The sequence below is a fragment of the Taudactylus pleione genome, unplaced genomic scaffold, assembly GCF_031769625.1.
Source record: "Taudactylus pleione unplaced genomic scaffold, aTauple2 ptg000451l, whole genome shotgun sequence".
Taxonomy (NCBI): domain Eukaryota; kingdom Metazoa; phylum Chordata; class Amphibia; order Anura; family Myobatrachidae; genus Taudactylus; species Taudactylus pleione.
The window spans coordinates 309673-453851 of NW_028284853.1; the positions used below are offsets into that span (position 1 = coordinate 309673).

General features: G+C 44.9%; 1 protein-coding gene across 1 annotated transcript; it reads left to right on the forward strand.

Annotated features, from left to right (window-relative positions):
- The first annotated feature begins 50639 nt into the window (after window positions 1-50639).
- On the forward strand, window positions 50640-112174 carry LOC148505496 (uncharacterized). Its single transcript, XM_088448109.1, has 32 exons — window positions 50640-50765; window positions 51032-51234; window positions 52558-52652; window positions 52950-53062; window positions 56073-56252; window positions 57333-57535; window positions 59187-59293; window positions 59566-59681; window positions 61017-61184; window positions 63946-64145; window positions 65430-65536; window positions 69022-69140; window positions 72208-72366; window positions 76443-76642; window positions 82574-82677; window positions 87956-88074; window positions 88184-88345; window positions 88519-88721; window positions 90820-90923; window positions 92324-92439; window positions 93095-93262; window positions 93357-93565; window positions 93706-93809; window positions 93919-94037; window positions 94495-94653; window positions 94893-95095; window positions 95187-95281; window positions 97548-97666; window positions 100335-100499; window positions 100741-100931; window positions 109195-109298; window positions 111990-112174. The coding sequence occupies exons 1-32, from the start codon at window positions 50640-50642 to the stop codon at window positions 112172-112174; spliced, it is 4725 nt and encodes a 1574-aa protein (XP_088304235.1).
- The last annotated feature ends 32005 nt before the right edge of the window (window positions 112175-144179 follow it).

The following is a 144179-nucleotide window of genomic DNA, read 5'->3' on the forward strand; positions in this document are numbered from 1 at the left end:
GGGCTACTACTGGGAGCATTATATAAGGGGAACTGCATGGGGGGGACCACTATATAACGGGCACTACTGGGGGCACTGTATAGGGGACCATTGCATGGGGGGACTACTATTGTGGGCACTATATAAGGGGCACTGCATAGGGGGACTACTACTGGGGGCACTATATAAGGGGCATGACTGGGGGCACTGCATAGGGGGACCACTACAGGAGGAATTGCATAAGGGGCACTACTACAGTGGGCACTGCAAGAGGGGCATTACTACTGGGGGCATTAAGGTGCATATAAAGAAATAAATGTTCCTAGGGTGACAAACGGTGGTATATAGGGGCTCAGGGGCCGCCACAGACCTTAATCTGGCCCTGATTGTGCTTATGGGTCCGATGGGTCTCTCTGTTACCGATGCTTACGCTATCTTGCGTGCTGATCAGGCTGTGAGTAAAGGGAGATGGGCGGCCTAATGTGGGGCTTGGAGTCTGAATCTTGTGCTGCGGTCTCCGTGCGTATGCATTGATTAGCATATTCTCGCAGCGGCCGGGTGCGTGCATCTGCTAGTGTGCGTTCCTTGCTGAATCAGGCCCATTGTCAAGCCGACACTTTCTCTACACCATCCCTGTGCAATTGTGAAGAGTAAGTATTATTATTATTTACTTATACACAGATGTGTCCCAATACAGTGTCGCTGTAGTCGCACCAAACAGCCCCTCCTAGCGCGCCAGGTTCTGTGCATCTCTGGTTGCACCGAGCATCACTCTTGCTTCTTTATTGACCGAAAATATATCTTAGTCGCAACTCGCAATGCGATGCAACTAGGATGCATCAGGAGACTGTACTGATTAATGCGATATGCGACTGTGCCTGAATCTGTATAACAATGCGGCAGCCACTGCTTTTTTCCCACTTCAAGTCTGAGTCGTAAGTGTCGCACGTCACATTAATCAGTGCAGTTACCTGGTGCGTCTTAGTCACATTGCATTGCAACTAAGATACAATTTTGGGTGAAAAACACGCTCGGCACAAGCAGAGTTGCACGCTACCTGGTGGCTCGCTCATGCCAGGCGTCTTGTGCTAAATGAATCAAGGCTAGATGTATGAGGGCACATCTGTAGCGCCACCAATTTATGTTTTTGGTGTGCGGTAAGAAACCAGAGTACCTGTAGGAAACCCCACGTAAACATAGGGAGGACATACAAACTCCACACAGACTGGCCATGACAGGGGCGGATTAAGAGAGGATGGAGCTCCCCTCTTTCACGGTACCATTGTGACTAGACATGTGCAGGTCTCTGGGAATATGGCACCTGTGCCATGATCCCAGTGAATTCATGCATGCACAAGCGCAGGTACCCAGGAAAATGGCGGCTTTGCCATTTTCTTATTGGTTTCAGCAGTGCCAACGGCGGACCCTGAACAGGTGATTATAATGTATGGATGAAGGGTGTAGGATGTGGGCTCCCCTAATCCCAGGGGTCCATGTGAATTTGCACACCCTGCATCCATTATAGATGCGCCATTGGAAGATGACTGGGAATTAAACTTATAACCTCAGTGCTGTCAGGCAGTAATGCTAACCACCATGCCACTGTGCTTCCCAAATATGCACATACATCTGGCGCACATGCTACAGGTTGTGGGCACATATCCATCTGCTTCTGTATAAACACATGGCTCCTAAATAAGCTATTTTTACCATTCTTTTCTAGCTAACACCTGACCTGGCAAATAAAATCCATCAAAAATGTCCAAAAATAAATGAATTGTTAGTGTACTGTAGGTGGCCATCTGAGTGAGACAGCCACAATTTGATGCCATTTGCACTAAGAACGTCATACGTATTCTGGACGTGATATACAGCAATACTACAGAATTCACTGCACAGAGGATTCATATTGACATTAATATGTCTTTAGTTTTTTTTTTTAGTTTTGTTTATTGCAAAATCGGTCAGAACCGTGACGCACTTCTCTGAATGTTTGTCAAATGACGATGCGCGGATCAAATGCTTCTCTTTTGTCTTGTAGGCAGGGGTGCCGAGAGGGGGGGGGGAGCAGGTACAAATTACCCGGGCCCAGGCTTGCTGGAGGGGCCCGGCGGGGGCCCTGGTCTGGCACCGACCCCCACTCCCTCCTACATCACAGCAGCCCAGCACACGCTGCTGTGTGCTGGGCTGCAGTGGGAGACTGCTCGCAGCAGCTGGAGCAGTCTCCTATGCCTATGGTGGGAGAGATCATGCTGATCGTGACCCCCATTGGCTGTGCGCCAGGCTGAGGGGCTCACAGTGCCCCCTCCCAGTGAAGCAGCGCTGCTAAAATGTTTTTTTTACTCTGTGTTTTTTCCTAAGGGGGCGTGGCCACGCCTCCCCTGATTAGGCCACGCCCCCTGTCACCCGGGCCCGCCGCGGCTCTTGGCTGCCCTGCTTGTAGGATATGCCAGTTTCTAAAAAAAAATATTGGAAGACATGTATTTAGCCTACAAGTGGTCAAGTGGAAGCAACCCAATCAGCTTCTAGTTACAGTAGCGTTTATCAAGTGCATTCTATAAAATGATAGGTAGAAGCTGATTGGTTGCTAGCTATGGGCAACTTCTCCATGTTTCCACTTCACACTTGATACATCTCCTCCATTATCTCCTTTACCTGGACAGTGGGAAGAAAACCTGAGCACCCAGACTCTTTTTTTGCAAACCCCTCAGGTCCTGGTCAGGGCTACACACACCTGTGACAAGTGAGTGTCCTCTTATGTGTCTTATGGAAACATCATGCATGGAATGTGGTGACACAGAATAGTCTCTATCTGGGCTGGGTCTCTTGACAGCTGTCCAAAATAGCTACATTGCTCACCTATGATCCTGGGCATGAAGTCAGCCTATAAGTACTGCCCATCATCAGTGTTCTTCACTTGGTTCCAAGGACAGGTGCACAGGACTGACACCTACAGTAAGTCATCTGGAATTCTCATTTGCCCTCATTTATTTAGTGGGGACAATCTTTGCCTTTGGGAGTTGGATCGTTCAGCAAAAAAAGATGAAGGAATGTATTATAGCACAACTGTATATTATATATATGTTTAAAAATAGTCTATTTATTTGCACATATATTTTTGTATACCACCTTTGGTGTACATACATATAAATGACCTGAACTATTTTATAGGAAAAAACAAAGGTCGTCTTTATCATTTATAACGAAACTACTTGAATCCGTTCTTCCAAATATAATGGCCTGTATGCACTTAATCTAATGCTGCACTGTTGCACTGAATCAAGGTCATTGGTAATTATATTCTGCAATTTAATTAATATGTGTGAATTAATTCATACAGTATGATAATCAAGTCTGAACCTGGTATTGTGGTTTATTGTGTATGAGGAATGAAGGAAGTTTGACACTAGTTTAATAGGGTTAGGTTAGGGTAATATATCATTTATATTGATGCAGTGCCCCACGGGGCTCAATTTAGAAACAGAAATACCATATGCTGGCGGGTAAAGGTGTTTTGTATCTACAGCTGAATGTTTTATTGATGAAATTATTCATTTGGTTAAACTGAAATTGTTCGCAATTTCTACACAAACCATGTCATAGGAAGTCTTACTGGCTGTCATTATTATTCATGTCTTGCATGAAGTCCTGTAATAGCAGCATCTGTACACACAGCGAGTGCTGACATCATCAGGTCTAATGTCATCCCTTCAGGGTTCATTATGAAAAATGTGTTAATGATAAGAAATAATGTAGCCCAAGGGACAAATATTATAGATATTACCTGCTTTTAGTCACCTGTTTAAAAAGATTTTAGTCACCTGTTTAAAAAGACTTTGCGCACAGTTTCATATTCTGCCATGTTGTATGATCAGGAAGAAGCCTCGTTAGGTATTGTTACCAATCAGAGGGGTATATTTACTAAAGAGCGGATTTATAATAGTGGAGATGTTGACCATAACAACCAATCAGATTCTACCTACAGTATTATCTTTTAGAGGGTACTAGATAAATGATAAGTAGAATCTCATTGGTTGCTATTGACAACATCTCCACTTCTATAAACCCGCACTTTAGTAAATATACTCCTAAGAGTAAAACAAAAGCAGTGATATAAAAAGCACGTGTATGATATTGCCACTTGATTCTATACATGCTTCCGGCAAGGCCACTATTTTGTGGCAGGACGTAGATTAGATATAAGGAGACCATTGTAGCATTACTCTCCCCACTTAAATGTTACAACCTGTATCTTAATGTACCAGGGGGGTCTATTTATCAAGTAGTGAAAAGTGTGGGGAAGTGGACCAGTGGAGAAGTTGCCCATAGCAACCAATCAGCTCCTACCTATTATTGTATATACTGTACTTGATAAATGCTACTTGAAAGCTGATTGGTTGCTATGGGCAACTTCTCCACTGGTTCACTTCTCCACATTTTTCACTGCTTGATAAATAGACCCCCAGGTCTTACTATGGCTGGTTGGGTGGGTACTCTGGACCTCATTCAGAGTCGGTCGTTGCGGCCGCACGGTCGTAGGGGAAGGGGCCGGATATGCAAATGAAGCTATCGCAAGTTGCGTCGCTAAGATGAGATCATTAGCTGAACGACCGAGGGTAAGAAGCGGTCGTAAGACTAAGTCACGCCCCCTTCTCGATCACAACACACATCATCTCCTGGGATATAAGGATTAATCGCGACCATCAGGACCCATCGGAGCTGATCGCAGAGCTTAAGGCTGACCATACCCTCTCTTAAGCACTACGATCTAGTCCAGTGTTAGCTAACCTTGACACTCCAGCTGTTGTGGAACTATATATCCCAGCATGCCCTGCCACAGTTTTAGCATGCCCTAATAGCAAAACTGTAGCAGTGCATGCTGGGTTATGTAGTTCCATAACAGCTGGAGTGTCAAGGTTAGCCAACACTGATCTAGTCAGTGCAATAACAACCATGTCACGTGTGCCATGACACTACTTTGTTTATTATGCACTCCCATAAAACGCCGTTCGCACAGTCAGGCACGCCTGCGTTCGGATCTCCACTCCCCCGTTTTCAAGAACCTTCCCCTGTTACCACCCACAAACGGTTCATTCTGTCACTCAAACTAACGACCTGGCTGTGTTCAAGGAGAGAGAAATTTCTGATCGTAACAGCTAGTTTGCGCACGCGCATTGCGAATTTTACGCATGCGCAGTTTAGCGAACATCGGCTGCGTACCGACTCTGAATGATGTCCTCTGTCTCTTGCCCCTTCAATTACGTCTGAAATTAAACCCCAAAACTGTTTGAACCTCTGAATTAAGCAATGCACTACATCAGAGGTTCCCAAACTTGATCCTCAAGGCACCAACGGTCCAGGTTTTTAGGATATCCATGATTGAGCACAGACTGTTTTACTCAAAAGACTGTGGTACTAATTAAGTCACCTGTGCCCAAGCAAGATTATCCTTAAAACCTGTACCGTTAGGGTGCCTTGAGGACTTAAGCTGGGTACTCACATAAGAAGGTTTTCTGTTCAACCATCCAACTAATTGATTGGTTGGAATGAAAATCTGGTAATGTATGGGAGTAAATGATGATCAGCAATTTGCTCCTAAATGCCAGAAAACAGATGAAAATGGTCGTCAGACAAGTTTGTTAAATGTTTGATGTAAACAATTTGTTCAAACAACAGTTTTTTGTCCATTTTCCGGTGTTTGGGAGCAAATTGCTGATTGTCATTTGCTTTCATACCTTACCAGACTTTAATTCCAACCAATCAGCTAGTTGGATGGTTGGACAAAAAATCTTTACGTGTGTACCCAGCACTTGCTTGGGAACTTCTACACTACACAATTACCTTTAAAAACATCAATAGTAACATGCTCAGCAATGTTTAAAATGGATCATACACTGCTCTATATGCACCAATGAAGGGCTCATATAACATTTTAAACATATCAAGATTAATTTACAGTTAGACACATTTGCAGACTTTCCTGGAAAATATAAACTTTTAAAAGTCATCCGGGATGTGAGAGTACGTTGTGCAGCTGCGCACACCACCGTAGAATACGGTGCCCCAACGCCGCTAAAAGTACTGTACACCTCTATGGGTAATTGGCGATATTGATCATTTGTAAATTGCTGCTGTTCTGTCCATCCCTAATGCTCTTGGCAGCTAATTTTATTGCCCCCTGAAAATCAGCGGAAATGGAAGTACCTCCAACACATCCTGTTCATCCAGGGCAAATGGCTTATTATCTCTTCAAGGTTTGTTTTAAAAAGTGCCCTATAGTGTAACGTGACCAATTCCAAACTAAACCAGAGGATTTCTCCGAAATGTATTCACTACCTTTGTTTTTACCAACTGTCTCGGAGAAATACAAAAGGAGTTATTAGACTCAGTCATTCCTTATGCATTTAGCCAAAGATACCTGTTTAGTGCTTGTTGTCATAGGTCCAAAATTAGTGACTCAGTTAAATATTTTCTGTATCGTTTCACTCATAGTTTCTGAATTCCATTTAGACTATTTAAGGATTTGGTTCATGCCTGTATAAACAATAGGGTATAATTATGTTTGATCGACAGAGCCAAAGGAACCAAGAGTCACTGTAACCAGACAGTTGGGTGTCTGGAATAATGGGGACCAAGGTGGCGTTACCTGTCCTTGTATTTATAGCAGGGGTCCTCTTTTCAGGTATGTTGTTTTCACAGTTTTGTCATCATTTATGTAACATTTTCATGGTAAAACAGGGTCTTATTTTCAACTTGTGTTGCCCTATTGAGAGGGTATTTGTGACATATTCTCATGCTCATCCAGAGTGGCAGACTAGGGCATAAAGAGCCCGCCGGGGGATTGCAGTGGTAAGTGTCCATGCTAAGGGGGTGTGGCCAGCCATCACAGATTTACTAACCTTTAGGCAAGTCTTGGTGTAGTTTTGATAGAAGGGAACCCAGGCCCCATGTTGATCAGTGGTCCTGCTCCACCAGGTAACTGACCATCTAATACTGTAGAGTAACAATCTATGGGCCCCATTGATAAACGTCTGAAAATACCAGCAGAAATTTTTGTTTAGTATCACTGTGGCACAAACGAAAATGCCGCTAGTATTTATTAATACTCACCCCTCCGGCGAGAGCGATGCTTGACAAACAGCGGTAATCTTAGATTACCGCTGTTTGTTAAATGCAAAAAGGTGGCATAACCCCATTAGCGAGCGCTAAAGGGGTTATGTTTCATTAGTAAATGGAGCCCTATAATTGGAACCCGATACCTAGAAGAGGAGGTTATTTGTAAATAAGGGAGCAAAATATAAAATGAAGAAATGTCTGGCTGTACTGTACATACAGGATGGACCACAGTGATGTGCCCTGCAAAGAGGAAACTGGGCTGAGATATATGGCTCCAGGTAAATTCTGAGCAGAGTTGGAAGGCAACACGAGGGCAAAATAATGTAATAAAATCAACATGGTCCTCTCCTGTACAGTAATTACACTGACAAGCGCCTTGTGCTGCAATTATATGATTCTTTGTAAAAGCATTCAGCACATACGGAAAGATTGTGGGATACATTTTACTGTGAACGGTACATGTAAACTTCATACCATGGGAGATTAAAAAGAACATTCTACTAGAGCAGTGGTTCTCAAACTCGGTCCTCGGGACCCCACACAGTTCACTTTTTGCAGGTCACCCAGCAGGTGCACAGGTGTAATCATTACTCACTGACACATTTTAAAAGATCTACAGGTGCAGCTAACTATTTCACTAGTAATTATGTGAGGAGACCTGAAAAACATTCACTGTTTGGGGTCCTGAGGAGCGAGTTTGAGAACCAGTGTACTAGAGACTACACTGTCACAACAAAGAGTGACTATACAAGGACAACTTAAGATACAGCACCACCTACTGTCCTGCCAGTATAGCTTCTCAAGGAATATATGTACCTAATGTTATACTGTTCACTGTAAAAGGCAATTCATGCACCTCCCATGAATTAATTACATAATTACAGTATATTCAGTTGTGGTTGGGACATGGGATATGTGGAAGATTATCTAATTTCAGATAGCTTCTTCTGTGCATCCTATATTGTAAAATAAAAATGACGCATACATTACGATACAATAGTTCTTTGGGGGGCTTTTCTGAAAGAGTAATTTGTTTACGATGAACACTCATTGACTTAAACATTTTTCTTAACTAGATCACAATGTAAACGGACAAACACGATTAAGTATAGTAAGTATTAAGAAAACCATGTTTCTTCCTGTTCCTATATAGAGCACCTATTATGTGTAACGAATCCTGACCATCCAACATGACGCGTTCCACCATGTACACAGTGCTCTGCTTCTGGACTTCCCACCTAATGTATGATTGCAGCCACCTGTGGTGAAACACCTGTCTCATCCATAAACTAGTTCAGCACAGGTGGCTGCAATCAAACATTAGGTATGAAGTCTAGGAGCATAGCATTGTGTACCTGGTGGAAGGGGTCATGTTGGAGGGTAGGTGAATCTGTCTGTTCATACACATATGACCAGCTACATCCTTGCCGTGTTTGGAGATGCGCATTTGCGTCTCCATAGGATTGAACGGAGACTCGCTCCCAATCGGGGATGTGCCATAGCGTATTGTGGCGCATACTGCGATGCACGAGCATGTTTGAGGTGCGATCAGCAACAATGAACCTGGACACATGTGCATGTACTCAATTAATAGGCCCATCTCAGTTGCTACATGACATTATGCCATACAGTATTATTTATTTACAGTTTCTTATATAGCGCAGCGTATTCCGTTGCGCTTTACAATTGGAAACATTTATAGAACAAAACAGGGTAATAACAGACAGACATAGAGGTCAGAGGGCCCTGCTTGCAAGCTTACAATCTATGAAATGCGTTGTGACTAACCATAAATAAAACTAAATTCCAGATAAAGCACACTTAAGCTGCATACACACGGTATGATCTGCACAACCAACGACATCACTGATAGATATCTTTCGGTGATGTCATCCTGCCACATCTCTGAACAGGCAATTCTTGATGATATCGTCCAAGTTGGCCTGCATGTAAGGACGACCATAATTATCGTTATCGTCCATACGGGAACGCGCGTCGTTGGTTATTCGTTGGTCGTTCGCTGCATAAAAATGAACGATATGCACAATTTATCGTTGAACGATATCGGTATCGTTCATAGATATCATACCATGTGTACGCACCTTTAATTAGATATGCAGTAGTGCACTCAAATGAAAGGGGAGAACGGAAATAAAACCCAGGAACCCCTCCTGCCTGACCTGCTCTGCAAAGCTCTCTATTCAAGGCATACGGGTGGCTCAGTGGGAGCTACTGCACACCCCCAGCTGCTCTGGCCTGTCTCAACTCTCCTCAGGGTATACAATCGGGAAACCGACTGCCTTAATACCGGCAGCTGGCTTCCCGACTGTCATATCCCGGTGAGGGTGAAATGCCGGGCGTCTATATCTAGACGCCTGTCATTTCCCCGACGCCGGGAGACAGGCGCCCGGCATCCCGATCGAAGGGATGCCGGGCGCCAAGAGCAGACAGTCGCGGGGGGGAGGAGGGTTAGGTTTAAGGCACCTGGGGGGGATTTAGGGTTAGGCACCCCCCCCCCGGGAGTGTTAGGGTTAGGCTAGGGGGAGGGAGGGTTAGGGTTAGGCACCCCCGGGGGGGACTTAGGTTTAGGCAGCGGGGAAGGGGGGGTTAGGGTTAGGCACTTGGGGGGAGGTTAGGCACCCCTGAGGGTTAGGGTTAGGGGGTTAGGTTAGTTTATACTTACCTCAGCGACGATCAGGATTTCCAGCGATATCGGGTTTCCGCTGCCGGGGAACTCTGCTTTTGTCGGCCAGGCGCTGCCAGCGGTATTTCATACCGATTCCCTTCTCAGCCCCCTAGGCAACACCTCTGCTGATTATGTGAAAATCTAAGACGGAGATTTATAATCCTCTACCCTGGGTGCCTTTCTACGGGGGCCTGAAAGTTTCAGATGATATTACTTTGGCTACTACATAGATGGAGCTTAGACAAAACAAAAGCTTATGAAAAACTATAATACTAATGGCATAACACTCTCCTTGTTCCCAATTGTAGAACTCTTTGGAATTCGCTTAAATAGTTAAACAGTTTTTCAATGGATTATTTTTCAGCTCTGTGATCCCCATACTGTGTTCTGATTCTAATTTATTAAACTGATTTGTTCTATGACACATAGGGCCTGATTAACAGGAGGATGTACTGTAGAAAAGGCCACAGCTGTCTCTTTTGGGGGGTCGCCCGCCTGAGACTTAATGCAAAGGCTGTTAGAAGTCCTTCCCTGTTGTACATCTGTGCGTATGAGTGTGCAAGGATTGAGAAGTCTACTCTTAGCGTCCGTACAAGCAGTAATACCGCCTAATGCATCATAAGATGCCACCATTGATCGCACTTTCGAAGCTTGCACCAGCCCTGTGGCAGGTGCAGATTTTACATCTGTATACTGTATACCCCAGGGCAACTAAATTATGGGGGCCCCCTTCAAGCCACATGGAGTTCCCCCCCTTTGCCTACCGCCCTCTTACCCCCAAAGCCTAATGCTCCGCAACTAACTTACCAGATGGACGGTGTGCGGGCGTGACCTCCCGGCAGAGCTACTCCCTGGTCCTCTCATCGGCGTCGCAGACGTAATGTGTCATGTGGCGCCGGTGAGAGGACTCGGGAGCCGCTCTGCGCTGTATGCAGCGGCACTGACTGTGCCGCTGCATACAGTAACACCGATTCGCGGCAGTGAGCCTCCAATCCGGGAACTGGTGCCACTGGACACCTGTTCTCGACAGGGTCACACCGACCCTTTGTGGGGGCCCCTCCATGTGTGGGGGTCCAGGGACGACCACCCGTCATCCCCCCCCCCCCCCTAATCCGGCCCTGCGGTCGCCACACTCTAACAACAGGTCCATAAGATGGTTCAACTCTATGCGTTTGTTTAGTCAGCTATCAAGACATATTTGATACTGTGCGTCTCAATCGGAAAAGCACCTTTTCCGGCATTGCGCTGGGCTCTGAATCAGTCCCTATATGTAGATTAGGAATAATAACAATAACATTATATTGTTTAAAAGATCATATGATCTCTCATACACTACAACTCTTTAAAACCCATCATTTACTATGTACTATTGAACTATTATTTCTGCTTTACAGACAACAACAACAGTACCATCAACAGTGCCACTACAGGTAAAAACTAATTTGCTTTTTGAAATAGCAGTAGCAGCTGGCTTTGTACTTGAAAATAAAAATACTTTTAGGACCTCTATTTATAATTTTTGCTTCCTTCATTATTTTTTATATTATTATTTAAATTATTTAAAAAAAAGTACATTGCACCCCACAGAAAAATACACATTGCTCCCCCACAGAAATACAGCACATTGATTCCCCACAGAAAAAAAAGCACATTGCACCCCCACAGAAAAAAATAACATTGCTCCCCCACAGAAAAAAATAACATTGCTCCCCCACAGAAATAAAGCACATTGATTCCCCACAGAAAAAAATAACATTGCTCCCCCACAGAAAAATACACATTGCACCCCACAGAAAAAAAAACACATTGCTCCCCTCAGAAAAAAAGCACATTGCTCCCCCACAGAGGAAATAGCATTGCTCCCCCACAGAAAAAGTACATTGCTCCCCCACAGAAAAATACACATTGCACCCCACAGAAAAAAATAACATTGCTCCCCCACAGAAAAAAATAACATTGCATTGCTCCCCCACAGAAATAAAGCACATTGATTCCCCACAGAAAAAAATAACATTGCTCCCCCACAGAAAACTACACATTGCACCCCACAGAAAAAAAGCACATTGCTCCCCAACAGAAAAAAATAACATTGCTCCCCTCAGAAAAAAAGTACATTGCTCCCCCACAGAAAAAGTACATTGCACCCCAGAGAAAAAAAAATAAAACTACACTTACCTGCTGTTCCTCGTCGCCTGGCCGCTGGGGCTGAGCAGTATGTACACTCAGGCCCATCGCAGAGCTGGAGCAGGCGGGCAGGCAGGTGGACGGACGTCAGAGGGGAATGCCTTGAATAAATTTGTCCTCTGCACAGCTACTCGTCGTGATGTCACGATGCAGCCACGTCATGCAATGGGCGGGGACAGGCGGGACAAACAGGGAGAGGGAAGCGGTGAAGCACAGTGGCAGAATGTCTGCCTCTGTGACTGTCAGTGACAGTAGGGGTCGGAAGCGGAGCGACCCGTGTCATTGCACGGATCACCCCCCCTAGAATACAGCCCTGCTGGATATGAGCTTAATACACTGTAACATACCTGGAATTAAATACTGTAATACATGTAAATACTGACCTAGCAAAATTAATAGTTTTCATTTTTAATGTAAATTTAGTCTATTTTTTCCCCACTTTCTTCCTAATATTTAATAGAAAACAGGTTGATGCCCCCTTCCCAATATATTTCAATTATTATTTTACTTTAAGCTTTCCAATTGTGAGATAACAGGGCCCTCTTACTGCTATGTCTGTCCATTAATACCCAGTCTTGTTTTATTTCTGTGCATTTTCCCAATTGTAAAGTACCATGGATGTATAGTTTAACAGTTTTACCATGGATAAATAATTGAGAATAAAATAAATGTAACTATGTTTCAAATCTGTGACCCCCACCCTGACTTTGTTCCTATTCTAATGTATATAACTGTGTTTTGTATGAAACTATATGTAGATTAAGAATATTAGCAATAAAATTGTTTATATAGGAAGCAGCCGTCTTGTCGACAATCACACTGTTGACAAATGCTATGGGAACACTGGAATGAAGACACTGTTATGTAGACAAGTGTGATGTGCACCAGCTGTACAACTGTAAACATGATTATTTACAGCACCATAATGTTTACAATTGTATTGACCGCACACGTATTGTACATTGCTTTAGGTACCATTTCACACATTTGTTGATATGTCAGTGTCTGTGTCCCAGTGTGACATTGTGATTATCGACAAGGTGTATGTATTATGTTGTTACAAACCCATAATTTACTAATTATTACAATTTATAATTTACAAATTAGTACTATTAAACACTTTTATACTTTACAGACAACAGCCGCAGCAACAGCAACAGCCGAAGCAACAACAACAGCCGCAGCAACAACAACAGCCGCAGCAACAACAACAGCAATGCCAGAGGTACAAACTAATTCACCTTTTCATGTAGCAGCAGCTGGCGTTGTATAAGGGTATAGCAATCCTTTAGAACTTACATGTATCATTTTTTTCTGCTTGTTTATTATTATTATTATTATTGTTATTATTATTATTATTATTATTATTATTATTATTATTATTATGATGTTGTTATTATTTCTACAATTATAAAAATTCCTCATCATTAGCCTTATTTATTATATCCTTTAGAATCATGGGCATTATACAGTATAGTATAGTAAACTGTTTGTAAAATAAAAATCTTGTAATGATATGGGTTTAGGGCCTGATTCACTATGGAACGCAACTGCGAATGCAATAGCGATTATGCACGTAGTTCAACTTGCGAAAGTATGCTAAACCATTGTGATTGCAATGCCGCCGCTGCACTGCAAAAGGACGCCCACTTTACTTTACACACATCCATAATGTTTAGAAAGACTGCAAAAACATCGGTACAATCGAGTACCATCGCAGCCTCACGCACACTTGCACAAGCCCTGACCTTACTCAGAAATCGCTAACTTCCATGCACGCTATGAGGCCTCAGAAAGCGTAGGGCATCGCAGTGGCTAATTTATACACGTCCCTGCAACGGCATTCAAACGCACCGGCATGCCTGCGTTCGGCAGACGACCCCCCCCCCCCCCCGTTTCCACGCATAAATAGAACTTCCTGTCAATCCCTCTGCTATGGGTCTGCGTAGTCACTACAAGAAGGGAGGGTTAGGGTGGGAAGGGGGGGTAAGTATACTTACCCGACCCCTGTCGCGATACCAACCATCGGGATGCTGCTGTTGGCATTCTGGCAGAAGGCATCCTGACAGCCGGCATTGCATACCGATTCCCTATAAAATGTATTATAGTGTTTTACAAATCTCAGGGATAACTTGATGTTTCTTGATCTCCTGCACATAACAACTGTTTAAGCCCATCATTTGCTAAGTTCTATTGAACTCTTTTCTGCTTTACAACCAACAAGAGCTACAACGACACAACAATGCCAATATAGGTACTAACTAATTTGTTTTAGAGCCCCTATTAATATTTATTCTCCCTTTTTTATTTTTATTATGTTATTATCATTACTAATATTATTGTCAATATAATAATACTTACCATTAGCAGCCAGGGCCATCAAGAGCAGTTATAAGTCTGGGTACTCGAAGGGGTTGTAGCCAAATCAAGGAGACGTGGCCACCCTCTTATCAAAAATGTGCTGCACACTCAGAAGGGGGGTAGATTTGTCCCCCTCAGCCAGGGTGAAAGAGGAGACTGCTGCACCCCTGAGGCTGGCGAGAGAGATTGCTGCCACTAAGCAACAGTGGGCCTGATTCAGAGCCGAACGCTCTGACCATAGCGCTCGCTCTGAATCAGGGCCCTCCTCCCTAAAAATGGAGCGGCCTCTTGGACGCTCGCATAGCTGTGGGTTACCACCCACAGCTATGCGACCGTCCATGATGATGGTCGCGATGGTCAAGACCATCGCAACCATCGGGCTTGCGACGAGACCCTGCAGTAGGGTCTCGCTGCCGCAAGCCCTGGAGTGATTTTGGCTCTATCAGAGCCAAAATCACTCCCACTGACATCCCTAGTGATGTCAGTGGGGCCGGACTCAGACGGTAGGCGTTCCCATGGGAACGCCTCCGTCTGGCAGCCACGCCCACCAAAGGGGGCGTGCTGTCAGTCACCATCGACAGCACGCCCCCTTTGGTGCGGGGTCTCGCGCATGCGCACGACGGAGCTCCCTCCGTCATGCGCATGCGCATTCGGGCACCATCGACCCGCTTGCGAGTGTTCTTCGCTCGCGAGCGGGTCTGAATCAGGCCCAGTAGTCTCTTCTCTCTCCGTGTCGATGTTCTAATGACCTAGACCCCCGCCAGGCCCATTTAGCTGGCCTGGGCCCAGGTAAGTAGTATCCACTGCCCCCCTCTTGGAGCACCTGTTACCACTATTAATTATTTTCTTTATTATTATTTGGAATCTTAGCATACTTTCCTGAAATGGGGGTTGCTAGGTCGGCACAGTGGGCGGCACGGTGCGGCATAGGTGGGCAGTACAGAAGAGTTTGGTGTCGCTTTCATGTCATTGTGGTCCCATCCCCGCTATACAATACAGAGATTACCATTTTTGTGAAACGGGGTTTGAGGTTAAACTCGGGAAAGTAGATGATTTCCACTGTCGCAAACCTCGTATTAGTATTTTTCTGTAAACTACACAACTGTAAATACTGCTGTAGGTAAATTAATATTTTATATATATATACATATATATATATATATATATATATTTTAACTTTAATACTGTTTTAAACCGATCACTTCCTATGTACTATTGAACTTTTTTCTGTTTTACAGACAACAACAGCAGCAGTAACAGTAATACCAGCAATACTTGGGGTACAAACCAATTTGCCATTTGATACAACAGTGGGGACCCATATTGTACATTTTTCCTGCCTGTTTTTATTAATTGCATTATTACTATAATTGCTTTTGAAGTTAGTATTATTACTATTATTATTAATAATAATTATTTAATTTAGAATAATAAAAAACAGAAATACCTTATTCTGATATTGACAGCATCCCATGATATTGTATTAGTATTTTTCAGTAAACAACATAGTGTAGCTGTAAAAATCAATAAAGGAAATAGATTTAAATTTATGTACTATATAAAAAATTTAATGTTTTTACCTCCCCAACATATTTTCACGATAGTTTTACTTCAAACTTACTATTTATCAGAGAGAATATATAGCTTACATTTGCCTATTGCTCTTCATTATAGTTATTCACATTTAGTTTGCAGTAAAAATACTGTATGCACTATTGATAGGTTCCTAAGGAAAACAGAAAGGTTTGTTAATGAATATTGTAATCTCTCATCATAAAATAGAAGCAAAATATTGCTCTAATGGAGCGTACACACGGTCAGATTTGTCAGACTTGTCAGATTTGTCAGATGAACGACTGAACGATTGAACGATTTGAACGATTTTTGACTGCATTAAAATGAATGGAATCGTCCAAGTCTGACTGCAAACCCATCAGATGTCAGATATCGTTACCTGACAAACGGGAACGCGCATCGTTGATCGTCCATCGTTCAGGCATGTCAGATATGTCAGATTTTCCTTCAGATATGAACGACTGAACGATTTTTAAATCGTTATCGTTCATATCTGAAGGAAAAATCTGACCGTGTGTATGCACCATTACTCATCTTTTAATAATTCAAATAAAAATTCTAACAAAATTCGAAATAATACAGTCTAAATTATTAAGGCGCCATTATGACAAATAATATTTTCATGAATTATGATAGTTTTTTATTTATTTATTTGATATTTAGGTTTGTTATTGCTATAGGTTAAAGATAACATATTACAAATAATTGCAGGAAAAATAAACTAATATTTAGTCTATTGTTGTCTGCACCTGAGTCATTCTGATCTGTTGTCTTTGTCTTTTGGCTTTAGTGCCCTTCCTATGCTACTGCTGGTAGGTACACCTAGCATTGGTACTGTATAGCACACAGATAGGCTTTCAATAAACCACCCCCTAATTAACTAATTTTCTGTTCAACAGGTCAGGCTCAATGTGCATCAGTGCCCGACGTGTGAGTATCCTATTTAAATGTAATATCTTCAATACCTCATTAGCAATACGCAATCATGAAAACAAACCTCACAACAATATGCAATATTCATAAGTGATTACTAGTATATAGTATGTAGATCCGCTGAATTTTCTGCATTATTGGGCTCTTGCTAGTTCAGGCTTGACTGTTTTTTTAAGGAGCATCATTCCTATATACCCAGGAGGGGGAGCCATTTTGCATGCACAACCCATATTCATTAGAGTTCAGGCTGTGTTCTTTTGTCTTGCCCCTCTTCAATCTATCCTCCCCAGCTCTGCTGCCAGTTTCATTTCCTACCTCATGTCTGCTCTGTCACTCTTTCTCACTATATTTTAGAGGATGAATTTCAAACTCCTCCCACTCACCTACAAAGATCTATACCAACTCATCTCCCCAGATGCTCCCAACCAGCTGCCACTCTACCAACAGCCACCTCTATTGCTCTTCTACTATCACTTCCTCCCTCTCCCACCTTCACGAAGTTTCCTGTGCTGCTTCCGACCTCTGCATTGCCCTCCTGTGCTCAATCAGACTTTTGCTTAGCCTTTAAATTTCCCCTTTTTGCTGTAATCTACCACCCCTCCTACTAAAGCTTCAGCTTCTGCACCCCACAACTCTACACCCCAGGACCTCTTTGTGTCAACACATACCCCTTTAGAATGTGAATATTGCAAGCAGGGTCCTCTCTCCTATTGCTTTCATTATGGTTGTCATTATCTAATTGTGTATTAATGTTACTTTGTGTACAATACCTGTGTGTATCTGTCTAACTTGTTCACTTTGTACCCAAGTATGATCTATCAGCTTTCTACAGCGCAATGGAACTTTTGTTGTGCCATATAAATACATGATAATAATAATAATGATAATAAATTTGAGTCAACAGTAATATCACTGAGATATAGTGGATGCAGCCATTTTGAGAGGTGATCCTATATGCATGACAGTGCCTCGTGCCTCAGCAATGTCACTGGCTCTTGGTGAATGATAGGCTATACAGTAAACTCTTTCATAGTATTTCAGACCACAAAACAGCCTCCCTCTCTGTATGTGATGCTACAGTTTACAATGATTCTTATCAAACACTAATATGTGCAACTAATGTTTTTTCCTCTTTTTTCCCACAGTGAGGAACTAAATGCACATTTGGAAAAAAAGGAAATTTTTCCTGTTTGCTCCTACACTCTGCAACAATATTCCTGTGCATCTGTAAGTTTAGTGACGTTTGGTTTCCTCTATTTTACCCATAACTTTCCATTACAATGAATTGAAGACTTCTCAGGTGCACACCCCCAAATATACCAATTTAAGCAGGACCATAGGCATGCACCAACATACCCCTAAGGCAGCCAACGCCACTGCTGAAAAGCATCTCCTTCCCACATCTCAGCCGGCTCCCAGTGAAGAGACTAAGGGGTCTATGTACTAAGCAGTGATAAGTGACAGAGTGAAAAGTGATAAGTATGTGATAAGGTGCCAGCCAATCAGCTCCCAACTGTCATTTTTCAAACACAGCCTGTGAGATGACAGTTGGAAGCTGATTGGCTGGCACTTATCACAGACTTATCACTTTTCACTCTGTTACTGATCACTGCTTAGTACATAGACCCCTAATTCTTTTTGACTGGCCAATGTGAAACTGCTGTATCCGAATAGAGCAGTTTCACAGCAGCCATCTTGTATTCAGATTGAGGCTCTCTTCCCCTGGGAGTCGGCTGGGATGCGATGAGGGACAACAGCAGTGACCACTGCCCAGGTGAGTAGTTTATGTGCCATGGGGTAGGCAGAGCGGGCACCCTATGTTTCAAGGTGGCGGGTGGTTTGTTGCATGCACATCACTTGCCCTCAGCTTCCTAAATATGGACTGGCTGGTCAAATTTTAGCCTAGAGAGGCAAGAGGACACTGCTGGCCCATGATCTGTGACCCATAATTAAAAGATGTTTAGAACAAAGACTAATTCATGACAGGGCAAGAGAACCTTTTTTTTCCTGGAGAAAGTGTGTGCTTTTACCAGCAAAAAGACTCATTGTTCTTTCACCCGATATATTAGTTGGGTTCCACTTCCTGCCAGTAATAACTCATCTTCACTGACAGAATAGAAGCATTATAAATAAAACACCTTATTCTTGTAATATAGAGTTTCTTCTAATGCAGTTCTGTTTACATTATATTTTATTGATTTATCAAAAGAGGTAATGGGGTATATTTACTAAGGTGCAGGTTTTTAGAAGTGGTTTTGTTGCCCATAGCAACCAATCAGATTCTAGCTATTACCTTCTAGAAGGTGCTAGATAAATGTTAAGTAGAATCTGATTGGTTGCTACGGGCAACAAAACCACTTCTGAAAACCCGCACCTTAGTAAATATACCCCGATGTATCTAATCTTATGGGAGACACTGTAGCCCACAAGCAGAAGATTTGAAAGCTGTGGTTCAAATGCAAGAAGTGGTGCTGATAAGAAGAAAATAAATGTATTAATGAAAATAAATTGAATTTAGATTAAAAAAAACAACACATTTTATATAAGTTATATACTTTTTACATATTCTACATTTGAAATGTTATTTTTTTAACAGCTGGAAAACAAATAACTTATTCAAACACTGAATATGTACCAACCTAGATAAAACGGAATTTCATCACTTTATATCTTTCGCTCTCTGGTTTTCCTCATTCTCTCACTCTTTTATTCTCTCTGTTCTCTCACTCTGGTTGTTCCATTTTTCTGCCTATTTTCTATTTATTCCTTTTTTTTTTATTCCTCTGTTTGTGGTTTTCTCTTTCTCTATCTGTTTTCTCTTTTGACCCCCCGCTCCCCCATTCTGTCCTACTAATGGGAGCCTCCTAGTGAAATTGAGGCTACCATTGAAACACACAAACACATGTACACACAGGGCGTCTGAGACAAACTGCGGTTCCCGGAGAGACAGGGGGTGTGGCCACATTCCATGGGGTGTGACCATGCCCCTTCAGAAAGGGGTCTTCACAATCTAGCAGAGAAGATCTGTGGGACAAATAGCGTGGCAGGCAATTAGAGACACGACCAGTGAGGGACACGCCTGTGCGGCTGAAGTCTTAAAGTCGGCCCCAGTGGATGCATACCTGGCGATAACCTGGCTGGCTGTATGATGGACCTAAACAGTCACTACAGCTCAGGTCCGGGGGTCCCTGCCCCCCTGCCCAATCCGCCCCTGCTTCCTAAGTATGTCGCTATAGCACGTCTTCTGAACACTAAGCTTGTGATGAAATTTAATAGCCATTGTAAATCATGAAATCATGTGAGATGAACATTGGGGTAAAGTTGTTCATTTTCTTCCCTTAGGTTGATAGTGTCTCCTCTGACACCCTTGTTTCAATCCTGAGCTGCTTCCTCACAGGCACTAATACTGTGTTCTCCCAAGAATCGTGTTCCCTGCTCATATCAAAAGTCAGTTTTTCAGTACTTGAGGAATCCCTGACCAAAATCAATCTTATGGTAAGTACGCTTGTTTTCTTAAATAGAATTGTTATATATATATATATATATATATATATATATATATATACAGTATATGTGTGTGTGTGTGTGTGTGTGTGTGTGTGTGTCTAATATGGCAATAATCCAACCCTGCCAGTACTTACAGTGCAAACTTCATCTAGTAGAGCCCACAGGCTGGTGTAACTGCAGGTGGATACCGTTGAAACAGCTCGTTGGACAAGCCACTTTTCCAGCCTCCATCTACACCAGCAGCATTTGCGATTGGCTACTCATCGGTCCAATCACATGCTACGCTAAAACTTTCAACCCCAGGCACAGATCATCCACTATGTTATGCTAGGGCCCGCCATTGGACAGAGTGATCTGCTTTGTAATGATTATTGAAGTTGGTCCTCCTGGCCATTAAGGGTGACAGAGCCACTGGTTCTCTACTTTAAAAATGTAAATGCTTGGGGAGCCCATGCAGATATCTTGCCTCTGGCAATGTAGGGTCCTAATCTGGCTCTGTCCACCTCTCATTTACACTTTTCCTGGGAAGGATAAAATGCTCAGAGTTCGAAGGTGAACGGTAGATTTAAAGTGCAAGTGTCACCTACCAATACCGTATGTATTATGCATATGTAAATTAGTAGGTAGAGGTGGGTCGTTTCACTACTACTAATTGTCCATACAGATTTGTTCCTGGTTCTGTTGCTATTACACAAGGGGTATATTTGCTAAAATGCAGGATTTTAGAAGTGGACACATTGCCCATAGCACTAAAATAAGAAGTGTACGGAAAATAGAAATACAATTCTAATGCTTATAACTTATGGTCGACTGTGTGGCCAGCTGGGCGGCTGGTTATCATATTGCTGTCATGGTGATGGGCCTATTTTTATGCGGAGGCCTGGAGCTGTAGCTTCATCCGCCCTCATTGTTAATCCGGCCCTGTAACAATGAACATCTCTTATGGAACTTCTCATCCATATCAGTTGTATTCCTTGCCATGTGGGCGTCATATATAGAACACGTATCCGTGGCTGCTGTGATGTGACGTCCGTATGTATAGTAGAGTTTACAATCTCACTTATGTTTTTCAGACTCTGTCTATAACAGCTGAAGCCAAAGGTCACATTCTAAATGCAGTGTGGGAAAGATATAGACAAAATGGTAATCTCCTACCAGGACTCTTGGCTAATTTGTTCCAGGATAAGTTGTATTTTGCCATGTCTGCCTTCAACCCTCAGATTCTGGATTGCATGAACAGTCTTCCTATTACATGTGACGGGCTAGCGGCTGTGTAAGTTGAACATGAACCTGCTTTTCACTAGTCTTAAAGATATGTGTGTCCATCACCTAATAAATTACGCACGCACATGCATGCACCCACCTGTGACTCGTCTCAGTGAGGTCTCTATAACCAGATGGGTTGATAGATGACATTCTCATTTGGTCCCAGAAGAGCTGCCTTCTCTGAGTGGCACAGCTAAAGACCCACTAGGCACCAGTCCAAAATGTTAGCTGGAGCCGGGGTCTACGGAAAGTTTTCAGAGCAGTGAAGTCTTTGCATTGTCCTCTGGATTCAAAATGCATTGCATACATGGTGAATAGGCTTTTGGTGCTTGTACAGTGTCAAAGAGTGTGTGTGGGGGTGGGGTGGATGGAGACTACGCAGCCCCAATACCAAGTAGGTTTCTGGTGCAGTTCTGCCGCTACTAATACGTCCCCACCTCTACAGAGTGTGTGGGCTATGGAAATAATTTTCAAAATTCAGACTTTTGTCATATATGTAACGGTTCTTCTTTCTTCTAGTTCTTCTGCACTGGATGTGACATATGCCGTCTACGAAAATGCCTCAAAACAAAAGATTGCACACGGGATTACTCGAATCATGCAGACACAATGTGAGTAATAGCACGATATATCCACTGAGCTTCCAGCCCAGTTTAACCAGGTCACAGAGAATTTCATTTATTTAGTAATTTGCGGGAGCTCAGGGCCCCAGCCAGACCCGTTCGCTAGGCTGCGTTCGCATGCAGCCTGCCGATTTTTGCGATCTGCGCATGCGCGAGCCAGTCATGGCGATCGCGAAACGATCGCCCAGAACACACAGACAGCCCGCTAGTTTGATTGACGGAAAGTGCCGGTGGTGGGTGGTAAACGGGGGAGTGGTGCTGCGAACGCAGGCGTGTCTGAGTGTTTAAATGGCGTTCTTTTGGCGTGTATAATTAAGACAGTGTCATTGTACACGCCACCTGGCTAATGAAATCCCTGAAGCACTCTCAATGCTTGCGGTAGGGTAGGGTCTATCACAAGCACTGTGGATGCCTCCGATGGTTCTCGATGTTACCGATTGTTTAATACGCTTCCTGGAGATGACGTGTGCTGCGAAGGGAAAGGGGGCGTGAATAGACTGGCTTGCGATCGCACTGCCGGCGCACGCTAAGCCAGGGTGGGCGTCCTCTTGTCTTGCCGTGCGATCGCCGCCTATGCATATATTAGCAGCTGAGCGGATGAGTGCGAACGCATCTAGCGAGCGGGTCTGAATCGGGACCTCAGATCCTTATATTCACTGCAAAAGCAGTTCAAAACCTTGGGCCATATACAATAAGTGTACAGTTTACGCAACCCATCTCGCAGGCCACCGCCAAGATCCATCTTCTGGGCCTGGGCTCTCCTGTACAGAGATAAACAGGAAAATCAGGCACTGTATGAAGATAACATCGTAAGATAAACACATTGGGCCAAAGTCATAAAAGTGGTGTTAGAGCAAAATGGTTTTAAAAACATATTAAGTTGTTTTTAAGAGCGAAAAATGACAGATGATATTGTAAAACTGGACGTGGCTGAGTTTAGCACCAGATTTAACTACAAATATGTTAATATGGGGTCTGATGCAAAACTGAATGTAAGCCAGCTTTGCCACAATAGGCCTGTAATCACGCAGAATGGGCACCTTGAGCAGAGACGTCAGAACCACTTATCTGCGTATGGGATCGCAGACACGGGTTGCGTCATGCCCATGAAAACGTCCGGGACACTCCTGCATTTTTTGTTGCCACTCCTCGTTACCTCCCCCAAATGGTCCCTGACTGTCAATCACTTTGCGAAGAAATTGTCACTGCGAGTGGCATTGCAAAGATACCTTCCCGCGATCGTAGTGCATGCGCAATCGACTGCTAATGGCTCAACTGTGTATATATGAATAGCGTACATCTCTGAAACAAGATCTAAGTAGGGTCATGTTGCAAACACGCTGCAAACACGCATGTGTCTCGGTTTTGTACGTACAGAGTGGCCGTACAGCTATGGATACATGGAATCAGAAGGGGGCGTTCCTGGATGGTGACTGGGAGGTAACAGGGGGAGTGGCTAGAATAATTATGCACGGAGATGTTGCAGGCGCCTTGATAAACGCAGTTGTGATCAAAGATGATGAACGGCTCACCTAGGAGGCCATACACAGAGAAACTGCGCCTGCCATAGACGCACCAAGTGGTATTTTAGCTTCTACGGATGCTGGCCGTCGGCGTCTCAGTCCCTGCGCATTCATCTGCACGGATTACACCAGGGAAGGACTTTGTAGCCTCATTAGCATAAAGACGCAGATGTGACTCCGGAAAAAAACGCAGCCCGTCACCACCTCTGCGTCCGACGCAGGATCAACTCTTTAGTTTTACGCAAGCAATGTGGGTGCCGACATGCGTTCAACTCTGTTACTGGTCCTCGAGTGTTGGAAATATAAATATCAAATAATTAACACTATTTCTTTCACCTTGATTTTGAAATGACTCAGGGGGAGATGTACTAAAGCCTTGAAGAGTGATAAGGCGGAGAGTAATGAAGTACCAACCAATCCGTTAGGAGCTGATTGGTTGCACTTTATCACTCTCCACTTTATCACTCACCAAGGCTTAGTACATCTCCCTTAAATGTGCAAAAGTTGGGTACAGTGGGCTTGATTCAGAGACGGACGCTCTGAAAGAGCGCTCGCTCTGAATCAGGGTGTTTTTTTTTTTTTTGGAGCGGCCTCCTGGCCGCTCGCATAGCTGTGGGTGACCACCCACAGCTATAACGAGCGGCCAGGTTGATGGCTGCGATGGTCAAGACCATCGGGCTTGTGACGACACCCTTGTGGTACAGTCTCGTGGCCGCAAGCCCCAGAGAGCTTCTGGCTCTAATAGAGCCGGAAGCTCTCCCACTGACATCACTGGTGATGTCAGTGGGGCAGCCCACAAACGGCAGGCGTTCGCTTGGGAACGCCTCCGATTGTGAAGCCACCCCCGGGCACGCCTACCAAACGGGGCGAGCTGTCAATCACCATCGACAGCTCGCCTCCTTTGGTGCCAGACCCGGAGCGACGGAGCACCCGTCGCTAGCCGGGTCTCGCGCATGCGCACGACGGAGCCGGCTCCGTCGTGCGCATGCCCAGTGGGCAAACATCGACCCGGTTGCGAGCGCTCAGCGCTCGCGACCGGGTCTGAATCAGGCCCTGTGTTTGTTAATTTGAGTGTAGATTTCATTTAAAGTCTTGATGGAATATAATAAGTTATTCTGTAGGTTCTGCATGACATTGTGGCCCCCATTTACAAATGAGATTTATCACCAAAACGAGTGATAAATTTCACTGTGTATGATAAATGGTGCTCCAGCCAATCAGCTCCCAACTGTCATTTTTCTAATATACACAGTGAAATTTATGTGATAAAACTCGTTACTAAATGAGGCCCTGTGTTGGTAATTATATTGTACCAATCTCAAATGTTAAGCCCGTCAAATCATCAGATTCATTATTTTACTTATATCTCTTTATATCTCTTTAGCCTGCAAGAAAGCAACACCGCCAATGACAATTGCATCCTACCTCAAGAGTTTTATGGCCGATTTGACCTATATTGACCTTGTCGCGACCTTTGGGGAACAGGAGTTGGTAAGCTTCCCATACGAGATCATTCATTCTAAATCCTGCTCTTCTACTCTTTGCAGCTATTTAAAATGAAAAGTGTAAACTAAATAGTGGCTTTGATAATACAGCTGCACCTCAGACCTTGTACAATGGAAACTGAATACACTAGAACAATACTTAGGGGTTTATTTACTAAACCTTGAATGGAGATAAAGTGGACGTGGATAAAGTACCAACCAACCAGCTCCTAACTGTAATTTTTTCAAACACAGCCTGTGACATGGCAGTTAGGAGCTAATTGGCTGGTACTTTGGGGTCTGTTTACTAAGCAGTGTTAGGAGACAGAGGGGGTCATTCAGACCCGCTCGCGAGCGAAGGACGCTCGCAAGCGGGTCGATGTTGGACGAATGCGCATGTGCACGACGGAGGGAGCTCCGTCGTGCGCATGCACGAGACCCGGCGAGCGACGAGGAATACGTCGCTTGGGGTCTCTCACCAAAGGGGGCATGCTGTCGATGGTGACTGACAGCACGCCCCCTTTGGTGGGCGTGCCGGGGGCGTGGCTGCCAGACGGAGGCGTTCCCATGGGAACGCCTACCGTCTGAGTCCGGCCCCACTGACATCAGTAATGATGTCAGTGGGAGTGATTTTGGCTCTGATAGAGCCAAAATCACTCCTGGGCTTGCGGCAGCGAGACCCTACCGCAGGGTCTCGTCGCAAGCCCGATGGTCGCGATGGTCTTTCACCATCGCGACCATCATCATGGACGCTCGCATAAGCTGTGGGTGGTAACCCACAGCTATGCAAGCGTCCAAAAGGCCGCTCCACATTTAAATAGGACGGCCCTGATTCAGAGCGAGCGCTCTGGTCAGAGCGTTCAGCTCTGAATCAGGCCCAGAGTGAAAAGTGATAAGAAAGTGATAAGGTGCCAGCCAATCAGCTCCCAACTGTCATTTTTCAAACACAGCCTGTGAGATGGCAGTTGGGAGCTGATTGGCTGGCACCTTATCACTTTTCACTCTGTGCCTGATTCAGAGCCGGACGCTATTTGCGCTCGCTCGTTCTGAAAAAGGGGCCAGCTATTTAAATTGAGCGCTCGCTCTTTGCGGTCTGTTGACGCCTCTATGTCTGAGCGAGCGAACGAAACACGCACTCGCTATTTTGAAAAGACGCCCCCTGGCCGCTCGCATCATACGTCATCTCCGCTATTTATTAGATTAATCGAGTACACCGAAAGGCGTCTGAACTGCTCGCAGTGCTTGTGGTTGGATTTTCCTACCGCAATCATGCGAACAGTTCAGGCTAAGAGACAACCAAGTGACGTGGTCGATGACGCTGCTTTGTTAATTATGCACACCCTTAAAACGCCCGTTTTGACCGTTTGGCACGCCTGCGTTCGGATCTCCACTCCCCGTTTTCAAGCACCTTCCCCTGCTACCATCCACAAACGCCTCATCCTGTCACTCAAATTAGCAGGCACTCGCTATTTTGCGAACACACGTTTTCCGACTGCACTGACTGGTTGGCGCATGCGCATTACAACCCATACGCATGCGCAGATGTGCGAACATCGCTCGGAGCGAATGAGCGGCCGCTTACGAGCGGCTCTGAATCAGGCACTCTGTCTCCTAACACTGCTTAGTAAGTAGACCCCTTTATCTCCTATTTTATCTCCAAGGCTTAGTAAATATAGACCCCTTAATCGCTTAGAAATGTTCCTGTCTTTGACTGCTCTTATTAATATAATGTGTGTTTGCATTGCAGAGCCTGTCATTATCATTGCTAACACCCCGACAGATGACAGAATACATTCAGATTAACCAAGCATTTAGTAGCAGAGAAAAGGCCTCACCCATACTCAGCCAATTGGAATCCATGGACATTACTGGTATCATTCTTTTCCTGAACGCTTACTCCATGGATTCTACCACCGATAGCGATGATGTTTTATTTACCTTGCTGTCCATCACCATAACGAAATATTATATGGCTGCAGCAGACGATTGCCAACAAAAATTAGGGTCAATCTTACCAAGTTATTTATTGGCGGCAATTAATGCGACCAGCATAGCCCAGCTGAAACCCAGAGACTGCTCGGAATTCCAAGACATGTAAGTAAATTACAAATACATTATATGCTGTGTTGAATACATCTGGCTAAGAAATGTACAAGAAATATGCTTGAGGGGAGAGAAATTGTGGTGAACTGTATTTGTGCTTCCTATTAATAGCAGAAGAAGAGACTGGGTAGCTGTCTTTATGACCTGCTCCAGTCAGCTGCAAAGTTCATTAAATTGTAACCTTTGTAAAACCATAAAACTGTCAGGGGCTGTAAGTGGGAGGCAAAGACACCGGTATACAAATATGATTCAGAGATTTAGGCAAATGCAATTGCATACTCTCACGCATCGCATGTGCTAAAATACGCTAAGGATTTCCCGAGCACAGGGCCGCCCACTGCTGCCGTCTCACATCCGTCTGACGATGTCCAGCAACGTAAACATCGGTACCATCGACGCACATCGGGCAGTCAGGCAGCATGTAAGTCAGGTCTGACCATCCGCAAACGCTGCAGCTCTCCTGACACGCAGAGGGTTCCCATACTCTGAAGGCAATCGCAAGGGCTAATTTATGCATGCCCTTGAAACGGCGCTTAAACAGTCAGACGCGCCTGCGTGTTTCTAACTCTGTACCAAAGAAATCGCATTGCAACCACAGCGCTTGCACCGTTTGTCTGCGCAATAGCGAACAATCGCTCGTTCTGTGAAATGATTGGCTTTGCGTCCATCTCTGAATCGGGCACACTGTGTACTGTGGGCATATTTAATCTCATGTGCACCCAACAGTGTCTTGCTTGTCCCAGATGCCAACAATGGCTAATTGTGGTAGTCGCTAGGCATAATTGGTAAAGCACTTGCGCTGCATGTCGGATGGCAATCATGCAAATCAGAGGTGGCCCTTCACATAGTTAACCAGACTAGCAGACGGGCCGGACAGAGGTAAAAAATACACAGTCCCTCGGAAATGGTAACCTTCTTGTCCGTTTTAGATTATCATGGGCGTCGAGAGGGGAGGGGGCAGTTACTATTTACGTAGGCCCAGGCTTGTTGGAAGGGCCCTGGGGAGGTCTAGATCCTACAGCCCAACCCCCCCCCCCCTTGCTGGTACTTTACTTCAGGCAGGAAGAGGGAAGACTGACTGCAGCTTCTCTCTCCATCAAACATGCTGCTGCCACTCTGTGCGCTGGGCTAGGGGGAGAGGCTGCCGCAGCAGTTAGCCCTCTCTCTCCCTGTGTTATGTGCGGAGGAGAGGAATTTGCCCCAACCCCAGGACACCGCCACCCTCTGTGCGGCAAGCGCGGCCACCAACTTGTTATGTTTTCCGGTGTCAGAGCTGCTCAGAACACCGGAAAATGGCAGCTGCGGCAATGTTTGCGGTGTTCTGCTCATGCGCAGTAGACTCTGGGCACACTCTAGTGCCCGGAGTCTACTAAGGCTCCGGTGGCTGGCCAGCTGCGTCAGCTGGCTGCCGGGCACCAGGAAGAGAGGAGGGGGCCCTATACGAGGAGTGCACATGGGCCCCCTCCTCTCTTAAGACGCCCCTGGCCCTTCCCCCCTTCTCCAGCATAGCCATGCCCCCCCTCCCCCACCGAATATAACTGGGGCCCTGACCATCTCTCAACAGACCTGCCCGTGAGGTGCAGACATCAGCAACTTCCCAGCGAGTCTGGACAATGTATAAAAGTAGCAATCATTTAAAAGGCAACGGTTAGTTTTGCCTTTGTGATAACTGCTACATAAAACATCAGTCAGACTTGTTGGTAAGTAGAGTTTTTTTAGTGCAATTAGACATATTAATAGAGCAAAACTTGACATTGGGCATTTTCCGGGAGTGGCCAGCTCAGAAACTGCGTGGGACGTACGCAGTCTGCTGGGCTCGCAAGCCGGCCGGCCTGAGTAAACTGAGGCTTACCCAACTGACAGGCTGCCTGACACCGTCCTCCATCGTGACCATCGACCCCACCGATGGTCACGATGGTGATCTCAGCCCTCGACCTCCGTCGCAGTGCTGGGATCGCAAATGCAGCAGGGGGTGTCATACACCTCATTCTGCATTTGCATAATAGCAACGATCGCAATTGCAAAGCTGCCTGCGTGCATACATCATATATCTATAGCCTGCGTGCATACATCATATATCTATAGCCTGCATGCATACATCATATATTTATAGCCTGCGTGCATACATCATATATCTATAATCTGCGTGCATACATCATATATCTATAGTCTGCGTGCATACATCATATATTTATAGTCTGCGTGCATACATCATATATTTATAGCCTGCGTGCATACATCATATATCTATAATCTGCGTGCATACATCATATATCTATAGCCTGCATGCATACATCATATATTTATAGCCTGCGTGCATACATCATATATCTATAATCAGCGTGCATACATCATATATCTATAGCCTGCATGCATACATCATATATTTATAGCCTGCGTGCATACATCATATATCTATAATCAGTGTGCATACATCATATATCTATAGTCTGCATGCATACATCATATATTTATAGCCTGCGTGCATACATCATATATCTATAATCTGCGTGCATACATCATATATCTATAGCCTGCATGCATACATCATATATCTATAGCCTGCATGCATACATCATATATTTATAGCCTGCGTGCATACATCATATATCTATAATCTGCGTGCATACATCATATATCTATAGCCTGCATGCATACATCATATATCTATAGCCTGCATGCATACATCATATATTTATAGCCTGCGTGCATACATCATATATCTATAATCAGCGTGCATACATCATATATCTATAGCCTGCATGCATACATCATATATTTATAGCCTGCGTGCATACATCATATATCTATAATCTGCGTGCATACATCATATATCTATAGTCTGCATGCATACATCATATATTTATAGCCTGCGTGCATACATCATATATCTATAGCCTGCATGCATACATCATATATTTATAGCCTGCGTGCATACATCATATATCTATAGCCTGCATGCATACATCATATATTTATAGCCTGCGTGCATACATCATATATCTATAATCAGCGTGCATACATCATATATCTATAATCTGCGTGCATACATCATATATCTATAGTTTGCGTGCAGCTTTGCAATTGCGATCCTTGCTGAATCAGACCCTTTGTCTCCTGTTTATCTACTTTAAAAAGCCTGGGTGAAAAACCAAATCCTGCGCAACAAAACAAACCACCTGCAGCTCTGTGCACACCGGGGAGCAACACAAAAACTCCCTGTAGAAAGATAATCGAAATGGGTGTGTGGAATAAAATAAATGTATGTCACTTTGTTGCCTATCATAGCTACTAGTACATTTATTTTTATTTAGACTGCATCCATAGTCCAAACCTAGCGCTCTATCCCACACATCCATTTCGATTATCTTTCATTCCTGTTTATCTACTTACCTTGCAGAATATAGTAGAGATGTGCGGGGACCCCGTGTTTTCGTTTTGGTTCTAATTCATCATTGTGCTTTGTTTTTGATTTTACCCAAACCACCATACTTGTTTTGGTTCCTATTCGGTTTTGGTTTTGTTTGCTTAAAAATAGATAACAATCGATTTAAACAGCTAAAATCATTCACGCGAGTTTGGATTTTTAAACTGAGTGCCGAACTGACAGCAGACCTGAGCCGGGTTGCGGTTTGACTCAGAACTGGGACTCGACTTGTCTCGGAACCCCTAAGTTTGGGTGTGTTTCAAGAAAACTGAACTGCACATCTCTAGAATATACAGCAATTATTCGTCACCTGTAGAAAACCTTACTGTACAGCTAAACCCTCTTACAGGAAACATTGTTTGTTGATATATGCAGGTTGGGTATGGGATGCTGGATATCGGGATCCCGGTGATCAGAATCCCAACGCCGGCACCCCGACAGGGTTAGGATACCGACACTTGTCAGTCAGTATCCTAACCATCCCTCTTTCCCTACCCCTAACCCTACCTTCCCGGTGCCTAAACCTAACCTACTGTACTGCCCTAGTGTCTAAACCTAACCTTCCCCTACGCGCACCTTAAACCTAACCCTTCCCTCCTTAGAGCCTAACCCTAACCTTCCCAATAGTACCTAACCCTAACCCTCCTCCTAACCCCAGTACTTATCGTCAGGATATCGGCGGTCAAGGTGCCGACTGTCGGTATTGTGACCAGATCCCATACAGAGATTGCACAAGCCCGATGGTAGTGCAGAATGTACATCTGAAGGTGGCCACCAGTACAAGCGCAATTGCCGAAAAAGCCGCGTCCAAACTTGTCTTTCGGCGGTTATTATCATGGCAGTGACAAATATGGTACTGACAGGACTGAAACACATTGATTGACTATAGGCTTTTCTGTTTTGCCGTTCGCTTAGCAACAAGCCCTGATGAATGTTCTCCCCTGCCCACTGCCATGTTACACACACGATTATCATTATCGCTCATATAACAGTTACGTTGCATGCTCTTTGCCTACAGATGCACAGCGATGGATAGTGTGTACGACAAATTCTCAAACGAGACCAAAGAGAGTCTGTCTAAATACAGAGTGGAGTATTTGAAAAAGGAGGCACTTATATCAGGTAACAATGAAATGTCCAGTATGGGACATATAGAACATATAGGCCAGTAGTGCAAATGCCTATATGTAAGCGAATGTCACTGTAAATCTGTCCGTGTGTATATGCAATAAGACTAGTACTGACCCCAGCTATCCATCTACCTTATCTCATGGGTGGGATTGAATGTTTGCTTTAATACAGTCAGCGCCGAAGCAGGGCTCTCCGGTGCCCTGTGCCGGCCTCACCCCAGAGCACATGACGTTACGCATGGAGGTTGGGCTGCCGGCAGTAGAAAGTGTAGACCTACAGTATCTGGAAGAAGCTCTGGGTAGCTCTACACTCTGCTCTACTGGCTGCCTTTGCAGACACCCTTCTAGCTAAATGCAGGGGGAGGTGGGGCAGCAATGTTGCTGCCCCTAGGGCCCTGGGCATTGGGCGACCACAGCGCACACACAAACACTTAAATACAGTATCACTAAATATGAGCTATATATATAATATGGTAGTCTGCAGAATATGGAGCATTATCCCTACGAGAATTGGATTATGTCCACGCTAAACTCATGACAACATTTTTACATATAGCACACACATCGATAATGCTGGAAAATTGGCGTCTTTGGTATTTCTGCATGAAATTGTTATCAACTTTTTTTTTCTTATAATGTACTTTGGGCCTGATGCAGCTCGGATCACAAGTCTGTGTTCGCACGCACGCACCCCGCATGTTGCGCAATGTTGCAAATTAATGCGATCGCAGCACTATAACAAGACACCCATCAGCTTATAAAGCCGCCCACTTCCCATTACATACATCAACAAGTCGGCGAGAACATGAGTGACATGGAGTAACATCGGACCCATACGCAGAGTTGTGGTTGAGCTTGTTCATGGATCACATCCTGTGAAGCTTCCTGTCGCTATGTAGACCTCTGGCTGTGTATGGCGTCGCAGGGGCTTAATTATGCACGCCCCTGAAATAGCATTTTAAACGCACAGGCACGCCTTCGTTCCTTCGACCCCCCTCCCCCTCTCCACCCCCAAATAGCACTTCCTGTCAATCATTTCTCAGTGGCTCTGCCTACTCACTGCGTTCGCTTTTGCAGCGGCTGGTGCATACGCATGTGCGGAACGCAAACATCGACCGGTTGCGTGCGAACGCAGACTTGCGATCCAAGCTGAATCAGGCCCTTTATTTTAATTAGAGATGTGCGCTGACCCCCCCCCCCGTGTTTTGGATCTGGTTTCATCGTCTGGATTTTTTTTTTTTTTAAATGATAAAAACAGCTAAACTTATGTCAGTTTTCCAATCCAAAACTCGAAATTCGGATTTAAAAGCCAAATTCCGAACCACTAGATCAGAACCATGACTTGGATCCCCCCAGGAGATTAGAACCGTGACTCGGATCTGTCTGGATTCACAAAATTCGTGTGGATTCTGAATTTGAGAACCAAACCGCACATCTCTAATTTTAATTGCAAGTTTCTGATCACTGCCACTCTCAGGAACCCTTGATGATACTGGCCTCGCTGCTAATGTATATTTGAATGCTGTTCAACTTCTTACTGTATTATTGAACTGGTTTTATAAACTACTGAAATATTATGCTTTTGAGTGAGGATGATGTTGATGATGTCATATCCATTCCCAGGATCAGGGTGCACCGATGGACTTTCCAGTACTGAGTGGGCACAGAAGAATTTTGGGGAGTCCTTAGAATATGTGTTTTATAACATCATGATTGAAATCAACCTAATGTTCGATGGGGTAAGATGCTCTTGTGCAGTTTGACGAGAATTTATCGGGAATCTCCATTAATTTTTTAAAGTGATAAAAAAAAAATGTTTCAAAGATGTCAAATGACAAAGGTAAGCAGGCGTTCCTTTTTCACATTAAATTTGTCCTGTATTTCTTTGTTTTCTAGTACAAAGCTCTTGCAGATCTGGGCAATGTCCAGACGGTGGATATGATCACTGCCACCAGATTGCTAACTGATGAAAACCCCAAAGACTTTGAGAGCCGTGTTGCAGCTCTTATTGCAAACTTCAAGGCTAAAGGATTTGACAATTTAAAGGGCTGTCTAGCGGTACTGAGTAAGATGGTAAGTGATATAATGCAAGATAATATAGATAATTAGACTATATTACCCGAATGAAGCTCAGTGTTTGTTTCCCACAGTGATTTAATGGAAACTACTTTAAGTTGGACTTGAGTAAGATCATAGTACATTTTGTTATGATCCGTGTTCCTTTTCTGGTCGTCAGGGTCAGTGGCGTAACTACTGCCCCCGCAGCCCCCGTGGTGGCTTGGAGGCGCTGGGTAGCTTGGGGGCAGTGGTAGTAACTACGGAGGGTGCAGGCTGTCGCACCCCCTGCACCCTCCATCTGCTGGGCACCCGCTGAGTGTGTTACCAGCGGGCGCCCGGCTCCTATGCAAACCCCCGGCGGCAGCCGGAGGACGGAGCTCCCTCCGTCTTCCGGGTCCCACAGGGCACTATGGGAGTGACGTCATGACATCACTCCCATAGTGCCGAGGAGCGGACGCCGGGGACGGAGCTCAGGAGTGAGCTCTGTCTTCCGGGTCCCGCAGAGCACTATGGGAGTGACGTACTCCCATAGTGCCGAGGAGCGGACGCCGGGGGATGGACGGCAGCAGCACTGGAGCGGGGATGAAGGTAAGTGTTTTTTTTTTTTTTTCTTTTGTGTGTGTGTTTGTTTGTGTGCGCGCGGAGGGGGGGAGCAACTACAGGGGGCAAACTACAGGCGGCTAACTACTAGAAGGGGCACTACAGGGGGCTAACTACTAGAAGGGGCACTACAGGGGGCCCTGCATAATGGGTACTACTACAGGGGGCCCTGCATAATGGGCACTACTACAGGGGGCCCTGCATAATGGGCACTACTACAGGGGGCATTGCATAAGGGGCACTACTACAGGGGGCATTGCATAATGGGCACTACTACAGGGGGCATTGCATAAGGGGCACTACTACAGGGGGCATTGCATAATGGGCACTACTACAGGGGACATTGCATAAGCGGCACTACTACAGGGGGAATTGCATAATGGGCACTACTACAGGGGACATTGCATAATGGGCACTACTACAGGGGGCATTGCATAATGGGCACTACTACAGGGGACATTGCATAAGGGGCACTACTACAGGGGGCATTGCATAAGGGGCACTACTACAGGGGGCATTGCATGATGGGCACTACTACAGGGGACATTGCATAAGGGGCACTACTACAGGGGGCATTGCATAATGGGCACTACTACAGGGGACATTGCATAATGGGCACTACTACAGGGGACATTGCATAATGGGCACTACTTCAGGGGACATTGCAAAAGGGGCACTACTACAGGGGGCATTGCATAAGGGGCACTACTACAGGGGGCATTGCATAAGGGGCACTAGTATAGGGGGCATTGCATTTTGGGGCACAACTACAGGGGGCACTGTATAAGGGGCACTAATTTGATACACAGTTTACAGGTTATAAACTATGGGCATGATTCAGAGCCGCTCGTAAGCGGCCGCTCGTTCGTTCCGAGCGATGTTAGCCCAACTGCGCATGCGCACGGATCGTTATACGCATGCGCTAACCAGTCAGTGCGGTCCAAATTCATGTGCTCGCAAAATAGCGAATGCCTGCTATTTTGAGTGACAGAAAGAGGCGTATGTGGGTGGTAACAGGGGAAGGTGCTTGAAAACGGGGAGGGTAAATCAGAACGCAGGCATGCTTAAAGGTCAAAACGGGCGTTTTATGGGTGTGCATATTTAAAACAGCAGCGTCATTGACCACGTCACTGGGTTATTTTATAGCCAGAACTGCTTGCAAAATTGTGGTAGCAAACACCAACCCCAAGAATAGCGAGCAGTTCATACCCTTGTCGATGTACTCGATTAATCTAATAAATAGCAGACATGACGTAGGATGCGAGCGGCCAGGGGGCGTATTTTTTCAAAAAACGAATGCAAGTTTTGTTCGCTCGTTCAGACATAGAGGCGTGAACAGACCGCAAACAGCGAACGGTTCATTTGAATAGCCACCCCTTGTTTTAGAACGAACGACCGCAAATAGCGAGTGGCTCTGAATGAGGGCCTATGTTCCCAATAATCTGGTTCTACACGGACATAAAAACTGTGCAACCTGTCTTGATCTGAGGTGATGGACTGGCAGGAGCAGAAAGGAGGGTTGGTGAAGTAGATCTGTCAGGGTGGGATGTAATGGGCATTACTGTTTGGCATAATGTGCATTTGGCATTACTGTGTGCACAATGTGCTATTAGGGGCATTACCGTGTGGCATATGTGTAAGGGGCATTACTGTGTGGCATAATGTGTTGTATATGGCATAATCTGTTGTATGTGGCATTACAGTGTGGCATAATGTGAAATAGGGGCATTACAGCATGGCATAAATTTGTTATAAGCGCTTTACTGTATGTCATTATGTGTTATATGTGGCATTATTGTGTGGGATGTGTAAGGGGCATTGCTGTGTGGCATAATGTGTTGTAAGGGGCACTCCGGTGTGGCATAATGTGTTGTAAGGGGCATTCCGGTGTGGCACACTGTGTTATAAGTGGCATTACTTAGTGTGTCATAATGTGTAAGGCACGTTGCTGTATCATGTAAACACACACCTTAAACGTAGTCTTTGGGTGTGTTTGATCTTTGGGCGGGGGGGGGGGGGCGTCTGAAACTTTTTTGGCATGGGGGAGCAAAATTTATAGTTACGCCACTGGTCAGGGTGCCCTCAGTTTTGGAGTGGGCAGGGGTAGACAACCTGAAGTAGAGATGTGCACTGACCACCCCTTGTTTTGGTTTTGGATCTGGATTCATCTTCATGTTTTGGTTTAGCAAAACCACCCTCAAGTGTTTTGGTTTTGGATCTGGATTTTAAAAAATAAAAAATAGATAAAAAGTTTTTTAAAAAATAGTTAAAATCATGTCATTTTTGCAATCCAAAACCTGAAATTCGGATTTAAAATCCGGATCTCAAACCACTGGAAGATCAGAACAACAACTCGGAATTATCTGGATTTCTTCAGTAGATAACAACTGCGACTCGGATTTGTCCAGATTCAAAAAATTTGGGTAGATTCAAATTTCTGGAGAACCAAACTGCACACCTCAAACCTGAAGCCAATCAGACAGAGGCCCTGATTCAGAGCCGGACGCTCTGAATCAGGGCGTCTCGTTTTTTATGGAGCGGCCAGGATGATGGTCATGGAGAGGCCAGGATGATGGTCGCGATGGTCAAGACCATCCCGACCATCTTGCTTGCGACTAGACCCTTGTGGTAGGGTCTCGTGGCCGCAGGCCCCAGAGAGCTTTCGGCTCAAACAGAGCCGAAAGCTCTCCCACTGACATCACTTGTGATGTCACTGGGGCCACCCCCAAACGGTAGGCGTTCCCATGGAAACGCCTCCGTCTGAGCAGCCACCCCCCCGACCCGCCCACCAAAGATGGCGTGCTGTCACTCAACATTGACAGCACGCCCCCTTTGGTGCGAGACCTGGAGCGACGGATTGCCCGTCGCTATCCTGTTCTCGCGCATGCGCACCACGGAGCCGGCTCCGTCGTGCGCATGCGCTCTGGGCCACCATCGACCCGGTTGCGAGCGCTCAGCGCTTGCGACCGGGTCTGAATCAGACCCAAAGTGTTTAAGCTCAGCCAAACATTACATTTTTACTTTGAAGTTTGTGAAGAGGGACGGGATAGCTGACATATTGATTCAGAACAATTCATCACTAGCAAATACACAGAGTTGTGATGTGCTGCTCACAAGGGGGATTATGGTTAAGTACCCTACTCGCCACGTGAGCTATGGCTTTAGATACTCCGATGCAATTCATTACTGTTACTTATCGGAGAATACCGGACCAACTGCACATGTGTGACCTGTGTTCATACATGCGCATGGCCACAGGTCCCTAACTGTGGAAACGGTGCAGGGATCCTCTTCGCAACCTCAAACCTCCATCCCATCGGAAGGAGCGGTGTGCTCCAAAAATCAACACCATCAGCAGATGATATTGGCTCCCAAAAATTCTGAAAACTTTCTATTTTTTGAGTTTGCTTAATAAAAGGCAGTCCTGTGGGGCCACTAATAATGACAGGCCCAAAGCAGTGATTGTTTTGTCAAAATCTATTGGAAATACATTTCATATGTACACCCTGTATTTGTTATTTTTTTCACAGGGCCAAATAAAATCCATTGCAAACTCAAATGTACGTCGGCTGCTTTTGGCTGGCTTTTGGGGAATATTGGAAATTCAGTTATCTCAGTTCACTGCAAGTGATTGGTCTGTCTGGTTCAACGACTACTTGCCCATATTTCTGCCATCTATTACCAAAGCAGAACTTTCTTCCCTGTCCAACAATGTGGTTGGAGATTGCTCAAACTTCCAAATAATGTAAGTAGCCTATACTGCGATTGCAGGTGGTGACAGTTGCTGTGTTATAATGAACAACTGCTATTAATAAAGTGCCGAAATTGTAAATAGAGCTCACTTTCCCAGTTCACAAAGGAACACAAATATTAAGTAGCAACAAAAATGAAAGACAACAGAAGCTTGCTCAAGAGTGCCTACTAAATAAAGGTGAAGAAACAAGTGAGAGAGAGTTATAGGCTATGTGAGACAGAGGCTTAAATGTTGCAAAATCAGGAAGAGTCAGGTTCAGGTTCTCTAGTAAATGTAAAGGAATTCTGCTGAAAAGAAAGCGAGAGAATGAGGTAGAGAGTTCCAGAGAAAAGATGCAGCTCTAGAGAAGTCTTTTAGTGGAAGTAAATAGAGGTGTGGTAGGCAACAGAGATTAGAACTCATCTTATACATTGTAACAGGCTGCAAATAAATTAATTTATGACAGAAAAATTGAGAAGGAATTGTTATCTTGTTTATTACCGTCTACTAAACTGATTAATATGTTATTTTGCAATTTTCTTTCAGTGTTCAGGCTCTTAACAGCAGTATTACTATCATGGGCCAAGACATAATAAGTGATGTTGTCATCTGGATCACTAGCTACCTTCAGTTGTCACCAAATAGTAAGTGTATTTGTGGTTCTGAATAGATACTTTACATATGTGTATACAAGCTGCAGGAAAGACATTAAGAACAGAGGGCCTGATTCAGAGCCGGACGCTCTGACCAGAGCGCTCGCTCTGAATCAGTGCCCTCCTACCTGAAAATGGAGCGGCCTCCTGGCCGCTCGCATAGCTGTGGGTGACCACCCACAGCATATGCGAGCGGCCAAAAAGATGGTCGTGATGGTCAAGATCATCGCGGCCATCGGGCTTGCGACGGAGACCCTGCGGTAGGGTTTCCCTGTCGCAAGCCCTGGAGTGATTTTGGCTCTATCAGAGCCAAAATCACTCCCACTGACATCACTACTGATGTCAGTGGGGCCGGCTTCAGACGGTAGGCGTTCCCATGGGAACGCCTTCGTCTGGAAGCCACACCCCCGGCACGCCCACCAAAGGGGGCGTGCTGTCAGTCACCATCGACAGCACGCCCCCTTTGGTGCGAGACCCGGAGCGACAGCTTGGCTGTCGTTGTCCGGGTCTCGCGCATGTGCACAACGGAGCTCCCTCCGTCGTGCGCATGCGCATTGGGGAAACATCAACCGCTTGCGTCCTGCGTCCTGCGCTCACGAGCGGGTCTTAATGACCCCCAGTGTTTGCACCATATACACTATGAAGTGATGATGAGTTGGGATCAAAGCAGAAAAGTAAGTAAGTTTACACCTTGGTAAAACTATGTTGCGCTTCAGGTAGGGCAGAGGTAACATGTGCAGAAAGATTTAGATGTGGGAGGGGCGTGTCCTAGCTCACATTCAATTTGCAGTGTAAATTTAAAGCTCCCCAGTATTTGTTGGCTACATGCAAAAGCAGCCAGTACTTAACCTGCATGCAAATAAAATAAATAAATAAATAAATAAATGTATTTGCACCCCTTGCATTGCATTATGATTTGTCCAGGTTCAAATGCACTTGCTTTTTTGCTTTGCTCCCAACTCAGAACCAGCCCTTATGTCTTGAACAGAGATATTAAATAACGTTACTTTACATTATGGGGTTAATTCAACTAGGGGCAAGCCGGGCGATGTCCCATTTCAATAGCATGGAAATCCCAGCAACATCACCTCATTTCACCCCCCATCTCACCGTAGATTTGGAGGATTTTGTATGGGGCTGCGAACAATCGGTCAGTCCGGGGCTACCGTAACTGCGACTTATGGCTAACTTGCGGCTTATTGAATTAAGCCCCATCCTATATGTCATTATAATATGGTGCGCCATTTCCACGAATAAGTTCACTTTTGCATAATTTCGTTCTTTATATTGACACCACACATCCATTATAAATGTTTGGATATGACTGTTGGCTAAGAGCATCTCTTGGTTTAGACTTCATTCCTATTAACGTGTTCTGTTTTCTTTTCTGTGTGATTCTAGACTGCAATAGCGACAACTGGCTGGTTGATAACTTTAAAGGATTTAAGAACTATGTTAATGTTAGCGTGCTGGTGCAATTGAATCCTAGCTTCAATCTGGTAAAGATTTACATTATACTGTAATATTTATTAAATCAATGAAGGGTAGCATTGACATCCAGAAACAATCTCATCTGATAAAATGTTACTAGCTCAAAATTAAAGAAAAATTATATTTTCCTGAGACTTTTACTGACGATTCTGTATCAGGCCTTCTACAGCAGACAGGTGGAGGTGTTGCCAATAGCAACCATCAGATTGTAGCTATCATTTTGTAGAATGTACTAGATAAATGATAGAATCTGATTTGTTGCTATGGCCCGGCACCACCTTCACTTGATCTCTTTAGAAGATTTGGTACATCTCTTCCTTAGCGCAGTAATACAGTATATACACAATTTCCAGAATAACTCCACTACCTCACTAATGACATTATTCCTCACTGCTGTTCCTGTTGTTTTGTTTAATGTGTTTCTTTAGTCTAAAGGGTCTATGTACTAAGCCTTGGAGAGAGATAACGTGGACGGAGATAAAGTACCAACCAATCAGCTCCTAACTGTCATTTTTCAAATACAGCCTGTAAAGTGGCATTTAGGAGCCGATTGGTTGGTACTTTATCTCCTCTCGGCTGTATATGCTAAAGCTTCGAAAACCGACAAGTGATGATGTTGCCCATAGCAACCAATCAGGTTCTGTGTATCATTTTCTAGAATGCAATAGAGAAATGAAATCTAGAATCTGATTGGTTACTATGGGCAACATCACCACTGTTTTAGAAGCTTTAGAAAATCTACCTCCAAGTCTTAGTACATAAACCCCTAGGTTTAATGTAGAATCCAATATATATATTGATACATAGACTTGTATAAGTCCTCTGAAGACTGCTGCCCAGACGTAATTTATTTACTCTGATATTTTCATCATTTTCTTTTAGATTGACCACTTGGACGAACTCAATGCATACCAGATTGTACAAGTGGTTCTTTCTATAGATATCGAAGTTGTAATAGCTGAGAAGATCTTTAGCGCATTGCAAAAGAACTACGCTTCACAAGAAGACTATCTTGCCGCATGTGACATTTTCTGGAAAAGTTTTAATGCTGCCTATGCTGAGGTAATGGCGAGATTCTTTGGTGTTACTTAGTTACCTAACAAAACCAGCAACTTTATTATATATACTGTGCAAGTGCTACTTTAGTGTTTCCGTATAATCCTTTCTCCGTCCAGTCCCAATCTGGTGTTTACCAATATTGTTGGTGCCTGACACAAGAACAATGACTAATGTGCAAAGGATTGTGGGAGACTTTGCTTTTAACATTGGGGATAGTCATTCTGCCACATGTGGAAATATATTAGAGCAACAATACAGTATATACAGCCTGGGAGATGGGTAAATGGATTAGAACAATGGTCCATCCAGTAGGATTATGTAGGAGCTCAACAGGACTACTACAGGCTACTCCCAAACAATAACCTGTATCACAAATACAAATGAGAAAAAAGAAATAATAGTTTATTCTCCTTATCATTGGCCATTGGCCCCCACTCCTCTCTTACACCGTGGGCCGTATTCAATTAGACGCGAAAAGTGCCGTCTGGTTAAAAGCGGACCGAATTTGCCTAATTCACCTATTTTGCAGCGATGTTTTTTCCGTGCGTGTCCCCGCCTTTTGCCCTATTCAATTGCAAAACAGGCGAAAACACGGATAGGCGAATGTTCTACAAAGCGAAACTAGCGAAAGGGACCTCTTTTTTGGGGGAAATCAGTCTATGTACCCCATAAAAAGCTTCAGTGACCCTGGGAATCAATATAGCATAGTAGCAGCAGTAGCCCTAATAAAAGTATTTAGTGAACTTATTTTGTTGCAAAGGGCGGTTATATGCGTATTTGCATATGAGCGGAAAAATTATAGAAAGCAAAGTTTTTTTCTGAAAAATAAGCACTGAATGTTTAATTTGGGGTACCTGAAAATGTTTTTTTTTTTTTATATATATATATTTTAATGTCCCTAAAATGGAGATTTAAAAAAACTCAAAAATGCACCTGCCGCAGCCTCGTGCAACCCCAAAAACACCTGTCCCAACCATATAGCCCCCCCAAAGTACCAGGCCCCCCACTTTTTTCATTTTCGCCGCAAAAATTACATGGCTTTTTTGGGGTGAATTAAGTTAATTTATGCCCTATTAGTCATTAGGGGGTGTCCAAAGGGTTCTGAACCAATTCCCCACATTTGTACCCCAAAATATGGATCTTGCACTTTTTTTCTCCTGCCTTTTGCTGGAGAAACTTTTTTACTTGTTTTTGCCTATAAAGTATTCGCCTAGGCGAAAACTCCGGGGAATTGAGTATGAAGATACTTTGAAAACAGACGAAAAATACAAATTGGAGAAATTTTTTCTCCAGACTGCACTTTTCATGGCTAATTGAATACGGCCCCATGTGTCATGCGTGGTCTTGCTTAGGTAGCCCCGTTTTACCCCGCGGTCATGTGACTGGGAGGGACAACAATGACCCCAATTCACAGTTGTAACGCTATTGCACAGTAGCTACTGTGCAATAATATGCTAATGCCGCAGGAAGCGTCTTGTCTAAACACACGCCTCCTGCCGTCTTCTCTGATCTGCTGTGGCGTCCGAGGATCACTTGCGTGAACATCGGTCATCATTAACCCTCAGGTTACTCATGACAGCCAGTGGTTTAAAAAAGCCGAAGCCAAGAAAGTCACGTACAAGGACGCAGCCGCTGGCTCCAGCAAGGCCTAGAAAACGGGGCCATAACTCCCGTTTTCTGGGACGCTGCCTGATGCCGCCGCAGCTCTGCCCCCTAACGGCCGCAGCCTTTCAATCAGGCTGCAGTGTCTGGGTACTGCAAGGGAGCTCGCAAAAGGATAACTGCACCAGCGCAGGACACAGGTGCGTATCTATAATGGGTGCAGGGTGTGCAGTGCACACGGGCCCCTGGGTCCAAGGGGGCCCTGCACTGCACACCTTGCACCCATATTATACTTACCTCTCAGGAGTCCCACGTAGGCGCTGGTGTCAACGCTGAAAGAACGGCTGGAAAATGGCCGCCGCGGTCATTTTTCCGTAGTTTTTTGCATGCGCAGTACAGGGAAAATGGATGCGGCGGCCATTTTCCCGGGTACCAGCTCAAGCACTATAGACTCTGGGCACACTCAGAGCTCAGTGCGCTGCCAGATTGAGAGGAGGGGGCCCGTGAGAGAGACTACACATGGGCCCCCTCCTCTCTTGAAACGCCCCTGGCAGGACAGATCCTGCACCGGCGCAGATCTACTAATATCGGAGTTATTTGCAACCCATCTGGTTTGTGTACAACGCTGAACCAGGCCCAATATGTGCAGCTGCTGCATGTACTGACCTCACAAGGTGACGATACGGCTATCAGCCATGGCTCAGGACAACGTTCTGGCTGCGGTAATGGAATTCTGCCCACTATTTTATATAACTTTTTCCCAGTAAGACACTGCATTCAAACAGCTCTGCACGACATATACAGTATGCTATACCTACCTTTCCATAGGTATTGGAAAAACTAAAGGCTGGCAAATTGAGACGGAGAAGGTCTCTTGACCAGGTAAGATGTAGTGTTAACAGCAATCAGCTACCAGGAATCAATGCCAGAAAGGTTATTACATACAGTGCATACGGAAAGTACTCACAGCGCTTCACTTTTCACACATTTTGTTATGTTACAGCCTTATTCCAAAATGGAATAAATTCATTTTTGTCCTCAAAATTCTACACATAATGACAACATGTAAAAAGTTTTTTTAATTTAGATTTTTGCAAATTTAATAAAAAAAAACAAAACCTATGAAATCACATGTATTCACAGCCTTTCCTCAATACTTTGTTGATGCACCTTTGGCAGCAATTACAGCTTCAAGTCTTTTTAAATATGATGCCACAAGCTTGGCACACCTATCTTTGGGCAGTTTTCCCCATTCCTCTTTGCAGCACCTCTCAAGCTCCATCAGGTTGGATGGGAAGCGTCGGTGCACAGCCATTTTCAGATCTCTCCAGAGATGTTCAATCGGATTTAAGTCTGGGCTCTGGCTGGGCCAATCAAGAACATTCACAGAGTTGTCCTGAAGCCACTCCTTTGATATCTTGACTGTGTGCTTAGGGCCGTTGTCCTGCTGAAAGCTGAACCGTCGCCCCAGTCTGAGGTCAAGAGCGCTCTGTAGCAGGTTTTCATTCAGGATGTCTCTGTACAGTGCTGCATTCATCTTTCCCTCTATCTTGACTAGTCTCCCAGTTCCTGCCACTGAAAAACTTCCCCACAGCATGATGCTGCCACCACCATGCTTCACTCTAGGAATGGTATTGGCCTGGTGATGAGCGGTGCTTGGTTTCCTCCAAACATAACGCCTGGCATTCATGCCAAAGAGTTCAATCTGTGCCATGTGCTTTTTTACTAAGGAGTGGCTTCGGTCTGCCACTCTACCATACAGGCCTGATTGATGGATTGCTGCAGAGATGGTTGTCCTTCTGGAAGGTTCTCCTCTCTCCACAGAGGAATGCTGTAGCTCTGACAGAGTGACCATCAGGTTTGGTCACCTCCCTGACTAGGACCCTTCTCCCCTGATTGCTCAGTTTAGACGGCCGGCCAAATCTAGGAAGAGTCCTGGTGGTTTCAAACTTCTTCCATTTACGGATGATGGAGGACACTGTGCTCATTGGGGCCTTCAAACCATCAGATATTTTTCTTTACCCTTCCCCAGATTTGTGCCTCAAGACAATCTTGTCTTGGAGGTCTATAGACAATTCCTTGGACTTCATGCTTGGTTTGTGCTCTGACATGCACTGTCAAGTGTGGGACCTTATATAGGGTGTATGCCTTTCAAAATCATGTCCAATCAACTATATTTACCACAGGTGGACTCCAGTTAAGCTGTAGGAACATCTCAAGGATGATCAGTAGAAACAGGATGCACCTGAGCTCAATTTTGAGCTTCATGGCAAAGGCTTTGAATACTTATGTACATGTGATTTCTTTGGTTTTTTTAATTAAATTTGCAAAAATCCAAAAAAAACTTTTTACATGTTGTCATTATGGGGTATTGTGTGTAGAATTTTGAGGACAAAAATTAATTTATGTCATTTTGGAATAAGGCTGTAACATAACAAAATGTGGAAAAAGTAAAGTGCTGTGAATACTTTCCAGATGCACTGTATTAATATCTTTTGCCCAGTTGGCAGACTGCCTTGCAAAGTGGTTTCCTTACAGCAGGAGTGTTGCAGGGACAAAGCTAACTAATATTCCATAGGTTGATTTGTATAGTCTGGATTTAGGTGAAAAATTTAATTTCACCTTTTAAGTTCAAATGAAACTGCTGCCAAATTGCCCAAGAATAGATGGGCCCATTAATTATACATAGCCATATACATTGCAGAGTTCTAATTTGGAGGCATTCAGCTAGAGCCCATCGCGGTCCCTAAAAGTAGATGATTTCTTCTTTGTATTTTCATTAGTTAATTCTTATTACGTGTGTTGTATGTATGTGTGTGTGTGTGTGTGTGTGAGTGTGATTTTAACATGACCTTCATATCATTTATTTTGATAATAGCTAAGAGAAAACAATTAATATGATTGACCTGGGGACAAATATTTCAAATTTCACAATTCATTTTAAATGACCTAGCAAACTCTTGATGTCAGGGAATTTTCTATGATCATGCATGCTTTGCATCTGCTTGGGCTGTTGGCACTGATCAGCAATTGATTTATTTTTATTTATACTAATGTTTGGGATTGTTTATTGTCCAAACACAAAGCTAATGCCTTCTTTAAAGTCTTATATGTATCCCTTATATTCACCTGTAGATAATCAGCCCATTAATTATTCATGTGGCATAATCATTTTATACTGCTAACCCTTTTAATCAGTTGGTTTGTTGTATTAATTAACAACTACCTGTAATTCTAAATCTTTCTGGGTCTCACTAACGAAATATCTTCTGAATATTCCTTAAATTTATAAGCCAAGTAGTTGTTTCAAAAGAATCTGACACTGCTTCTAAGCATTGTCTCACCGCTTAACCCTAATTGATGTTATTAATCAGCTACAAAATTAGCACAATAATTATACAAAATATTTTATCAAGACTATGGTAGTTAGAGGCACTGCCTGACAGCTGCAAGGGCAGAGGGTGCAGATACCAGATCTTTGTCTTTAGAATTATAATAAGTTCTACACAATAAGTGAAAAGACCAATAATTAGTTATTCTCTAATGATCTTTACAGAACTGGTATTAAACTATATATTTATTTGAGGTGTTGGGTTTCTTGTTTTATACCAGTATATAAATTAACACATTTGATTTTTCATTTTTAAATTGGAACAAATACTGAAAAAATATTTCGTTATGAAATCTGAATTACATTTCTTCGACTTTCATGGGATTTCAGTCCGATTCTGCTTACTCAAAATAATTCAGAAGTTGATCACTGGCTGTTGACATATTTCTGGGTGTTAATATCCCTCTGTCCTTTCTTGGGTTAATGTAGTATATGTTTATGCTATGTTATTACTAAGCTATAGTTTTCTTTCCTACCTACTTTGCCTCTGTATAATACACAACCAAAGCAAAATGTTTCTATTATAGAATTTTCTCTGCTTAAAACATACACACACAAAGATATTCACAGCCAGATAATTGAGTTTTAAAAGTATTTTTACAACTTTGAGTTTAGCCAAAACTTAGCTCCTGTTTCTATACATGCTTCTCCACCAAATTACTTGGAATAAACAAGACTTTCATTTCATGTATACAATGTGGGTGCAGTATTTTTCTTCATTCACTGGTTTGCTGCCTAAGGAATAGTAGACCATCCCAGCTTTTACCAAATTATAGGTATATTACGTTTATATATGTCTATTCTTTTTTTTTTGTCTTTTTTTTGTAATTGGCACATTCTATGTAGGATTTCATTTGAATTGAATCATGGCACAGCAAGAATGACAACACATTAGAAAACCCAGGGCACTTTGTGCTGCATAAAATGCCTCTAGTTTATTTGTACAGGAGAAAACAAGAAAAAATAAAGAATATGATAATTTCGTTTTAATGCACATTACTTATTCAGCCAATGGAAGCGTGGCCTGAGTATCCAATGAAAGCGTGGCCTCAGCATCCAATGGAAGCATGGCCTGAGCATCCAATGGAAGCGTGGCCTGAGCATCCAATGGAAGTGTGGCCTGAGCATCCAATGGAAGCGTGACCTGGGTATCCAATGGAAGTGTGGCCTGGGCATCCAATGGAAGCGTGGCCTCAGCATCCAATGGAAGCATGATCTGAGCACCTTAAACTGAGGAGTTTATTTTGCCATTCACAATGTAGTAGCACTGTGTGATGGGGGTGATGACCTGTATTCAGCGTAACATGTGCATGCTCAACAGTGGCAAGTGTACTTGTTGCATGGAGACAAGAGGGGAGGAGGGGCAGCCATATTGGGGTAAATGTATGAAGCAATGGAAAAAGTGGATGTGTGCCCATAGCAACCAATCAGCTTTGAGGTTGCATTTATCAAGTACATTCTATAAAATAATAGGTAGGAGCTGATTGGTTGCCATGGGTAACTTCTCCACTGGCACAATTCTCCATCTTTTTCACTGTTTAATACATCTAACCGATTGTGTGCTAAATCAATAGCCCAACCCAGTATACTGCAGGTGTTTTCTTGCAGTTTATATGGTGCACCATATGCTACGTTTGTAAACTGGGGGGTGATCCATTAAATACACTCCACATCACTAGCCATCAGCATGAGGGGGGTCATCATATTGGCAACATGGCTCCCATGTAATGTCCTCCCGAACACTAGATTGACACTACGCATATACTGCTTAAACTGAGAACATGTGGCCAAGTACTGTAAATGGTCTCTGAGGGAGATGCCAACAAGCCCGAGACCAGGCAAAGCCCCTCGTATTACAGAGCACGTTCTTTGGGTAAATGTTGTCAATGTCAAACTGTCATCATCTTTTCCTAAAAATCATTGTTGTCTTTTCATTAGGGCGTCATGATAACAGATGAAGCAAAATACATAATGCTAGATGAAACAATGAACGCCATGTTATTTACATTGTCAACAATGCCAGCAATGACCGTCACCATGTGGTTTGAATTTAATTTGCAATATGTAATAACTGCAATTGACAGCAATATTCTCTGGAAATTCCCACTTACTGCTGAATGCGACCCCTATAAAGCTTTGTAAGTCCTGACTTTACCCATTCTGCCAATTTGAACTTTTTGTATTCAGTCTCCATCTCCTGCTTGCGACCAATCAGATCATAAGCATGCTCACAGCAGCACAGATGACTTCAGGATCTGAGTGTGTGGGAGGAGGGGATCTGTACACTGCTAATTGTGTCAGTGAGCAGATTGGGCATGCAATCATGGGGATGTTCAGATCAATATAACGACTGTAGCAGAGCCAGTCACTTGTATGGGTATGGGGAGATGTATTATTGCCACTAAAGCTCTTCCTGCTTCGCTGCCTATCGAGGCGAAGCAGGAAGCAATAACGCGGTATGTATTAACAGCTCGTCCGACGGAGTGAGGGAAAGAAAACCATGCAAGTACCACATTGCTTCAGTTTTGCCTCCAGGGGGAGCACTGTTAGAGCTCATGTGCAGACAGACGCCAACACTGGACAGTACACATACCAGCAGGAGATCCTGCTGATACAGTGGACCTGATTCAGTGGTGGACACAGAAGCAACCACAGCTGCGACTTATAGCGGTTGCCTGTTTGCGACTTTATACCAAAGTCGATACAAAAGCCTTCTCTTGTGTACATCCATACGTCTGAATGTGCAAGGGTTGAGACGCCACTTTCATTAATACAAATTGGTATGTCCACCAACATTGGTCGCACCATCAAAACTTGCACTATCCCTATGGCAGGTCCAGTTTCTCCATCCAAGTATAGTCTACTCTTTCACCGACATGCCCATCCATGTGCGTGTACTAAGACACCTTCCTGTCACCGCCCAGGAACGCCCACTCCATGTTCACTACACTTCTCGTAGACACAGGCCCAGCAGGCCAAAAATTGCATGCATGCGTCGTGATGGTCAGTCTGCGTAAGCCGATGCATACTCAGACCGGCCATTGCAAACTTGGCAGCCGGGTCCACGAAGTCTGCGTCCAACGATGCGCAGAACCCCAAACACCAAATTTGTACGTAAACCATCGGTTTTGCATAAAAATCGGAATCAAGCCCAAAGTCCATATTAAAAGACTTGTTTTCAATGTGAATGTCCCATGCTTTAAGTGAGTAAACTTTCTATTTTATAGCGTGCACGCATTGAGCGTCAAGTATGCCGCCACTAAAGTAGAAAACCGGCAGGACGTCTATGGTTACTTTCTCAACTTTATGGAAAATGGTAAGCTCAGTAGGCTCATCGGCAATTCATTAAACACAGTACAAAACCCACTAACAGTCACCCTCTTTACTAAACCACAAAAAAGTTGTAACATCAATTTAGTCCGTGTTTTACGCTAGCATTATAACACAGAAGCACTGTACATTCTATTCATGTTTAAAATGATGGATGAGTGATAATACCAATGTTGTTAATATTTTTTTTTCACTGTTTGTTGGCTCCTAGGCACAAAATGCGCCGACACAGAAACCACCTCCGTGGGCATTTTACAGAACTTTTTTGGGAACTATTCCAGCATGGCATCTTATGAAGAGTTTATTGTCAACTTTCCTGCGTTTAATCCAGTAAGTGCTCACTTCAATGGATAGTACATGTGACTTGCATGCATGAGAGATACCATGAAGTAAAACAAAAACAGTGAGGCTCTGGATTAGCTCTTTGGGGGTGATATATCAAAGCTTGGAGAGAGATAAAGTGGAGAGATAAAGTACCAACCAATCAAACACAGTACTTTATCATTTTGCACTTTATCTCTCTCCAAGGTTTGATACATCTCCCCTTTAAGATCTTCATTCTGCCCCCCTGAGTCTCACACCCCATTGAGGTGTATGAAAAAGTTATAGTTAATTCAGCTTATAGGGACAAAAAAAATGGCTTCATGTTTTGCATTCCCAATATAAACAGTAACTAGATCTGAATTGAAAAACAGGTCAAAAAATGATTTTCAAAGTGCAATTTAACACGGAAATGTTGTATTATCCTCTTACTGACTTATACTTCTCCTGGTTTAGCGTGAAAGTGGAGTCATGATATTGCTGAGTGACCTACAGCTCGGAGACATGATTGTGTTGTCTGGAGTTTTTGAAAGTATTGACTTTGCTGTCATATTGTTTGCGGAACTGAAAACCAGGTCAACTGCAAGTGTAGATGCCTGTATGGCTCAGTTCACCAAAACAGCAGTCAAGGTAGGATTTGCCATAACTTCACTATATAAAGTATTGTAATTGGGTTTTAGAAGTAAAAATCTTTACGTTGAGGGTCAGTCGGCCAATTAGATATGTTTTAGGCACCCTAAACTCATTTCCTCCTTTTGTATTTCAGCCTCTCTAATACTTGAGTTGTAATCCATTTATTGTCTCCTGCTTAGCTAAATTATAAATACTAAGATTAGAACACAAGTTTTAGGAACAGGTGTGGCCTATTATTGATATTTTTTTCTTGTCTTCTCCAGAAAAATATTGACTTTGCAGATGTAGAAGTGGGAAATTACTTCCTCACGAATTATATGATGATCATAAAAGGAGACATGCTGATTGCCGACCAGGTCTATCTGAAACAATTATTCACATTTCTACTACCTAAACTGACAAAGTTCTTTACATCGGCAACTCTGGATTACATCAGCATCCCAGACTGCGATAGCCTCACCATGGTGTAAGTGCTTCCTATTGATGGACCAGAATATACTCAATGGCCACGTAAGGACCAAATGAGGACATAATAAGCTTCTGAGGAGGGCTGTGATTATATTCTGGAAGAGCAAAGCCGCAGACTTCACAGGACAAGTAGAAAAGGAGGGATAGATGGGAGTGGGGAGAAGAGGGAAAGAGGAGAGAGAGAGAGTGGGAAAGAGAGAGAGAAGAGAGAGTGAGAGAGGAGAGGGAAGGTGAGAGAGGAGAGAGAGGGATACAGCAAGGGAGAAAGACAAGGGGAGTGCGAGAGAAAGAGGGAGAAAGACAGGGAGAGAGAAAGAGAGAGAGAGAGAGGGTTAGAGCGGGAGGGGAAGAGCAAGTAAGACAAAGGGGCATGGAAGAGAATAAAAGAGACAGAGAGGGGAAGAGAAAGAGGGAGAGAGAATGAGGGAGAGAGATAGAAAGAGAGACAGAGAGAGGAGAGATAATGGAAAAGAGATAGGGAGAGAGGAGAGGGAAGGAGAGAGAGGAGAGGGAGGGATACAGCAAGGGATAAAGACAAGGGGAGTGCGAGAGAAAGAGTGAGAAAGAAAGGGAGAGAGGGGTAGAGCAGGAGGGGAAGAGCAAGTAAGACAAAGGGGCATAGAAGAGAATAAAAGAGACAGAGAGGGGAAGAGAAAGGGGGAGAGAGAATGAGGGAGAGAGATAGAAAGAGAGACAGAGAGAGGATAGAATAAAGCTAGCGGGATTGGTAGAGACAGAGAAAGAGGGATAGATAGGATGAGCGAAAGAGAGGTAGAGAAAAAGAGACATAAATAGAGAGGGAAAGAGAGAAACAGAGAGACAGAAGAAGAAAAAGAGGGAGACATAGAGAGAGAGAGACTTTTCACGACATGAGTTAGTATCTCTCTTCTCCATCCCATTCTATTTTAATTCTTCTCCATCCTTTTTTCAACATACAGTATCTGCCCTCTTCTTGTGTTCTTATCAGTCTGTTTTCTCTCCTGCATTCATCAAAAGATCGCAGGTTGTGGAGAAATCAAGAATCTGACCGAATGTTCCATCAGACTTTGAGATTCAACTCAATATTGAACTGTACCCTAAATTTTCAGTCCCAACTAGTTGCCCCCATCCCATTGTTTGTTGTAGGGGGAGTGTTGGAATTGGGGAAGGGTCCCCCAGTAACAAGAGGGGGTTCAGCCTTAGTGCAACACACCCAAAAATTTGAGAAAGTTATTAATACAGCATTGACATGTATAGTAATAAAAAATGTGTCTATAAAAACACTGAAGCTTCTTCGGCTCCATACGCCTCTGACGTGTCTGCAATCTTCTTTATTTTGTAGTGTGTTCTATATGGACCAAAAATATATTGACATGTCTCAAGAAACCCAGAGCGACATTGCCACCTGGATTACTGGCATTCTCAACAGCCTCAATGGTAACGGTTTTAATTACGCACAGAAAGTGCATTTTGTGTCAGTTGCGCATTCACATACTGTAGCTGCCATTTTTTCAGGGATGTTGCCAGAGCAAAAAAAAATAATTAAAAATTAAACGTATTTTACTGACATGATCAGTCTGTCTGCTGATAGGTACTCAGGAAACCAGTCCGCTAGTGTGTTGTATGTATATTGTCATGTATATGACAATATACATAAATAAAGAATTGTTAGGACTAAAAAGGAAAATCTTCCACAATATGTCACTGCTTATGCTTAGTTTATTATTTTTGCAGGATGCAGAAGCATTTCTGATACTTCGTCAGTGTGGGTGGACAGTATATTCAAACGCTTCTTTTCCTTAACATCCCTGAAGGTTGTGCTATCGTTGTACCCCAATTTTGAAGTGGTAAGTATCTGAAACCCTAATTTTACAAGTGTGGCACTTCCTGTGCCCCCAGCACAGGAAGTACAAGTAATAATGTCCAACATTGCAGACCTGCCATCTGGGAGTGGCACATTGTCCCGCCCTCATCCCTGCCCACTTCCCCAACCAATCAGATGTTTCAATTTTCTAACCTATAGAAGAAAAATGACATCTAGAATCGAACTGTATGATAGGGCCAACATAGTTACCAGTACAATTTATTTTCAAAAACAGAACGTGAGAGAGATCAATTGCAATTAAAGGGGCATTGTATTTATTGAAGAATATTGGCAGCAAATCCCAAGAAAACACCCCTTTTCCGGAGGCACCCTCAAATAATATTGATCCTTTGAATGTAACGTGGAGGGACCGCAGCAGATATTTCTGACATTTGCCTCGGCACCTCTATTTACAAACGCAAAAGCAGCCCCCATAGGTTTCTATGGTAGCTGCTAAGATGTCAGATTTACCAACGCCAGAATGTGAATCATTCCTGAGCTTGGCCACAGCAGCTAATGCCATCTGAAGATGGCATTAGCCCACAGTAGCCTACGGGCTACGTAACGCTCATTTTTTTGGGAAGCATGTGCAGGAGGAAGCATGTGCAGGAGGAAGCATGTGCAGGAGAGCAGTCGAGGTTCTAAAGCAGGAAATAAAACAATCACATACGCGATCCCTTTGCTTTTATTGATCCTCCTGTCCTGGCATCTCAGACTTGATACATTTAGGTGAATAAAGATTCCTTATGGCCATGAATTGCAATGATAAGGAATCTTTAAATTTGGGGGATGATGCAACTGTTAATAAATATGCCTCTCGATTAAATTACATTTGCTGTCCTCATGAAGGTCTACATATAGTCGCCACATTTTACAACGGTTACCGCTGACTTTGTGCATCTAAGCACTTCATCAACAATATTGGTCTGGGTGGACCTTCTAGAAGTACAACCCCCATCGGGTCATGTACAATGAATCTGTCAAAGCCATTTAGCGAAATGCGTGGTGTTTCTGACAGCTTTGTAGCCCCTATAGAAGCACATTGCGTCAATATTGCAATCTATGAATAATCAGTGGCAGTCAACAATCCTCCTTAAATCTTTACCACTGTCAGTGCTTCTGAGCTATTATGGTGCATACACATGGTCACATTTTTCTTCAGATCTGAACGATAACGATTAAAAAAAAAAAATCTGACATATCTGACATGCCTGAACGATGGACGATGAACGATGCGCGTTCCTGATGGTCATATAATGATATCTGACATCTGATGTATTTGCAGTCAGACTTGGACGATTCCATTCATTTTAATAGCAGTCAAAAATCGTTCAAATCTTTGGTAAAATCGTTCAGATCGTTCATCTGACAAATCTGTCCGTGTGTATGCACCATTACATTGTAAATAAAATAATAATGTGCACACTCAGGGGTCAATCTAATTAGGGGCAATGTTCTCGCCCCTGCTAGTAAGTGCACTATATGCTGCACTTCTGGTACCTCCAGACTCCCACATTTTTGTTCAAAATGTGCGAGTCAGCAGCGTAATCGGGCCACGATGGGGGGCGAATTGGCGTGCTTTGCCAGCGTTTCTATGCCGTTCCAGCTGCAATTTGCCCCCTTCACACCTAATTAGATCCGTTCAGTGCAAACTAAACTCAACCTTAGACCTTACAGCACTGACGAATATACAGTACCTAATTAGGGCAAAATCTATTAAGTTATCCTAAAAAAATCTAACTATTTTATTTGAGTTAATGAAAGTTATATTTTATATGATATGTGTACACCATTTATAGGCTCCTTTATACTCCTATTGAATTGCTTCAATCTTAGTCTGTGGTAACAACCCTCTACTATTCATAAAACACTTACTATATATACTATAGATATATAGGGGTTAATATATCAACTTACTATTCCCTGACAAATCTGCCTAGTGCAATAGATGTAGCTTCCTTTTTTTTCACTTCCTTCTCTTCGTTTTCGGAGCAGCTGTCCCCACACCATGGACAGTACTAAGCATCATTGCGGTTCTGGCCACTCGCTCACTGCATATGCACCAAACTTCACAATGCGATACATTCCGGGGCTTGGATGACATCTGCAGATAACGTTGCCCAATCAAAGCCTCAGGGCTTCTTTTTCACAAAGTGCTGTGAAAGGGATCCAATCGGAACCCTCCCAGCAACCCCAGCGGCACGTGCTTCAATTGACGCATGCGCAGAAATACTTCTGGGTCATAAACCCGAAAGTCCTTCTATCGCAAAAGACAGCTTTTACTGGGAGAGCCGTCCTTTGTGATTTTTTCATGCATACCGGTATTATTTACGCTGGCATGCGTGCGCTGATTAGCAGGTTGCATTGCATGCAAAATGCAATGCGTCATGCATCCTGCCCCCTGTACCAAAACACAAGAAAGTAGGTGGTAAATGAACAGAGGCCCTGATTCAGAGCCGGACGTTCTTTCAGAGCGCTCGCTCTGAATCAGGGCGGCATTTTTTTTTGGGTGTGCCGGCCTCCTGGCCGCTCACTAAGCTGTGGGTGATGGTGATGGTCGTGATGGTCGCGACCATCGGGCTTACGACGAGACTCTTGTGGTAGGGTCTCGTCCATCGCAAGCCCCAGTGAGCTTCCGGCTCCAATAGAGCCGGAAGCTCACTACTGAGGCCACCCTCAAACGGCAGGCGTTCCTTCGGGAACGCCTCCGTTTGGCCAGCCACCCCCCCCACCCGCCTCAAAAATGGGGCGAGCTGTCAATCAAAATCGACAGCCGCCCCTTTTTGGTGCCATATCTGTAGCGACGGAGCGCCCGTCGCTGGCCGGGTCTCGTCCACGCCAGAGCCGGCTCCAGCGTGCACATGCGCAGTTAGGGACCATCGACTCGCTTGCGAGTGCTGTGCGCTCGCGAGCGGGTCTGAATCATGCCCAGAGTACATTATGATCTGAATGACAAATACAGCTGTGATAATAAACCTAAATATGTTTTCCAGATCTCAAACCTCGAGATAACCAGTATCTCCCAGAAGGTGGAATACCTTGTCAACTACGGGGCTTTGACAGATATTAATACAACTATGTTGGTGCTAGAGTCTCTGAAGGGAGCGGATGGTATGGTATCTATAAACACAATATACTCATTCATGGATCTCTTCAACAGCATGTACGTTAAGGTAACAGTTCTACTTTTGACCCTCTGGTACTGATTTTGTGTGTCGAAACACTATTGTTTGTAATGTTAACACAGTGTATAAGGTCTAATCTGTTAAATAAACACCATTGTTCCCACTGATCACATACCCTCTTGCGATGTTACTCTCGCCCAGGAGCGTTGCCGCTTGCTGAACGCTGCCTGCTCCATTCCATGCATTTAGCGCGAAATTGACGTATCAAACTTAATGGAGAGACCTCCGCTGTCCTCCTGGATGAAAGTAAAACTAGAGTGGCATCATACGTGTTGGCGCGTAACGTGCAGTGTCCCTGGTGTATGAACCACATTTATTTTGTATTTTAAACCAAATGCAGACGCCGGTGATAGCTGGTCTTCAGTCAGTGAAATGTTTAATGCACTGTGACCACTATCTGCAGGTATTAGGATGTTCCATGTGGACTGTAAGCCCTCCAGAGCATTGCCCGATTCACTGTCTTACTTACATTTCCTGCCTGCCCCATGGAACCTCACTTGTATATATTATGTTTTATGCTGCAATTTCGATATTCTACATGTAATCTGTACAAACTGTATTGGTCTTGTGCCATATGTCAGCGTACCTGTGCAACTTACACTTGTATATGTTCCACACCTTTTGTTATTATGGGATCCGGTCAGAATGTCGACCGGTTCGCAATAGCAACAGTCAGCATCTCATGGACATTAGGTTGACAACCAAATGTCGACACGGTTAAAATGTCAACACAAGAATATCGAAAACATTTTACTTGGCTAAGATAAGCAAAACACTGTATGTCGACTTGCTGGCATTGACATGTTGAATGTCGACTTTATGAACATTTCGACCATGTTAAAATGTTTGAATATCGACACATTGGTTGCCGGCTTAACACCCACGTCGACATCCTGTCGAAGTTCAGAACCTGTTGACATTCTAGTTTGGACATTGTGAATGTCATCTTTTCATACCACCCCCATTATTGTACCTCATTTGTACTCATGTATTGTTATGGCGACTCTCCGGCATGCAAGTAAACAAGGATGATGATTGCGGGTTAACAGCAGATCTTTCCTTTTATAGCTGACTGTCCGGATAATGACAGTGGAAGTGAGAGAAGTATGCATGTCTTTCTTCTTCTCAAATCTGCTAAAAGATTTGAACTCTCTAACGGTAGAGCAGATGGGCATGTTCCAGGACAAATTCCAGTTCTTCCTTGCTGGTATCACTGTGGGTACTATTCAGGAAATACCACTGACCATGGACTGCAACACCTACAAAGTAATGTGAGTATCAATCCAAGTCTATAGCTAAAGCTGCTCCTCTCTTTATAGTACTCCGCCTTTGTAGTTAGCATGGATCTCTGTGGTAAAATCTACTTCCGTGCTCAATAAAAAGCGCCTGGGGGCCTATTTATCAAGGTTTTTTTTTTTTCCATACAATTATGTCAAAACTGCAGTTTCTGCAACTGACTGCTGTCCCTGCAAGTTTCACTTAGTACATAGCCGGGGATATTTTCATTAAAGATGGAAATATCCGCCACAAAATGGATACTTAATAATCGTGGCAGTTCCACGATTATTAATACATATACCCCCTGATATTACATGTCGCAGCTCGGGAGCGCCTACTCAGAAGAAGAAGACACGTTCACGGCAGAAGACACGTTCACCATACAAATCAGTGACATCTAGAGCCGCACGTGTGTCCGCTGTGTGGTAGCTGCGGCTATTTATACATGAAGGAAATTTTTGTTATTTTATCCAGTGTTCACTTCATACCTACTTAGGGGTCTATTTACTAAGCAGTGTTAGGAGACAGAGTGAAAAGTGATAAGGTGCCAGCCAATCAGCTCCCAACTGTCATTTTTCAAGCACAGCCTGTGAGATGACAGTTGGGAGCTGATTGGCTGGCACCTTATCACTTTTCACTCTGTCTCCTAACACTGCTTAGTAAATAAATAGACCTGTGATTTTTAATTCCAATGTCCAATCTTTTCTGTTTATGGATCCATAGGTTTCAATGTGTAATTGTCTTAGAGGAATAGAAATATTAGGCTGACGGTGACCGATATACTGTACTATTAAGGTTTGAGTTGTGCATTAACTCATAGCAACAAGTCAGATATCTGCTATCGCTATTTTCCTACAAGACCAACCAATAATAATTATTATTAGTAGGTTGTGCCACGTTTTTGCGCACTTGCACTTTTTTTTGCTCTGCTGATAAATGCACCCCCAAATAATTGCTTGATGAAGTTACAGTGTTGTTTGATATGCGGCCTCTGGGCCTGATTCAGACCTGCTCGCAAGCGGGTCGATGGTGGGGCATTGCGCAAGCCCTGGAGCGAGTGAGAAATTCACTCGCTCCGGGGCTCGCTACAAACGGGGCGGCTGTCGATGTTGATCGACAGCTCGCCCCGTTTTGTAGGCGGGGAGGGGGGTGGCTGGACAAACGGAGGCGTTCCTGAAGGAACGCCTGCCGTTTGTGGGCGGCCCTACTGACATCACCAGTGATGTCAGTAGTGAGCTTCCGGTTCTATTAGAGCCGGAAGCTCACTGGGGCTTGCGGCAGACGAGACCCTACCACAAGGGTCTCGTCGCAAGCCCGAAGGTCGCAACCATCGCGACCAACACTTGACCGCACGCAAAAGCTGTGGGTGGTCACCCTCAGCTTAGCGAGCGGCCAGAAGGCTGGCTTTTAAAAAAAAAAGCGGTCGTCCTGATTCAGAGCGAGCGCTCGCTTTTTGCAAGCTGCTCTGAATCAGGCCCTCTGTGTGTAGTGCAGTCTCTGATAAAGTTCTACTGCCGTCTTCTGCATTCAGCTGCAGTTTCAAGACTTCCGCCCTTCTCTAAACTTAGAAAAAAAAGGTAGGAAGCAATAGAAGTAAAAATAAAACAAAAACATACAGTAATTGATGTTTTTCCCAATCCACAGAATCAGTGCTTTTAATTCTACGTATAGCTACTTGAAAGATAATGTCATCACTTCTGTGTCTGGCAAGATCGTGGAATACCTAGACTACAACTTTGATGGGTCCTCAGGTAACACGCCATACCTACTGATATAGGATGGAGGAGATGTTTCAAAGCTTGGAGACAGATAAAGTGTAGAGAGATAAAGTACCAACCAATCAGCTTCTAACTGTCTTTTTGCTGGCTGCTTTTGAAAAATGACAGCTAGGAGCTGATTGGTTGGTATGGTATCAACCTAAAAGCTTTGCTAAATCTCCCCTATGGTCCTTATATTATCTAGTCTAACACTATTCTTTTAACATATGAAAGTACATAATCCTATTTTATTTTTTTCCCCATAGATGTCTGCAGCAGTTTATATACTGACAGTCAAAGTTACGTCAACAACATATACTTGAAGTTCTTAAGCTCTATGAAAATTTATGAATTAGAAAAGTACTACTCCAAATTTGAGCCGGTATGTGCATGCTTGGCATTTTATGTTAGTTGAATCAGTTCTGCATTGGGTGGGCACTGACGTTACCAAGGAATCCACCAGCAAACCTTTTACTGATGATTTGAGACGCTTGACAGTATCCAGTGGTGACTGACTGACTAAAAGTAGCACAAAGGGCATTTAAAAAGTTTTTGCTGTCTCTAAGCCGGCTCCGTCGTGCGCATGCGCTGTGGGCCACCATCGACCCGGTTGCGAGCGCTCAGCGCTTGCGACCGGGTCTGAAGCAGGCCCATAGACCCCATGATTCCTTAGCTCAGTGTCATTTCATATCAATGCTCATCATACTACCTGTTTGCAATCAAACATAGTGAAAAAAATGTCAATAAATGAAACAAGTACAATATAGTCAGATTAGTGTGCACAAACATGTATTCTGCAATAGAATGATCAGCCTATCCCTGATAATAATACATGGCAATAACCAAGCACATCATGTCTATCTTACTATTTTTTATGCATAATGTAGATCCCTTAGGATATTGCAGTATAGAAGCTAATGATATGGGCTCAATCCTATTGGCCGCCATGATCTCGATAGTGCGAGTCATTGCGGCAATGGCTGGACTTCACGGCAGCCCGGATTCGGTGAATTTTGCTCAGAGCTCCATAGGGCCCCGAGCAAAATTCAGCGAATTCGTGCTCGGTAGCAGGCCACGAAGGGTGTGAAGTGCAGACGCATTGCCAGTGTTTTAATGCTGTTGCAATGGCAACTCGCACCCTTCGCACATAATAGGACTGACCCCATAATATACTCCAAAAATCTGACATATATTCAAAATCTGTATATACAGAATCTGATATATATCTAAAGGGGTCCGTGTCATTGTAATGTGACATTACGTTATAGGAATGATGTTCCTTACTAACACACGGGTCGATTGAAATGTTTTTTTGGGCGTGATAATTAATGAGCGCCCAGTTTGCTATTCAATTGTTCTGGGCGCTCATTAATTATTGCCCTCTTCGCCGAATGTGTAAAACGGCTAAACCCGTCTTAACTTCTGGTTAGGGCGTGCTATCTGCGTGTTTCACACACATTTCTGTTCGCACCCTCCTGAGTGCGTGCAGAAATGCCGGCGCCGGCGGCTATCGCGCCCCGACGGAGCAACAACTGAATTGCTCTGTCGGGCGTCTTTAAAAAAAAGCCGCCCGAAAAACATTTGAATCGCCCCATGAGAATGCTGCCAATATAGTTATGTTTTAGATAGGCAAATAGTTTTTTTTTTATTTTTTTTATTTAGCTATTCACTAATGCCATATCATTCATGTTATCGTTTTGATTCCTGTATCTACAAGTTTGACGTCTTGAAAAATTTTGATGGTACGCAACTGGGCAGCTGCTTCATAAACACCACGGCAATCCAAGACACGATGAAAGCAATCCAGATTATGTCAGTGTTAGGGAAGAGTGACTACGAAGAGGTGACGGCATTCATGGCTGAGTGCGCCACGGTGATCAGAGGGGTACGTTCCTCAATCATACAGTAATGTCTCTGTATAGTGTGCTCTTAGTACCATGTGTATACCCAGCGACAGCACGAGGCGATAAACCGATATATTGCGCTGGCCGCACACACTGCACGATCTGGTGTACGATTGCCCGATATATCACACCATGCCGCTTTTAGCAGCATGGCCTCGTATATATAGTGCAGCACAGCAAATGGGGCGATGCAATGAGCGAACGCCATCCATGCACGATCAGACGTATACACTTTACGATCCGCACTTTATATATAGTTCTGATCCGTGTTGAAACGATATATGGTAAGGCTGACCGCAATGTGTGTACCCAGTATTACATTCATTGCAGGAGGGTCCCTCCCCGTGGTGTCACCTGATGTAAAGGGGGCATGGCCTTGGGGGCAGGGGTGTGGCCACATGGGAAGAGGGAGTGGCCTCATGACCCGAAACTCCCATGGTCCCGTGGTTATTACTGGGGAAGGGGGGCAGCCGGAAGTGTGGACTGCCCTGTGTGCTACAGTGCGGCACCCGGCTCCTGTTACTGAGAGGGAGTCTGCACTTTGGTATCACCCCTTGGCGGGTGACACCCAGGTGCAGCCCGCACCCCCCCTTGTGACGCCTTTGATCCATTGCAACACAATACTGTGAATTATTATTCACAAACGGTCACTTGTTTTAGTCCTTTGCAGTAAAGCTGAGCAGTCACTATACAATGTGTGCCGAGCGACGTTATTGCGTGATAGAACAATATATCATGCCGGCCGTACACACTACACGATCCGGTGTACGATTGCACGATATATCGTTCCATGTTGCATTTAGCAGCATGACGTTATTCATTGCATCGTACCATTGGCTGCGCAGCACAGCAGTTGGGATGATACGATGAACGAACGCCTTGCACTCACGATCGGACGTACTCACTATACAATCCGCACAATATATTGTTTCAATCCTCGTCTGAATGATATATCGTACAGCAATATGGATCGCATAGTGTGTGCCCGGCTTAACTTACTTGTCGTACCATTTACAATTATGCCTTTTTGTATACATTATAGTCTAACACAGATTTAAAAAAAATATATATATTTCACAGCCACCGATGAGCTGAATGACAGATTTGTTTGGTTGTCTGCGCTCAAAGAAACTTTGGGCCTGATTCAGACCCACTCGCGAGCGGCTGTCCGCTCGCAAGTGGGTCGATGGTCTGCACTGAGCATGCGCACGACGGAGGGAGCTCCGTCGTGCGCATGCGCCAGACACGACGAGCGAAGGACTTTCCTTCGCTCGTTGTGTCCGATCAAAGGGGGCGTGCTGTCAATGTTGATTGACAGCACGCCCCCTTTGGTGGGCGTGCCGGGGGCGTGCCTCCCTGACGGGGGCGTTCCCACGGGAACGCCTCCCGTCAGAAGCCGGTCCACTGACATCACTAGTGATGTCAGTGGGAGTGATTTTGGCTCTGATAGAGCCAAAATCGCTCGGAGCTTGCGGTTGAAAACCTCAACCGCAGGCTCCGGCTCGCAATTTCGATGGTCGCGATGGTCACGACCATCGCGGCCATCAAAATGCACGCTCGTATAGCCTGTGGGTGGTGACCCACAGCTATACGAGCGTCCAGGAGGACGCTCCATGAAAATGGAGCCCGGCCCTCATGCAGAGCGTGCGCTCTGCTCAGAGCGTACGGCTCTGAATGAGGGCCTTTGTTTTTTCATTTTTTCCTGCATACTGTAAGCTGTAGCAAAATAAAAAGCACCTTAGTTACAGTATTACATTTGCACAATTTTATCTGGGTCAGACCCCTATTTATTTACAGAAAACAATATCACAGATGAATTAAGCAACCATATCGGAAACAAATGGCCCCCAAATTATATAAAACCTGTAAGAGTAGATAGTTAAGTATACAAAGCCTTGCCATTTGTATAAAATGTTTATAATTAACAATCGGGTGAATTTAAGTTATTTTACTTGATACGTTAAATATACACTTTCTGTTCAACAATCCCTATCAATTTCCTTTAAGTACACAATGAATATCTGTCTAGCAAAAAAACATAAAAATTAAATTCTATATACTCTTAGGGGTAAATTTACTAAGATGGGAGTTCTATTAAAAAGTGATCGTTGCCCATACCAACCAATCAGATTCCAGGTATTATCTTCTAGCAGGTGCTAGATAAATGAGAAGTAGAATCTGATTGGTTGCTATGGGCAACATGACTTTTTGAATAGAGCTCCCATCTTAGTAAATTTACCCCTTACAATGGCTCTGAACTCCAGTCCCCAAGTACCGCCAGCAGGTTATGTTTTGTGGATTTGTTTAATCATGCAGAGGTGAGTTAAGGGCTCCTACAGTGGGCGTCCGTTTCCCTGACCCGACTGGAGCCGCTGATCCGGTCGGAAAAGCCGATATGCGGACAACGATGATCAGCAATCAGGGAAATTCTTCATGTTCCGATTTGCAGATCCCGATCATATTTATGGAAATCCAACATGTTGGATTACGCCGATGCCCCGTCCCCAGGGATGGGGGAATTGCAGCAATCGCTGATGTATGGAGCCCTTTAATCTATCTTGCAGAGTCTGTAATTATCCCAAACGCTTCTACAGACAGAAATACTCAAAACATAACCTGTTGGGGAAACTTGAGGGTATGTTTATGTTTGGCGCCAATACTGCTCTAAGTACAGTCCTCATTCAAGATAGTTCAGGATATAAAAATAACTATTTTCTCTGTTATTTCTCTCCCACCATTTAGAGAAATATGAAACACCTGCCAGATGCCTCCATTCAGACTTTATTGTTAAAAACAGTTTTCCCGATAATAATTGAAAACCTGCGCACTGTCCAGGACTTCATATGGTTCAGACTCAACTGTTATTTTGTGATCAGTAGCATTACCTCTCAGGACATCGCACAATTTCCGATGAACATTGACTGTGAATCCCAAAGCAATCTGTAAGTCCGCGTAGCTCTTAGTCTAGTCCTAAAAGGCAAGCTAAGTGTGACAGTGTAAGGGAACTTCTTGGTTTCGGTAAATAGACAATGATTGCCCTTCCTGTATTGGGAGTGTTGAGTAACATTGGGCCTGATTCAGACCCGCTGGTGAGTGCACAGCGATCGCAAGCGGGTTGTTGGTCCCCCACTGCGCAGGCGCAATCCGGAGCCGGCTCCGGCGTGCGCATGCGCGAGACCCGGCCAGCGACGGGCGCGCCGCCGCTACGGGTCTCACACCAAAGCAGGGCGGCTGTCGATGGTGATTGACAGCTCGCCCCGTTTTGGGGGCGGGCAGCGGGGGTGGCTGGCCAAACGGAAGGCGTTCCCGAAGGAACGCCTGCTGTTTGGGGGCGGTCCCACTGACATGACGAGTGATGTCAGTGGTGAGCTTCCGGCTCTATTAGAGCTGAAAGCTCACTGGGGCTTGCGGCAGACAAGACCCTACCACAAGGGTCTCGTCGCAAGCCCCGATGGTCGCGATGGTTGTGACCATTGCATCCATCACCTGGCCGCTCACTAAAGCTGTGGGTGGTCACCCACAGCTTAGCAAGCGGCCAGAAGGCCGGCTCCTTAAAAAAAAAACGCCCTGATTCAGAGCGAGCGCTCTGAAAGAGCGTCCGGCTCTGAATCATGGCCATTGTATGATTAGGGAAGAACAGAAAGGAATCTAAATATTCGTGAGTGCACAACAGATTGATTCCTTACCTGACATTATTACTGAAGGTGCAATTAAACAAATTAATGCCTAATGGAATAAAAGGGTAGAAACATCCTAACAATATAAGTAGCTTCTAATAATATAATGGAGATTAAACTGGACCTGCTACCTACTGTGAAGAGCCTGGAGGACTGAACTAATGTACATGGGAAATGCACCCAATCAATTCACTAGGAGCCAGGTCTTCAGGAATATATATCAGCCAGAGCCTCAGTAATAACACTGGTTCCTAGTATATTGATAGGCTGTATGGTGTTGTAGCCCGCAAAATGGCTGCCTACATTAGGTTTAGTTGACAGTTCTTTAAGCAAGACATAGATTCTACTAAAAAAAAAAATGTTAACCACCTCATATGGACAAATATTGTATGTTCAGTGTTATATATTCTCTAACCATATATAGGTTTGGAAATAAAATATTACTGTTATAATGCTATAGTGAATGTACAGGAGTCTTTGAGAACATAGGTTGGGCCAGTTGTGCCACTGTGGTTTGTTACTTATAGTGTGCTTCTCTTCCCAATACAGAGTCATGTTGTTCAATGAGGCATATGATGATCTGAAAGATGAAATAAGACTGTCCGTGTATAATGATCTGATAAAAGACTATAATTTAAACAGAAAGGCTGTAACAGGTAATGCTGAAAGGAGAACATGGATATAGGGATGGTCATCGGAAATGATAGCTAGGCTTCCGCCATCAACACTTTAGATGCAATGGTAACTAACCATCGCAGCAAAAGAATTCTATAGAGAAAAAAACATTCTTATGATGATTCATTAAACCTGTTTGCGCAGAGCAATAGCACCCTGAGGCCATTCCCGATGTTAAACAGCTGAATCGGATAGCCATCTCTTCCACACCATTCAATGGCGGCTACAATCGGAATGCCGCCATCGAATGGTGAAAACGCTGCCATCGAAATGAAAACATTGATAGTTGAGAAACATCGGAAGCCGATGTCCATCCCTACATGGATATGCTAAACATAGCCTGTTGGGCTGGAATTGTGTGTGCATATAAAAACGCAGCAACTGCAAATTACAAACGCTATGTACTGGATGTGAGTCTCACACGCGGTCCCCTGCAGGTGATGTGCGCTATATGCATTCGCCTTTGATGCTTTGTTTCCTGCTCATTTCAGTAGCTCATTTATATCAGTGGAGTTTCCGGCAAGCAAACACCTAACTGAAAATCCATTACAACACCAGCGACACACACAGGCTGGTCTTCTTCCCACTCTGCTAAAGTGGAGACTACTAGTACCAGGCTAAACAGCAATCCAAACTCTCAAAGATGTAAGCAATGAGAGTTTTACTTACAGGACTCAACAGTAGTTGTCACTCAGAGTGCACTCAGATTTACAATAGAGCAATTAAATGCCCTCAAAGGTTGCTGAAAAATATACGAAAAATTATCCCGACACCCAGTGGCAAACGTAGGATTTCTAAAGGGGGGTTTCCAAATGCTTGATTTTAGGAGTGGCCAGTCTATGAAAAGGGCATCATTATCACTTATCCAGCTTTAATATGGTCATGCAAAGTGTTTTGAGTGTCATAATTCCAGCATATACAGGACCAGCAATCACAGTAACCCATTATATGTGTCATACATAGTGTATTGTGTGTGATAATTCCAGCATATACAGGACCAGTGATCACAGTAAGCCATTAAATGCAGCAGTATGTCTATCCTGCCTGAGCTGAATGTTTTTATTTGAGATGTGGCACCATTTCAGTGCATGGGAGCAAGTCCGGGAGTCTGGGGAAGCAGCAGAAGAACCTAGCACTGCCCTGGACATATATGTACATACTGGTCTCCTATGATAGTGTATTATTATACAGTATTAATAATTAACCCTATTGATGGTCTATAGCAGTGCACCCCTAACAGTGCATGTTTTCCAGATCTCCTGGTTGATGCACAGGTGTATTTATTACTTGCTGACACATGTTAAAAGATCCATAGGTAGTGCTAATTATTTCATTTGTGATACTGAGAAGAACATGCAGCATTAGAAATATTCTATTATATTACTATTTCTATTGTGGTCATGGTGTGGGTTGGGGTGGGGGGTTTCCAGGCAACCGGAACCCCCCCTGCGTTTGCCTATGACACCAGTCTAAACTGGGTAAACACTGGAGCGATGTGTGATGATATGGCAGGCGACGGGCCGACATATCGTATCCTTGGTACACATCAGAACTATGTAATAAAGGACCGAACGATCCCTCGTTCCCTCCTCCGTTACCTTGCACATCGCCGCATGCGATATTTTCCGTTTGGCTGTGTAGCCAGGGCCAGATTAACAATGGGGCGGATGGAGCTACAGCTCCAGGCCTCCACATAAAAATAGGCCCATTGTCATAACAACATGATGTTGACTGGCCATCTGCTCTCCACACGGTCAGCCATAAATCATAAGTGGTAAATTTGTATTTCTATTTACCTCACAAAATGAAGGATTTTTTTCCTTTTACATATTTAGGGAGACATTGGAGCAGAGAGTATAGGGGGGTACATGCCCACATGGCACTGGCCACACCCACTCAGCACTGGTCACACCTCCTCTCTTCTCATAATAGGCCCTTGGTCATTTTCAGCCCCAGGCCCATGTGGCCATCAATCCGGCCCTGTGTGTAGCACAGCCGACCAGAATATAACGCTAACGACCAATGGACTGCGCAGATTGGTCGTACACACTGAACGATACGGCCGATGCAGTATGTTATTCAAATTCGCCCGGAAACAACATATCGGGGCGATGTCGCTCCACTGTGTACCCAGCTTTAATTTCTCCTCCTTCACCTAAATCTCTAACCTCATCTCTCTCCACATTCCGCCCGGTATGCAGTCGGGAAACTGGCTGCCTTAATACCGACAGCCGGCTTCCCGGCTGCTTTATCCAGGCGAGGGATAAATGACCGGCGTGTATATCTAGACGCCTGTCAATTACCCGACGATCGAAGGGATGCCGGGCGCCGTGAGCGGACAGCCGCAGGGGGGTTAGGTTTAGGGCACCCGGGGGGGACTTAGGGTTAGGCACCCCTCCCGGGAGGGTTAGGCTAGGGGAAGGGGGGGTTAGGGTTAGGCACCCCCAGGGGGATGTTAGGGTTAGGCACCCCCCGGGGACTTAGGTTTAGGCAGCGGGGAAGGGGGGGTTAGGGTTAGGCACTTAGAGGGGGGATTAGGGTTAGGCACTTTGGGGGAGGTTAGGGTTAGGCACCCCTAAGGAGGGTTAGGGATAGGGGGTTAGGTTAGGTTAGTTTATACTTACCTTAGGGATGATCAGGATTTCCAGCGCTGTCGGGCTTCCGCTGCAGGGCTCTGCTGATCTGTCGGGCTGCCACTGCCAGGAATCGAACTGCCGGCCATGCGGCAGCCGGGATTCCATACCGATTCCTTCCGCCCTGCCCCCCTCAGTTCCTCCCCTGCCTCACCTCAATCTGGCCACTTCCTCTCACGCCGATTACACGATCTTTCCCACAGCACCACCCTCACCAAGTCAGACAGTCTACCAGTCTAACCACACTTTTATACTGGAATCTACCAGCCGTCTTATTAACTCCTTTCCCACTCCCTCCTCATGGTCTCCTTCCCAGTTCACCTTCCAATTGTTGTCCCCTTCCGTTTAGTATGTCAGCTCGTGAGAAGGGTCCTCTTCCCTCTTGCCATTGACCTCAGGAGCACCAAGAGGAAGGAAGGGGGAATTCGGCCTCAGATTATTGGATTATTGATCTTCTGAGTAACCCTTGGACGTGCGGAATGTCTGTAAGAACTGAGATGGCGAAGTCATTTTTATTGCGTCTGGAATTGCAGACGCAGGCTGGGACTCACCCCCAAAACGGTTGCGACACGCCTGCATTTTTTTACGCCCCTCTCCATTACCTCCCACAAATGCTCCTTGTCTGTCAATCACACTGTGAGTACAAAGTCGCTTTGGGCGACTATGGTAAGGTACCTTGGCGCAAGCGCAATTTACTGATAATCGCTCTACTGCGTAATGGCGTACATCTCTGAATCAGGCCCTTGGTCTTTATGCCTACCCCATGTACGGCGCTGCGTACATTACGTGGCGGCTGATAAATAAGATACAATAACAGTATATTCTTTTTCCAGGATCTGCTTGCGGGACAGCTGAAGGAACCAGCATTGCGTGGATTACCACGTTCTATGGCGAATATCATATGTATGCTACCCTGGAAGATTTCATTGACGCAAACGGCAATTTCAGCACGGTAAAGACCCTGCCTTTCCCCATTCTCCATTTGCATTATTAATGTTAAATCTAGGGATGTGCAGGCTCGGATAGGTTCGAGTTTGCACACCGAGTTCAGATTTTTCCCTCCAAAAAACGGGTCTCAGAAAGAATTTTTGGAGGGAAAAATCCGAACTCGGCGTTCAAACTTGAACCTATCCGAGCCTGCACATCCCTAGTTAAATCATTCATGTAATCATTGAAAATGAGTCTTTCAAAGTGATTTATTTTAGTGCACAGGTTTGGTGGTGCTAAAGCTTCTAGAACGCCTGGGAGTCCAACCACAGATACATGCACTGTACATTTATCAGTTACATCGAAAAGCTTTATCTTTACATTTCATTGGTCCACACACTCACAATGCACCTTCATCAATTCCAACAGTATTGACTTCATCCAATATCCACGGATTACACCTTAAACTTGACTATAACATTACTTTGACTGACAGCACGTACATTTATTATTATCAAAACTGTGCGATTTACACCAAAAGACCATTTTAAAAAAAACTATATATATTTTTTTTCATTTAATTCCTCCTCTTATGCACTTATGTGACTCTTGTATAGTTTTTCTGGTACAGTTATTGAACCTATTGCAAATGCCCCTTTGCTTCTGGCACTACTCAGCTGAATTTCAGATTACAATTGGATACTACTTTATCAATCTTTGCCAATAATCGCAGAACATTGGCTCGTTCTGACTACTGCTTGACGGACAAAGCTGCCATAAATTATGCACCTTTTCCACCCAAAATGCGGCTCCAACCTGGGACACTGGCCATGAGGTCGGAACTGGATTTTACTCTTTTTACAATGGCTGCTGGACCAGTAACCTGGGCGACTGGACCGTGGCTTATTTTTCTGGGACCCTTTTCCACTGAGCCGTGACCCGGGTAGACCGCCCCGCCGTGCCAACCTGGCTAGCCCCTCCTAGAGGGGGCAGCGGGTGCGTCTGCAAGTCTGGTATAAATATGCAGAGGTGGTAGCAGATCCTTTGGTAATAGACCCGTATCCCTATGGTGACGCAGAATGGCGGAGGGCACTGATATGCTGGCTCTATATTTCCTGCCATCAGGACACGCCTCTGTCTGTCAATCACTTGCGAATTATTATTATTATCGTTTATTTATATGGCGCCACAAGTGTTCCACAGCGCGTTACAAAGTACATAAACAAATAGATTGATTTACAGTGACTTACAGTACAGTACAATACATTACAGGACATGGATAATATACATTGCTACATTCGCGACCATAACACCCAGATAAGCAACAATGCAAAGCAACCAAGTGTTAGGTGCCCTGGTAGAGAGTAAGAAGTAGATGAGGTTAGAGTAAGGAGAAGCACAAGAGTGTAGAGGGCCCTGCTCATAGGAGCTTACATTCTAAATAAATCCTCACTACAACAGTAGCTGCATTTGATCGCAATTTAATCACCGCGCATGTGTATTGCGGCTAAGAACCCTGCGCAGTCCACCAATAATTGCACAATTTTTCATGAACATGGAAATAACATCCACATCTGAATCATGCCCCGAGTTCAGAAACAGTTCAGCGGCACGCCAGCAACACTCACACTGCACGCCCGTAAGACGGCCCATCTCCGTGCGTCAGAGTAGCCACCTCCCTGTCACCGCTCAGGAACGCCCAGCACATTTCTAATACATGTTAGTTACACACAACGTGCGTCTCAATTGCAAACACGCTTCTGTGCATACATACACCCCGTGGAACGCATGCGCCAGACGAGATTTGAGGGATTTTTCATGCAGTAGCAAAAAAAACAAAAAAACCTCCCAACGCCGTGAACATCACCATTTTCTGCGCCTCAGAACCAGCCTGTATTGTGACTATTGTCATATATCAAATTTACATTTTAAATTATTTCAGATTTATCTGTTCCTAACATGTTAAAAATATTAATTCGCTAAATATCAGTAGAATTAGTTATTACATAATTTCAGTTTTCAGTCAGTTGTCAATGCTACATTTTATGATGATGCTCATATAGGAGTCTTTTTACTAAGCAGTGTTAGGAGACAGAGTGAGAAGTGATAAGGTGCCAACCAATCATCTTCCACCTGTCATTTTTCAAACACAGCCTGTGAGATGACAGTTAGGAGCTGATTGGCTGGCACCTTATCACTTTTCACTCTGTCTCCTAACACTGCTTTGTAAATAGACTTGATAGTTGTAGTTCCATAAATTCACAATACCTTTAAAATAATACAGGGCCTGGGTGTAGGAATGTCAGAGAACGGGCCACCTTTGGTACTATGGGCCTGATTGAGATGGACGCAGCAGCAGAACCGATGCACCTTTCTACGCAGCGCCTGTGCTAAACTATGCAAAAATCACAGGTGGCGTCTTAAGTAAAAAGACGCCCTCTGCCCACTTCTCTGATCTGCTGCTGTGCTCGGAGCCATAGCCAACGAATCATTTGCATGACCATCGAACATCTCAGTAACACTCTGGTTACTCAGGATGTCCGGGAAAATCACGCAGCTGGGGCCAGTGAAGCTGCATCCAAGAACGCACCCACTGGCCTAGGCACATCCAGGAAAACATGGCTGACATGCCCTTGTTTTCTGGAACGCTCAGTGTCACCGCTTGCAAATGCCAACATAATGTCAGTCATACTGCTGCGTTTGGGGCACAGTGAGCGTCATCGCTGCCCCAGATCTGCCCATGCGCAAATGTATTAACATCGTAGAAGTGCGGAAACATCGGATTTACGTACATCTCTGAATTAGGCCCTATGTAACAGGGGTGGGATTATCTAGAAGCAGCTGTCCAATTGCTGCTGAGCTTCGTCTACTTCTGGGGTCAGGTGTGTGGGGTGGACTCACAATTCCAGGGCTGTCCTCACCTTATGTACTACATTTGGCGCTGACTCTGGCAAGGTCACAAGCAGGGAAACCTGTCTACTTTTGTGTGAAAAGAATATTGGTAAATGAGATTTAATTGTGCTTGCAAAGTAAACTAGCCTGAAATACTAGCTACATGTCAGATTGCTTATTGACTATACTCTATCCACTAGGTTGATGCTCTTCCAGTGATAACTGGTGCTCAGAAGGCTGACTATCTTCTCAGTAATGGAGGTCTCATCAATGAGAACATCCTCATTGCCACGTTAGATTACATAAAAACCCCAGATGAAGCGATGAACTTCCTAGACCGCTTGAACACTATGGCTCCGGTAGGTTGTCTGCAGTAGGGACTAAAGATACAGTTACATGAAAAAAATTGTTGTTTTTTTTTTGTTTTTTTTACTGAATTCACTGTGCTACATAGAATGTTGATGCTCACCATTTCTACTTGGTTTGTTTATTCAGGCTGCCATTAACGATTGACAATTCCATGGATTTTCCACAGTATTTTGTGACTACCATGTCAACCACAGTCACATAGCACATAATGTAGTGGCCAGAGAGGATTTGGAATGTCGCTCTGAGCTCTGTTTTCACTGTGATATCCAGCCCTTTGTTCTCCCTCCTCTGCCTTCATGTGACATGCTGAGAGCTGTGACAATGTGTCTGTGCAGTAGACTGACTGCATCTGGCAGCCAGATGTGCTGTGTGCCTACGTTATGCACTGTTAAATCCTTCCCATCTTGTTCACCCCTCTGCCATAACATTACATGCTGAGAGCTGTGAAACTGTGTCTGTGCAGTAGACTGACTGCATCTGGCAGCCAGATATTGTGCTTTGTGCTTGCATTATGCACTGTGACATCCTCCCAAACCCTTTCACCCCTCTGCTGTCACATAATAGCCTGAGAACTGTGAACCTGGCGCATTCATTTTTTGTTTTCCTTGCAGAGAGATATTGAAAAGGAGATAATGATTTGTGTTTATCTGTTTCTTAGCATAGTTAATAAATATGATCAGGGGCATATTTATAATGGGTGCAGGGTGTGCGGTGCACACGGGCCTCTGGGTCCAGGGGAGCTCACACCATACAACCTGCACCCATATTATACTTACCACTCTGGAGTCTCACATCAGTGCCGGTGTCAGCGCTGTAAAACACACCTGGAAAATATCCGCCACGGCCATGTTCCAGGTGACCTGCGCATTCCCTAAAGACTCTGGGCACACTCTAATGCCCAGAGTCTAAAAGTGTGGTGCTGCTGGTGCGCTACCAGCCGCAAAACTGTCACGGGGGGCCCCATGACGGAGACTGCAGACAGGCCCCCTCCTCTCTTGAAATGCCCCTGTATCAGATGCAAGGACGGAATGGGGCTGTATATCAGCCCTGGCAGTCCGCCCTGCACTCGCTTGTGAAGGGGGGCATATTTAATTCAAGGGGGTGTGTTGCGAGTCACAGGGGCTGGCCTTGCGGCACGCCTCCATCTCTTCCCAGCCCAGCACAGCCGCCGCCTCCACCCTTCCATCTCCGTGAGATCATATTGATTCCGGAGCCATGGGGTGGAGGGCAGGGGACTCTTCCTTTCCCCCCTTCTTGAGCCGGTCCTAAGGCCATCGGTCCTTCTGGCATATGCCAGAAGTGCCCGATAGCCAGTCCGACCCTGATCAGATGTATCCTTAAAGGGTACTTCACTTATAGGGGTAAATTTACTTATGTGTTTGGTTGAGATTGCAATATCGGGTGTGCGTAGGAATTTTTTTCAACTCACAAACTTACTAAAGACAAATTTGGGGTGAGTTTGGGAGAGATTTCTCTATTTACACTGAAAAACTCGGGTGAGATTGAAAACACGATTAAATACACCATCGGCCAAACTCGATAGTACTTTCACTGAAAAGTATACAACTTGGTAATTTACCAAGAATCGTGTTTACAATCACGGGTGTAATTTTAGCAAACTCAGACCTAAAAAGAAGTTTCAAATAGACCACCTCCAGTCCTGAGGTGCGTGTTTTACTTAAAAATACACTGATCAGTGTGATTTGTGTATTTTTCTGCATCTATATATTGTTTTAAGGGTTAATTAAAAAAATAAATAAATGACGTAGGGTCCCCTCCCAAAAAGCATAACCAGCTCCGGGCGCCTCAGCTTTTCCTGGTTTCTAAAAATGCGGGGGGTGGGGGGGGGGGATTATTTGAACGAGCAGGATCCAGTCCTGGTTTTAAAAATAGGGGAAAAAATTGCGTGGTGTTCCCCCTATTTTTATATCCAGCACCAGACTCAAATCCGGCCGGGGTGTAACGCCACAGCCAGGGGACCCTTTCACCGGGTCTCTCTGGCCAAATGATTATCACCCCAAGTCAGTCAGCCCAAGCCGGGGATCCCAAGGGAGGTGAGGACCTCCCAATAAAGGGATCCCCCTCTCCCGAGCACCCCAGGCTTAAGCTGAAGCCCGGAGCTCTTCCCCGCACTCCTGCAGGGGTAATAGTGTTGAAAATAGAATTAAACTATTGTTTTTTACAATGAAACTACAGATGCCAGTGTGCCTGTCCTGTGGCACTTGTGGTACTACAAGTACCAGCAGGCGGCCGGCACCCATACCTCCACTGTAAAACAAATAGTTTAAAACCACAAGATACACACCATAGTAAGTAAAATGTATTACATACCTACCACACTCACACATACTTACCTGCTGCCAATTTTTTTTTTCCCCTATTTTTAAAACCAGGACTGGCTCAGCAGCCCAGTGCTGGTTCCTAAAATACAAGGGAACCCTACTTGTCTTTTTCCCTGTATTTTTAGGAACCAGGAGTGGCTGAGCAGCCCGGGGCTGGTTATGTATTTCGGGGGAGGGGGGCCCTATGTAATTTTTTTTTTTTTAAATTAACCCTTTATTCACATTAAAAAGACACAAGCAGCCTTCACAGATCTCACTGATATGTGCAGGCTGCTTGTTCGGGAGTGTTTGGCTGCTTTCAGACACTGCAAACATGGGTGAGAAAACTCGATCACATACAGTACACCATCGGAAAACACACTCTAAGCAAAACACGATTCTTGTTAAATTTGAGTGTTTCAGAAGCCTAAAATCACCGAGTTTCAGCGAGGCAAATCGACTTTCAAAACAGCAAAACTCGACCAGACACAATTGTTAGTAAATTTACCCCAAAAGAGAGATAAAAAGTATACATGTTGAATTGCTGCTTTAAGCTAAGCTCTTAAGGCTGCAACTCCATAATACTTAGAAAAATGCATAATTATTCTTCATTATAATTGATAACACACACGATTTTCTAATAAACCCTGAAATGATTACAACAGAATTTACAGTCTAAAAGCAAGTACACCATTTTGATCCTTGAAACAGGATTTAGAGGAGATTTTTTTAAAGGTGAAACCAGGCGGGTTTTGCATACACCCCCCCCCCCCGTTTCAAAGCTCATTGCATAAATCACCCACATTTTTTAATTTTCATAAAACCCTGCGCATTATGGGCCTGATTTAGAGCCGCTCGTAAGCTCCCGCTCGTTCGCACCGAGCGATGTTTGCCCAACTGCGCATGCGTACGGATCGTTATACGCATGCGCGAAACAGTCAGTGCGGCTGAAATTCATGTGCTCGCAAAATAGCGAATGCCTGATAATTTGAGTGACAGAATGAGGCGTTTGTGGGTGGTAACAGGGGAAGGTGCTTGAAAACGGGGAGTGGAGATCCGTTCGCAGGCGTGCTTAAAGGTCAAAACGGGCGTTTTATGGGTGTGCATAATTAAAACAGCAGCGTCATTGAGCACGTCACTGGGTTATTTTATAGCCAGAACTGCTCGCAAAATTGTGGTAGCAAAAACCAACCACAAGAATAGCGAGCAGCTCATACCCTGGTCGATGTACTCGATTAATCTAATAAATAGCGGACATGACGTAGGATGCGAGCGGCCAGGGGGCGTGGTTTCCCAAAAAACGACCGCAAGTTTTGTTCGCTCGTTCAGACCTAGAGGCGTGAACAGACCGCCAAGAGCGAATGGTTTATTTGAATAGCCACCCCTTTTTTTTGAACGAACGACCGCAAATAGCGACCGGCTCTGAATCAGGCCCTATATTTGCCGCTTAGGCCCAGATTTATAAATGAGTGATTTTCTTTACTTATTACTAATTTTAAATGGTGCTCCAACCAATCAGCTCCTGACTGTAATATTTCAAACACATGACAGTTAGGAGCTGATTGGTTGCAGCATAATTTGAGATTAGCGAGTGATAACAAGAATACAGTATCACTTGTTGATCAATCTGGGCTATAATCTGGTGCGTCCTTAGAGAGTAAATACATTGCTGCAGTACATGGTATGATCATTTGTAAATTATTTCTTTTACAGAATTTATAAAATGCGTAATTCATTTATTCTAGAGTCAACTGCAAGCGAGTCCATTAGTGGGTCTGATACTAGAAAAGCTCTTTGCTATAATCCTCGCTGAGGTTAATACATTCAATGACAGAGACTGGAAAGAGGTGATGCAGGTAACACTGATGAACATCCTGCAGGTTATACAGCCAGAACAGCTACTGCTAATCCCTACTCCTCTGCCTTGTTCCTATTATGAGGAAATGTGAGTAGCCAAACAGTATCTTATGTCATTTTATACCTGTTCTTTTATTTAGTAACTAAAGGAAACTGCTGTACTGATATTATTAGCAGATACCGTCCTGTTGTTAACATCGCTGCCAGCAATAGGTGATAATTATGATATGTCATACTTTGTACTTTGTAACGTATGTACAGTAGCAGCAAGTATCAACATTCATTGGGTCAGTGTATCATAGTCCTGTAACCCCAAGTGTCAGTGTATAATAGTCCTGTAACCCCAAGTGTCAGTGTGCTATTGTCCTGTAACCCAAGTGTCAGTGTGCCATAGTCCTGTAACCCCAAGTGTCAGTGTGCCATTGTTCTGTAACCCCAAGTGTCAGTGTGCCATTGTTCTGTAACCCCAAGTGTCAGTGTATCATAGTCCTGTAACCCCAAGTGTCAGTGTGCTATTGTCCTGTAACCCAAGTGTCAGTGTGCCATAGTCCTGTAACCCCAAGTGTCAGTGTGTCATTGTCCTGTAACCCCAAGTGTCAGTGTGCCATTGTTCTGTAACCCAAGTGTCAATGTGCCATTGTTCTATAACACCAAGTGTCAGTGTATCATTGTCCTGTAACCCCAAGTGTCAGTGTGCTATTGTCCTTTAAACCCAAGTGTCAGTGTGCCATAGTCCTGTAACCCCAAGTGTCAGTGTGCCATTGTTCTGTAACCCAAGTGTCAATGTGCCATTGTTCTGTAACCCCAAGTGTCAGTGTGCCATTGTTCTATAACACCAAGTGTCAGTGTATCATTGTCCTGAAACCCCAAGTATCAGTGTGCTATTGTCCTGTAACCCCAAGTGTCAGTGTGCCATTGTTCTGTAACCCCAAGTGTCAGTGTGCCATTGTTCTGTAACCCCTAGTGTCAGTGTGCCATTGTCCTGTAACCCCATGTGTCAGTGTGCCATTGTCCTGTAAACCCAAGTGTCATTGTGCCATTGTTCTGTAACCCCAAGTGTGAGTGTGCTATTGTCCTGTAACCCAAGTGTCAGTGTGCCATTGTTCTGTAACCCCAAGTGTCAGTGTATCATTGTCCTGTAACCCCGTGTCAGTGTGCTATTGTCCTGTAACCCAAGTGTCAGTGTGCCATTATTCTGTAACCCCAAGTGTCAGTGTGCCATTGTCCTGTAACCCCAAGTGTCAGTGTGCCATTGTCCTGTAACCCTGTCACAGTGTATCATTGTTCTGTAACCCCAAGTTTCAGTGTGCCATTGTCCTATTACCCCAAGTGTCACTGCACCATTGTCCTGTAATGCAAAGTGTCAGTGTACCATTGTTCTGTAACCCCGTTTCAGTGTGCCATTGTCCTGTAACCCAAGTGTCAGTGTGCCATTGTCCTGTAACCCCAAGTGCCAGTGTGCTATTGTCCTGTAACCCAAGTGTCAGTGTGACATTGTTCTGTAACCCCAAATATCAGTGTGCCATTGTCCTGTAACCCCAAGTGTTAGTGTGCCATTGTCCTGTAACCCAAGTGTCAGTGTGCCATTGTCCTGTAACCCCATGTGTCAGTGTGCCATTGTCCTGTAAGCCAAATTGTCAGTGTGCCATTGTTCTGTAACCCCAAGTGTCAGTGTGCCATTGTTTTGTAACCCCAAATGTCAGTGTGCCATTGTTCTGTAACCCTGTCACAGTGTATCATTGTTCTGTAACCCCAAGTTTCAGTGTGCCATTGTCCTATTACCCCAAGAGTCACTGTACCATTGTCCTGTAATGCAAAGTGTCAGTGTACCATTGTTCTGTAACCCCGTTTCAGTGTGCCATTGTCCTGTAACCCAAGTGTCAGTGTGCCATTGTCCTGTAACCCCATGTGTCAGTGTGCCATTGTCCTGTAACCCCATGTGTCAGTGTGCCATTGTCCTGTAAACCCAAGTGTCAGTGTGCCATTGTCCTGTAACCCCAAGTGTCAGTGTGCCATTGTTCTGTAACCCCAAATATCAGTGTGCCATTGTCCTGTAACCCCAAGTGTCAGTGTGCCATTGTCCTGTAACCCAAGTGTCAGTGTGCCATTGTCCTGTAACCCCATGTGTCAGTGTGCCATTGTCCAGTAAACCCAAGTGTTAGTGTGCCATTGTTCTGTAACCCCAAGTGTCAGTGTGCCATTGTTCTCTAACCCCAAGTGTCAGTGTGCCATTGTTCTGTAACCCCTAGTGTCAGTGTGCCATTATTCTGTAACCCCAAGTGTCAGTGTGCCATTGTTCTGTAACCCTGTCACAGTGTATCATTGTTCTGTAACCCCAAGTTTCAGTGTGCCATTGTCCTATTACCCCAAGTGTCACTGTACCATTGTCCTGTAATGCAAAGTGTCAGTGTACCATTGTTCTGTAACCCCGTTTCAGTGTGCCATTGTCCTGTAACCCAAGTGTCATTGTGCCATTGTGTTGTAACCCCATGTGTCAGTGTGCCATTGTCCTGTAAACCCAAGTGTCAGTGTGCCATTGTCCTGTAACCCCAAGTGTCAGTGTGCCATTATTCTGTAACCCAAGTGTCAGTGGGCCATTGTCCTGTAACCTCAAGTGTCAGTGTGCCATTGTCCTGTAACCCCAAGTGTCAGTGTGCCATTGTCCTATAACCCCATGTGTCAGTGTGCCATTGTCCTGTAACCCTAAGTGTCAGTGTGCCATTGTCCTGTAACCCCATGTGTCAGTGTGCCATTGTCCTATAAACCCAAGTGTCAGTGTGCCATTGTTCTGTAACCCATGTGTCAGTGTGCCATTGTCCTGTAACCCCATGTGTCAGTGTGCCATTGTCCTGTAACCCCAAGTGTCAGTGTGCCATAGTCCTGTAACCCCAAGTGTCAGTGTGCTATTGTCCTGTAACCCCAAGTGTCAGTGTGCCATAGTCCTGTAACCCCAAGTGTCAGTGTGCCATTATTCTGTAACCCCAAGTGTCAGTGTGCCATTATTCTGTAAACCCAAGTGTCAGTGTGCCATTGTTCTGTAACCCATGTGTCAGTGTGCCATTGTCCTGTAACCCCATGTGTCAGTGTGCCATTGTCCTATAAACCCAAGTGTCTGTGTATCATTGTCCTGTAACCCCAAGTGTTAGTGTGCTATTGTCCTGTAACCCCAAGTGTCAGTGTGCCATAGTCCTGTAACCCCAAGTGTCAGTGTGCTATTGTCCTGTAACCCCAAGTGTCAGTGTGCCATAGTCCTGTAACCCCAAATGTCAGTGTGCCATTATTCTGTAACCCCAAGTGTCAGTGTGCCATTGTTCTGTCTAGTAAGGGGCTCATCTGTCCCCACTCCTGAAGTTCTGCACATGCAAGCTCCAGCACGGAGAGAAAAGTCACTTACCTGCATCTGTACAGACTTCCGATTGGTGCCAGCAGAACAGGCATTGTGGGCCTGATTCATTACGGATCGCAACTGCAACAGCGTACACAGGGCCTGATTTAGCAAGGAACGCACGGATGCAGATGCACGCAATCAGCTGAAGTTCGCGGTCTGCGCATGTGTCTGGGTCGCAGTGTGCAAACCGCTCACTGCGTCCACAAAAGCGAGAGCAGTGAATACGCAGATCCAGGGAAAAGTGATTGACAGGAAGAACCGTTTTTGGGTGGATACGGGGATTGGTTGGTCGAACGCAGGCGTGCCAGTGCGTTCCCATACCGTTACAGGGGCGTGCATAATTAGCCACTGAGATGCCGGCTGCAGCCTGGCGTCCCTCAACGTGCAGGAAGTCTCTCATCTCCTGTGGCAGGGTCAGGTCTACCTTTAGTCTGTGTGCGTTTCTGATGTTACTCGATATTCCCGATGTCATCTCAGTCTTGTGCATCAGTACAGACGTTAGCGGACAGTAAAGGGGGCGGCATTATGTAGTGCTGGGCGCCTGCATCTTTGTGCTGCGATTCGCACGCACCCAGACTATGCGCATGCCACTGCGAGCGGGATGTGATTACAGTGACGCACAGGAATGGCTGAGTGATTGACAGGAACTTACCGTTTGGATCTGGTGACGGGGGGTGGTCAGGGAAACGCAGACTTGTCTGTGCATTTAAAAACCAGTCCAGGGGTTAAGGCCCTCATTCAGAGCCGCTCGCAAAAAGCAAGTGCTCGATCTGAATGACGGCGGCCATTTTTGTTTAGAAAGGCGGCCTCCTGGCTGCTCGCTAAGCTGTGGGTTACCACCCACAGCTTTAGTGAGTGACCAGGTGATGGTCGCGATGGTCGAGACCATCGCGACCATCGGGGCTTGCGACGAGACCCTTGCGGTAGGGTCTCGTCTACCGCAAGCCCCAGGTAGCTTCCTGCTCTATCAGAGCAGGAAGCTCCCTACTGACATCACTGGGGATGTCAGTAGAGCTGCCTACAAATGGCAGGCGTTCCTTTAGGAACGCCTCCGTTTGTCCGGCCACCCCCCCACCCCGCCTACAAAATGGGACGAGCTGTCGATCAACATCGACAGCCGCCCAGTTTGTAGTGAGCCCCGAAGCGAGAGAATTTCTCTCTCGCTCCATGGCTAGCGCACACGCCATGCGCACGAGGCGCATTCCCCACCATCGACCCACTTGCGAGCGCATAGGCGCTTGCGAACGGGTCTGAATGGGGGCCTAAGGCCCTCATTCAGAGCCGCTCGCTAGCGGCAGTACGCTCATTCCGAGCGATGTTCGCACATCTGCGCATGCGTACGGTTTTTAGTACGCATGCGCGAACCAGTCAGTGCGGCCGAAAATCGTTTGTACGCTATATAGCGAGTGCCTGCTATTTTGAGTGTCAGAATGAGGCGTATGTGGGTGGTAACAGGGGAAGGTGCTTGAAAACGGGGGAGTGGAATTCGAATGCAGGCGTGCTTAAAGGTCAAAACGGGCATTTTATGGGTGTGCATAATTAATACAGCAGCGTCATTGACCACGTCACTTGTTTTTTTTAACTCAGAACTGCTCGCAAAATAGCGGTTGAAAAAACCAACCACAAGAATAGCGAGCAGTTCATACGCTGTACGATGTACTCGATTAATCTAATAAATAGCGGACATGACGTATGGTGCGAGCGGCCAGGGGGCGTTTTTATCAAATAACCGAGCGTATGTTTTGCTCGCTCGTTCAGACTTAGAGGTGTGAACAGACTGCAATGTGCGAACGGATCATTTGAATAGCCACCCCTTGTTTTTGAACGAACGACCGCAAATAGCGAACGGCTCTGAATGAGGGCCTAAGTTCCTACGATTGCATACGCAGCCTCAGCCTGAGTACTCATTGCGTGCAGGAAGTTTAGCAGTTTGTGAGTGAAGATCAGGTCTGCCACAACTGTGCGTATGGGTTCGATGGTTCTCGATGTTACCGATGTTTTTGCTGTCTTGCTAACTAATGCGCATGTAAGTAAGGTGTAGGGGGCAACTTTATGTAGTGCTGGGCGTCTGCACCTCTTGTGTTGCTGCAGCAGTGCGATTGCATTCATTTGCATAATTTCGCAAAGGACGGGTGCGTGTGAACACAGCATTGCGATTCGTGCTGAATCAGCCCCTAAGACCGCTGTTCACCCTAGTGTAAAAAATGATAATGAAAGTAAAACGGAAAAAAAAAATCTCAAATATAACCACCAATCTAGCACTGCCATAGGAAACATCGCAGAGGTGAGGCGTGCCATACACCTATAGGCACTTCAATTAAATAAACTTTACATCTGGCTAGGGGGCATAGAGGGGGCGGAGTATCAGACTTTAAGTAAGATATTCTCTTACAGTGTCCACTCTCCTGGCTGAGCCTATATATCCCAAGTTTTCAGTATTCCCAAGAGAATGAAAGAAAAATATTTTTAGTTGCTATGGACCATCAAAAGCTGAGGTTTTTATCTGCCGTGGCCAAAACATTGTTTCCTCCACAATATGACATATACTGTACATAAGTTCATCCTTTTTATATTCCTCACAACATTTTCATTACAGCAAATGACGGTACTCCACTATTTACTGTTTTACAGCGTAATAGGTTTCAACGATGTCTATAAGTTAATGAGCACCGTAACAAGGATGAATGTATATTACTATATGAAGCGTCAGATGGAGTCTACTGTCCCTCAAAATGGTAAGTTACATCAACATCATATCCTATATACCGTCTTAGGGTGGCATTTCAATTTAAACTTGGCAAACACCATTGTATATAAATCAGTGGTGCTCCTTTCTTTTTAGTGGGACATTTAAGGTCCTGATTTGGAGTTGTACGTTGGTAGCAGTGATGCTACGTCATCGGACCACCAGCGCGACCATCGGTCGGTGCATCGTCTGAGTGCGCCGAAGGCTACTCAGAATGGCCGTCGCAGCCTCTTTAGTTGGGGCACGTAAATCTGCGTCGGAAGACGCCAAACACTGTCCTTGGCACTCCCGGAAAATGGGTGCGACATCATTTATTTCTGTTGTAGATTTAGGAGCACATTCAGACCCACTGGCAAGATGCGGTCGCTCGCAGGCAAAAAGGGGCCGGATATTTAAATTAAGCGCTCGCACTGCGTCACGTAGGGACGCCCTCTATGTCTTAGCGAGCTACCGCAATGAGCGCTCGCTAGTGTTTAAAGACGCCCCCTTCCCACTCGCAACACACGCCATCTCCGGGAATTGTAGGATTAGACGGTAACAGCGAGAGCCATCGGAGCTGCTCGCAGCCCACGGGGTTGCCTTTTCCCCGCCGCAAGCACTGCTATCAGAGGCGGATTTACCGCTAGGCAACGTAGGCGCGCGCTTAGGGCCCGGCCGCCGACGGGGATGTATAATACAGCAGGGCAGAAGGCATTTTGCTTGCTGCCACTGCCGGGAGCCAGCCAGCAGCAGCAGCAGCAGCACCACTCTGCTAGTCAGTGCCTCCTCCTCCCCTGCGCTGTGATCACGTGACATGAACATAGAGGGGAGAGAGGAGCCGACAACACAGGAGGAAGACAGTGAGCCGAGGTGGTGCTGCTCAGCTGCTGCATCAAAGGTGAGGTGCCAGTCAGTGGCATTAGTTTAATATCTGAAGCAGGAGAGCTCACCGCGGGGGCGGGGGTGTAATTAATTATTATTATTAATAGTCCTGCAGTTTAACAAATTCCTGTGGGGGGGTGGGGGGGAGCTGCCTTCATTCCCAGCTAGAGCAGGGGGGCATGGCGTGCTCCCTATAGTGCATTCATGAGCTCTACTTTTTTACCGCATGGAGGGAGCCAGACAGTGTCCTGGATACTCCCCTTCCTTTGCACAGCAAGCAAGTCCCTCTCCTTCCTCCATGCTGCCTTACTACACTGTGCACTGCACTCCTCCTCTTTTCCTGTGCTCTCTGGGATTAGGGTCCTCATTCAGAGGCTCTGAATGTTGGCGGCCGCTTGTATTTTGAAGTGCGGCCTCCCGGTCGCTAGCTAAGCTGTGGGTTACCACCCACAGCTTTAGTGACCGACCAGGCTGATGGTCGCGATGGTCAAGACCATCGCGACCATCGGGGCTTGCGACGAGACCCTTGTGGTTGGGTCTCGGCAACCGCAAGCCCCAGGGAGCTTCCTGCTCTGATCGAGCAGGAAGCTCCCCACTGACATCACTGCTGATGTCAGTGCGGCCGCCCACAAAACGGCAGGCGTTCCTTAAGGAACGCCTCAGTTTGTGAAACCACCCCCCCACCCCGCCTACTAAAAGGGGCGATCTGTCGATCAACATCGACAGCCGCCCCGTTGATAGCGAGCCCCGGAGCGAGAGAATGTCTCTCTCGCTCCGGGGCTTGCTCATGCGCAGGGCCTAAACATCGAACCGCTTGTGAGCGCTCAGCGCTTGCGAGCGGGTCTGAATGAGGTCCTGGGGCTTTACTGTGTAAATCTGTGAGTGTGCTTGATGTACTTCTGATTGTGCACTGTTATATAGTAAAAGAGAGAGGAGGGTGGATTTATTGCTCTGCTGCCATGTACAAGAGGAGTACTATTAGCATATGACCTGCTTCCCCACACTGTATAGGATTGTGTAGCTATATCGCTGCTCTGACTTATATCTCTGCAGCAGGGAAAGCTACACAAAGGCATTCATCTCTGAAAGGTAGTGATAAGGTTCTGCTAAGCTGCTGTCTGTGTATATATGAGGGTTACTGACCTGAAGCTGGCCACACACATGGCGATCTGCACACGATCAGCCAATGGGTACGATTAGTGTACGATTTCCCTTAAAACTCTCCTCGGCAGTTCTGCACACGATCTGCACACAATTTGGTGTCCAATCTTCATACGATCTCCCCTGCATCCGGACTCACAGGGCATCGCCTCCTAGATTGTCAGATCTGCCCTACTGCACGGCAGATCTGACGATGCCATGTGCGACCAGCGGGGACGCACATGCATCGTGATCGTGAGTGAGGACTCAGGATTTGGCCATATTTTACACGATCTGTCGTTCCAATGTATTGGAATCGGCCAGATCGGGTAAAATATCGCTATGTGTGTGGGCAGCTTAAAGGGGTGTATCCAGTCCACTACAAGATCTGAAAACGACCGCATGATTACGACATTGTAATCGTTCAGTCATTTGTCAGTCGTGTGATGAGCCTGCACTGAACGAGCAGTCGGTCAGTGTAGGCTCATCAATCATCTGAAAACATGCTCAACCTGACGATATCGTCAGATTGTCCAGCATGTTTGCCCGATGATAGATGTCTAAACGACCAGCAGGACCGCGCATCGCTGGTCGTTTTAGACACTTTTGCAAACGATTTGCAAACGACTGAACGATCAAACGATCGTTATCGTTCAACTTAATCGTCTAGTGGATACCCCCCTTAAGACTTGCCCTCTCACCTCCTTCATCACACCCCTTCTACTTTCCATCCTCTTCACTTCCCCTGCTTTTATTGATTGATGACTATGGAGCCTATTCATCAACACTAAAATAAAGATTTTAAGGACATTTTCCTTAAATAACATTATTTTAGTATTCATGAAGCCACTAAGCACAGGAGATATCACTGATATCTCCTTGCTAAGTCCCCCTGCGTTAATTTCCACACTCCCCATACATTAGTATGGGGATATGGAAATTATGGTATTCATCAAATTCCGAAAATTATGTATTTTCGGAATTTGATGGAGTTACTATTCGCCACTGAGAGGTGGCGAATAGCAGGACAGACTTACCTTCTTCCAGCTGTGCAGGTCCCCAGGCGTCTCCCTCCGGTGCTCTGATGCATCCTCTGGCTCCGTCTGCAATGCTGACATTGTGGTCTACCAGCAGAACACAATAAAGTTTAGGAAAACATTTTTTTTTTTTTTTCTAAACTGCACTGTGTGCTGCTGGGAGACCACATGACGGACCAGCAGGACAAAGCCGGAGGCGCTGCAGCGGGCAGGTAAGTGCGGACGGGGGGAGGTGAGCGGAGGGGGGAGGGTGCGCACACAAACTTACCTCAGCTGTAAGTAGTGCTGCACATGCGCTGGGTTTACGATTGTAACAGCGCATGCGCAGCATGGATTCCAGCTGCGGTAAGTTAGTGTACAGAGGGATAACTATCTATTTCCCGAAAAGCTGACATCGCAAAAATGAGAGCTTTTCGGAATAGATAGTTATGGGGAGGAGGAATGATGAATTCCTCCGGTAATTAGGTAGAACTCCATGCCAGTTTTAAACCTAATTACCTCCCTCGATATTTTATGTATAATGAATAGGCCCCTATCTCCATTATACTAACAAAAGGGATTTACCTCTTAGTGTGGAGCCTAGACATGTAATAAGGGCCCAATTTAACAACAATCAATATTAAACCAGTGGCATCTTGTTTAGTATCGCAGTGATACTAGCGAATATGCCGTTTGTATTTAACATTACTTACCCCTCCGGCGAGGTACAGCGGCGCCCTTCTCCTCAACGGCATTCTCCATCTTCATTCATATGTATTAGCTTTTCATTTTCATGTTCATTTTCATATCAATTTAATATATTGGCTTCTACTAAATATATTGCTTCATCTTTCTTGATTTGTTCTGTGCATTTCACCTATATCTTTACATTATCAGTAGAATTTGTCAATTGTCTATGCCTCTGCTGGGCCTCTTATGAATATACAGTAGCTCTATTCAGGCAGCAATATAGTGTCATGTTGGGGCCCATTTATCATTGTATATTTGTGGCCTAACCCCGGAAAACACCAGTTTTCGGGTGTTAACCGCAAATATTAAGTTTACCCCAGATGTATCACAGAGGGGCCGAGGCAGATATCTCCGATACCTGCTGCAATCCCTCCATTCCCGCCGGCAGCTGCATCCCCCATAAGTTTCTATGGGGGGATGGTTAACGCACATCTCCAATTGTTAAAGGACTGCACATGCACAGTCCTCCATCTGTGAGTCCAACGGTTGTGATGGTGGCGCCAGGTTGTCACCTTGGTCGCAGAGCCGGGATCACAGATGCAGCAGGAGATACCTGTTTCCTACAGACACCTCCTGCTGCATTTACATCTGAGATGGACGGAATTACACAGCTGCTTATGTGCGGCTCTGCCATTCCGTCCATCTATGAATCAGGCCCTCTGTCCCTGCAGCCAGCATTCAGATTTGAACTATCGGGCAGTTCCCATATTTTTTTTGAATCATGGCACCCTAGAGTATCAGCGTTTTTGTCACGGCACCCCTAATTTTTTATGTTTTTAGAAGTTAAATATAAGGAGGAAAAATGACAAATAATGTAAGGGGAATAAATAGGGAACGGAAATATGGTGTTCAGGATTGTTTAAGGAAGGGGGGGGCCCCAAATCGGTGTCTTGCTTAGGGCCCCATGAGGTCTAAGTCCGCCTCTGACTGCGATCAGTGCGGCCTGAAATACATGCAGGTGACGTGTACATTGATGCCTCGTTGCTAATTATGCACGCCCTTTAAACGGCATTTAGGTGGCCTGACACGCTTGCGTTCGCTCATCCACTCCCCCTGTTCACAAGCACCTTCCCGTTACCTCCCACAAACGGCGCTATCTGTCACTCAATGCAGCGACCTGATAGTGGCTTACGAGCAATCAAAATCAGATTGCAAAGAATGGCTTGCGCACGCACACTGCGAATTATACGCATGCGCAGATGAGCGAAAATCGCTCAGAGCTAGCGCAACTTAGCGACCGGGTCTGAATCAGGTCCTTAAATCCATCCGTCAAAGCTGCCGATGATCGGCGGATTCTCTAAAGCATCTAAAACAGACTAGTGGAGATGTTGGCAATAGCAACCAATCAGATTACTATATATCTATCATTTTTTTAGAATGCAATAGAGAAATGACAGCTATAATCTGATTGGTTGCTATGGGCAATGCCGCCAGTTTTCAGTTTTTAGACCAATGACCAAATGATTACATATTTGAATTAAGAAAATATCCTTGTTGCAGGGGTCCGTTGTGGGCAGAGTACAGACACATCCCAGATCTGGTTGGAGAGAAACTTTGGCGAGTTTAGTGGCTATGCAAACATTTCTGACTTCACACAGTGGAACACGATCTTCCAACATGTGAGTACTAATGAAGAGGGTTTTAAGTAGATCTTGTGGTCTTTCAAATTGACACTCTTTCTTGTTCCATCATTAATAACACGGAATAAATTGCCTCCTATCCTTTCAGGATGACATCATCAACAGTCTAAGCCCTACCCAGTTGGCACAATTGGTTGCACTGCGTACTGATAATGAAGAAATCATTTGCCAAATTGCAGGAAGAGTGCAGAAGTTTGTCCTTGATGATGCTTACCTATTCCTTGACACTTTGCATGTATCACTCACAGAGGTACAGTACAGTGACCCTTGTAAAAATGAACCATTGCTCTGTTAAATCCTCTTAACCTTACTGCTAAACATTCTAGTTAGATTTATTTTTTTCCTGCAAAAACTTTGATTCTCCCACATAATATATGAAAATATGTCGTGCTGTAGAACACTTATGTGGTTTATGTTTTGTAGAACACAAGGCCTAAAGATCTGAATATTGGCCGTCGTCTGCTGGCTTCTAATATTGCGGTCATCGCGCCAGTGCTGAGCAGCTATACCCAAACCGATTGGGAATATCTCATGATTTTCCGATTCAATGTTTTAACTTTAAGCATAGATAATACTCTGCTGTCCGACCTATTGGTCCCTGCTGATTGCAATGGCTACGTCACAATGTAAGTAAATCCTCTGGTGGAGAGAATGAAAGTGTTTAGCGATCGAGTGTCAATTTTTCTGCACATAATTTAAGGACTGTACCCGAATGGCCAACTAAACCCAATAATTGAAATATCAATGCTTTCCCCAAATCTCTCTTGTTGTTCTATTAAAAAAAGAATATATGGAGATTCCTCACTCATATTTAGAGAGGGGGATCCACAGATCATTACAGTGACAAGAAATCCAATCTAGATAAACCTGAAGTGGTTGGGAGAATTCATTGGTTCCTCATTACCGATACAGCTATTTGTTTTTTTAGTTTGAAGGTACTGATTATTGTACAATGTGCATTGTTGTCTTTCAAATGCTTTAATGGACTTCCAAGCTTCACTAGCAACACCACCAACAGTAGAGCACACTTTAAGTAGCGATTAGGCACAGACGCAAAGGAAACACCAAAGAATAGGGAGTTTGCATTTCCCATTGCTGCGAAATGACTGCCAAGCCACTGTGTGTGAGACTACCGAACAGCACAGAAAATGTTGTTACCTAGGAGACTGTTAGCCAGTCATCCAGGCTCAGGCAGCTACTACTACACAAAAGCAGCCTTTCTGTCTGCTCATTCCAGAGTGATCTAAAATTGAGACATTCCACTGCAATGGTTATACATGTGTCTTCTTACACAGGATAAATAGCACGCTAGTCCACTTCAGGGACGGTTTATCATATGCCGCATTTTAAATGGGGATAGGATAAGATAATATCGCTTACATTCGCAACATGAGAATAAAAATTTTCACGCAAATTTAGTAACAATCCCTTGCTAGGACACAGGCTCCGATAAGAGCTTGTCCCGGATTCGGCATCTGCGCACGTACTGAGCATGCGTGGCCGTCAGCCTGTTCACGCATCATCAGCAGGGGCAGACGGGGAGGGACTTTAATTAACGTTAAAGTAGCCCAGAAGTACCACAGGCTGACACCTAACACCTTGGTAGGGGCAAGCTGCTTGGTAAATCCAACAACATAGCAGCCCCCTTGGAACCTATGGGGGCTGCTTTGTGGACAGAAATCAAGGGACCATAGAAGATATCGGCAGGGCATGAGGAGGGTGGTATTTCCAGTGTCATTGTACAGGGTGGGATGCCCTGGGAGTGGTACCAGCCATACTCACCCTCCACTGCAACCTGCGCCTTGCTCTGTCTCATGGCTTCCACGCTGTCTTCACCCATAGTGCCGTGGGTTGTGTTCTGCCTCTCAGAGCGTTTGTAGGATGCTCCGAGCATCATGCCAGTGCTCCAGAGAAGTCTGGAGCCAGTGGGGGAACCAAGTCGTGTTGGATATCGGAGATGTTTGCTGTGGTCACACCTTCTTAAATCCTGGGGATGCTTAGAGCTTTAATCAATATGCCCCTAGAGAAATATAAACATCTGTTCATTCAGATACATTATTTAGCTTAGAGATGCAGAAGGTTTACTATACAGTGGATTTAGGGCCTGATTCAGCACGGATTGCAGGTGCGATTACGCACGCAGATGGGCGATTGTTGCAAACTGCGCATGTGGACGCATCGCAGTGCACATGCGAGAAGCCAACACTGCGATCACGCAGACCCATCACAGTTTGATTGTTAGGAAGTGAGCGTTTGTGTGGTGGTGATTTGTCGAAGAAACGCAGGCGTGTCAGTGCGTTTGAACGCCGTTACAGGGGCGTGGCTAAAGTAGCCACAGCGATGACATACACAGCCTGAGCTCTGACCGCTTACAGGAAGGTTAGCAATTTCTGAGTAAGGTCTGACCTTGTGTAATTGTGCGGGAGGCTCAGACGTTACTCGATGGTACCGATGTTTTCGCAGACTTGCAAGGTATTACGGATGTGAGTGAGGAGAAGTGGGCGTCGTTATATTGGGCTGAGATGGCAGTGCTATCACAGACATTAGCATATTTTCACAGCAGAACTGTGTGAGCTGAGGCTACCACGATGAAATCTGCGATCCGTATTGAATCAGGCCCTTAGTTTGTCTTTAAGTCTGCGATGGCTTCTGCTGTTTGTCTTTATGCCGACAGTAGTTAGTCTTCGCCATATTATAATGTTGCTCTTGCTTTGTGTTACCCAGTATAAAGGCCCTGAGCCTGAATTATGACGACTTCAGCCCAGACACCCGTCAGAGTCTTTTTGAAGCCATAGATAATAATGTGGAAACCCGCGTGACAGCCTCAGGTAAGAGTTATGTGAAAACTATATGAATAAAAAGTGCATCTCTATTTGCTGGTGAAGCTACGGCTGACCAAGTAAAAATTAATTCCAGTAGGATTTTTAGTTTTTACTGTGCTTTTCAAATAGTTTGATAGCATATAAAGAATTAGTTTCCATAATTGCTGTAGAATGTTCTAACTATAATTTCAGGACATTATGGGTGTGATGTACTAAGCATCGCATCCGCGAAGCGGTGCATCCTGCCTCTCATTGGGTACATACTGCGATTGATTACTGCGGTATGTACCTAGAAAGGCAAATAAAATCGCAAAGGACAGCTCTCCCGATAAGAAATGTCCTTTGCTATTCCCCGGAGAGTGGGACTTCTGGGTTTAACATCCAGAAGTCCCTTCGGCATCCTTCTGCGCATGTGCAGAAGGTTGCGGGAGGAGATGAGAGGGATCCGATTGGATCAATAGGCTTCTATTGGGCAATGCCACCTGAAGATGGCATTACCCACCAGGATAGTGCTTAGTACTTATCCGTCTGGGTGGCGCAAAGTGCAGTACTGCTGACAGCTCCCAGCATGTGTTGGCAGGGAGAGGAGAAAGAAATGGAGGATTTTACATTGCACAGAGCAGACAGAGCTCAGAGGGGCATATCAAAGCCTTTCTGCTCACTACATCATGTGACTTGGTTGATATAATAGTGTATGCCACTTTGAAGAATTATAAATAATTAAAATTATCCTGAAGAAACAAACCAAGGAATAATGGTAATTCCAAGATTTTGTTTAGCCTGCTACAGTGATTTATTACAAAAAACATATAGACACACTTTTTTAAAAATACTATCACTGCATTAGTTGCCTGTTTGAAATACTATAATCTGTACGCAAAGTAGTAGAGTTATAAGAAGGGAGGGAGGTGCCTGTTCAATCAGCTGATCAGGGGTGCCCAGAAGGGGTAGGCTGGAACTAATTAATTGGGCCTGGATTTGTCTGGTGGTCCTGGGCCACCCCTTGAGCGCCAGTTTTTTAACAGAGTGGGCATGGCCAGGTCCTACACGCTCGGCCACGCCAGATGTCTCACTCCGCAGCTGATTCAGGATGCAATTTAATTGCGAAGTTGTCATTGAGTTTAAAGAGTAACAGGTGACAGATGAAGTGAGGATATGTGCCTACGTAATGATGCTTAACCCACAACTCCAGTCTGCTCTATACCCAGTCAAGTACACATAGACACCCCCATTCCATACATATACACCATCCTCATATGCAAATCTAGATGCAGAGTGCAAAAGCTGGTGCAATGATATGGTACAGGCAGTCTTTGGTTCTGTTCCCAATATTTACTCACAACAGTAATGAGGGAACATAAATGCAGACCTGTGCTGACCACTTTATCCATGTCTACGAAATACAGGTCTCTGCCCCGTGAGCGGTGAAAATAGCAACATTGCAGTAACCAGACTTTTCGGCAGGTTCTCTGGGTTTGTTAGCTTTGCAGACTTTTCACGCTACATACTCATTTTCGATGGGGTAAGTTCACTTTCTCTACATATAGTAAATACAGATATTTTCATCCATGTCCATTAACACCTTTGCTAGTGAGGCATTTTATCACCCCTGTACTTAGTATATTTTGGCAGTTTTGCGCTGCTGACACTCTGGTGTAAATATACTAAGCGGCAGGTATGGTGACGTCTTCAATCCGCTGGATTTACTATTCAGCGGTTTGAACAGTGATTCTCAAACCACCAGCAATGCCCATCGGTTCACAAATGGCCACATCGCCGGCGGTTTACTCAAAGCCACCAGGCAACAAACCTTGCAAAACCGCCATATCTATCTGGCCAGTTGGAAGATAAGGGCAGTCATTAGGTATTGATTAAAGAAGCAAATTACATTAATACATTTCTTATAGGAGGCAATAATAATATTACAGTATTTTATTAATACATTAGGGGACAAAATAATTTACGTATTAATTTTATTAAAGAGTGTCTATTAATTATTTGTTAATTGAGAACAATAAAATGGCACCATCTTTCCAATTATAATCACCGGAAAGATGGCAAAATTGGAAACAGGTATTGGGAGGGGGAGGGGTTGTATCGGTTGGGGGAGGGTTACTGCTACCCTCCTAATTACACATAAGATATATCACTAGTGTACTTTAATCTCTATTTTACAGCTTTCTATTACTAATATGTTGAGTCCAGACCAAGTAGCAGATTTGGCCTTCACTGGTGATATACTCAGTAATGGAAATGAAGCCCAAATCCTGGGTGAACATTTGTCAGGAATGTCTTTCGCACAAGTAGATAGCTTCTTGACCAAGTTCGGGACCAATGCGGAGCAGGTAAGGGCCAGTCCTGGTTCTGCAACATAAGCAAAGTGTTGGCTGATCTAATGTATAAGATGCTTAGTCATTGTTTTGTTTTGTTCTTCTACAGAAAAACATAATATCCATTCAAAATGCTGATATCCAAAGATTGCTTTTCAGTGCTTGTTATGGCCAGGTCTCAGGCCAGTTTGCTACATTTACCACTGAGCAGTGGACGGACTATTTTCAGGTCAAATTCAGCCTCTTACTGTCGGCCATCACTGTGAGCGATATTCTGCTGATCCCAAATAACATTGACTGCAAGTCCTTCCAAGCCATGTAAGAGAGTGATTCACTGTATCCGAACCTGTACAGTATATAGTATCTATTGTTTGTATTGTACTGTATGCTCCATGCAGCAAGATAATGTCATTCAGATTAATTGCTAAACAATTCTTATTTTTTTTATGAACATGCAGCATGGCTGGATTTAGCAGTCGTTACAGCGCATATATGGATATTGTCAGACAAGGGATATTTGGCTATGCATACGGATACCTGTCTGCTCAGCAGTCAGCCACTGGTGAGAGCATCTACTGTATCTCTATTTTCTGCTGCCTTTGTGGCTTATGAATGGTAAGCAGGCTGTGGGCTGTTCACTGTATCTTATTTTCCATTTGTATTTGTTACAGGATCAGCATGCCCCCAAAACACAGGAGACAGCGGCGAGTGGCTCGTCACCAACCTGGGGGCATTCAGGGAAAAGGCCACCATTCAGGAAATTATAGTAGTAAATCCAGGCTTTCAAGTTGTAAGTACACAGAATATCTACTAGATAGAAGTGATATAGATAGATAGAAGGATTTGTGATAGATAGATAGATAGATATATAGAGATTGATACAGTAGACAGATAGATAGATAGATAGATAGACAGATGTGAGATAGATAGATAGATAGATAGATAGATAGATAGATGTGATATAGATAGATATATAGATGTGAGATAGATATATAGATAGATAGATAGATAGATAGATATAGATTTATATTAGATATGAGATAGATAGATATTAGATAGATAGATAGATAGATAGATATTAGATAGATAGATGATAGATAGATAGATGATAGATGTGATATAGATAGAATAGATGGATGGATGGATGGATGGATGGATGGATGGATGGATGGATGGATGGATGGATGGATGGATGGATGGACAGACAGTATTGATAAAGATTTTGTTTCGCTTTCTGTGATTGGCAGATTCTTGCAGTCCAATACCTCAAAGCCGAGCAGCTGGGCCCATACCTTGCAGACATCTCTGTCTTGTCAAACATGGATACGATGACTACGGTCTTCACTGCAATAAACAGCCAAAATGTTTTCGCCTTTCTCAATTCATTTAATGAGGCCGCTAGCAAGGTACAGTGTATTCATACAGCAGTTTGTGTAACCATTGCTCAGGTCAAACCTTGAGTGAAAGCTTGCCCTATTACTGACATTAGCTATGCATAGTAGTTTTTCATTTTACTGCCATCTAAAAATGTTATTTGATTGGCAAAAGTCCAAACCTGATAAAACTGTGCATGTCATACTTTAATTCAGACTGAAATGAACGAGACTGTAGGTAATAACGTGCGATCTTTGGTTTCCTATTTCAGAAGGGGATCACGGAAATAAGTAGACAATCTGCAAAGTTGTTTCTGGGAGAAACTTTCTGCAAGCTTGTATCCCTCTTACCATCATTCACTGCAGATAATTACGCCAGCTTATTCCGTATACAACTGAAGCTTGTTTGTAATGTGGTCGATGCTAAAATTCTGGGCTACTTAACAGATGTCAGCTGTGACTCCTATGCTGCCACGTAAGAAAAAAGTTTTAATTCCGTATACAATGTATATTGGTAATTGTTTTGTGTAATGATTAACTCATAACATCTTTTCTGCCTTCAACAGGATAGGGGCTTTAGGCGACACTGAGAACCTCGAGAAACCCTCTGATGTATGGAACTATATGGAATCATATCTACAGAAACAACAAGGAAGCACTGGTAAGGTGTAAAGGCTCAATAGACACGACGCATTTCGCATTTCAGTACATAACACCATGTGCCTGAAGGCTCTTACAGGAGAACAGGGTCTCAGCCAATGCTTTGCAACTACAGCCAACTGCTCCATTCATTTTATCCATAGGGCTACTGTTTTTTGTTCTTTAATCTGATTCCCTGGAGAAATTGCTATAAGCAATGCCATTGATTAGACAAATTCAATATAGTGTGGATTCCACTTATTGCACCATCACTGGTCTCTAGGATCATCGGTTGAGACTCTCTGAAGTCTTTTAAATGAAGGTCTCCGTTAAAGGGCACCTTGGTTAATTATGTAATATAGTTAAAGGGGGGGGGGGTAATTATTGAGAAAGGAGTTGGAAAGGGATCAATATGGTTAACAGTGCTAAGAGTTACCAGAAAATGTCTTGTGAGCTATAACGACAGCTTTAGGTTTTTTAGGTTCTAACTCAATTTTTGATCTTTTGATAGTACATATATTTGCATATCATTTGCATCCTCTTGTCCTTAAGTTCTCTTACGATTTAAGTAATGCCAATGTGCTTCCCTACTTATAATAGCACATAACCTAATGGAGCGAAGGAATCTTTTAAAGGCATTACTGACCAAGGGCCTGATTCAGAAAATGGATGTTAATGCCGTCGTTGCTGCGATTATGTACACGGCAGCTGTGCCAGGATTTTTTATTGATATGATCACTGGCGGCTTCGCAAATCTAACTGACCGCGTGCAAAGATGCAGCATCAGGCACAGATCATTTGATCATCGGTCTTCTGAGTAACTCCGTGGTCATGGAGATTGCCTGCGGCAACTGAGATTCCGGAGCCATATTATCTGCTTATGGGATCTCAGGCACAGAGAGATAGATCTTCTCACGCGCGTACGTTGTGAGCAGTGTGACTGGAATTCATGAGCAGACCACCGAACAATCGCTCAACTGTGTAAATATCTGCATTGCGTCCATCTCTATATCAGGCCCCTATTAAGGAATGCTTAAATTCAGCAACAGAGTATAGACCATCTGGCCATCGTCCTTTGGTTCCATATTGGATTGTGTAATATGGCCATGTTTTCTGCTCTCTCCATCTGGTCTTAAGCTAATGAGTAAAAAGTATATGTCGTTTAGTTAACACCGCAATGAAACATCACTTTAATAGAACAAGTGTTACTTTTCATCTTCAGGGTCCATAGGGTCCACAGGGATACCTTGGGGGTGTAGCATACTTGCCAACCCTCCCTCATTGTCAGGGAGACTCCCTGAAATAGCAGCAATCTCCCTGTCTCCCTGAAGAGTCTACCAATCTCCCTCATTTCACCTTACCCTCATTATGACACTGTTATATAAAAGAAAAAACAGAGATATATACATTCAAATGCGATCATTAGTATAATTTCCCTGCATTGGTTATAAGGCACAATGATCCCTATGGTTACATATATGTTCTGAGAAGTATCAGTATATTTTCATCAACATAGATCTTACTAACTGCTTTGGGGCTCATTTACATGTGGATGCAAATCAATTTTATGACTCGCCTCTCAGATGTAGCAGTACACGCCCAGTTTAACGCGCGCTCGTAGGTGCTGCTTTCACAATCTCCCTGAAAAGCTTTTTCAAAAGTACGCAAGTATGGGTTGTAGGTGGTGGTTAAGGACTGGACACCAAACAGTTAACCTTTTGAGTACTTGTTTTCAACTTAATAAACACATTAATCAAAGTAGTAAATCATTTCTGTAGAGAATAGAAAACTCCTGTACAGCCTAAAAATACATAGGAAACCTTATAGAAATACAGCAAGTTCCATTTTTACGTCCCACAAAAAAAGCATTTTACTAGGCCTTAGAATACAATTTGCAGATTTATCCACTTGAAATTATCCGCCCCAAGGGATGGCAACGTGCGCCACTCTATCTGTTGTGGAACTACACCTCCCAGCATGTCTTCTCACAGATTTGCTGTTAGGGAATGGTAAAACTGTGGGGGGTCATGCTGGGGTGTGTAGTTCCACAGGAGCTGGAGCGCCACACGCTGCTTACCCCTGATTTACACTTTGCTGCATCAAAGGGAATTGCACTTTTCTCATGGTGCCAGTTCAGAAATATACAGGTTTGGCGCAAGGGGGGATTTTACCATCTAAAGATGCACACAGGCCATGCTATGATATTACAGCTTGTATGGACTCAACATCATATACAGAATAGAACTGTTAGCAAAATGTGATGTGTAACATATAACATGTATGTCTAGGTTCAGCCTGCAGCGGTGGCAAGGTGGGCTCTAGAGAATGGATAACTAAGAATCTCGGAGTGTTTGCCCATTATTCACCCTGGTCTTTCATTGTTCAGATGTACCCCACTGTAAATGTGGTGAGTCTTGTTGAAATATTTTTTTCCTCTGTGTTACACCCTTCTGTAATGTGGAAATGATGGAGTTTCCTCGTCAGGCAATTAGAAAGAGCGCCAAACAATCAGTGGGGTGAGATTTGCATAGCAGAACACAACTAATGTACATTGGGGCAGATTTAATAAGGCGCGATGTCGCCTCACACTACTCCCCCATGACAAAAACTTAACAACGTTTTACTATTCAATTAGATGATTGTGGTAACTTAAGGTGGATTTTAATTGATACCTCTATAGATGGCAATAACTTTTTAAAGGTATTTATTGTTATGTTAAAGGGCAGAATTTGGTGCAGTATTTCTGACATACCCCTCGTAATGAATAATTATGTATATAATAGAGATGTGCGGTTCAGTTTTCCTGAAATACGAACACACCCAAACTTAAGGGTTTCGAGTCGAATTGAGTCCAGTTCAGAATCACTTTGGGGTTCTGAGTGTACCCGAGTCCCTGCTCAGGTCTGCTGTCAGTTCTGAACTCGAATTTAAAAAGTGAAATCGGGATAGATAGATAGATAGATAGATAGATAGATAGATAGACAGATAGATAGACAGATAGATAGATGTGAGATAGATAGATAGATAAATGTGTGAGAGAGATAGATAGATAGATAGATAGATAGATAGATAGATAGATAGATAGATAGATAGATAGATAGATAGATAGATAGATAGATAGATAGATAGATAGATGTGAGATAGATATTAGGTAGATAGATATTAGATAGATGTGACATAGATAGATAGATAGATAAATGTGAGATAGATAGATAGATAGGTATTAGATAGATGGATATTTGATAGATAGATAGATAGATAGATAGATGTGAGATAGATATTAGGTAGATAGATATTAGATAGATAGATAGATATTAGATAGATAGATAGATAAATGTGAGATAGATAGATAGATAGATAGATATTAGATAGATAAATAGATAGATAAATGTGAGATAGATAGATAGATAGATAGATAGATAGATAGATAGATAGATATTTGATAGGTAGATAGATATGAGATAGATAGATAGATGTGAGATAGATATGAGGTAGATATTAGATAGATAGATAGATAGATAGATAGATAGATATTAGATAGATAGATAGATAAATGTGAGATAGATAGATATTAGATAGATAGATGGATATTTGATAGATAGATAGATAGACAGATATGAGATAGATAGATAGATAGATAGATGTGAGATAGATATGAGGTAGATATTAGATAGATAGATAGATAGATAGATAGATAGATATTAGATAGATAGATAGATAGATATTAGATAGATACAGTATATAGATAGATATGAGATAAATAGATATGACATAGAAAAATAGATATGAGTTAGATGATAGATAGATAGATAGATAGATAGATAGATAGATAGATAGATAGATAGATAGATAGATAGATAGATAGAGTAAAGCTGGGTATACACACTGCAATTTTTTCTTCAGATCGACGAACTCTCGAAAGTGTCCTTGCAAGGAAAACCTCCGATAGTCAGTGGTGAAGCATAGACACTAAACAATTATTTCTTCTGATCCTACAATTAATCTTTCCTATCGGTCAGAAGGAAAGATTGTGTCCCTGTACACACTGCATAAATTACATAGGTCTGCGAAATTTAAGGTATTGAAAGCTTTTTTAATAATACTTTAATATTCTTAATTATACTCCTGTGTACATCAAGATATAGTATATTAAAAAAAAATACCATATCACATTTACCTATAAGGGGGTTACATACATTTATATGAAAAAAAAAGAAGTTTAATTGTTTTTGACACATTTATGGTGAAATACAAAGAAGTGTAGATGATATAACTGTGTTTTTGTCTTAATTACATAATAAAATAAAAATAAAATCAAACAATAATAGAAACAAAACCATAATTATTGAAAAAATCATTAATATCTTGTTTCTTTGTCTTCAAACTTTGTTTTGTCGCTTTTCGCTTATAAGCTTTTTCTATGTCGTCTCTGTGTATCATCCAGCAGTAGTCAGCCATCATGCTCATGTCCCAACGACCTTCGTGTCTTCCTTCTATATCTTTGACGTCTTGGTGGAACCATTCACCCTGTTCTTCACTGTAGTCTCTGAAATTATTCAGGAAACGCTCAATATGGGAATTCAAAAAAATGTACCTTTTAAACTCATATTGTAGCCAAGGTTTCTGGAACTATTAAGCATTTCCCTGACAATTTCTTTGTAGTTTGGATTCTTGATATTGCCTAAAAAATTTTAAATCACTTGTTTGAACGAAGTCCAAAGTTTTTAAAAACAGCTAAAATCATGTCATTTTTGCAATCCAAAAACCAAAATTCGGATTTAAATTCCAAATTCAGAACTGCTGGAAGATCATATCTGCGACTCAGATCTGCTCAGGAGAATAGAACCGTGACTTGGATCTGTCCGGATTCACGAACCTCGAGTGGATTCAGATTTCTGGAGAACCGAACTGCACATCTCTAATGCTAATCTAAGTAGGGACGTCCATCGGTGGAATAACCATTGATGGCGTGGATCCACGCAAATAAATGTCTGTTCATATACATATCAAACATGTTTTCTAAACATCATTAAAACAAATATCAATGCTATTTCTTTTCTATGTGTATTTTCCAGATAGAAGTAAATGACCTGATGACCAGCGATCAGTTGGCCTCTGCGAGCGCAAGTCCTGACATTATTTCTAATGCCACAGCGATCTTTTATTTGGTATCCGGATTTACCGGGGGCTATGAAACTACAGCCAACTATATATCCATAGTGTTATCCCTTTCATCACAGGTCAGAATATCAAACACTAACAAGATTATCTAAAAGCTAAATGTTTACACAAATGATATATCTGCTGAACCATCGTCTAATTAGAAGAGTTTGATATATCCTATGGGCCTTGGCTCTTCATTAAGTCACATAAGATTTTTTTCATTTTTTTTGACAACTCCCTGGAAATCCCAGGATGCTATACACCTCATTTTCTTCCTGTTCAGTTAATCTCATTCTGTAATTTTTTATGTTATCTCAGCTCCTTACCATAAGAACGAGAGACACCTTGTTAAAAGTCGCAGCGGAAAAGATATTCAGCATATTGGACTCTCTTTCCCCATCAGCGACCCAGGGCTTGGTAAAAAATCTGACTGCGCTCCTCCCCGGTATGAATTCCACCTACTTGGAATCCATACCCATGGATATTTCGTGCGAACAGTTTCAGACCATGTAAGTAAAGTAATTCCACAAACTGAATGCACTAGATCCTACATTCCCAACCAGTGAACCCTGTACTACCAGCATTGGATTACAGGTCCAAGGGGTACTTCAGTCTTTTTAATCTAATCTAAAATGTTTCACATCATGCTACAGGAGGGAAGGGGGTACTGCATAAGGCAAAATATTCTGTAACATTGTCCTAAATCAAGTCATACTTGCCTACTTTTGAAAAAGCATTTCAGGGAGATTGTGAAAGCAGCACCTATGAGCACACGGTAAAGTGGGCGTGTACTGCTACATCTGAGAGGCGTGTCATACATGTGATGGGCGTGTACTGCTACATCTGAGAGGCGTGTCATACATGTGATGGGCGTGTACTGCTACATCTGAGAGGCGTGTCATAAAACTGATTTACATCCAAATGTAAACGAGCTCAAAAGCAGTTACTAAGATCTATTTGTTAATGAAAACACACTGATACTTTTCAGAAAATGCATGTAGCTATAGGGATCATTGTCCCAGTTATAACCAATACAGGGATTATAACCAATAACCAATACTAATTATCCTATTTAAATGTAAATATATCTGTTTATTTTTATATATGACATCTTCAGAAGGGGGGTAAGGTGTAATCAGGGAGATTGCTAGCATCTTCATGGAGACAGGGAGATTGATGCTATTGCAGGGAGTCTCCCTGGCAATGAGGGAGAGTTGGCAAGTATGGAACAAGTAGATCAGGTATCAGTGTGCCACTGCTATGGGGCCCCACGTGTCAGTGAGCCATTCTACTAGGACTTCAGGTATCAGCGTGTCATTGTCTTAGGATCTGAATTGTCAGAATGCCATTGTCCTGTAACCCCAAGTGTCAGTGTGCCATTGTCCTGTAACCCTAAGTGTCAGTGTGCCATTGTTCTGTAACCACAAGTGTCAGTGTGCCATTGTTCTGTAACCCCAAGTGTCAGTGTGCCATTGTTCTGTAACCACAAGTGTCAGTGTGCCATTGTCCTGTAACCCCAAGTGTCAGTGTGCCATTGTTCTATAACCCCAAGTGTCAGTGTGTCATTGTTCTGTAACCCTAAGTGTCAGTGTACCATTGTCCTGTAACCCCAAGTGTCAGTGTGCCATTGTTCTGTAACCCTAAGTGTCAGTGTACCATTGTCCTGTAACCCCAAGTGTCAGTGTGCCATTGTCCTGTAACCCCAAGTGTCAGTTTGCCATTGTTCTATAACTCCAAGTGTCAGTGTGCCATTGTTCTGTAACCCAAGTGTCAGTGTGCCATTGTTCTGTAACCCTAAGTGTCAGTGTGCCATTGTCCTGTAACCCCAAGTGTCAGCGTGCCATTGTCCTGTAACCCCAAGTGTCAGTTTGCCATTGTTCTATAACCCCAAGTGTCAGTGTGCCATTGTTCTGTAACCCTAAGTGTCAGTGTGCCATTGTTCTATAACCCCAAGTGTCAGTGTGCCATTGTCCTGTAACCCCAAGTGTCAGTGTGCCATTGTCCTGTAACCCCAAGTGTCAGTTTGCCATTGTTCTATAACTCCAAGTGTCAGTGTGCCATTGTTCTGTAACCCAAGTGTCAGTGTGCCATTGTTCTGTAACCCAAGTGTCAGTGTGCCATTGTCCTGTAACCCCAAGTGTCAGTGTGCCATTGTCCTGTAACCCCAAGTGTCAGTGTGCCATTGTTCTGTAACCCAAGTGTCAGTGTGCCATTGTTCTGTAACCCCATGTGTCAGTGTGTCATTATTCTGTAACCCCAAGTGTCAGTGTATCATTGTTCTGTAACCCCAAGTGTCAGTATACTATTGTCCTCTAACCCCAAGTGTCAGTGTGCCATTGTCCTCTAGCCCCTAGTGTCAGTGTGTCATTGTCCTCTAACCCCAAGTGTCAGTGTGCCATTGTTCTGTAACCCTAAGTGTCAGTGTGCCATTGTTCTGTAACCACAAGTGTCCGTGTGCCATTGTTCTGTAACCACAAGTGTCAGTGTGCCATTGTTCTGTAACCACAAGTGTCAGTGTGCCATTGTTCTGTAACCACAAGTGTCAGTGTGCCATTGTCCTGTAACCCCAAGTGTCAGTGTGCCATTGTTCTATAACCCTAAGTGTCAGTGTGCCATTGTCCTGTAACCCCAAGTGTCAGTGTGCCATTGTTCTGTAACCCTAAGTGTCAGTGTACCATTGTCCTGTAACCCCAAGTGTCAGTGTGCCATTGTTCTGTAACCCTAAGTGTCAGTGTGCCATTGTTCTGTAACCCTAAGTGTCAGTGTACCATTGTCCTGTAACCCCAAGTGTCAGTGTGCCATTGTTCTATAACCCCAAGTGTCAGTGTGCCATTGTCCTGTAACCCTAAGTGTCAGTGTGCCATTGTTCTGTAACCACAAGTGTCAGTGTGCCATTGTTCTGTAACCCCAAGTGTCAGTGTGCCATTGTTCTGTAACCACAAGTGTCAGTGTGCCATTGTCCTGTAACCCCAAGTGTCAGTGTGCCATTGTTCTATAACCCCAAGTGTCAGTGTGTCATTGTTCTGTAACCCTAAGTGTCAGTGTACCATTGTCCTGTAACCCCAAGTGTCAGTGTGCCATTGTTCTGTAACCCTAAGTGTCAGTGTACCATTGTCCTGTAACCCCAAGTGTCAGTGTGCCATTGTCCTGTAACCCCAAGTGTCAGTTTGCCATTGTTCTATAACTCCAAGTGTCAGTGTGCCATTGTTCTGTAACCCAAGTGTCAGTGTGCCATTGTTCTGTAACCCTAAGTGTCAGTGTGCCATTGTCCTGTAACCCCAAGTGTCAGTGTGCCATTGTCCTGTAACCCCAAGTGTCAGTTTGCCATTGTTCTATAACCCCAAGTGTCAGTGTGCCATTGTTCTGTAACCCTAAGTGTCAGTGTGCCATTGTTCTATAACCCCAAGTGTCAGTGTGCCATTGTCCTGTAACCCCAAGTGTCAGTGTGCCATTGTCCTGTAACCCCAAGTGTCAGTTTGCCATTGTTCTATAACTCCAAGTGTCAGTGTGCCATTGTTCTGTAACCCAAGTGTCAGTGTGCCATTGTTCTGTAACCCAAGTGTCAGTGTGCCATTGTCCTGTAACCCCAAGTGTCAGTGTGCCATTGTCCTGTAACCCCAAGTGTCAGTGTGCCATTGTTCTGTAACCCAAGTGTCAGTGTGCCATTGTTCTGTAACCCCATGTGTCAGTGTGTCATTATTCTGTAACCCCAAGTGTCAGTGTATCATTGTTCTGTAACCCCAAGTGTCAGTATACTATTGTCCTCTAACCCCAAGTGTCAGTGTGCCATTGTCCTCTAGCCCCTAGTGTCAGTGTGTCATTGTCCTCTAACCCCAAGTGTCAGTGTGCCATTGTTCTGTAACCCTAAGTGTCAGTGTGCCATTGTTCTGTAACCACAAGTGTCCGTGTGCCATTGTTCTGTAACCACAAGTGTCAGTGTGCCATTGTTCTGTAACCACAAGTGTCAGTGTGCCATTGTTCTGTAACCACAAGTGTCAGTGTGCCATTGTCCTGTAACCCCAAGTGTCAGTGTGCCATTGTTCTATAACCCTAAGTGTCAGTGTGCCATTGTCCTGTAACCCCAAGTGTCAGTGTGCCATTGTTCTGTAACCCTAAGTGTCAGTGTACCATTGTCCTGTAACCCCAAGTGTCAGTGTGCCATTGTTCTGTAACCCTAAGTGTCAGTGTGCCATTGTTCTGTAACCCTAAGTGTCAGTGTACCATTGTCCTGTAACCCCAAGTGTCAGTGTGCCATTGTTCTATAACCCCAAGTGTCAGTGTGCCATTGTCCTGTAACCCCAAGTGTCAGTGTGCCATTGTCCTGTAACCCCAAGTGTCAGTTTGCCATTGTTCTATAACTCCAAGTGTCAGTGTGCCATTGTTCTGTAACCCAAGTGTCAGTGTGCCATTGTTCTGTAACCCAAGTGTCAGTGTGCCATTGTCCTGTAACCCCAAGTGTCAGTGTGCCATTGTCCTGTAACCCCAAGTGTCAGTGTGCCATTGTTCTGTAACCCAAGTGTCAGTGTGCCATTGTTCTGTAACCCCATGTGTCAGTGTGTCATTATTCTGTAACCCCAAGTGTCAGTGTATCATTGTTCTGTAACCCCAAGTGTCAGTATACTATTGTCCTCTAACCCCAAGTGTCAGTGTGCCATTGTCCTCTAGCCCCTAGTGTCAGTGTGTCATTGTCCTCTAACCCCAAGTGTCAGTGTGCCATTGTCCTGTAACCCCAAGTGTCAGTGTGTCATTGTCCTGTAACCCAAAGTGTCAGTGTGCCATTGTCCTCTAACCCAATGTGTCAGTGTACCATTGTCCTCTAACCCCATTTGTCAGTGTACCATTGTCCTCTAACCCCATGTGTCAGTATATCATTGTTCTGTAACCCCAAGTGTTAGTGTGCCATTGTCCTGTAACCCCAAGTGTTAGTGTGCCATTGTCCTGTGATTCCAAAGAAGTAATGGCCTATAAAATGTTTGTGCAAATGCAACAGACCTTAGGAACAATTTATGGGTGCTGTATTTTGAATCTCGACCAGGTTGTGCACCTCTGCTGCTTGTTACAGAAATGCAACTATAGTAACTGTGATGTTTAAAATTATTTCAAATCGTTTCTCAAATTGGTTCATGGACCCTGTTGTAAAGTTTGAACATTTGTGAGTTATCCAAAAACTTCCAAATGAGCATGAAATTCAGGCAACGCAGACAGTTTTGACCATGTCCAAGCTTGCTGGAGTTTAATGGCCTCATTGTACAGTATTATTAACAGGATATTATCAATATCCTAACACACGGGATTCAGGGGGCAGAATGCCATCCCTTTTTAACAGTTTTCCAAGCAAACGGCCGCTTAATGGCCTCATTGTACAGTATTTTTAACAGATTTCCACGCAAACGGCAAACTTTGTAATGTTCCCTGTTCACATATAAGAAAGATATATAATCATTTTCTATGCTGAACTGGGCAACATGTGATCGTTTATTTTATTGTCTTTAAGAACTTAAATGCAAATCACATATGTGAATTTGAACTGCAAATACAATCTTTGAACTGTTGTCGGGATGCCGGGGAGTCATGATCACAGGGGCGTCAAGATAGGGGGAAAGCGGATACCAATTACCCGGGGCCCGGGCTGGCTGGGGGGGGCCTGGCACCACCCCTCTCCCCCTTACATCACTCTGCTGTGTGCTGGGCTGCACTGGGAGATTGCTCACAGCTGCTAAGCAGCAGCCACAGCCGTCTCCTATGCCTGTGGGGGGAGCAATCACACTGATCATGCCCCCCACTGGCTATGTGCCAGGTTGAGGGGCACCCCCTCCCCAGCGTGCAGCAAAAATTTTTGTCCTAAGAGGGTGTTGCCATGCCTCCAGCTATTAGGTCACACCCCCTTCACCCGGGCGCGGCTGTTGGCGCGCCTGATTCTGGAGCCGGGATTCTGACTGCCGCCATAATTCCTGCGCCGGTATTCTGATCGGCGGCATCCCGACCTCCGGGATGGTGACTACATCCCAAACTACCAACATTGTTCTGGGACACAGTACTTTCAATAAATGCTTCATAAAATACTTTGGTCCTGCTTCTGTGATGGACACTGTAGCGTCCGCGTGCTCCTTTACCGGTATTGTTTTTAGTACGGTATACAAATACCACTACAAGCCCATCCCTGGTGTACAAGCATGCATCTGTAACTGCAAATGCCCTCTTTGTGCACCTATAGGCACCACCATCGAAACCTGCACCTGCCCTATGCTAATGCTGATTCTCAGTCGGAGTATGGCCTCTACTGTGAACGATTATGCATCTGAGTGTGCAACCACTACAGCGACACGCCTGCGTCACTCCCATAACACGCCCAGAAGGCGGTACATCTCCGTGCATCCGCATAGCCACCTCCCTGTCACTGCCCAGGAACGCCCAATACATTTTTAAGACATTTCAGAGACTGAGCATCTCAGTTGGAAGCGTGACTTACTGTAGATGCATGCGCAGAATAAAAGTAACGGTCAACTGCAAGCGACATCGACATTGCAGTTGACTAGTAATCAGGGCTTTGGGGTTTTGTTACCTCACAATGGAGAGTGATAAAGTGGAGAGTTATAAAGTACCAACCAATCAGCTACTGTCAGTTTACAGGTTGTGGGGCAGATGTACTAAGCTCTGGAATGTGATAAATTGGAGAGTGATAAACTGCCAACCAATATGCTCCTAACTGTCAGTTTACAGGCTGTGGGGCAGATGTACTAAGCTCTGGAATGTGATAAATTGAAGAGTAATAAACTCCCAACCAACATGACAGGAGCTGAGTGGCTGGCAGTTTATCACTTTCCTATTTATCACTTTCCAGAGCTTAGTACATCTCACTTTGGGCTCTATTTACTACAATCCGCATATTGAATGCAGATTGTAGTGTGATATTAACGACTGAATTCGCATTGCGAATTCAGGCAATATCACAGGGATATACTACAAATCCCTTGCAGGGACAGAGCTTGCGAAAAAGCTCTGTCCCTGCGAATCCCCTTCGGAGCCTTATCATGGTATTTTCGTAAAAAATACAGTGACAAATTGCCCGCGCATGCGCCGACTGACCGCCGCTGCTACCCCCCAGCGCTAAGCCCCGCCCCCTGTTGCTAAGCCCCGCCCCCACCAATCGCGGGCCCCCTTTGACCCCCCCCTCCGCCCCGTGACCCCCCGTCCCTTAATTACACTTACCTGCATGATCCGGGCCTCCGGTGATGTTCTCCATGCCTCCGGTCAGGTGATCTCCCATACTGCACTTGGACCCGATCACCTGATGACCGGGCAGCAGTGCACTATGGGAGACCAGCGGCCCGATCACCGGTCCCTGGAGTCAGGTAAGTAATTTTTTTTTTTTTACCAATTTTTTTTTTGTAGTGATCAGCTTGCGGTCTGTTTAGACCACACAGCTGATTACTGGGACCAGCTCCCGGCTCTGCTCTCCCCGTTAGAGCAGGGCAGGAGTCCGGTAACCGGGGGAGAGACCCTGGATAACGCGAGGTGGCGTTATTATCACAGGGCTTTTCCCGATATTTTTTACAATTTATTTTTAGTAACTTTGGCCAGATCACATTTCCCATTACAGTTATGGGAAATGCGATCTGCTTACTAAAAATAAGTGATACTTAGGGGATGGAGTCGAATTTTACGAATTCTACTCCAATTGCCCTGTAATAACTATAGGTGATACTAAAATAATGTGAAAAGGGTGTGAAAACACCCTTTTTCACTTTATTTTAGTCAAAATAATGTTAATAAAAATGACAGTTAGTAGCTGATTGGTTGGTACTTTATCACTCTCCACTTTATCACATTTCAAGGCTTAGTGCATCTCCCCCCAATGGCCCATTGCTCCGGATGCTTGTTTGAATTACTGTGCTTGAAAGCAGCCGGGGAGCATAGGCGTCTTTATAATGGGAGCAAGGTGTGCGGTGCACACGGGCCCCTGGGTCCAGGGGGGCCCACACCGCACACCCTGCACCCATAGGTTATTATGCTTACCTCTCTGACAATTCCCGAAGTGCTGCTCCGCAGCGCCAGACCGGCACTGTAGAGCAGCAAACACTCATTGGGAAAATGGCGGTGACCATTTTCCCAGTGATCTGCGCAATGCACAGAAAAGATGTCCCCAGGAAAGTAGGCGCGGGCACCATTTTCCTGGAGACCTGAAGCCAGAATCTACAGCACTTAGTGTCGCTGAGCCGCCGACAGAGAGGAGGAGGCCCAAATGGAGGCTGCACACGGGCCCCCTCCTCTCTTAAAACGCCCCTGCTGGGGAGATTCACCTTTTTATCATGTCAGTTATTGTACAATCAGTGTCTCTATTATACTATTTCTATGACTTCCTACACATTGTTACTGAACTGGGGCCTGGTTACTGTGATGAAAATCAGGTGATGCACCCTACATCCATCCTCACATTTTGAAAAGCAACGTGGGCCAAATAAGGCCCACCCATTGTCCACCCAAATCACACCCGCATTCTCAAGAGTCTGAGAAATGGGGCAATGCCGCCAAAACCTTCAGTAATAGGAAGGTCTTTAGCAACCATCACCTGCTCACAATGTAGCCAGCCATTTTGTGGGCTGGACCAAACCTTATGAGAAGGCAACCTACCAATATATGTAATAGTATTGACGCCACTTAGGCCTGAAGTACAAAGGCTATATAGCTCTTATGACCCCAAAATGGCTTCCTTGACTGTATGCTGGAAAATATAATAGGCACATTAAAAAAAAAGAATCTCTTCTTTTGCAGTGTAAATGGTATGAGTGGCGTTTTCACAGATCTCTCAGAACAGAAGAAAACGGACATGGCAGATTATTGCACAAAATATTTGGTGAATAAAGCTACAGTACAAGGTACGTGAGGGGAAAAAGTTCAAATGTAAAGGTTTTGGGGCCTGTGTAGTGTGTATATCTGTGTGGTGATTACAGAATTTCATGCTGTCTTTATTCACATCTTTCACTAATTAGATCCTTATTATGGGGTCTTTTATTACATGCTGTAATTTGCTATATAGGGCTCTATTTACTACAATCCGCATATTGAATGCAGATTGTAGTGTGATATTATCGACTTTACTAAGTATAAATCCCTTGCAAGGACAGAGCTTGCGATAAAGCTCTGTCCCTGCGAATCCCCTCCGCACACTAGTCATGGTATTTTCGCAAAAAATACAGTGACAAAGTGACCGCGCATGCGCCGACCGGCCGCCGCTGTCAGCCCCCCCGGCGCTAAGCCCCGCCCCCGCGATCACGAACCCCCCCGTGACCCCCCCTCTCCCTTAATTACACTTACCTGCATGATCCAAGCCTCCGGTGATGTCCTCCATGCGTCCGGTCAGGTGATATCCCATACTGCACTGGGACCCGATCACAGGGCTTTCCCCGATATTTTTTTACAATTTTTTTTTAGTAACTCTGGTCGGATCACATTTCCCATTACAATTATGGGAAATACGATCTGCTTTACTAAAAATAAGTGATACTTAGGGGTTGGAGTAGAATTTTACGAATTCTACTCCAATTGCCCTGTAATAACTATTGGTGATACTAAAATAATGTGAAAAGGGTGTGAAAACACCCTTTTTCATTTTATTTTAGTCAAAATAATGTTAATAAATAGAGCTCTTTCACTAATTAGATCCTTATTATGGGGTCTTTTATTACATGCTGTAATTTGCTATATAGTGACAGATCTTCACTTGCTCTGTGCAAAGTTACAGCTATTTATCATCCCAAGATTTACAAATGTGTGAATCTCTGATTAAGCAGTTTGGAAACATTATATGAACAGGAGCAGGGGAACAAAAGAGTATTGGTGTGATGCACCTCACTTATACCCCTTTCACACCAGAGCAAAATCCTGGGTGAATGGTGGGTCTACCCGGGTCGCAGCTCAATGTAAAAGGGTCCCCGAAAAATAACCCCGGTCAAGTGCAATAATAAAAAAAAATAACCTGGCAATACAACCCAGGTAGCTACCAGGGTCGGACCCAGGATGGACCTGGGTAATGGTGCAGTGTAAACTGCGCAACTTGGGTCATCCAACCTGGGTCATGCCTAAAATGAGCTGATTGGTGGTTGTGGAGCAGTCACCTCCCACTTTTTATGACACCGGGCCGCCGGTTCTACTCGGTTCCGTTCGGTTTTTTTTCCCGAATCTTATTGGGTTTCAGCTGTCACGAGTTTTGGATAGCCAATAAGATTCGGTAAAAAAAAACGAACGGAACCGAGTAGAACCGAGCCTGCACATCCCTTCACACGTTTAGCAGAGCAGACTCGGGCTCAGTGTGAACAGGGCTGACCTGAAAGTAACCCAGATCGATAGTGCTGTGTAAACTGTGTCCGACCTGGGTTGGAACCAGGGCCGGCTCTACCCATACGCATGTTACGCAGCTGAGTAGGGCGCCACATAGTGTAGGGCGCCTCAGCTGTGACCATGCGGGCCGCGGGCAGACTGTGTCTCTGTGACACAGCTGCACCACGCGTATAGCGCTGACCAGACAGAGTTCGGTCAGCACTACACAGTGACAAACACACAGTCGCCGGCGCCGGCAGCTGTGTGTTTGTTTTAATGAGCAGCCAATGGACTCTCATTAGCTGCTGCGCCCACTGCCTGAGCCGCTCCATCTTCTGGCTCCCGCAGTGGGTAATGGGAGAGACGTCATGACGTCTCTCCCATAATGCAGAGCGGCCCGGCCTGGGAGGATGGACTGAGGAGCAGATGGCGATGGTGGGAGCAGGAGACAGAGCGGGGATTCAGGTAAGTATTTTTTTTGTTTTTTTATTACATGTGTGTCTACTCGGTGGGGTCAAAGGGGGGACTACTGCTAGGGGCACTACAAGGGGGTGGCTACTACTGGGGGCACTGCATAGGGGGGGGAACCTCCACTGGGTGACCACTACAAGGGGGGACTACTACTAGGGGCACTACAAGGGGGGGACTACCACTGGGGACACTGCATCGGGGAACCACTACTGGGGCACTATATAAAGGGCAATAATGGGGGCACTGCATAGGGGGGGAACTACAACTGGGGCCACTGTTTAAAGGGCACTGCATAAGGGGTACAACTATAGAGGGCACTGCATGGGGGGGACTTCTACTGGGGGCACTATATAAGGGGCACTGCATAGGGGGTACCACTACTGGGGGCACTGCATAATGTGCTTATTACTGGGGGCACAAGGGGCGACCACTACTGGGGGGACTATATAAGGGGCACTGCATAGGGGGTACCACTACTGGGGGCACTGCATAGGGGAACTACTACTGGGGGCACTATATAAGGGGCTTACTACTGGGGACACAAGGGGCACTGCACAGGGGGGACCACTACTGGGGGCACTGTAAAAGGGGTACTGCATAGGGGGGCGCCAAAAAATATACTCGCTTACCAAAAAATTTTGGCTAGGGGCAGCCCTGGTTGGAACCATGTCGAAAAACCCAGGTCACACCCGAGTTTTTAGTGGAAAAGAGGTATTACTGAGGCCGGAATATCTGTCAAACAACCATGTCCTAATATGGTTTTGTCTTTCTATCCGCAGGCAATCCATGTACAGCTGGCATACTTAACACGCCTCAGCTTGCAATGAAGAACTATGGACAATTTTGTAAATATGTCTCAGCAGATACAGTCATCAACTTTTTCCCCTCTCTAAATACACAGATGTATGACCTCTTTTGCGGTCGGTTGAATGGGATTGTAATGGCGGAGCCTATAGCCGTTTAGCCGCTGGTTCAAATCCTGACGGGGGATGTCCGAAGGGAGGAAATCCCGACAGCAGGAAGTAACCTAACCCTCCCCTCTCCCCCCCTAACCCTCCCTTAGGGGTGCCTAACCCTAACATCCCCCCCTAGTGCCTAACCCTAACCTCCCCCCAGGGGTGCCTAAACCTAACCCCCCCTCTCCGCACCCTAAACCTATCCCTCCCGTGGGGGGGTGCCTAAGCATAACCTCCCTCGGTGACGCCTAACCCTATCCCCCCTTCCCATAGCCTAACCCTAACCCTCCCGAGGGGTGCCTAACCCTAAGTCTCCCCGGGGTGCCCTAAACCTAACCCCCCCCGTGGCTAAGAGGACTGGCGACCCGGACTTACCTCGTTCGGGCCCGCGTCGTCCTGGATTCCGGCATCGGGATTATGATAGGAGTCGGTATTCTGCCGTCGGGATTGTGACCGGCGGCCTTGCAGCCGCTGGTCACATAACTACATACCCGATCGGTTACCAGTCCTGACTTAAGCACAGATGAAAGGTTCTGACTGGAAAATTGTGATCAATCCATCTTCCATTTCCATGTGTAATTCTAGTAGCTTGTAACGATTTAGGGCCTGATTCAGAGCCGCTCGTAAGTGGCCGCTCGTTCGCTCCGAGCGATGTTCGCACAACTGCGCATGCGTATGGGTTGTAATACGCATGCGCGAACCAGTCATTGCGGTCGGAAATTGTGTGCTTGCAAAATAGCGAATGCCTGCTAATTTAAGTGACAGGATGAGGCGTTTGTGGGTGGTAACAGTGGAAGGTGCTTGAAAACGGGGAGTGGAGATCCGAACGCAGGCGTGCCAAACGGTCAAAACGGGCGTTTTAAGGGTGTGCATAATTAACAAAGCAGCGTCATCGGCCACGTCACTTGGTTGTTTCTTAGCCTGAACTGCTCGCATGATTGCGGTAGGAAAATCCAACCACAAGCACTGCGAGCAGTTCAAACGCCTTTCGATGTACTCGATTAATCTAATAAATAGCGGAGATGACGTAGGATGCGAGCGGCCAGGGGGCGTCTTTACAAAATAGCGAGCGCATATTTCGTTCGCTCGCTCAGACATAGAGGCGTCAACAGACCGCAAACAGCGAGCGCTCAATTTAAATAGCCGGCCCCTTTTTCTGAACGAGCGAGCGCAAATAGCGTCCGGCTCTGAATCAGGCCCTTAATCAGGATAATGTACTGTTTACTGGGCATAGATTGGAGCTCATGGAAAGTTTGAACGAAACCGGATGGCGGTTGCTAAATATTTTCTCCTCTTAGCAAAACGTCTCTGTATGTCCTCAGCTCAAATGACCTATAGCAAATACATCTCACCCACAAGGTGCTGGTTAAAACTTTACATTAAACATTTCTTCATCTTCCTTTGAAATAATTTACATGTGATCAAATTGAAAACGGACTTCTCTACAAATCAGATATTTGCCGATTTTACGCTATTAAACAGTGTTTCATATATATGTCCATTTTATCAAGAGTATCATGTTGATTAACTACTCCATTGATAAATGGTGTTCGGTTTACTTTTTACCTTTATTCAGCCACGGCTAATTCGTTTATCGCAAGTGGAAATACTCTTGTTTAATTTTACTTGTATTATGTTAATAATACTGTTCATGCTTTGAAATATTATTTGTCATTTAAACTTTGCTGATCTTAATGTGCAGAAAATGAACATTCCCTCCTAATAAACAACGAAATGGTTAAAAATTATATTGATCTTGTTGCTAAGATTCATTTGTTTTGTCCTTTCATAAATTGTAAGTAAATTATAGCTGTAACTAAATGTAGCAGGAAATAGAGGAGCTCATTCAAACCCGCTCGCAAGTTGCGGCCGCTCGCTGGCAAAAAGGGGCCGGATATTTAAATGAAGTGCTCGCATTGAGTCGCGTATGGACGCCCACTATGTTTTAGCGAGCTACGGCAAAGTGCGCTCGCAAGTGGATATAGACGCCCTTTTGCCACTCGCAACACACGTCATCTCCGGGAAATGTAAGATTAATCGGGACCATCAACATTTTGTATTACGTTATTGACATCTTGCCCTCTCTGTAAAGATGTGGACCTCATTCAGACCCGCTCACAAGCGCTGAGCGCTCGCAAGCGGGTCAATGTTTAGGCCCTCTGCACGCGCAGCAGCTGCACTGCGCGTGCGCAAGCCCTGGAGCTACAGAGAAAATCTCTCCCTCCAGAGCTCACTACAAAAGGGGCGGCTGTCGATGTTGATCGACAGCTCGCCCCGTTTTGTAGGCGTGGCGGAGGGGGTGGTTTCACAAACGGAGGCGTTCCTTAAGGAACGCCTGCCGTTTTGTGGGCGGCCGCACTGACATCAGCAGTGATGTCAGTGGGGAGCTTCCTGCTTGATCAGAGCAGGAAGCTCCCTGGGGTTGCCGAGACTCAACCTTAGGGTCTCGTCGCAAGCCCCGATGATCGCGATGGCCTTGACCATCGTGACCATCAACCTGGTCGGTCACTAAAGCTGTGGGTGGTAACCCACAACTTAGCTAGCGACCAGGAGGTCGCACTTCAAAATGCAAGCGGCCGCCCACATTCAGAACGAGCTCTCGCATTTTGCAAGCGCCTCTGAATGAGGGCCAGTGTCTCTAGAGGTTATATTTACTAAAGTGAGAGGTTTTAGACGTGGAGATGTTGCCCATAGCAACCAATCAGATTCTACTTAACATTTATCAAGCACCTTCTAGAAGATAATAGCTAGAATCTGATTGGTTGCTATGGGCAACATCTTTGTTCTAAAACACTCACTTTAGTAAATACACCCCCTGGGTGTCTACAGAAGCACTATGAATAACAGTTTTGTACTATTGCTCATCTTCCTGAAGTCTCTCTGGAGTTTATTTTGATCAACAAAGACATATTGGCCTGCTACCGTTTTACACTACTGTCACTGTGAAGATCACTATTGCAGAAACAGACGGGATCATTAGAAAAAGGCAACTACTCTGCATGTCCATAAATGTTATGAAACTCATGCACTTTATAAATTATCAGAACTGATCTGGATGAGGCTTTTAACTGTCGCAACCCCAGTTCCCATGGAACTCCAAGCCGTCACTGGAAATTGTTGTCCCCAAGACTTAGGGGCCTATTCATCATCACTTATTTATTTATAAAAGCAGGTGAAAAATTTTATTTTTACATACTTTGGTAAAAAATAACTGTCAAGGCCATTCATCAAGTTTCGAAAAAGCATTTTATTTGGAACTTGATGATGTTACTGAACGCCATCCGGAGATGGCGTTCAGCTCCTGATAATCTTCACAGGCTGCTGTTTAGACGGCAGCATGTGAAGAACCACATGCCAGCCACAGCAGAGGGATTTATTAAGATCCCTCCCTGCTGTGTCGGCACTGCAGAGCCCCGAAGCCTGTGGAGCCCCGGAGCTGATACGGGTCACCGCCGACATGTGTCCCAGACTAACTGACAGAAGTAGACAGGTGAGCTCAGTTGGGGAGCAGATGCAGCGGCAGCAGGGGGGCCACAATGGACAACTGCGAGGGGCGGGGAGGGGGCAGCAACCGGATCAGACACCATATGACGCGGGGGAGGGGGGCAGGGGGTGTTAGCCAGCTGGGAATAGAGGGTGGGAGAGCCATGCAGCAGTGAGGATATCCTTGTGGACACTTCAGCTGCAGGATCACTTTCCCGAAAAGCTGACTCCTAAAAAAGAGCAGCTTTTCAGAAGTGATCCTTTTATTACAGAGGCAGGATGATCGCCTTCAAAACATTTTTTAAACTCGCAGAGAGTTTAAAACATAATTATAACTAGTGATAATTTTGTAATGATGAATAGGTCCCTAATCTTGAAGTAGTGATAGGTTATCAACTCAAGATGCAAGAGTAGAAGATACAAGGCGCTAGCCTGCAAGGATCCAGATGAGGAATGCAGGATGTACAAGTACCAAAGATAACCAGCGGATATAGTAGAGTGCAGCAATGAGAGATCCAGAACAGAGGCAATGCAACCGGGATGTGGTCAATGTGGTTAATGCAACACGTTGTTGACATGTCCTATTGGTATAGACTTTTGAAGGTTTACAATAGTCACCAGCGGAATTGTGAAATGGAGTTTAGGCCACACAGTCATCCTTGACCAGGTTTATTAGAGAATATGGTAACAGCAGTATAGAAGACACACAGTTGGTGATATTAGCGCTGCAACACTCAACACAGTAATGGTGCGGGTTCATGTGTGGGCACTAGTGCAGCTATCTTGGTAAAGGTGCCAGCCGCAGTCGCTGTAGGGAGGAAGTAGACAGCGCAGTAGCGCACTATTCTCCGACACCTCGCCTTCACTCAGGGCTGTCTCTAGTTACATAAAATACATTTTTACCTCACTCAAATGATTTCCATCTGTTACTGAAAAACATGGGTTTAAGTGATTAAAACAAACAGTGAAACGTATTAACATGTCAAATATATTCCAGTACACATTATTTCAGTAACATAAATGAGCGATTATGACATCAGTGACTTTGTTACATACCAGCATTATTATCTTCACTTGCTACAAAGGTTGCACTGATAGATTTCTTTTCCACACGCTCACGGATGAAGAGGTGTCTATTAGCAATGTGCTTGGACCGTCCATAGTGCTTGGTGCTGAAGGATGAGTCTATTGTACCTTTGTCGTCAGACTCCACATTGATAGTCTCATCCTGAATCAGAAGACTTATGGTGGGTACACACTAGACGATATGCTCCCTGAGCGATATCGTGTAGTGTTGTCCCCGGCAGGCTGTGCTCAATGTCGTTCATGACATTGAGCACAGCCGCTGAACGATATCATTAACGATATCGTTCAGCGCCGGGCTCTCTCCCCCATTCCCTGAAATGCAGCAACCTGATGAGATCGTCAGGTTGGCCTGCATGTCAGCCTGATGAATGATAATGACGAACGACTCGCGGGAACGCACGTCGTCGTTATCGTTCATCTTTTTGGGGTTAAATATGGACGATAAAGTGGACGACTGAACGATAACGATATCGTTATCGTTCAGTCGTCCACTTTATCGCCCAGTGTGTACGCACCTTTAGGGTCTGATTCAGAGTTAGACGAAGCTGCTGTGCAAGCAAAAAGAATGCTAATGCCGCAAGAAGTGTCTGAAGGGTAAAGATGCCCACTGCAGGCATTGCAGATCCCAGTACGGTGTCTGAAGGGTTATCCTAGGTAAACATGTGGACAAGGAAAGTGTAGTATGCTTAGAAAGTATAATTATATTTGTATTGACTTGTGGCCTGGACTATATGTATTTGGTGGCATTGTGAATAATTACAGTAAATGTCATCATTATTGGCAGTGGACTTATTTATTTATTTTTTTATTTTTTTTAAATTCTTTTTATTGAATCAAAGACACATAAACAAAAATTTTTATTCAATAGTAAGTCAAAAATGAACTTAAGGATACAAATCAGTATACAGTTTCAATTTTATTTAACAAAATATCGGTGTATTTAATACAATACATAAATATCCTTGTATTGAAAATATAAGTAATATAAATAATAATTTATACCACTATTAAGCCACTAGAGGATCATCGTCAAGCAAATGTGAGAGGTACCATGAGGGGGAGGAAACATATAAGCTACTGGAAGTGTGGAAATATAGCTCTTCCATATTTCAAAAAAAAATGTCACCTTGGACCCTTTGTCCAAGGAAGCTTCCACCCAATCCATCTGGAATAAATAAAATAACTTTTCTTTAAATGATGAAAAGGGGGGTGTACCTGGCTGGTTCCAAACCTGTAAAATAGTTTTTTTAGCGGCTGAGCTAACTGCCAACAGCAATCTGCAACAGCCTTTTGTTATACACTGATCTTGGGGGAAGATACCCAATACTGCCCATAAAGGATCAAATGGCACAAAATTAACTAAACTATCCATAGAAAATTTACGAACCTTCAGCCAAAAAGGGGTCAAGACCACAGACAATTAAAAATATCTGCATTGTCTTCCCCACAGCGACGGCATGCATGTGAGGTTGAGGATCCCATAAAAAACTATGATGTGGGCTAATATATGTTCTGTGGTACACGTTTAGAAATAATTCTTGATAAGAGCTAGCAGAGATAAATCGACAGGAGTCATATAAATTTTTGAGCAGTATATCAGGTGTGAGTTGAGGAAATTGACGTGTCCATAAGGGCAAAACTGTTTGAAAAGTTTCATAATCTAAATTATCTCTTAAAAATAAGTAATGGTGAGATATCGCCTTACATGAGGGTGGGGGAACCGATAATAATGCATCTAAATTGTTGACCCAATCTTTTTCTGAAAAATATTTAGTGACTTGTCTTATATAATGTTATACTTGGTAGTAGGCAAAAGGAGAACTGGATAAAAATTCAAATTTCTCTACCGCCCCATGGAATGTGAGAGGACCCCTAATATTAGAATCCACCAGACATCGTACAGACTGAACACCCTGGGCTGCCCACATTGAGAAAGGAAATGTAGCATTCCCATGTTGGAACTCTGGATTTCGGTGTAGAGATACAAATAGGGGCATTCAAGCCCCATTTGTGTCTTAGAATATGCCACATCCTACGTGTGGTCCATAAAAGAGGGTTAGCTTTTTGATCTAGGCTAACTTCACAGTCGTGTAGGTGTAAAAATGAAATGTAAGCTCTCATGAGCAGGGACCTCTTCCCTCATGTGCTTCTCTTTACATTTTCTTCTACTCTCTACTCCCCATTAGGGCACCTAACACGGGACTGCCAACTCCCGGCAGCTTATTGTGAGTGCTTTAATCACTATTTCAGCAATGTATATAAGTCCTGTCCTTGTCCTGCACTGTAATGTACTGTAAGTTACTTGTTTCTTGTTCACCTATTAGTTCTATGTACTATGTAAGGCACTGCGGAACACTTGTGGCGCCATATAAATAAAGGATAATAATAATAATAATTATAATAATAATAATAATAATAATAATTAGATTATAATCTATAAAAAAATTTTCTTCCAGGACTAATTCAGTGTAAACAGATGTGCCATTTAACCAATCTCGTAAATGGCGTAATAAAGCGGAAATGGTTATAATAAATGATATTTGGGAAATTAATTCCTCCGTTGAATTTGCATTGCTGGAGCTGAATCAGACCAATCCTACTTCGTTTATTGTTCCAAATGATGTGTTAAGTTTTTTTATGCCTTCTTGAGACAGTATCGCTATCATTTTAAGCGGCTTGCCCTACCCAGGTAGGAGAGTTGGAGATGTCCCCAAACACTTAGAACCCCAAGCAGAGTTTTAATAGCCCTGGTTATATTGGTATGATAGAGGGATGCAGGATTTTTAGTTATTTGAACTCCTAGATATGTAAAACACCCCTTTGCCCAGGTGAAGGGTACATCGACAAGCCAATATGGGTGAATAAATCCAGATCGTAAGTATAAAGCTATAGATTTTTCCGAATTTACCTGGAGACCAGAAATACTTCCAAATTCTTTAAGCAAAGATAATAGATAAGTTACGGAAGTGTTGGGCTGGGATAAGTACAAGAGCACATCGTCTGCAAACGTCGTCACTTTAAGTTCACTTGTACCTATCTTAATACCTCCAATATTAGAATCTTGTTGAATTAGACGAAGCAGGGGGTCTAATGACAAAATGAAAAGAAGAGGGGACATTGGACAGCCCTGCCTAGTGCCTCTATGTAATCTCATCACCCCTCCCAGTAATCCATTGATCAAAAGATTGGTCTGTGGAGAGTTATAGAAATAACGCATTAAACTAATAAAGTCTTGTCCAAAAGCTCTACGTGACAGAATTTGTAATAAATGTGGCCAAAGTATGGTGTCAAATGCCTTATGTGTATCAAGAGTTAGCAGTAAATTGGAGGAGGATACATCTTTGGAAGAAACAACAGTAGCCGCTATCGCTGACCGAATACCCTTGACTGAGTGTCTACCCTTTACGAATCCAAGTTGGTGTGGTGTCAATAAGTTGGGGAAAATAGATTGTAGTCTGTTTGCCATAATTTTTGCCAGGATTTTGAAGTCGACATTGAGCAAGGAAATAGGCCGATATGAGGCCACTAACTGGGGATCTCTGTCAGGTTTGGGCAAAAAAATAGAGAGGAGTTAAGTGCGAAAAGGAGCAGAGATGCATTTCTGGATCCAACCATCCCTTAGGGTGGAGTCATCTCCAGCCCTCAAGTGAGTCTCCTGCAAAAATACTATCTGTGCCTTAAAGCATTTTAGATGTGCGGTGACCCTTTTCCTTTTAATAGGTGAGTTAAGCCCTCCCACATTCCATGAGACTATATCAAGACCCGAGCTCTGGGGCAAAGATAACGGATCTTGCATTAAAGAACAGGAAGTCATCCTAAACCCTGAGAGGGGAGACAGCTATCAAAGATAAATATTATATAGTAAGGCCTCTCCCCGTCCCAGCTCTTGAGGAGATCCAGCCATGGTAAGGGGCCCATACAATGCAACACCTTCATATCAGTTAAATTCCATACAGAAGAACTAAACAAAAATACCGTACAGTGAATCCACGCAAAAAATAATAATGCATGACTAATAGAAAAGTAAACATGTCTCTTAATATACCAATTTTCTTTCTTTTTTTTCCCAACCAAAAAAAAATAAAAAATAAAAATTGAGGTGTCTCCCTCGAACAAGTAGAGAGAAACAAATATTAACACTATAAATAACAAAACAAAAAAAGAAAAAATATAACATTTACTAAGTATTGAACCACTAGTTGAAACCAGCGTTTAGAATATGAGATGGGAACACTCCAGGTCCCAAACATTCAAAAATCTAATACAAATACAATTGTAAATGTAGTATATGATGTCATATCGATTAGTAATAGGTAAGATTAAGCTTCAGGGTGACGAACAGGTGACCGCAGGGCGGGAGAGTTAAGCAGAAAATGAGCCTCGGCTCTATCTGGGTCTGTGAAAAACTTCGTTTGACCATCTATGTCAACTGGAAGCCTTGCCAGGAAGAGCGAAACGAAGATTGTTTTGCACTAAGTGACGACAGACCAGAGAGAAGGCCTTCCTTTTTTGTGCCACCGAGGCAGAGAAATCCTGAAAAATTAACATACGGTGGTCTTCTACTATTATTTGAGGGCATTTTCTAGCAGCTGCCAGAATTTTCTCTTTGGTCCTAAAGTCCAAGAACCTGGCAATGACAGGACATGGGCGGTCGTTGATTCCATCTCTCTCCGGGCCTAAACGGTGTGCTCTTTCAATTTGAGGTGGAATGGGATCCTCAGAGAAATTTAAGGCATGAGGTAGTTTAGTATAAAGATGATGTATGAGGTGCGGACCTTTGACTGATTCGGGGACCCCAATAAAGTGCAGGTTATTTCTTCAATTACTATTTTCTAGATCATCTAGTTTGTCAGACATCGAGTTTTGAGATTGGGTTTGGGCTTCAATAGTGGCATGTAGAGAGTGTATACTGTCCTCTGCGTCACTTAGACGTTGTTCGAGCCCAGAAATGCGGGAGGTATTGGAGTCTACTTTAGTCATAGCCACATCTAATGAGGCTTGTATAGTGTCAAACTGTTTGTTTATTTGAGGGAGAAAGGCCTTGGTCATTGCCTCCACCATCTCTGCGATTGACGCAAGAGCCACAACAACTCCCTGTTCTGAGTGAGTAGAATCAGAGTTACTAGAGGAGCCTGAAGCCCCTTGTGAGGACGAAGTTTTATTGTTAGTTGTTTTGTTTCTGCCCATTATTGATGGAGTTTCCTTTGACAAATCACTGAGTTGTGTTAGTTTATCAAAGTATTTATCCATTCCACACTGACCGAGCAAAAGGAGAAGAAAGAGATATTGCGGTCACCTGCTATAATATTTTGAAACGCTGAAAATTTATGACATAACAAGTATGATATTAGACCTGGAGTTAAACTCCCATATTTAAATTGGTCAAATCACTTCACATTTTTCACCATCAGAACACAATAAAAGAGAAAAATAGGAATTGCGGACAAGTTCCAATTTAGGTAAACAGATAAAAAGTAATCAGTGATTGTTATATCTCTTAGTGGTTTAAAAAACAAAACTGAAGTATATGTAATCAGGATATTGCTAGTATTCAATATTTAGAAAGAACTACACATACAGTCAGGTGTATAAATATTGGGACATTGACAGAATTTTCATATTTTGGCCCCTATTCACCACCACAATGGCTTTGAAATGAAACAAACAAGATGTGCTTTAACTGCAGACTTTCAGATTTAATTTGAGGGTAATTACATCCAAATCAGGTGAACGGTGTAGGAATTACAACGGTTTCTATATGTGCCTCCTACTTTTTAAGGGGCAAAAAGTAATGGGACTATCAACTGAAAAGCTACTTCATGGACAGGTGTGGGCTATTCCCTCGTTATTTCATTATCAATTAATCCTGTGATAAACTGTTGGCAGGCATCAGGAATCAGACTTCTGTGTAGAGGTTACAGTCACCTGAGAGCCCAGGACAAAAGAAATTAAAAGTCCCAGACAGTAGCACAAAGGTTAATGGACCAGTCCCAAGGTCCTTCGCAATTGAAGTATTTTATTCTTCTCTTCTCTAAAGCAGTATGATAATTGGCTTTCAGCGGTGAGGATAGAGACAAAAAAGAAGACCAAGGAGAGAGAAGAAAGGGAGACAGTGGGACAAAGAGTGGGGTGAGGGGAGAAACACCAGGCATATATATGTAAAAAAATAAAAATAAAAAGGGGGAGTAAAAAACAAAAATGACAAACCAGGTTAGAGACAAGCAACAGTTTCCAGGTAGGTATCCTCCGGCTGTCACATCAGGGTAGAAGGCACTTAAGGTCAGATCACCTCCTTCGGATGCAGCAAAAGGGGACCCAGGATCTCAGAGAGGATCGCCGATGTCTGTGCAATCCCAAGGGCATCAACAGGTCTCCAGGCGTGCAGCAGTCTTCAGCAACACACTGCCAACAGCCAGCAAAGGATCGGAGCCATGTAGATCCCCAGCTATCTTGACAGTCACGCTCAGGGAGACTCCTCCTCAGGAACAGTAGCGGAGGGGTCATCAGGCCGCACAGCTTGCGGCAGAGGTGTCTGGAGAGACAGTCCCTTCAGTGGCTGGGGGTATCAGGCCGTACAGCTTGTGGCAGAGGTGTCTGGAGGGACAGTCCCATCAGTGGCTGGGGGTATCAGGCCACACAGCTTGCGACAGAGGTGTCTGGAGGGACAGTTCCGTCAGCGGCTGGGGGTATCAGGCCGCACAGCTTGCGGAAGAGGTGTTTGGAAGGACAGTCCCGTCAGCAGCTGCGGGTATCAGGCCTCACAGCTTGCTGCAGAGGTGTCTGGAAGGACAGTCCTGTCAGCGGCTGGGTATGCAGTGGGATCTAGGAGATGCACCGATCAAGCGCACTCCTATCTCCCGGACATCACACCCTGGAACCTCAGCCCGCTTCTGGCAGGTAAGTTCCGCCGAGTAAAGCAGGCGTGCGGCCACTAGAATGTCCTCAGGCTATGGTACAGTATTGGAGGGGGTCAATGAACTCCGCCGCCGATGACCAGAGGAGAGGCTCCAGACCCGCAACGCGCGGCTCGAGCACCCACACCGCCGATCAAAGGGAGTGGTCACAGGTACAGCGCCTCCGTGCGTTAACCACTTCAGGCCAGGGCGTCAGCAGCGGGTGAAGCAAATGGCCCACGAATGTAGGCCAGATCTCTGCTGCCACAAATAATTATCCCATGCAGGTGTAGTCTTCAAGGGGGCTAGCAGTCTCTGTGATGTGATTCCAGAGAAGGCAGGAATGGCCATTATAGCAGGAGAAGGAGAGTCTTCTCCCAGCTTTTCGCACCCAAGATGGCGGGGGGCTGGATTCCGGTGGATAGAATCTGGCTCCAGACCCAATAACTGAAACAAGCCACTCTGTAGTACAGTGGCGTTGCAGTAGGCAACTTTTGGGTGAAAATTTCCGGTGAAGAAGCCCAAGCCTGGGTCATTTATAGCATATAAGGCTGGAGCCCAAGTAAAATGCGGCCACTCTGAGTGCCCCGCCCACCGGAAGTGGACTTCTTTATTTAAGATGGTGACAGTGCAGGAGCCCTCATGCAGCTGGTGGCAGTTAAGTCGAGGGCAAAACTCTTCAAAAGCCCCGGGCACCAGTGAGACTAGAATCACCGCCTGCTGAGAGTCTGGGACCAAGAGTGACTCGGGCCGAAGGTAGGAGTGAAGCAGTTCATGGAGGGCACTATAAGAGGAGACCGCCGCTACTGAGGGGGACTGTGCCGTTTACCTTGCAAGCCGGAGGAAGCTGATGCTGGGAGCCGTGGCTGGCAGAGCTCACTGCGCTGAGGCGGCTGCTGGAGGTCTGTGCTCCAGAGAACAGTGCTGCCCATCAGACGTAATGCCAGTCACAATTGAAGAGGCAGTCCCTGACTGTGCAAGCCATCCCTACAGTAAAGGTCCGGCCCTCAAAAGGAGGTGATCTTGGCTCCTCCTGTAGACTGTCAGAATGAGCTTCTATGCAGAAGCTCATTCTGACTAACGGCCGGGCGGATGCGGATCCCGGTCACATGACCGACCTGGCCATCTGCTGATCGTGGCAGTGTGCTGGGGTAGAGAGTGGGTAGCTGTGCCGGCTCCGGGGTAGGTGGGAGCAGCGGATAGCGGAAGGCGGCGGCCGGGGGAGAACAGTCAGGCAGAGCTCAGCTCTGGAATGCTCCTAGCATTCTGAGTCGCCCCTAGGCATTTGTTTATAATTACTATGCCTAGGGCCGGCTCTGCATCCCTTATTACTTTTTGTTACACTCAGGGGCCAGGGCTATTAGTTGCCTGCTACAATCAGTGAGGGACACAAGCACACTCTGATATATTTGGTGATCACTAATGGCCTTGGGTGTAACAAGAAGTATTAAGGGATGGGTGCCACTGGCTGCCTTCTACAATCAGCATGATCAGATCGAGGGCAGTTCTTGTGGAGAGGCCAAGCAGGGGCGCAGTGTGGCCGCCGGGACATATCTGGCAGATCGCTGCTACGCCCAGGCCTCCATGTCCTCCAGAATCCGCAACCGCGTTGCAGGCATCATGGCTGAGCCTGCCATTATACAAATTCCTGGCCTGGGCAGCCCTGGGCTCTTCTGTCATAGGTCACACTGCTGCAGCCCGCGCACACATTGCGTATGCAGCCAGTGACTTATTACTGAGGCTGCTGCTGCATGCCCCTGCCATGGTGGTCTGAAGACAAGTGAGGGACAGGATGGCTAGTCACTGATCCTATGGGATCTCTTATGGATCTCTATGGACCTCCTCCTGCAACTTTCCCTGCAGGTGTGGTGAGGTCACTCAGTTTTCTGGGAGGGGTGGGGGACAAAGACTTAGGCCCGTATTTAATTTGGAGTGAAAAGGCAGTTTATGCGAAACTTTTTCGCCGATTATGTCATTTTCGCCGATTTAATTTATCCCTGGAATAAATTTACCCGATTTTTTTTGCCGGTGCGAAAAGTTTGCGCATTGTTTGTAACCAGTGGAAAAGTATTGGCAATAGATTCCCAGCAGAAAAAAGTGCAGAATCTGGGTTTTGGAGTGCAAAATTGCAGCAACCCCTCTAAACCCTTTGTACACCCCCCTTGACACTAACTGCGTCAAAAAAACACAAAAAAATGACACAAAGGACACCCAGAAAAGCACTTTGAAAAAAATGGTCAAAAAAAAAAAATTGGGGTACAAATTCAAAACCTAGTGACATAGCCTCTGGGGGGGCCTGGAAGTATAGGGGAGTGGTTTTTTTTATTGCAGGTGATTGCTGAAGGTGCGTTTTTTTGTGCACTTTAAAACTTTATATTAGTGACTTTGAACTATGCTTGCACCCATTTTCATGTACCCCAAATTTGATGGGAATACATATTTTCCCACAAAAAAGTTTCAAAAATCTATTCTTCATCACTCGCTCAATGACGCAAAATAGCGCCTGTTGAGACCATTTAAAAACCCCAAATACCTTTAGCAGGGCTATTCGGGGTACCCATAGTGAACCCTCATGTCAGAGCATCTTTAGGGGGGTGTCATGCTGATTTCCCCAAAACTGCCACAACTTTTCGATGATTTCCAATTCGCCGGGTCCTGTTTTCGCATATTTGCAATTGAAAATTTCTCGCACAGGGTGCAAGCAGACCTGTGTACGGCCCTGACAATCATTGAGGGGGGGGCACTGATATATAGAGCGGTTACAAATGGCCCTGGGTGTAACAATAAGTATTAATGGGTAGGTGCCACTGCCTGCTACAATCAGTGAGGGTAGGAGGGGGGGTGGGTTGGTGACACTGATATATAAAGAGGTCACTAATGGGTGTAATAATAAACATTATAAGGGATGGGTGCCTGCTAAAATCAGTGAGGGGGAGTCACTGATCTAAAATGTAATAACTGAGTGGTAAAATAATGGAAATTAGAGGGATATAGGGCCTGATTCAGAGCCGGACGCTCTGACAGAGCGCTCGCTCTGAATCAGGGCCGACCTTCTGTTTTTTTAGAGCGGCCTCCTGGCCGCTCGCATAGCTGTGGGTGACCTCCCACAGCTATAGCGAGCGGCCAGGAAGATGGTCGCGATGGTCAAGACCATTGCTACCATTGAGCTTGCGACGAGACCCTTGTGGTAGGGTCTCGTTGCCGCAAGCCCTAGAGCCGGAAGCACTCCCACTGACATCACTTGTGATGTCAGTGGGGCCGGCCCCAGACGGTAGGCATTCCCATGGGAACGCCTCCGTCTGGCCAGCCACGCCCCAGGTCCACCCCACCAAAGGGGGCGTGCTGTCACTCAATATCGACAGCACGCCCCCTTTGGTACAAGAGCCGGAGCGACGGCTTGCCCGTCACTATCCGGGTCTCGCGCATGCGCAAGACAGAGCCAGCTCCGTCGTGCACATGCGCACTGGGCCACAATCGACCCGCTTGCGAGCGCTCAGCACTCGCGAGCGGGTCTGAATCAGGCCCATAGTGCAATCAGTGTAGGTGGGACAGTGATATAATACAGTTAGTGAGTGAGGGGTACAGTATAATAATAGTAATTAGGGGGGGATAGGGGCCTGGTACAATCAATGAAGAAGGTTCATTAATATAATACAGTCATAGAGTGAGGGTATAATAATGGGAATTAGAGGGTAGGGGACATGGTGCAATCAGTGAAGGGGGAAAGTAATATAACAGAGTCTGTGAGTGAGGGGTTTAATAAAGTGAAGGCGTGCAGTCAAGAGCGGAACGATAACCTAATGTAGGCGTGCTGCGAGCCCTAACTAAGAACAGTAAATGATCAATTCGCATGAAGCCTGGCTCTGATGAGTTGTGAATCTTATAGTGTAGCCTGGCCTATATCTATGAGGAATACAAATGTGAATCCTTGGGGGGTATTCAATGTGGAGCGAAAAGTCCGTGCTGGACTTTTCGCTTCACATCGGAGGTTTGACGGGGATAAAGTATCGGGCGCGTGCCCGCTTTATCCCCGTATTCAATTAGGAATCAGCGAAAACGGGAGCTGATGAAAAGGTAAGTATTGCAAAAAAACTGGAATTTTCGGGAATTGTTCCTGGCCCCCCCCTAAAGATGTCTAGACATGGGGGATCACTATGGGTACCCCCATTTTTGCCTGCTGAAGGAAGTCAGGGTTTGTAATAGCCACGGCAGGTGCATAAATGCGGCTATGTAGAAGTGGTGAAGAATAGCACTTTGCTTTTTTGGGGGGGAAAAATAACTATTCCCACCAAATTTGGGGTACATGAAAATGGGTGCAAGCATATTTTTAAGTCCCTAAAGTGCATTTTTAACATTCTTCAAAAATGCACCTGCCGCTAATACCCGCAATGAAGAAAACACCTGCCCTATACATGGGGACCCCTGTGGAATCTATTTCGGTACTTTTGGATTTAGCCCCCCATATTTAATTTTTTTGCCCCAAAACTCAAGTAAATTTTTTCGGGTGTCCCGATTTTTTATAAAAAACTTTTTTTGGACACAGATTATTTTTAGGGGACCCTCCCAGGGGTGCAGGCTATTTTTTTTAAGCCTGGCAAAAAGTCTTTGTGATTGAATACAGGGATAATTGAAACATACGAAAATGACGTCATAGGCGATAATTTATCGCCGATTCTGACTTTTCGTAGCCAAATTGAATACTGCCCTCTGTGTTTTATCACTATTGTTTCTGAAAGAGTAAACTGAATAGGATAGCTATGGGCCAGGGCTCTTTAAAGGTGGCTATTTTTATATACAATGATTGCACTTTCTATGATATCAGACATTAAAAGTTTAATTAAATTATTTTGTTTTATATTTACACTATTTTTATGTGCCTTTTTAATGTTTCAATGTTTGTAATGTTTAAAGCTTTAAAAAGTTGTATATTGGAGGATAAACAACAAATAATGTAAGGGGCATGAATCAGGAACGAAAATATAGTGCTATGGATTGTTTGAGGGAGGAGGGCCCCAAACCGATATCTTGCCTAGGGCCCAATGAGGTCTAAATCCGGCTCTGGTCGCAGGCACATCGCGCTAACAGGGCTAGAGCGGGAGCGCGGTGATGGAGTCTGGGACGGCAGCCAAGACCCCCGTTTGGTTAGGAAGAGTTATATTGGCGCCAGGCGCAAGCATCCATCTTTCTGCTGCCAGTACCGTCTTCAGTGTCCTGCGGGCTGGAGTGGCAGAACTGCCCGTCCGGGTCTCTAGACGAAAGTGTGGTGGAGATGATACGTGCACAGCTGAATGATGGTTGGGGGGTGTATGGAGGATTTCCAGCTGAAGCTCGAACAGGCTGAGCAAGCTAAAGTGGGGACCATGCACCTTCCTGGGAAAATGGGTTGCTGATGAGTCCCCCTGAGGTAAGGGCGTTTTGTGAATGGGAGCAGGCAGGTATGGTTCCTTAGACAGGAAGGAGTGGGGGTATGCCTCCATAACAGCAGGAGGACACGTTTGGCACACTTTGTGTGTTTGTAGGGGAAGTGCAGTCACTGTTCGTGTGTGTGTGGTGGTGGTGGGTGCTGTCACACTGTGTGTGTTTAGGGGTATGCTGTCACACTTTTTGTATGTGTAGTGGGTGTGCTGTCACATTTTGTGTGTTTTTTTTAGGGAGTGCTGGCACTATTTGTGTATGTAAGGGAAGGGGGTGCTGTCACACTTTGTATGTAAGGGAAGGGGGTGCTGTCACACTTTGTATGTAAGGGAGAGAGTGTTGTCACATTTTGTGTATGTAAGGGAGGGCGTGCTGTCACATTTTTGTGTAGAGGGGGCAGGGTTCTGTCAGATTTTGTGTAGAGGGGGTAGGGGTACTGTCACACTTTGTGTAGAGGGAGGGAGAATGGGGGACTCCTGTGTGTGAGACAATGGCTGATTTCTGTGTGTGTGAGAGAGAATGTCTGACTGCTGTGTGTGTGCATGTGAGACAATAGATGACTGATGTGTGTGTGCATGTGAGACAATAGATGACTGCTGTGTGTATGAGAGAGAACGTCTGACTGGTGTGTGTGACAATGGGTGACTTCTATACACCTGCATAGTAGCCATATCTAACCTCAGAAAAAAACAAAACAAAAGGCGGCAGCTGCTTTGAGCAAGCAGTGAATAATTGCCATATGCATGCGCGCAGCATCTATTCACTGGAGAGAGCAGGCATCCAGTGACAGAAATGGGGTATGGCTTTTTCCATGCGACCATGGCCCCTTAATTTGTTCAGGCGTGTGCAACAACATGCTTGGGGGCGCCAAAAAATATATTCGCTTACCAAAAAATTTGGGCTAGGGCCGGCCCTGTCACCTCACCGTGCTTGCGCAAAACACTGGGAAAATGGCCGTGGCGGCCATCTTCCAGGTGATTTGTAAAGGGATGGTACCTCCAACGTGGGACTCTGGAGAGGTATTTGATAAATGGGTGTGGTGTGGGCCCCCCTGGACCCATGGGGGCCTTGTGCAGCGCACACCCTGCACACAATATAGATAAGCCCCTGGTAAGAGGGCCCTGCTCGCAAGCTTACATTCTATAGAAGAGATAGATAGTTCCACGTGTTGTTCATTCCGCTCATGAGTGCTAGAAGAGGGGAGCACTGCATAGGTTACAGTCGGCATGACGTGCAATATGTATAACATACAGTTGCTACTTTCATTTTTACCAAGGGACTATTAAATTGACCTGAAATTCATAGTCGAAACATTCACATGGTCATATTATTTGATTTTTTTTATTTCATATAACTGCTATTCATCTAGCTTTACATTCATCAGAGTCCTCCATTTGCAACAGTTACAGCTTTGCAGACGTTTTGTCTTCTAGCCGTCAGTTCTTAAAGATATTCAGGGGAAATCTGTACCTATGACTTCCGTTTCTCTTCCCAGAGGCTAGCCTGGCTTGTAGGCATTTTTCCCTGACACTGCAGTCAAGCTCATCCCACAAGAGCTCAATAGTGGTGACGAGATCTAGCGATTGTGCCCGCCAGCCCGTCAAAGGCAGTGCTCCGGCTCCCTGTGTCTATACCAGATAATATGTTCATGATCGTTATCCCATACCCTCCAACTATACCGTTTTAGCCGGTACAGTACCGTTTTCTAATGGTCTGTACCGGCAAACGGGGCTGTACCATTTTGTACCGGGTTGGTACACTCACCAGATTTGTTAAGCAGCGCTGTTGGGACACAGGACTCCTACAGCGCTGCTGAGTGACAGCCGACCTCCGTGCTTCTCTGCCCTGACCGCCAGCGCCGGTATACATACAGAACATGCAGTATATTACTGCAAGTTCTAAACTAGCCAGCGCCCGATGTCTCCAGCCCCCATGGACACGCCCCTTTACCCATGACCACGCCCCTTTATCTATGGCCATGCCCCCCATGTACCGGGTTCTTACTGGGAAATGTTGGAGGGTTTGTTATCCTGCTGCATGATGACATTTTCACCAATGAATCGCTGACCACAGTGGATGGCATGGCACTGTACAATACAGTGGTAACCTTTCTGGTCCATTCATTCTTGCCCTCTTTGTTAACTTTACACCAGGACCAAAACTGCCCCATACTATGAGTTTCCTCTGCCATGCTTGAGAGATGGTGTCAAGCACTCCTCCAGCATTCATTTTATACATAAGACTCATCCGTCCAGAAAACTCTTTTCCAGTTATCCACCATCTAATGTCCTTATCCGTATAAAACCCCCTGGTACTGGGTGTAAATTGTGCGCAATGTCATAGTGTATGGTGCACAGCGCTTACTCTCTCACTCCATACCTTCCAACCAATCCCAATTTTAGTGGGATAGTACCGCTTTTTGGGCACTGTTTTACACCCGCAGGCCACAGTGTCCCGCCAGGGGAGGTTCTGTGGCCCTTTGTCATGCACTGCATAAGCGGTGAATAGATGTCATGTGCACAGCGGCTATTCATGGGACAGAGGGACTGGGGGCATGCCCCCAGTGTGATGAAAACAGGGGTGGCACGACTCGCCCCTTTTTTGCGAGACCACACCACCTAATTCAAACTGGACCTAAACCTTATATCTTGCTGACTGCTCCTGCACATTAATCATATCGGTTACATCAGAAACACATTAAGACACCTTATCCAGCACGGTACTTAGTTGTAGTGGCATAATGTATGACAAGCAGCAATACATACCAGGACCATCTTTTATCGGTATTCAAGAGCTTCCCTGCCTGGGATCCCTTGTTGCCTAAGGCTACTTGCAGAGGGCATGGCTCATGGTAGCTGCCATTACCCCCTCTGAATGCCAAGGTACTACAGCACCACCCTCCTCTCGTCCTGCGGTCCCATCATAGTGACCGCCATCTCCATGTGGACACCGGGCTGCCGTCTTCATGTGCACAGACTGAGGTCCCGATGTGAATTGCCATCTGCAGAGCCGCATGGTCAGGCTTGATCGCGTCTACCGTGTGGTCACAGCCCCTAGCAGGGCCGTTGCTATTTTGTGTCACTTCCTCTCTCCCCCTTTCCATCCCTCCAGGTGACTCCGGCCTACATGACCAGTGGGCGGAGCCAACAGGAGCCGATTTCTACATCCTTTATCCAATTTTAACCATTTTCCAATTTGCCAGTTTCAAATATGGCTTTTTCATAGCAACTTTGCCGATAAGGCCAATACCACGGAGTCGTCATTTTATTGTGGCAGATGACACTGATATTTGACGTGTACTATTTAACAATGATGCAAACTCAGGATCTGTAAGACATTTATTTCTCAACTGCATACTATGATGTACTTATCCTTTTCCTATACGGTTTGCTACTTTCCCTTAACTACTTAACTGGCTAATATTTTTTTTCCCAAAAACCACCCAGAAATTTTTATTTTTTTATGATTAAGTCAAAAACATCTATTTATAAAACACGTTATACTGTCCCATAAAAATAGCAATATTTATGGTACACTGTATATGAATTTCAGCTTTCAACTCTTTTAAGCTATTTAACCATCCCTAATTGGCGGTCCTGTATCGATACTCTATGTATATATGTCCCCGGCAGCTGCTCCTCTCTGCAGTTGACGGGTTGCAGCCAGGCTGCCTGATCAGCAGAGACCAACTGCATCTACTGGGGAGGATACAAGGATGCAGTTGGGCTGGGATGTCCCTCTGGGATTGGTGGCTGCTGGGAGATTATTTTCCAGCAGCTGCCCAGGGAGCTCATCTGGCTGGTCGCGTCAGATGCGACCATGCCAGGGAAAGCACAGTCTGGCGTGGTTGTATCTGATGCGACCATGCCAGGCAAGTGGTGAGTACAGTAGTTGGAACGAAGTTTTAATTTTCTTCCAATCTGACGCATGGAATAGCCTTTATCTCCCAAAGCAACAACAGACTGACATGCTTCTAGAGAAGGCTGTCTAGTTTGGGACATTTTTTAACTCAGAATTAAAGTTTTATATATGCCAGTGAAATACTGCAGCTTGCAACCCAGGGTAAAGCAACTAACATATACTGCTTTCACACAGAAGCATGGGTTGGTTTTAGGTCCCAGGCCAGTACCCCCTTTCAGACAAAAGATGAAATTGCTGGGTCATGCATTCAGACCCAGAAATTTGCCTGGTCAACCCGGGTCAAAATTATCAGGTTCTGTTTCTCTGTCTGAAAACGTTAATAGTAACCAATTAACATTTAATCATGATCAATTGAGGATGAGCTAAGTAAATTCGCTATTAGAACATTGAGTAATGGCTGTTGAAAGTGGGGCTTTAAAGTCATATATAAATAATACAATATAATTTAGCAGGGCCAAATTAACAATGGGGCGGATGGAGCTCCATCTCCAGGCCTCCACACGCAGGGGCAGGCTGGGCCGGGGGGCAGGGTGCCAACTGCCCCCCGGGCCGGTACAAGTTTAGTATTTCAGGGCCGCCAGATTGCGCAAGGCAGAGGATGCAGTGGCGTCTCTCCCCGGGGTGACACCAGGTGCGGGGAGAGACGCCATGCGCGCGGCATCTGATGAAAAGGGGGCGTGGCCTTCGGAGGGGCGTGACAATAGACGAGGGGCATGGCATCGCAGCCCTGGTCTTCAAGGAAGGGGCGTGACACTGAGCGAGGGGCGTGGTCACGCGGCCCGAACACGGCCCCTGGCCGTGGTAACCAAAATCTATCAATGGGGTGGTGCCGGTGGGGGATGCAGGAGGTGTGGGCATGTGCGGTGACAGCTCCCTCACTGACAGGAACCGAGTGCTGCACTTAATACTACATACCTCCCAACATGACCCTCTCCAGGAGGGACACAACGCTCTGATCCTGGACTTCCCTGGTAAGAGACGGGGCCGCAGCGCAGCTCAAAATTCAAATAGGGGAGCTACACCAACTGTCATTTCACACGCTGCCAAACATCACTGGCTGGGGCTCACTGGCAGTTGCTGTGACTCCCCTATTTGAATTTTAGACTGTGCTGCATCCCCACCTCTGGAGCCGCCACCAATCATAAATTACCAGGGAAGTCCAGGACCAGAGCATTGTGTCCCTCCTGGAGCGGGTCATGTTGGGAGGTATGATACTACAGTGCAGCACCCGGCTCCTGTCACTGAGGGGGAGCCTGCACCTTGGTGTCACCCCTCGACGGGTGACACCCGGGTGCGGGCAGCACCCCCCACACCTCCCTTGTGACGCCACTGAGAGGATGCTCCTGCTCAACGGCCACTGCCAGCTTGATAGAGATCCAATTCAGTAGCAGGGGCTAATAGAAAATGGCTGCCCCCATATCAGGCTACAGAAAGATGGCCGCTGTCGACCAATGGGGGGCAAGGTTTCCCTACCCAGAAACCCAAGAGGCTGGAGAATGGGGTAAGGGGGCGTGGCTTATCGGAGGAGTGAGAAGAAGTCGAAGAGGAGCTGAAATGGCACCGCACCCATGGAGGAGAGAGTCAGAGAGGGCAGAATGAGATGAGGAGTGCCTCAGAGTGGAGGAGATCTTGCTTCCTGTCTTCTCCACTCATACCAGGTAAGTGGAGGGTGGAGTGGGGCATATATATATATATATATATATATCACAGTGGCATATGTATGTATGTGCATCTGTGTGTCTGTATATGTGTCTGTCTGTGTCTGTCTGTATGTGTGTGTGTGTCTGTCTGTATATGTGTCTGTGTGTGTGTTTCTGTCTGTCTGTGTCTGTCTGTATGTGTGTGTCTGTCTATCTGTCTGTCTTTCCGTGTCTGTATGCGTGTGTGTGTGTGTCTGTATGTATGTGTGTCTGTATGTATATGTGTGTATGTGTCTGTATGTATGTATGTATGTGTGTCTGTATGTATGCGTGTGTCTGTCTTTCTGTGCCGGTCTGTGTGTGTGCCTGTCTGTATGTATGTGTGTGTCTGTCTGTCTGTATGTGTGTGTGTGTCTGTCTGTATCTGTGTGTCTATATATGTGTGTCTTTCTGTGTTGGTCTGTGTGTGTGTGTCTGTCTGTCTGTATGTGTGTGTGTCTGTCTGTCTATATGTGTGTGTGTGTGTGTGTCTGTATCTGTGTGTCTGTATATGTGTCTGTGTGTGTGTGTCTGTCTGTCTGTCTGTGTGTCTGTATGTGTGTGAGTCTGTCTGTATGTGTGTGTTTGTATGTGTGCGAGTCTGTCTGTATCTGTGTGTCTGTGTCTGTGTGTCTGTATGTGTGTTTCTGTGTGTCTGTCTGTATGCGTGTCTGTCTATCTGTCTGTCTTTCCGTGTCTGTATGCAGGGGCGGATTGGGCATTACTTGTTGCGGGGAAAATCCCGGCGGGCCGGTTGGTTGTGGGGCCGCTTCTTATTTGAGGCCCCGCCCCCTGATTTGCATCACCAGGTCCCAGCCGGCTCCTGTATGTTTTACACAAGCAGCCTGGCTGCCTATCAGTACTGCCTGGCCGCGCCTTAGCCTCTCTCGCGAGAAGAGAGGCCAGCGGCCAGCATCCTATCAAGGCTCCACCCAGCGTACAGTCGGAGTGAGGTGAAGTGGCGCAGGACCGCTGGTGACAGCGTGGCCGCGGTGAGGGTAAGTTGCGGCGGTGATGGGGGGCAGCCTGATCACATCCTCTCCACTCTCCCCTCCCAAGGCTGTGAAGTGTCATGTTTAAGTTTCATTTCACAGCCTGGGGAGGGGGCAGAGTGGAGAGGAGACAATCGGGTCTGACTGCAGTCTAGGGGGTGGTGATCTGTCTGTGGGGGAGGGGGGGTCTGATATACTAGGGGTGGGGCTGGAGAGATGATGATCTGTCTGTGGGGAAGGGGGGGTCTGATATATTAGGGGCGGGGGAGATGATCTGTCTGGGGGAGGGGGGGGTCTGCTATATTAGGGGTGGGGGAGATGATCTATCTGTGGGGAGGGGGTGCTCTGCTATACTATGAGTGGGGGAGATGATCTGTCTGGGGGAGGGGGGTCTGCTATACTAAGGGCGGGGGAGATGATCTGTCTGGAAAGGGGGGTCTGCTATACTAGGGGTGGGGGAGATGATCTGTCTGGGAAGGGGGGTCTGCTATACTAGGGGTGGGGGAGATGATGATCTATCTGGGGAAGGGGGGGTCTGCTATACTAAGGGCGGGGGAGATGATCTGTCTGTGAGGTCTGCTATACTAGGGGTGGGGGAGATGATGATCTGTCTGGGGGAGGGGGGGTCTACTATACTAAGGGCTGGGGAGATGATCTGTCTGGGGATGGGGGACTGCTACCTTAGGGGTGGGGGAGATGATCTGTCTGGGGGACGGGGGGTCTGCTATACTAAGGGTGGGGGAGATGATCTGTCTGGAGATGGGGGTATGCTACCTTAGGGGTGGGGGAGATGGTCTGTCTGGGGACGGGGGGTCTGCTATACTAATGGCGGGGGAGATGATGATCTGTCTGGGGATGGGGGTCTGCTACACTAGGGGTGGGGGAGATGATCTGTCTGGGGGAGGGGGGTCTGCTATACTAAGGGTGGGGGAAATGATGATCTGTCTGTGGGGACGGGGGGGTTGATCTGTCTGTGGGGAGGGGGGTATTCTGTGCTAAGGGGAGATCTGTGTGTGAGAAAGAAGGGCTATTCTGTGCTAGGGCAGGAGGACGCCTCTGAGGAGACGCAGGAGGATGGCACTGTGGGTGGATGGTGCCGGAGAGAATTGGGGGTGGCACTGGAGAGGCGCAGGGAGATAGCGCTGAAGAAACACACGAGGGGATAGGTTGGAGACACACCAAGACAGTGCTGCTGGAGACACACATATAGAATGGTAGGAACGCTGATACTATTAGAAGAAAACACTGGGACACAGTAATCTTCAGTAAGGTAACAATTCTAATGAAACCATATTACTGATGCCAATGGTACCAAAGGAGCAAATATATTTTATTAATATAAAATTGTTTGATATGGTAAACCCACATTTATTATCTGGTTGAACCTCTGTTGCATGATAATGACATTGGTTTTATTGGGACACATACAGACGGCTTCCAGACCATGGGATCTCGTGCATGAATACCAAATACCAACTCAAGACACTGCCTGTCCAGGGAGGATCAATTTCTTCAGAGATTCCCCGTTGCAGAGTAATCATATAGGTAAGAAAATGCTCATTCACATGCTCGCTGTGGTTATTCACTGGAGAGAGGGACTGTGGGCATGGCTATCAGCTCCTGGAGCGGTAGGCATGCCCCCAGTATGACTATGACTGAAACAGGGGGAGTGGCTTGCAGGCATGGTGTTTTGCATTAGGCCACACCCCTTTACACAAGGCCACACCCACTTTTTCGTTGCGCGCCTTCGGCGCACACACCAAGGGCCGCTTTCACGGTTTTTTCCAGGGCCACTTTCATTTCCCAATCCGCCCCTGTCTGTATGTGTGTGTCTGTCTGTATGCGTGTGTGTGTCTGTCTGTCTGTATGTATGTATGTGTGTCTGTATGCGTGTGTCTGTCTTTCTATGTCAGTCTGTGTGTGTGTCTGTCTATATATAGAGAGAGAGAGAGAGAGAGAGAGAGAGAGATAGATAGATAGATAGGTGGCACTCAGATAATATATTCCAAGACACAGCTGGATACAAAGATTCAACGTTTCGAGATTTTATTGTCTCGTCATCAGGATAAGAAACATACAATAATAACTAATCTTATATATCTCCACCATCACCACGTGCAATGTCTGCAGCCGGGAGTCGCAGGGCTTATTATAATATCAGTATATCTGGACAAATCTCTTAATGCGTGACGTTCAGTTTTATTCAAATTATTATAATTTTTATAAGATCCACCACGTGTCTCAGCATTGTTTTTCAACACTACATTCACCCTGTTATCCAACAAACGAGAAAAAGTTTTATAGATGCCTTCTGAGCAGAGCCGGATTTAGACCTCATGGGGCCCTAGGCAAGATACCAGTTTGGGGCCCCCTACCTCAAACAATCCATAGCACTTTATTTGCATTCCTGATTCATGCAAAGCATCCCTACCCTAATCCTGACCCTAACTCAATCCTAAGCTCAAACCTGACCCTAACCATAACCTCTAACCCTAATACCCTAACCGCTAAACCCTACACCATCCCTAATACCCCAACTCAAACACCTAATCTGACCCTAATACCCTAACCCAAACTGATACACCAACCCTAATACCTTATCCCTAATGCCAAAACCCAATCTAAACCTAATACCCTAAGGTTATATTCCTCATTATCCATTGAATACATCACATAAGCCTGAGGAGTGCTAAGGATTAGAAGGTAGCTGCGAGGTGGCATCTGCAGTGGGGGTTGTGCTGTGGCCATGCCCAGTATTGTGTGTGACTGTGCTCAGCTGAGTGCAATGATGGGGATGAGTCATCACCATTACACCCCCCCCCCTTTTTTTTTAAAGTACACTATAGGATTTATTTTTGTAATGGTAGGTGTGGAGTGGACAGGACTGCATTATAGTATAGTATATTACAAGTACCTAACATGAATATACCATCATCCTGGATTGATGTACTAATAATACTAATAATGTCATGATCATCATAATGTATATTATATGCTTGTAATATAAGGCAGTTCTGTCCACTTCCCAGACCCCATCTACCATAAAAAATAAATCCTACATAAATCAATCTATATTAGAGTAGTTGAGAATAGCACAGTACTTGACCCTACCTGCCTGGCTGCTGTGATTCCCTGAGATCTGGATCCGCGGTCACTGTCTCACTCAGGCAGACTCTGCCTTGGCCTGCCCCTCTGCAAGCCTGGCAGTCAGTGGCAGAAGCTGCTGTGCTGGGGGTGGGCTGGAGCTGGATGGGGCTGGTCGGAGGACCTGGTGACCCTCGTCCTCCCTCTTATGTACAGTCACTCTGTGACAATGCAGACAGTGGTGCCGCAGCAGGACTCTACAAGCGGGTCCTCGTGACATCATGACGTCACACGGTACTTGTACAGTGCTCCTCTGGGAGCATTTTGACTGGCCAGATTTCTTGGGGAAAAGGGGCCCGCCTAGGGCCCCGCGAGTCAAAAGGGGCCCATCCACGGGCCCCTTGGGACTTGTGGGGCCCTAGGCGAGCGCTTAGGTTGCCTTGTGGGAAATCTGGGCCTGCTTCTGAGACATCAGATCAAAAGTACTCCTGTTCTGTAAATGTCTGAGTTGTCAAGGAATTTGTGTTTCCACTTGATCTGTATGCCGGGGTGATCGAGCCGGCAAGTTGTTACGCTATGAATCACAATGGATTCATAGACTTTGAACTATGGGCCTGATACAGAGGCGCTCGCTGTTTGTGAGCGCTCACACTGAATCAGGGTATTTTTTTGGGGGGGTTCCAGCCTTCAGGCCGCTCGCAAAGCTATGGGGGACCACCCACAGCTAGTGCGAGCGGCCTGGCAATGGTCGCGATTATCGAGACCATCGGGCTTGCATTGAGACCCTGCGGCGAGGGTCTCGGCTCCCGCAAGCCCGAGTGGACTTCCTGCTCTAATAGAGCAGCAAGTTCACTACTGACATCATGAGTGATGTCAATAGGGCCACACACAAATGTTCCTAAGGGAACGCCTGCATTTGTGCAGCCACCCCCCCTCCCCGCCTACAAAACGGGGCGAGCTGTTACTCACCATCGACAGCCGCCCTGTCTTGTAGCGAGCCCCGGAGCGACTGTACTTCAGTTGCTCACTGGGGCTCACACATGCATACGCCAGAGGCGGCGAATGCGCAGGGGCCGAACATCGACCACTTGCGAGCGCTATACGCTCGCGAGCGGGTTTGAATCAGGCCCTATGTTCCCGAAGGGACTGAATGAAAGTATGGGACTTCATTGTTACATGTGAATATTTCATGCATGTCTGGTGAAATGACCACTATTTTGACTTTCGCAATCCCTGTTGTAGTATCTAACGCAGGGGTTCCCAACCACGGTCCTCAAGGCGCACTAACAGTCCAGGTTTTAAGGATAGCCATACTTGAGCACATGTGACTTAATTAGTATCCCAGTTAAATTGATTTAACCATTTGTGCTGCAGCATGGCCAGCACTAAAACCAGGACTGTTAGTGTGCCTTGAGGACCGAGGTTGGGAATGACTGATCTAACGAGTCCTTAGTGTATGTAATGTATTATGTATATATTTTTTGCTGCCTTTGGTGTATTACCTGGAATATGGGGATGCATTATATTATATTATAGACCATGTTGCATGTGGCTTGTTGACTGTTTGCAGTTATTATTACCTAGCACGAGAACTACTAAGGAAGTTATTCCATGGGTCAGCAGGTATAATACCTCTAGCTCTGTGTTACCTAGAGCTTCCAGAGCCCTCTGGCCAATCGTCTCTACTGATAGAGAATTACAATGCTTTAATGACAAACATCCTATGCCGTGCTTTACGCTAGGCAGAAATATTAAAGACATGATTGTCCACACGGACATTACCAACTTCTCGTCCACACTTGCCTCAAAAAAATTCTTGCCTAAAGCACCAGGTTGCTATAAATGCCTCCGATGTACCCCCTGTTGCAGTATAATTATTGGATCTACTTTTAGTCACCCACATACAGAACAACAATTTAACTTCAAGTATGTACTAACTTGTACTTCATCTTTCATTGTGTATATAATCATTTGTCCCTGCGGTCTTCATTACGTAGGGAAAACCACTAGGTCCTTACATGAGAGAATGGCCTTACACCGCTCGCCCATCAAGGCGGCCTTGAGCGCTAAGACCTCGGATCAACCTGTGGCCAGACACTTTGTGGAGATGCAACATGATCTGACTAGGTTTAAACATATAATCATTGACCATGTGCCAAAAACACTTAGATGTGGGGACCGGGCTAACAAACTTTTACAGATGGAATCAAAATGCATGTATGTCTTGAATACCATTAGCCCCAATGGTCTAAATGAAAGGAAGACATGGAACGTGTTTTGATCATCCCGTGCCAAAGTGTTAGAGGGCTATAACTCGCATTAGATGGAATTATTATACTGTCTTTTCAATATGTCCTTACAAATTCTATAGATCATTATGCTATACTACCCCTGTTTCCCACTCATATCCAGCTTTCCTTGGTCTCTGTCCTTTTGCTTTTTTGGAATTGTTTTCTCAGCTAGTCAGTGCCAGTTGTCTAACGTGTCTAAATTCCCCCACTTAACTATGGGGGACGTATGTAGGCTAATTAAATTTTTTTAACTTCTAATGTATAGTCTACAAGGACAATTATTTTCTGCCTTAGCAAATATCTGTTGTTCAGGCTTTTGTCTGTTACATGTTTATGGTTGTGATATGCCTCTTACTGCTTCTTCTTTTAACATTTTTAGTGATGTTTCTGATTTCTTCATTATTATTTGTATTATGTTTTTCTTCTTTATCTATTACACTGGTGTTTCATTATTTATTATTAGATCTCCTTAAGGGTTTACGACTTCACTATTTTATCTGTTTCTACACACACAGGCTGGATCGCGTCTCCAGTTACCCGGATAACCCGGGCGCCATCAGCGCAATGATGTCATCTTACTGGGACCCAGCAGCCGCACACTGCTCTGCTTCTGGACACGTTCGTGGGCTTCTCCCCGGTATTTAAGGTAAGCTTTTAACCTGTTTCTTTGTTACTCACCTTGACAAAGGGGCGCTGATTCCCCCGAAACGTCGGCCTGCTTCTGTAACTATGGATTAAATTTATCTATGTATTTATCTACCTGAGTCTCGGAGTGCCACTACTTTGTTCCTGTTGCATTGTCTACTTACTCAGGAGGCACCCGAGCACCTTTACTGTCTGGGAAACTGGGATTGCCGGACCATTGTATCATATATATATATATATATATATATATATTGTATATACTGTATATGTGTGTGTTCTCACTGTCCATTTTGTTAATCGTGAAATGCTCCCTGCCCATTCTGTAATAGATGATTTGCACCCCGCCTTTTCCACAGCAGACACACACAACGCAAAAAGGGGAGGTGGCACAAAGGGCCGGGCGCAGCTGCTCAACCCAGCCCCTGGGAGGCACACACAATAAAGTGTGGTACCCAGGGCTCCCACTACATGCCTACAGCAGCCCAGTCCACACAAGCTGGAGAGGGACACCCAGACATACTGTACAGCTTCCCCCTGTGACTGCGAGACACCAGAGTCAGGACAGCACATGATTTTACCTGAAGGATATGGAGCAGACTGCATGCTTTGGGCCTGTATTGGCATCAAAGCATTCAGATATATCGGCATCAGCTGTGCTGCAGGGCAGATGCGATATGTCTGTGAATGACGCAGTTAATAGACATTTCATTTTTACACACTCACCGATTATGCTCTACAAATATATTGCCCGTTCAATAGAACAGGCGATATATCTGTCAGTGAGCACCCAGCATTAGTCATATGGGGCTGGTACATGATATATGTGTTTATAGCTCTTTGTCATAACAATTTTTCATATTTAATTTGCTATTTAAACCATACCCACATTACGCAAACCACACCCCCAACATTATTGCCACGCCCATTTTTAAAATTACATTCGCTGGTAGAAAAACTGGGCCACTTGCTCCTGTTTGCCCCCTAGGCTGAAAGTTGCCAGCCAGCCCCTGTCCACACGGCAGAATGATGTATGTATTTAGGGAGACAGTGAGGCTGTTAATGTATTGGATGTACACGCCCATGTGCCACTGGCCACACCCACACAGTACTGGTCACACCCATGTGGCACTGGTCACAGCTCCACCCTTTCTCAATATAGGCCCTTGAATATTTTCAGTCCCAGGCCCAAGTGGCCCTTAACCCGACCCTGAATATGTTGTATCAGCGGTGCTCTCCTTCAGTACTCTAATGTCATGGTGACGTCCTATTGCTCCTACTGTACATAGTGACAGGACATAATAAAATCCTTAAACAGGTGACATATTGTAAGTATAAAACAAACATGAGGCAAATTAACCCACTTTACCATGCCTCATGTTTCTTTTATTTGTACAAGTGCCGTCTGTTTAAGGATTTCCAAATATAAAAAATAAATTGGGTGCCAGGATGCAGTAGTAAATATATATTTGCAATATGCTGTAATAGACACCCAGGGCCTGAATCAATTAGCGGCAAAAACAAACGTTTCTTTCGCCATTGGTGAAAACGGGCGTTTCCGCCAAAAAAATGGCAACAGGCGAAAAAAAACTGGAGAAAAGCTTTCTCCATCCCAGACCAGGCCAAAAAAAAAAAAAAATCCCTATTTTTGCCTAAAAATGTGGGGATTTCTTTCAGAACCCTTTGGATACCCCCCTAATCATAAATTACCATAATAAAAAATTTGTAAGTTGCGTACTTTGGCGAAAAAAAAAGCGCAAATTTTGGGCGAAAAAAAAAATGTTGAAAATGGTTTTAATAACGTATTGGGTCTGATTTTTTGATGGACCGTATGGATGCGTCAAGTGTTTTAAACATCGCACGCAGTCGCAGCAGGCATTTTTTTTTAAAGTTTTTAAAACTGTGTTTTTACAACATGAAATATACTTGTACCAATTTTAACGTACCTCCAGTTTACGTGGAACAGTCATTTCCTGGAAAATAAATAGCTTTCAATCTTTTTTCAACTTTTTTTTTTTTATTGCCCAAAATTTGCAACTTTTGATTTTTTTTTTTGGTAATTTATCATTAGGGGGGGTGATAACCTGGCATAAAAGTGCCGGTCTGTTTGCAATTTTTTGCTGTCTAAATGAGTTTACAAATACACAAATGAAGATCTAATCTGTCCTGCGGCTGGAATCATGACCCAATAGCCGTAGTATATAATATAATTGTACTAAAAAGGGGTTCATATGGATAGGAATTATGAGAGCTGCCCCATACTATTAATGGTAGTACCCCATGCTCCTTTTACACTATTGTGCAAGCGCTGCAGCAGCTGCGGGAGACCTGAGTGGGCAGGCAGGAGCCGGAACTCTCAGCACACGGGCGGCAGTTGGCAGCTGCATGCGCTGCTGTATAGGGAACCACCATCCTGAGCGTCTCCTTCCAGAGGTCACCCGCAGGTGAGGGTTGTGTTGGAGGTGTGAGGGCAGGATTTGAGGTGGAGCCAGTGAGACTGACAGGCTGTGGGCGGAGATATCTGGCA

Bases quoted from the DNA above. Each gene is read 5' to 3' on its own strand.
- LOC148505496 (XM_088448109.1), top strand. From the start codon at position 50,640: ATGATTGTGTTGTCTGGAGTTTTTGAAAGTATTGACTTTGCTGTCATA. The intron at 94,654-94,892 runs GTACAGTGTATT...TTCCTATTTCAG, and splicing joins TTAATGAGGCCGCTAGCAAG to AAGGGGATCACGGAAATAAG. The intron at 109,299-111,989 runs GTACGTGAGGGG...TTCTATCCGCAG, and splicing joins GAATAAAGCTACAGTACAAG to GCAATCCATGTACAGCTGGC.